At 38.9% G+C, this 142721-nt stretch overlaps 8 protein-coding genes across 17 annotated transcripts in view; 6 read left to right on the top strand and 2 right to left on the bottom strand.

Moving 5' to 3' along the window:
- Positions 1-10816: 10816 nt before the first annotated feature.
- Positions 10817-13254, top strand: LOC137957188 (gibberellic acid methyltransferase 2-like). Its single transcript, XM_068804924.1, has 3 exons — positions 10817-11447; positions 11979-12272; positions 12781-13254. Exons 1-3 carry the CDS (start codon positions 10956-10958, stop codon positions 13141-13143), a joined length of 1149 nt encoding a protein of 382 aa, XP_068661025.1. The 5' UTR covers positions 10817-10955; the 3' UTR covers positions 13144-13254.
- A 13277-nt stretch (positions 13255-26531) lies between these two features.
- On the top strand, positions 26532-28859 carry LOC137956889 (NAC domain-containing protein 2-like). Its single transcript, XM_068804550.1, has 3 exons — positions 26532-26730; positions 26864-27180; positions 28046-28859. The coding sequence occupies exons 1-3, from the start codon at positions 26550-26552 to the stop codon at positions 28652-28654; spliced, it is 1107 nt and encodes a 368-aa protein (XP_068660651.1). The 5' UTR covers positions 26532-26549; the 3' UTR covers positions 28655-28859.
- Positions 28860-31235: 2376 nt separating this feature from the next.
- LOC137957196 (guanine nucleotide exchange factor SPIKE 1-like) lies at positions 31236-105580 on the top strand. Of its 2 annotated transcripts, none has more exons than XM_068804932.1 (32): positions 31236-31409; positions 31578-31846; positions 33883-33969; positions 39650-39812; positions 39920-40008; positions 41414-41526; positions 41652-41707; positions 41869-41966; positions 42054-42191; positions 42500-42817; positions 46896-47189; positions 47364-47531; positions 47617-47808; positions 48950-48993; positions 49119-49188; positions 49402-49563; positions 51676-51783; positions 51954-51991; positions 63789-63933; positions 72950-73076; positions 87231-87424; positions 90575-90705; positions 93956-94031; positions 94165-94275; positions 96772-96954; positions 101104-101247; positions 101781-101954; positions 102032-102379; positions 102479-102811; positions 103725-103910; positions 104109-105083; positions 105190-105580. In XM_068804932.1, exons 3-32 carry the CDS (start codon positions 33886-33888, stop codon positions 105442-105444), a joined length of 5517 nt encoding a protein of 1838 aa, XP_068661033.1. In that variant the 5' UTR covers positions 31236-31409; positions 31578-31846; positions 33883-33885; the 3' UTR covers positions 105445-105580. The 2 variants fall into 2 exon arrangements, with proteins under 2 accessions (XP_068661033.1, XP_068661034.1); XM_068804933.1 differs by having other exon boundaries at positions 31236-31422.
- Positions 105581-105945: 365 nt separating this feature from the next.
- LOC137957197 (protein NCA1-like) lies at positions 105946-111122 on the bottom strand. Of its 4 annotated transcripts, none has more exons than XM_068804935.1 (9): positions 111023-111122; positions 109755-110043; positions 109409-109640; positions 109037-109182; positions 107726-107813; positions 107462-107608; positions 106631-106780; positions 106438-106549; positions 105946-106342 (listed from the first exon to the last, which is right to left on the bottom strand). In XM_068804935.1, the coding sequence occupies exons 2-8, from the start codon at positions 110015-110017 to the stop codon at positions 106472-106474; spliced, it is 1104 nt and encodes a 367-aa protein (XP_068661036.1). In that variant the 5' UTR covers positions 110018-110043; positions 111023-111122; the 3' UTR covers positions 105946-106342; positions 106438-106471. The 4 variants fall into 4 exon arrangements, with proteins under 4 accessions (XP_068661036.1, XP_068661035.1, XP_068661038.1 ...); XM_068804934.1 differs by having other exon boundaries at positions 109755-110032; XM_068804937.1 differs by having other exon boundaries at positions 106451-106549; positions 109755-110032.
- Positions 111123-112455: 1333 nt separating this feature from the next.
- Positions 112456-115950, top strand: LOC137955529 (aldehyde dehydrogenase family 3 member F1-like). 2 transcript variants are annotated; one of them, XM_068802513.1, is made up of 10 exons: positions 112456-112893; positions 113098-113166; positions 113619-113715; positions 113898-114104; positions 114200-114324; positions 114413-114505; positions 114687-114859; positions 115025-115115; positions 115239-115388; positions 115479-115950. In XM_068802513.1, exons 1-10 carry the CDS (start codon positions 112699-112701, stop codon positions 115716-115718), a joined length of 1440 nt encoding a protein of 479 aa, XP_068658614.1. In that variant the 5' UTR covers positions 112456-112698; the 3' UTR covers positions 115719-115950. The 2 variants fall into 2 exon arrangements, with proteins under 2 accessions (XP_068658614.1, XP_068658613.1); XM_068802512.1 differs by having other exon boundaries at positions 112457-112893; positions 114401-114505; positions 115479-115949.
- Positions 115951-116097: 147 nt separating this feature from the next.
- On the top strand, positions 116098-118277 carry LOC137955530 (NAC domain-containing protein 2-like). The gene is made up of 3 exons (XM_068802514.1): positions 116098-117021; positions 117233-117513; positions 117607-118277. The coding sequence occupies exons 1-3, from the start codon at positions 116838-116840 to the stop codon at positions 118048-118050; spliced, it is 909 nt and encodes a 302-aa protein (XP_068658615.1). The 5' UTR covers positions 116098-116837; the 3' UTR covers positions 118051-118277.
- Positions 118278-118377: 100 nt separating this feature from the next.
- LOC137956020 (probable apyrase 1) lies at positions 118378-131376 on the bottom strand. The gene is made up of 9 exons (XM_068803308.1): positions 130624-131376; positions 129165-129293; positions 129009-129065; positions 125991-126083; positions 123832-124037; positions 122555-122646; positions 120244-120461; positions 119061-119250; positions 118378-118936 (listed from the first exon to the last, which is right to left on the bottom strand). The coding sequence occupies exons 1-9, from the start codon at positions 130939-130941 to the stop codon at positions 118824-118826; spliced, it is 1416 nt and encodes a 471-aa protein (XP_068659409.1). The 5' UTR covers positions 130942-131376; the 3' UTR covers positions 118378-118823.
- An 8002-nt stretch (positions 131377-139378) lies between these two features.
- The window catches only part of LOC137955308 (zinc finger CCCH domain-containing protein 53-like), a 4675-nt gene continuing 1332 nt past the window's right edge, over positions 139379-142721 (top strand). For 2 of the 5 annotated variants that reach the window (XM_068802199.1, XM_068802200.1), the window contains exons 1-6: positions 139379-141288; positions 141378-141566; positions 141721-141906; positions 142054-142151; positions 142237-142458; positions 142561-142721. The exon at positions 142561-142721 is cut by the window's right edge and continues 2 nt beyond it. In XM_068802199.1, the coding sequence (XP_068658300.1) occupies positions 140234-141288; positions 141378-141566; positions 141721-141906; positions 142054-142151; positions 142237-142458; positions 142561-142721 (1911 nt within the window). In that variant the 5' untranslated portion in view covers positions 139379-140233. The remainder of the gene's footprint in view (positions 141289-141377; positions 141567-141720; positions 141907-142053; positions 142152-142236; positions 142459-142560) is intronic. The other 3 variants (XM_068802197.1, XM_068802196.1, XM_068802198.1) reach the window with 3 other exon arrangements.

The raw sequence follows: 142721 nt of genomic DNA, 5'->3' as shown, positions 1-142721 counted from the left end.
ATATGCAACTTGGGGTTTCCCAAAAGAACATTTAGAGTGTTTCAAGTAGAGATGTTGAGCTCGAAGTAGTTGGAAAAATAATACGTCAATCTTCCAAATGTTGGTCCCATTACCTGTTGTAAATTAAAATATCATCAAAGAAGACTAAAACAAACTTTCAAAGATAGTCACAGAATACCTCATTCATCAAGGCTTGAAAAGTTGAAAGTGCATTAGATAACCCAAATGGCATCACCACGAATTCAAAATGTCCATGGTGGGTACGGAATGCTATTTTCTCAGCATCCTGTGGATGCATTCTTACTTGATGATAACTTGATCGTAAATCCAACTTGGTAAAAATTTGAAAACCCTGCAATTTCTTCAAAGACTCATCCAATACGAGTATGGGAAACTTGTCTTCGACTGTTTTTGCATTTAACTCCCTATACTCCACACAAAATCTCCAAGCACCATCATGTTTCTTCATGAGGAGAATGGTGACGAGCTGGGTCCGATGAGGGCTTATTCCAGCATTAGTTTGCATTAGAGTTCAATTTCATCCTTTTGGAGGTGTGTATACCTATATGGCACACAACCACTACCTCTGATCCGGCTTTCAAACATTATATGATCACAGTTCCTTAAGGGAGGCAGCTCAGAAGGCTCCTGAAACAAGTTTGTAAATTTTTCCAATAACTTCTCTAAAGTGCTGTCGGATGGGTTTTGTATGTGGAGTAGGTGGATCTGATGTGCAATGTCAGCTTGACTGCCTTATAACATTACTTGGCGTCCCCTCGACACAAAGTTCATAGTTAACGCAGCAAAATACCACAAAATTGGGCCCAAGGTTTGCAACCATTCGATTACAAGTACCATATCAAATCCAGCTAATGGTAAGACAAAAAAATCAATAGTAAAATGAGTGTTACCAATAGAAAACATTACCGTTGTGCTAACCCCATAGCTAGGGACTTTCTCCCCATTTGCAACTAAAACTATGGCAATTGGGTGAGGCTAGATCCCAAGTTGAAGGTGTTGAGCAGCCCTCAAACAAAAGAAGTTATGGGTACTTCCCGAATCCACAAGGCCTAATAAAGTTTGGTCTTGCACTAGTGCCCGCACTTGCATTGTCTTGGTTGACTTTTGACCTGTAATGGCATTCAAGGAAATAGCTGGCTCATCCACCCTTATTTTCTCAACTTCCGTCCCATCCTCTTCCACTGTATCTACTTCTAGCAAAAATAATTTCTTACTTTGATGGCCCGTAGTATACTGCTCATCACAGTTGTAGCATAATCCCTTAGCCCTTTGGTCTGCCATCTCTGCTCTATTCAATCTCCGGATGAATTGTGGTGTGGGATTACTGGTCTTTGTGTCTGTTGGATTACTATTAGAGAGACTACCTTTAAGTGGTTGGGCGGCTGCATTTGTTACCAGAAGTAAATTACTACTTCCCCCTTGCCAATTAGACCTGCTTGTCTGCAATTTTTATTTGGCCTCTAGTGCCCTGACTAAGTTCATGGCCCTTGCCAGATCAGAAGGTGCGAGGAGTTCAACATCTAATTTGAGGGACTCATTCTGCCCTACTGTAAAAAGGTTGACACGTTGGTCTACTCTTACTACTTTATTTGCTTGTTAGAAGATAGGGCCCAAGCCCACATGGCCAAGGAAGGCCCACATATCCAAGTATGTTAGAAGATGGGCCCAAGCCCATAAGACCAAGGGAACCCACACATCCAAGAGATATAAAAGACATACTCAAGGCCCACAGATTAAGGAGAAAGCCCATAGACCCACATACAATGATGGGAGGATGGTAAATTAAGAGTCATCTCATAGAGATGGCATTGATGTAATTAAGTTAAAGTTCCAGGGTTAAAACCCTAAACCCTAGAACCTAAGTACAGGGGTGTTGGAAATCAAGTCTTTAACCCTTCTTTCTCTGGTTTTATCCCAATGGGTCTCTTTCCTTTTTTCTCCATTAGCTAAATTCATGGAGTCCTGAAAATCAACATGGTATCAGAGCATTGATTTTCAGGACTCGTAATTATGGTTTTTAGGATTCCAGAAACCCATGTCATTTTTTTATATAGTTGATGAATTTAGTTTTAAATTTTGTTACTCGTTTCCTTCTTGATCAGAAAAATCAAAAGGTGGAATTACGGTGAAGTTTTTTTTATTCCTGTCATGAGCTTGGTGAAAAGTGTTTGATAATACTAGTCAAGTTCCGAGCATGGGTCTCTTGACTCAGTTCAACTCGACTGCAACTTGGCCATGGAAGAGTTCTGCTCAGAAGGGCATTACATGAGGAAAGTCCAAAGGCGCGTTCCGGGGAGCCAGGGAGGGGATTGCCACTGAAGAGCCTAACGCAACCAAGTTTACTCGGCTCACCGGATATGGTAGCAGTGGTGTTGTTCTCTCCAGAATGAGCTTATTGGTTGCACCGCTCCATTGACGAAGAAAAGGAGCAAAAAATCATCGCAGAGGTCGACTAGAAAGCACAGCGAAGTGGGAAATATCATAACAGATAAGCAAGTCAACTTTCACAGCAATGTCGGCAAGAGACGACAAGTTTCTCTATACTCATGAATTAGCTCTACGTTCCCAATCATCGAAAAAAGTATTGATCATCGCGAGAGGTGGCGTGGGGTTCTCAAGCTAACAAGGCTCTTTCACGACTGCCCTGCTATCATCCAATGCGTGTTATTCATCAAAAAATCTCGTTTGGAAAATAATTCTAGATTGCGTTGTTGTTCGGAAAGTTCCTCTGCTGATCTGTTGTCAGCTATCTCTGACGGAAGTTTTTTTTTTCTGAAGATCATTCGAGATCAGTTCTGCGCTGGCATCGTCTTCAATCTTGCCGAAATTATTTTGATTAAGTTGTCGGATATCCTTGGTACACTCTCGAAAAGTTTCCTTCCTCTGCATTGCCATATTTGGACGTCGGTTCGATAGCAAAAACAATGCTCTGATCGGCGCAGAGAGGAAGCAGAAGGCAATGTTACCTTATTTATGTTTCTTAAGTTAGGAAACCTCAATTAATCAGTCGGGTCGCTCCTTCTCTGCCAAGACCCGGACTCTCCCAAGTCAAGCCAGCGACCCAGCGAACTGGGCTGCCCTTCTAGCTGTTGTTGAGCAGCACCAGTCTACCGAGTCAACCCAGACCAACTTAGACATAGTCAACTAGGGTCTTGGTCAACCTGAATAAGGCCACTTATTTTCTGCCTCGCTATACATGTCTGAACCAAAGCTTATATATATTTCTGTAGCGACTAGGCACGACTCGATAAACGTTTCTCTGGTTGGATTTTATTTTGAAGAATTGATAGATAATTTCTTGGTCAGCATATTATTTGGAACAGGTATTTGCATTAGATTATTTCATGGGTCAATTTTACAAGGATTTTTGTTTCGTGTTATATGGGCCCAAGCCCATTTTAGTTGTTGTTATTGTGTCTCTTTAGATGAGACATTATTATTAAAGAAAAGGTAGCCTTAGTATCTTTTCTCATACCATAATTTATTTGACTCTCAAAAATATCACGATTGGGACACCATGAGAGTTGGTGCCCGTATTGAGACACCATCATTTATTTAACTCTCAAAAATATCACGGTTGGGACACCATGAGAGTCAGTGTCTGGATTGGGATACCATGATAAATAAACCCACTTCTCCCCATTAATGTCATTTATTACTCCTACCACGTGAGAGACGTTGTCCTGTGGAGGGACACGGTGATGGGGGCGTTTTTTTTTATTACCCTTAAGCATATAGACCCACTACCTACATTAATAGGAGTGACACTACCTATAGAAGATAGGAGTGTGTCAAACATCCAGCAAGAGTTATTTGACTGGATTATGGAACAATGTCATATGACTTGAAGTGATGCTACTCTCACTTATGTTATACCAGTTGGGCCTCATATATGAGAGTACCAGCATGAGGGGGAGTGTTGGAAGATGAAGGCATATTGGAAGATGTGTCATTTTATACAAAATATTTTATACACCATTTACAACAAACTGGGAATTCATGATGTTTTCTCACCCCTACCTTGAGGGGGAGTGTTGGAATATAGGGCCCAAGCCCACACAACCAAGGAAGACCCACATATCCAAGTGTGGTAGAAAATGGGCCCAAGCCCATAAGACCAAAGTAGACCCACACATCCAAGAGATATAGAAGAAGGCTCAAGGCCCACATATCAAGGAGAAGGCCCATAGGCCCACATATAATGATAGCAGGATGGTAAATAAAGAGTCATCTCATAACGATGGCTTTGATGTAATTAAGTTAAAGTTTCAGGGTTAAAAATTTAAACCCTAAACCCTAAGTTCAGGGGTATTATTGTAATACAATAGTTTCATTAATCTATAAATAGAGCTTCAGGGTGAGGGTTAGGAAATCAAGTCTATAACCCTTCTTCCTCTGGTTTTTTCCCAATGGGTCTTTCTCCCTTTTTCTCCATGAGCTAAATTTATGGAGTCCTAAAAATCAACATTGCTCTGGCTAGTTTTTCTTGGAACTGTTTCTGGTATTGCCCAACAGTTCATGTCTGTCTTAATAGGACAAAATCCCCCAACGGATTGCTCTGTGCTAGTGGGCCAAACCGTATGGTGCACAGCTCCTTAAATTCCTCCCAATCTAACACCGGTTTCTCCAATTCTATTTGATAGAACCACAGTTGCGCTACATCGAGCATTTGGAAGGCGACCAATCCCACTGTCTAATTCAGTTGTGCGTTGATTGGAAAAGAATTTCTCGCAACGGTGTAACCATATGAAAGGGTCTTCGGACCCATTGAAAGTATGAAAATTTAATTTAGTGTACCTTGGAACCGTACTTCCAACTTAACTAAAGCCCCCACCTTGCACAGGGTACCATGTGCGCCCTGTAGACAACTCACCTTGTCTGCTGTTTGAATGGTCTTCCGCCCCTCTTCCTGTGGGCGGATTCCTTCCAGTAAATAAATTTGATAGTCTGTTTGTCATCGGTTCCATCTGCTGGCTAATTCTACTGTCTACCAAGGCCATCTATTGGTTGATTCTATTGTCTGCCAATGCCATCTATTGGTTGATTCTACTGTCTACCAATGTCATCTGCTGGCTGATTCTACTGTCTACTAATGCTACTAGTCACCCCTTTATTTCTTCCTGGCTCTCTGATCATTGCTCTCAGCTTGCCATTATTGGACGAATCCCCCATGTTAACCTGCTCTAATACCAAGTTGTTATGGTTCCGAGTCATGGATCTTGTAACACGGCGCTGAGTGTTGAGGGTATGAATTGTTCTTTTTCAGATCTTCTGGCATGCCCTATGATTTAGAAAGGGAGGAAGAGATTGAATTAGATTCGTTTAAGGGAACCTGTACCTTGGGTTTGATAAAGGAGAACGTCGACCCTTGTTTTTGGAGAATCAAGACTTGATTATTTTCTTCCCATTGCCCTCTAAATAGGGCTTCCAATTAGAAAGGAGTTCAAAATAGAAAAATTACTATCCATGGCCTTACGGCTACATTAATCCATAAGTTGTAGAATAAATTTATTCTGACACTATATATTGTGATGAAAATTAATCACAACGCTTCTGAGTGACTCGGCTAGCTATAGGGTCCACAACAGACTCAATCTAGGTCGAGCTAAGTCAAGACCGATTTGACCCAACTCACTCGGTTAAATTCAACAGCCACCTAACTTGGTTGTAGTTTAATTCAGAAACAATCTTCCAATGCGATGTTGGCTTCCGAACAGAGCAAGATCAAACCGGCTCAATAAACTAGTCGGCGAAAAAATGGAATGGACAACAACGCAACAATTGAGTGACTATACACAGAAAGCTCCTCTTCTCAATAATTTAATTTGGTTTCCAACGAAGAACAGTGAGATTAAAGTTGTTATAAATCAGCAACAAACAGTAATGAACTAGAGATCGCCGAGTTGAGCCTCACTCTACTCAATCACCGACGCTGAGTATCAATCCTGATACAACGAGCACCAATTATACTAGCATAATTTTTGGACGTCTGTAATTTTCATAGAGTAATGCTGATTCAAAATTGACTATCGATAGTCAACTAAGATTCAGGAATTCAACTGAATTCTTCCAAAAAAAAGTAGTGTAATGGATAGCAAGGTGTCGAGATTGCTATTTCGCTGGAATAACGTGGCTATGTATAGAAAGGTGTCGATATTCCAGCTGGCTTGGTAGACATTTGCGAGATTGCAATTGCAATATGTTGCCAATTAATGAAAATGCTAAGTAACAATTGCAAGTCAACTTCCGAAAACTTTCGATACCATCAGTAGGAAAACTTCCGAATGAAGACACCAACCTGCTGGTTCTTTCCATGTGTATTGAAGCAACGAAAAAGAGCAAGGTCCTTGATTGAAGGAAGTCAAAACAGAGAAGAGATCTTCCTAAGATTAGACACCAACGAAGCAACTCTTCCTTGGTATAAACGGTTGGAATCTTCTATAACAGTAAGATCCTTGTTGTATGGTGGGATATTATTGAAACAAAAGAGAGAGATATTGTTATGATCAAAGAAGATATATTGTTGTGATTTCGGTAGTTGTATTTATTTACCAACCAGAATGCAATATATTGTTGTGATCTCCTTTACCTTCGGAATGAGATATTATGCCAACCAGAGAATATTGTTGTGATCACAGGAGATCATCAATGAAATTTGTGAGCAGTAGCATGGTACCAAAAAAAAAAAAACCGTACCAAAAAAAAAAACCAATGCTACCGTGAGAAGGCAGCTCTGTCACTAGAAGTCGACAACCGATGTTGTTGATATGCCAACAGAATAAGTCGTAATACCAAGATGATTAATATGATCTAGTGAAGAACAACAACTTCTGAAAACAGTAACGTAGAACCTTCCAAAGATAGTTTCGCACTGATTGAGCGATTATACAGAATCAAAATAATTTTCGCAAATAAAAAGAGAGAAGGCATGTTGGGGAGAAAACAGGAAGAAGAATGAGGTTAAGGACTTGTATCCATACCCTTCCCTTGAAACTCTATTTATAAATGAATAAAAATATAATATTATAATTATACCCTTCACCCTAGAAGAGTGAATAGAGGACAAAAAACTTAGACTAATTACGTCATATCTTCCAACAGTGTCTTATATCGGACCTATTAAAATACAAGTGAGTAGGTTCCACGATATGACCAATCACTTCCACTTAGGTCAAAGGCCCCAAATTTTTTGTTTAAGCAAATCCCAACCCCTAGAGGACACTACATAAAAGAAAGATACTATTTTTTATCACCCAAAGTCAGTAAAGTAGACTCAGATTTATTAGTCGTCCATAGACCAGCAGTGGAACTAGTCCCTTCCACTCACTCCATTAAGGTTCACATGAGGGGAGCATTACTATTCATTGAAATTGACTAATCAATGCAAATGCATGGACTAACATACATGTAGCCAATAATAACCTGTGTGCAATAAGGCAGCAAAGCATCACGCAGGCTCCATGGCGTAGCTACCTAGCTTGGTGGCAAATGGGCCCCAAGATTCATTTTTCTAATTTTGCTTTCTTTTTTAGATAAACTATCTATTGAATTTTGGTAATTTTTCTAAAGGAACTAATTAGCTTTTATTTAGAAATTTGACCTCTTTATTTAGCCTCCCTAACTTACACATAACCAAGATTTTAGGGAAATGTAAAACCTAAAATTGATAGAGCCTCAAAAAATAATTTGAGGATTGAGCACAGAGAGAGCGCGTGGGCAGTTAATTCGTGCCGGAGAAGAAGAGAGGTATGAGTAAGCGGATGAGTTTGTCACAGAGGCAAGCTGGACAGTCCAAGGGTCGACTCATCGACGCTGTCCTGATCATTTTCGATCAAATCATTGAGAGTGAGGAGCACCATGCCTCCCTCTCTGAAGTCTGAACCAGAGCGGAATCGGCTGTCCATTTGGGCACTGCTGGTGGTTGCCCAAGTCAGGCTCAGGTCTACAGAGCCAGATAGGGACCTCCTACCCTTCCACAGTCCCACCATATCTTCTTCTACACTTGAGACTCATGATCTTTCTAGACCTTAATTAACAGCGGAAACCACTAGAGACACCCAGAAAGAGACCCCGTCCCCTACTCATTTCCCCTCATATCACCAAATAGCAATGACAGCTCATACTTACTTCCTGAAGGACCACACTTTCTCTTCTCTCTCTCTCTCTCTCTCTCTCTCTCTCTCAGTTCATCTATCTATTTTAAGACCTGAGATCTGCACATTCTAAGACTAAATTACATGTATTCTTACGTAGATCAGTGACGCATCTTTAAATAGAAGGAAAACGAAAAACTACACTGACTTCACAAGGTAATTAACCCAGTGAATCACCGGCCAAGTACTTTCACTTACCACATCCTTGTAACTTGGATCCCATTCTCTTTGAAAACCATATAGTTATAATGTTGTCCTTCTTAAGTTCTCCAGTGATCAGTAGTGACCCACAGACAGGTAACTTTTGCAGATATTTGGCTCTTAAGAGTTTAAAAGCAAGCAATTTTAAGCACTAGAACGTAATCACCTGCCAGAGTTTCCTAGATGAATCATCAAGTTGAGATTGTTCCTCGGAAAACCATTTGATGATCAGCAAATGCTACTCCAAGTTCTTCATGCCCGCAACTGCGGATGATTGTAAAAGTTTATTAACCTCTCCCTCACAGGAACTAGGAAGGCCTCTTTCAAGCTTGGCGATCCGGAATATTATCGAAGGGGGGAAAAAGAGAGAATGATGTTTGACTGAGGAGCCCGCGTTAGCTGAATTTGAGCATGGATAAGAAGGGAAATGCCACGCACGGGTAGAGAAGGGAAAGCAGGAGAGCAGCTGCAGCTGCATGGTCCTCATTTTTTTCAGTTTAAGCTTTAGAGTCAGTCCACAAAAAGCTGCAGCAAAGCTATGAGAAGGATAGCTGTCTCCATTGAAGTTTGAATCACCCTAACTGCGAGGCTGGGTGGAGGGCCTGGGGGCCTTCCACTACGACTCACTTATACTATGAATGAAACTGGTCGTATTCTATACCGTGGAACTAAGACAGCACGCCTAGATGCATACGTTCGGCCGATAGTAACCATGAATTATCTTCTTCTTCTTCTTCTTCTTCTTCTTCTTTTCCTGTTTTTTTTTTTTTCGGGTAAATTAACCTCTTTTCGTCGCATCATCTTTTGGGGCGAAGTCAAGAAAGAAAATGATCTTATTATGACATTACAAAATATGGACAAAGATTGAAACTGACCGACATGCAAAAGATGGAGAGTAGAAGACTGATCATCAAGGAAAGAATATTTGATGAAACAGGAAATAAAAGAGTAACAAACATATTGATAAGTATAGAAGGCCAAATCGAGTAGCTTTCTCTTTGACTGCCAGCTCAATGGTCACCTAAACGCAATGGCCCCTTCTGCAAAGTGCGAGCCCAGTTTTTCCTTTTCTGATGTTGAGCTGCAAACCCAGTTACGGAGTCCTTACTGGAGATGGGGTTGGCCTTCCTGCACCAAGACACAGTCTACATCGAGTCATCCCATCAGACGATTCGTTTTCTGATCAATAAATAAACCGGGACTCCTCATTTGGACGACAGGGTGAAGAGACAAGGATCCATTATTCTTTTCTTCACTATAATTAAACTCTTGAATGACTCATTGATAGGATATTCAGCTTCATTCTGGGGTCCCTTGCAGATTAAAAAACTCATCCACACCCAACTCGATATCCTAAGAAGCAAAAGCGCAAAGAAAAGACATTACTTCATAAGAATTTAACACTTTCCCAGATTTTACTTTTTGGATATTAATTTTCTGTTTCTAGCTCTTGGTACAGATCATAGCGGCATCATGTTCAAAATCTAAATTCAGAGACAAGCTTGTATTGTCTGTGAATAATCTAATTCACTTCAACGACGTTCTATCTGAAAAGAAAATAGAAGGCCGTAATTGACCGTAAGCATATTCTCAGTAAGGCTTAAGACCATATATATAGAAACACATCACACTGAGACAGGAGAGGTAAAGGAAACTAAAGCGTATGCGATATTTAGCAACAGAAGAAACTCAAGGAAACCAGAAGTGGGTCATGGCTCGAGTATATATTATTGAAAATTTTGTTTAAGCTTTTTACAGTCAAATTTATTGCTAATAAATGTATTTGTGAATCTTGTGAATTTTTTTTTTTTTTTTGGGAATTCTGAGGAGTTATTTTGACCACTTATTCAAATAGGACAGGTTGTATTCCATGAGCTTTTCTTTATTCGACTTTTTGTTCAGAGGAATCCTTTTCTGGCATTATAATGTACACCTTGTTTCATTTTCGCGTCCAAGATTCTTCTGCATAGGTGGGAAGCTGGACCTTCACATTAAAAATAAATGAATGTAAAAGGCAAAGGAAAGGTGAGAGAGGCAAATCAAAAACCAAAGGAAGAAAAATACCTAACCTTCTTTGAAGAGGAAAAGAGATTTTTATGGTCTAAAACCTTATGGTTACATCCCTTTGATCTTGATCTCATGGTCGAGTATCCACTGGGACCAAAGTGTTCGCCCGTGAAAGATCTAGAGTAGAAGAACTAAACTACCCAAACTGTTCATTGTAACAAGCTGATTTGACCCAGATTCAATGGTCACAAAGCATTTCTGGGCAAGAGATCCGAAATAAATGCTACTCTCGATTCTCTTGCTTCTACTTTGACTTCCTCTGGCCTTCCCCTTTAATTTTTGGGTAGAGTGGACCCAAAACGTTCCTCGATAGTCTCTAATATATTGCCTTAATCTGTAGGAGTGAGGCTGCACTACGAGAAGAAACCTAAGGAAGAGGCAACAGACAATTACCTCTCTCCCGCTTCCTCTCTCAAACCGATCGACTAGCAAGCCAAGTCGCGTGGATTCTCCAAAGATAACGCCCCCCTGCCGATATCCTTTGCTGAAGAGGAAGGGCTCAAGTTGCGAAGCATGATGAAGACTGAGCGCAGTACGTGTACAGCACTAGACCTCCGTCGAATACTTTGTATGCAAGGTGGGGACGGCGATGGCAGCTATGCCAAGAACTCTGAAGCCCCTGCGTCGGCCATCACCTTGTCAAAGCCCCTCATTCTGGAGGTCATTCAATCCATGAAGCTCTTTCCAGGTGACCCATCGTTGAGGATAGCCGACCTGGGTTGTGCCACTGGTTACAACACGCTTGCCACCATTGAGTTGGTGGTAGAAAACCTCAGCCATCGCTACAGAGTGGAATGCAATAGGGAACCAGAATTCGAAGCCTTCTTCTCAGATCTCCCTTCCAACGATTTCAATTCACTTTTTCGGTCCTTGCCGCCGGCTTATGGAGACAAGAAACAGCGCTACTTCGCCGCAGGTGTTCCGGGTTCTTTCTATCACCGTCTCTTCCCAAAGAGGAAGCTGCACATGGCACTCAGCTTAAGTGCCTTGCACTGGTTGTCCAAGGTGCTTGCTCCTCTTTAAATGCTTTTATATGAGTGCACCTTTTTTTTCTCTATTCTACAATTTCCCCCCTTGGTGAAAGGGCAACGAGATAGTATTAGTCCCGGTCATGTCATTTTCTCATTTTATTGCCACTTGACTAGATTAGATAGCAACAGGATGCCAATCTGTTTAAATGGTTCTAGCCATTCTTCCCTCCCTGCGCCTGACGGATAGAAGGTCTTTTTCTCGATGTTTTCCATTATTTCCTTAACTTGATCAAGATAAACAGTAGGAAGCACCTACCAGACATGAGCAAAAACAAGGTTAGATGGGTAGACTGCAAAATCTGTAAGAAACATGATCCCTCCCTTCAAGGGGTCTGCTAATTAGTTTGTTTGGTAGATACTTGCTGAACTGGAAATCCAGTTTGCAATTAAGAAAACGCCAATGTTATAGGTAAAAGCACTTGGTGCTGTACATATTTTTGGTTTTTCTTCGGCCTCCCTTTTCCATGTATGGAATCTGATTTTGTTGGGTTTGACGAATTGGCAGATACCAGAGGAGGTGTTGGATAAGAGATCACCGGCATGGAACAAAGGGCGAGCATGGATAGATGGTGCAAAGAAAGAGGTTGTGGAAGCTTACGCTAGACAGTCGGAAGAGGACCTGAAGGCTTTCCTGCAGTGCCGAAGAGAAGAGATAGTGGAGGGTGGAGTGCTGTTTATACTGATGGCGGGTAGGCCTGGTTCAGAAAAGCCGGAAAACCAGTTGGGGGACCCTGACTCGAGAGCCAAACACCCCTTCACCAGCTACATGGATCAGGCATGGCAAGACTTAATAAATGAGGTGTGTATAATTAGTAACAAAATGTAACTCCCAACGTTTCCTCATCCTTAAAACCGGCGTGATAAACAGCAAAGCTTTTTTTTCTTCAATTGTCTCCTCCTCATCTCTCATTAACTGCACAATCTCTTTGGTTGCCGTTTGTGATTACTCTGGGAAGGAGCTTGTGGTAGGGGCCGTTTCTCTCTTCTTTGTCCGTGATATCCCGTTCCGCATGAGACACGATGACTTGGTTTTTTTAACCTAATGCAATGAGCGGGCAGCGGGAACATTTCTTCTCCTTTAAGTAGCTTGTGGTCGTAGTATCGGTCCGTGGACAAAAAGAATAATCATCTGCTTTTCGTTAGCTATTTAGAGGGATATATGCCCATCTTGATCTACTAATGATCACTCGGTGGAGCTTGTCTTGCATGGTAGCTGCTGAAATGCATTAATGTTCATGGTTAGGCACATTAATATCGAAGGAATATCTCTTGTAACTGCGAGGCGGGGGGTGTTTCATGTTTGGCAGGGATTGATAGTGGAAGAGAAGATGGACGCATTCAACATTCCAGCCTATATGAGAAGCGTAGATGAGGTGAAGAAGGCGTTTGATGAGTGCGTTGGATTTGAGATTAAAACGGTGGAGTACCGAAGACTGTTGGAGCACTCCAAGGAGAAGCAGGAGGAATGGATCAGGGATCCAGATTCATACGGACGAGCAAAAACGAACATGGTGAGGGCAACTCTGAAGCCCATAGTGGAGGCCCACCTTGAGCCAATGCTTACCGAGGAGCTTTTCAAGCGATTCGAGAAGAGGGTATCGGCTGACGTCGACACGCTTCGCAAGACTTGTTTTTACGGTGTCATTCTCGTCTCTGCCATTAGACAGTGAAGGGAGACGTGCCCGTCGCCCATTGGTCACTCCCTGGAGGAGACATACCCCCTCTGCCTTTATACTTGTACTGATTTCAGCCATAATTTTACTCCTTTTTTATTGTTCTGCTTAAAGCATGTAAATGTTTAATACGAAGAAGAAAGTTGATAGTGAATTATATGGAGAGAGAGAGAGAGAGAGAGAAGAGGTAAATATGCCACCGAGATAATTCCAAAGGAGAGAACAGGGTGGCCATTGCCGGACTAACGATAAGGACACGAAAATGACTCATTGAGGATGAATCTTCCACGTGCCACGGAGAGAATGAAAATAATGAAGTCGTTTGTTCAAGCGAAATGGCCAGCTCAATGGCACGCCCTCCTATTATTGGGGTGCTCCTTCAAAACTAAAAAGAATTTTTTTAAGTAATGTCTGATCAGGTAAATCTGTAAGTTGGACTGGACCCAACTCCTGCAATTCAGATAGATTGACCTTTGAAAGAGACCTAGAGACGGTCAGAGTCATTGGCTTTCCACAGAATCTAAATCTTAAGGTCATGATCAAGAGCATCGACAGTGTCTTTTCAGTTTTCAAGGCTGAGAACAGAAGGATATATTGGCCATGATTGACGCCTTTCAGTAGGAAACAGGACAGGAAGGCGTGGTAAGAGATATGGCAAATCAGCATTATTATATGAAATTTATTTTTATCTTTCTCCTGGGGTCCTACACCGGTTTACTAGTGCCTAGTTTGTAAGGGAAGTTATCAACATCAGTAAACAGCATCTGTCCATCACTTGCATGCCAGACTGGATGTAACCGTGAAAAATTGGACTCCAGGGAGACTGAAAATGAGATGTGGGTCTTGTCTCTCCAAATACCGACTATTGGGCAATTGCCAGAGCGGTTGTCAAAGCTGACCTCGGCGGTGGCTCCACTCCTGGAAGCCCCTTGTTTTGCAGGTCACATGCATGGACTCAGAGTCGAGAGTCATCTGAAGTTTAGACTTCCCCAAGTCACTCTTTTACCTCTTCTCTCAGGCCTTCGCTGTACACGTACTTTCTTTCACTCCCCGTTCCCCAGGTTATGAAAACCATGAGAATAGAGATGTTGACCACACGAGGATTCCAGCCTTGATGCTCGAGCGTTTAACGCTCAAAAGTGGGGCCTCCTCTATCAGCCATCACTTCGGGTCTGTTATTCTCAGCCCCATCCCCCTGTCATCCGAATGGACGCCTCCCTGTCCTTCCTTCCACCCTTCTCTCCTCATAAATCACCATTTTCTGAACCACTGTCAGACTCTTCCAATTTTATACATTTCAGATATTAAATTAGTTATATGAAACATCTCATATAGATAACTCTAAAAATCCGAAACACCATCAAATGATTGATCTAATCTACTCTCTTAATTTGATAATACTTGCCAATAGACTCCGTAGATGTGTAGCAGATTGCTTGTAACAACAAATCATGGTTAAGAGTATCACTGTTGAGAGTGGCTAGGCTTCTAAAGTGGCACAAGCAGTAAGGAATAATGCGCTTTTGACTTCCCTCTCTACAAAGGTAATTTGCTTTTCATTTGACCACTCCCACTTCATACAAAGTCCTGAGAGTTGATTGCAAAAGGGTGTCGCATGATTCCTACTTCCCTCCTTTTCTACAGAGGTGCTTTTCTGACAAGATTTATTCGCATATAACCGTGTTGAGAGACTGACCATGACTGTAGTTCATCGGTAGGTACACCTTACATGAATAAGACCCACATTATGTAGAATACGTAAGACCACACTAAGCGGACCCACCAGTTCTTTGTCCAATTAAATCACTTCCATCACGTGTATGTAAAATTGCACTTATTAAAGATTGGTTATGACTTCACTAGAACACTTATTAGGTAAAGCCCTCGCCAGATTTGTAGGCCCACATAAGATTGTCCAACAGCCAATCAGCATACCCAAATTACACCCACTTATTTGGTGACATCTATGTCAATTAATTGGTCCACATCATGAAATTGACCCGGAATCAAATAAGTGGGCCTCTTTTGGGTGGACACAAGGTTGTTGTTGTCTTGGACCGCAATAAAAGGTGTACAATGGTGCTCTATTTTTTTGGTGAGAACTGAGGCGCATCTTAGAGATGTAAGCCCTACACTTGGTAGGTCCGACATTTCATTGTTGGACTCATAAGATGGGTCTTACACAACCGATAAAAAGTTCTGTGGATCTTAAGAAATCTACTTAGGCTGAATTTCTTGCTCTCTTCCACGTCTTTACTTCAAAGGAGGAGAAGCGCGGAAAACGAAACATGTCCTTTCAAAGGCGAAAGTTGTTGAAAATTGACTCTAATCCACCGAGAATGGCTTCCAAGTGTTCCGTTTTCAGGTCATGCTTGCTTTTCCTTGTTTTCACCTTTGTCAGACAGTGGATGGGATGTATCCACCGGGCGAGGCATGAGTTGAACTACTTTCCACGTTTTGGGGGGGTTAATACACATGATTCAGGACATGATCTTTGTGCACATTATATAGTTCATGTCCTGATGTCGTTAAGGAACGCCTAAATTCATGTCATATACATGAACATACATGACTCAAGAGTTCATGTCTCAAGAGTAAACGGCGGAAAGTACTTTTCACCCGATTTTGAGAATCATCCACATGACTCTCGCACGGGCTCTCTCTGGCTCAGACCTTTCCCGCACCTTACTCTCATTCCCGCAACCCCGCTTTCGTCTCCCTGAAGCCCGAACTCTCTGCTCCCTCTCTTGTCACCGCTGTCCCTCTCCGGTCTCCCTCTCTACTGCAAACGTTCTTCCGGCGTCCTTCTCCTTCTCAGACTCACTCTCCCTCTGAACCTCCCGCTCGCTTCTCCCTCTCTCTTATCTCTCTGTCTCTTCTACCTCTCTTCTCCATTTCGGCATCTCACTCCCTTCTCCCTCACGCTATCATTTTTTCCCCCAAAAGACCTTCCAATTTCTTGCGATTTCCCCTATTTCAATTTCGTTTTTCGTCGATTTTGACATTTGGACTTCTCGGCCTCCCTCTCTTCTCCCTCTCTGCGTACCGTCAGAGCGCCGCCTCTATCAGCGTTGCCCGCCGCCGTCGCCGTTGCCCACTGGCCCATCGCCGTTGCCCGCTGGCTCGCCCCTGACGAAGACAACGACCCTCACGAAGACGATAGTTTAAAACTATCATCATTAATTTATAAAATTTATTAATAAAATAATTATTTTTATTTATTTAATACATTTATTTTATAATTACTATATTAAAAATAGTTATTTAATAGTCATAATTTAAATATTTTAAAAATAAATATTTGATAAATTATCTTGGCATAATTATCCAATTGCTATAGTTAATTAAACCAATGGTTTTAAATTTTGTTATAATATATTATTAATTAATAATACATAAAATATATTATGTACAAATATATAGTGTGTTAAATTTATGATTAGATCAATTTTTTCTCTTAAATTATTCATTTTTAGGTTAAAGTATATCATATGTTATTAATAACTCCACGTATTACTTTCATTTTTTTATTTATAACGTTATTAATAACTTCACGTTATTTATTTATTATTTGTAATTAATCATGTACGTATTTCATTGGCTCATATAATTACCGTATTAATGCATAATAATATATCTAATTCAATTAATAAATATATTAATATATTTAATTATACATTAAATAATTTATTCGTGTAGTAATAATGGTTGTTTTACCTAATTTGGGGTTTAAAGATTATGTTGTAATTAAGTGTATTGTAAAGGTTTAGAGATTCTTTTGTTTTTTATGTTTTTCTCATGTTGGGCCACTAACACTGGAAACTGTTTTCCAGTGCACATAAAGTCGTCAACACTAACACCAAATGCGAAGATGATCTTCATGTACATGACTCACATGATCTTCATGTTGGACATGAACTTGATCTACAAGAATCCATTTGGGGTACTAACCCCCCCTTTGTGTATTTCAAAGGGGGAGTTATTAGTGCTAGTGCAAGTGAAAGTGAATGAATTAGTGTAAGTTAAATGGAGAATGAATCATTTTTTCATGTTAGAGTGTTAAATGTAAAGTGTACATGGAAGCAGTTTCTTGTGTTAGTGCCCAAAGAAAAAAAATATAGTGTAAACAAAAGAATAAGTTAATTTTTATAATATACCTAAATAGATCATATACCTAAACAAACAAGATTACTTTTATAATATGTAATTTAATGTAATATTATAATATTTTAATATAATAAATAATTGAATAAGATATTTTATAAATAAAATAAGAAAGATTACAATTTAGTCTAAATTAATATGATAATTAAGTGTTAAAATTAACTAGTACACTATTTAATTATAAAAAATAGATAACTTATACAAAAATGTATAGTTTTTTAATGTCCTAAGTACTTGATCAAATGCTTACTTTAACAATATTTTAGTTATCACTTAAATCAATAATTTAATATTGTAATAATAGTAATGGATATAATATATTGTTTTATTAATAACATAAGATAGATTTTAATATATTATAAATTAAAAATATATAATTGTGTCAAATTAAAAATTATTAGTTTCATTAATTATAAAAATATAATAATTAAAAAAATACTTGATCAAATGGTTACTTTAACAATATTTTTATTATCACTCTTAAATCACTAATTTAATATAATAATAACATTAATGGATGTAATAAATAAATAAATAAATTATTTTATTAATAACATGATATATATTTTATTATAGTATAAATTAATAATATAATTACGTAAAAATAATTTTTTTAGTTTAATTAGCTATAAAAATAAAAAAATTCTTATATAAAAAATAAAAATAGTTGTTTAATTAACTAGAAAAATTATTATTATTATTATTAGTTTAATTAACTAAAAATTTAGAAATTACACCCTAAACCTTAACCCTAAAATCAAAAAAAGTTTGAGAGCATCGAAGCATAGAGGAGAAATCAAAAGAGAGCATTGAACATAGAGAGCGCACAAGAGGCGAGAGGTAGGGGTGGCTTCGAACCGAGCCGGTTCGCGAGCCGGCTCGATTTGGCTTGGTTCGATTCGTCATTTATCGAGCTCGAGCACCGAAATCGGTTCGTTTACCTTAACGAGTCGAGCTCGACCAAAGCTAGGTTCGGTTCGTTGGCTCGCGAACCGGCTCGAAATGAGTCAGATCGGTATGAATCGATTACGGGATCGCGAGCGAGCGGGGGAGCGGGAGCGGGAGCAGGAGCGAGAGCGAGGGGGGAAAAAAATTTCCCCCCCCTTCGTCACCGCCGACCCCTCCCATCGGTTGTTGTCGCCGCCTCTACCGCCGTCGTAGCTGTTCGCCGGCGTCTATACCGCTGTCGCAGCTGCTCGTCGACCGCCTCTGTGGCCGTCCGTTCCATTTCTTCTTCTCCTCGCCGTCACCGCCGCCGACTCCATTGTGGCCGTCATCCCCGACGATAGGTCCTCCCCGGCGCCATAACCACCTTCCCTCCGCGTCGTCTCGGTAGAAAACCAGAATAGGGGAGAAATAATCCCCCCCTTCCTCGCGAGAAGATGATCTCGCACGTGCGATTTAGCACGTGATCATAAAATAAAAAAATAAAATAAAACTTTTTCCTCTAGAAAAAATTTAAAATAAATTTTATAGAAATAATTTTCTATAAACTATTAGTGTCTCATGGTTTTTTAAACATTTTTCTAATTGAAATTTTTTATTAAAAATCATATAATTTTCTAAGTAAGATTTTTCGTACCAAGATGGTGTAGAAAACTGTATAGAAAATTTTTGGATAAGTATTTAACAGTTGATGTTGTAATACTTTTAGCATGAAGCAATTTTCATTGCAATTTTGTGTTTGATATTTTATTCAATTAAAAATTTATTGATAAGTATAAAAATATATTAGATTAATTATTCATTTTTATTTATTTCCTTAGAAACGGCAATAAGAGGTCCATTTAACTTTCCTAAGAAAAATTTAAAATATTTCTTGTAATTTTCTAATAAGTCTGTAATAATAATTGGATTTTATTTAAAGGATTTATAGTTTTTATTTGGGTGATTGTAAATTGATAGTGATATTTTATTTAATTTTGTTGTGTTTGATTATTGTATGGAGTTTATTTATAATGTTATGCAGTGTATGGAGTGTATAAACAATTTCATGAAGTGTTTATGGAATGTATAAACAATTTTATGGAGTGTTTATGGAGTGTTTATGCAGGTATTATGTATATTGATTATGCCCAATTTTAAGAAGAGGTTATGTCAAATTTTATACAAGTATTATATATATAGATTATGCTCAATTTTAAGTAGAGGTTATGCCCAATCTTATACACATATTATATATATAAGTTATGCCCAATTTTATGTAAAATGTATGCATAATTTTATATACATTTTATTCGATATATATTTTTTGAAAAGTTTTAAATGTATGTTGAGGCTCGAGCTCGACTCGAACTCGTTGGGCTCGAGCTCGATAACAATTTTAGGCTCGGCTCAAAGCTCGGCTTAAAATATTTAAATTAAGCTCGACTCGAACATAAGCAGGTTAGGGCTCGACTCGGCTCGTTGCCACCCTTAGGGAGAGGGAAGGTTAAGACGCAGAGATGGGAGAGAGGGTTGAGAGGGAAGCTCGTGAGAGAGGGGAGAGAGAGTAGGGACACAAAGGGCAGAAAGACAAGAGAGCACGAGAGGCGAGTGGGAAGCTCGAGACAGAGACGAGAGAGAGAGAGAGCTGAGAGAGAACACGAAGCTCGAGAGAGAGAGGGCTGAGTGGGAGTATGGTAGGCGAGCACGGGAGAGGGAAGCTCGAGAGAGCACGGGACGCTGAGGGTAGAGAGGCAAGAGAGTGTTGAGCGACGAGTTCAAATAAATAAACCAAGATTTCAGTAAGGGGGGGTCAGTCAACAAACATAAAATTTGATCTTGATCATGATCTTCATTTCATGCATCTACATGAACTTTATCTTTGAAATGGGTGTTAATGTAGACAAGTTCATGTCCACAGGAAAACAATTTCCAGTGTTAGTGCCCCCAAATGAGGAAAACGCCGAAAATAAGAGAATTAGTAACTTGTAAAGTATACTTAATTAAAATATAATACGTAAACATTAAATTAAGTAAAATTAACATTATTACTACACGAATAACTAATTTAATATATAACTAATATATATTAATTTACTAATTAATTTAATTATATATTATATTAGTTAAAGATTACTGTTTATTGTACATTAATACAGTAATTACATAAGTCAATTAATTGTGCACATGATTAATCATAAAAAATAAACAACGTTAAAAATAACATAAACAAATATAATACATTTAGTTATTAATTTATTGAGAATATATGATGTTCTTTCACATAAAAAAGTCATGATTAAACAGGAAAAATCTATCAAATACTAACTTTAACATATTATATATTTTTACATATTATTAATTACAAATATTTTCCATTAAATTAAAACCATTGATTTTATTAATTATAAAAATGAGTTAATTAAACCAAGTGCTTGAGTTTAAAATATTTTAATTACCACTATTAAATCACCAATACAATATATGATTAATAAATAAAAAAATATTATATTAATAATATATTTTGACAAAATTAAAAATAATTAATTAATCAAATGCATACTTTAATTATATTTTATTTACCATAGACTTAAATATGAAGTTTAATATAGTAATAAAATTTAACAAAATTGGAATGGGGGAATTGGGGGAAATCAAAATGGGAGAAATGGGAAAAATTGAATGAAATCGGAAGGTATTTTGGGGAAAAAGAGAATAGCCAGAGAGAGAAGCTGAGAAGGGAGTGGGAGGCTAAAAGGGAGAAGAGAGGGAGAAGAGAGAGAAGAAAGGGAGGTCGAGAGGGATAAGAGAGGGAGAAGCGAGAGAGAAAAATGGAGAGTGAGTCCGAGAGAAGAGAGGGAGGCACGAAGATGAGAGAGGGGATGCGGGAGAGAGGGGATGCGGGAGAGAGGGCGAGTCCAAGAGAAGATCAAGAGACGAAGGTCGAAGAAGAGAGGGAGCAGAGATGGAGGCCGGAGAGGAGAGTCCGAGAGAAGAGAGAGAGTAGAGACGTCGGGGACACAGGGAGACGAGAGGGGGTGCGGAAGAGAGGGAGAAAAAAATGAAAATGAGAAGTGAGCGAGAGAGGGGGTGCAGGGAGAGAGGGAAAAAAATAAAAAATAAACGTCGAGGGTTTGAACCCCCGCGTTTCCTTCATCCGGATGATTGGCAAAAAAAGTCGAAAACTAAATTCCATTTTTTATAACGTGGAGATGATGTTCCGTGTAATCTCCAGCATCCAGATGACATGAAGTCTGGTGCTCCACTAACGACGTAAACTGATGAACGGCATAATGCTGCTGATCTTCATCTTACCCTTCAAGTTGACTAACCCTCCCTAAAAATCCATTCACCCACTTTACTCAAGCAGGTTTAAGTGAATGAACTGATTCATCCATTTAAACTCGGCTCCGAGTACCGCACTTACGGGTTCAAATGCATGAACAATATACCCCCCAATTGTCATCGAGAAACTCGGCTCCGAGTACCGCACTTACGGGTTCAAATGCATGAACAATATACCCCCCAATTGTCATTGAGAAACTCGGCTCCGAGTACCGCACTTACGGGTTCAAATGCATGAACAATATACCCCCCAATTGTCATCGAGAGGCTCTCATATGAAACAGCCAGTAGTCTATTGTAGACCAGAATATGACTGGCTACATATAAACCAAAGCAAGAATTATAGATAAGTTCTATCACTAGCAACTTCCGGTTGTAGTAATTGAGGTTATATGATTGATCTTCTTCCCAATTAATCTTTGACAAGGATAGGAACTCGGAAGGAGATAGCAAATCAAGGCTCAAAGGATAGCAACTTGAGTGCTCCGGGTCTGCACTCCTCCCAACGGGGACGTGTCATCTTTGAAGATATTGAGCTTCTTTACTGAATCGTTACTGCATGGTGAGTTTTACTTTGGCTCGAGAATGAAATTTGGCCTCTCTGCGTGCTCCGTGAGCGTTCAGATGTGTGCATTTCGAATGTGCCACACTCAGGGTCGGACTCCACTGCAGCATGTTAAACAAATACAAGCTGAAACCAGGCAAAACACAATTAGGCAATAAATGAGCGAACACGTCGATGTTAATTTGCAAGGTCAATCAGCGTTTTCTGTAGAGTGAAAAAGTTCACTCTAATTAATTTTGTTCTAATTGAAGCTAGCCGAGACCATTGATTCAGGCGGTGAACTACTTTTCCAACCTTTGATAAGGTATAATAAGCCATGGCTGTTCACCTCCTTAAATCAATTTTGGCTTATTCATATTCAGGCTTAAGATAATAGTTTTACTTTTGTGGAAGGGCAAGTTGAGTTGAAAGGATTGGTTTCTGACATCAGGAAGAAGCTTTTTGCTCCTTTTTATGGTTAAGACGGACGTCAGCTTGTACCAAAGTGAACGAATTATTTCTATGTTAGTCAAAGGTCGCGATGTCGTTCTCGGAGCCGATAACAAAATAATACACGATGGGCGGTGTAACTGATGTAAGCAACGTAATGTAATAATATAGCTCTTATCCTCTAACCCTGTAGCGCTGCCTAACGAACTAGACCATATCTTAGCCCAAAATTAGAAGAGGGTGACCAAATTGGCCCATTAAGAAATCAGAACTCGGACAGATTCAAGCTGGTAGACTGACGACCATATCCAGCCCAAGTCACGAATCAGCTCAGTCAGACGAAGCAAGGTATGGAATTGAAAGGCCAGTGAGCGAGTGAGTAAATTCAACTTCAAAACTTTGAAGGAAGAAGAGCGCAAAATGTAAAAGAAACGCTGACTGTAGAGTCAGAAATCAGAACGATTCATGGATTTCGCTTTGGTGTTAGGTAAGTTGCGGGTTGGCAGACGCCACCCTGTCTGTGGTAATTCCCGAGAGAGGGCCCACGCAGCAGGTACCCCGTATCCGTAATAAAGCAAGGAAAAGACTTCCAACTTGACTTGGCAATCCACAGAAATAAGAAAATGGCGCCGCCAGATTCGATCTTGACTTATTGACCTTGAGCTTGCTTACACGTGGACGCAATTTTTACTATTAACAGAACCACAAATCGGGCTTCACCAGCGTGCTTTACGAAGTTCTCCACCAAACCAACATCAACGCTGCAGCTCTGCACTGGTAAATTCTACAAAATCTTCTTTCCCTGTTTTCCTATTCTTCTTAGTAAACAGTCCGGTTCATGTAACAAGAGTAAACGTTGGAACACATCCAATCGATGAGGTGTCATATGGACGATTGAGTTTTTGAGTTGAACGAACGAATGAATCCACGTGCGATGCCGTAGAAAGAGATACCAGGAGTAGACCTGCATTGAATCAATCCGCACCCCTTTTTTTAGTTAGTTAGGCTGGCATGAATTGTCATCTCTCAAGTCTGATACAACTAGTCGATAGAACAAAAGAAGAAAGAGAGAGAAGGCACGAGAGATGAAGATGAATTCAGACTTGAAAGTCAAGCCTCTTCGACGATTGTAATTGAGAACTCCTCTCCCCCCTCTCGTAATCGTAAACACATATTCCCCTTTCTCGCCTAAATTGGCGTATACTTTTGGTTCTATTCTACCTTGACGGGACGTGGAGCAAGCACGTCCGGATAAAAGGTGGATGGAGCGAAAAGCATCAGTGACAAAAGAAAACTATATAATTGACAAACACGTGGCCTACACGGAAACGTAAGATTCAAGGGACCTTCCCCAGGGAAGGAATATTTGTTACTTTTTAACCTTTCGCAGTTAGTGCAGTGCAACAGTGCTTCGGTAGCATTAATATTATACTATTTTTTCATTTTTCTACAAAAGGGAGGATATACACTGATTCCAAAAAGGAAGGAGTCGTTGGAGTTGTGGATAATCATCACTTTTTGTCAATTGTGACGAATAACTCTTTTAAAAAGGGGTATTAGTTTTTATTGATATTTTCTATTTATTAAATAAAAAATATAAAAAAATTATTATTATTATTATTATTTTCTATTTATTAAATAAAATATAAAAAATTATTATTATTATTATTATTATTATTTTCTATTTAATACATGTTTATCTCTTATTGGGATAGCTAATGAGATAAGTAAAAAAAGTCGAAATAATTCCAAAAATAATTGAAAGAGATGGATATAAATGACCAAAATAGTAATCATATAAAATAATAAAATAATAACCTTTACAATTCAATAAACGACGAGTTTTCAGAAAGGACGATTGATGATAGTTGGATATTCTCTCTGGATCTTTCTCTTTCTCTCGTTACAAGTAGGAGATACTCTAACGCGCCAATTCGTTACCACGTTTCCATACTTTCTATTTGCAGAAGTGGTTTGGCACCGCACCAATCCGTTTCTATACTGGCGAGAATAATAATAAGAAGAAGAAGACGAGGAATCGAAGAAGATGCCTATCCTTTCACAAAATTAAGAGTACTTATTCCACGCAGTCTTGAATCTTGATTAAATACATTCACATTGGACACTGGAGCTCAATAGACTGGGCTGCTTTCCTTTCTGGCTTCTGTCATCCTCCTCGTCCTCATCAGGAACATATCGGTGGATAACAGCTGCCACGTCAACGCATGCGGTTTATTGGCCTACTGGTCTTTCACACTTGGAAGTTCGAATTGAACAGCCAACCGTGTCCAATGTCCAATGTCCATGGGCAGCAGTCAATGGATAAGTGATAACTACCCCTTCACTCCACAAAAGATAATTAAATATGGCCCCACCAACCGCTAAATGCTCTTCTTTGACTCGTTTTTCATCAATTACTTGAATCTTCAAGGGGCCCATTAACGTCACGCATGCGACAGGATACATATCCACATAAATATAAATATAATATGTTTATATATATATATATATTGCAATTATGAATTAATCGTCATTAAGTAGTTAAAAGAGAAGACAAAACAGATGATTTCGTATTTGATCCCAGTGGGTGTCACTCTTGCAAGACCTACACGCTGCCATCGTGGCACTTCGTCGTGGATACGTGTCGATGGTGGTCCTCCTCGGATATATAAGTTTTGGGGACAGTAGACCACGTGGCGAACGACACTGCCAACAAAACTAACTTTTTTTTAGGTTTGAACAATCTTGGGGTTAGCATGATTTTGAGAATTTAGTCTAATATTTGGTGGCAGTACGAAGAGCGATTCAAAAATGTAGCCACCCTCACTTACAATCATCACTCGCCACGTCTCACTTGACTTTGCTTGCTTGCACTTCCTTCTCTTTCTCCAATTTTTCTCATTCTTCTCTCCTATCATCCCGTATCCCCATCTCATCTCATGATTATTTAAAATCAAATCAATTATGATTATACGAGCTTCACTCGTGAAGGGTAAGAGTATTAGCCTGCAATTTCGAGAGAAATACAAAAACCGAAGAACGAAAGAGATCAGCTTTTTATTTTACATATGATCATAATTTTTAGGTTTAATTCACTTGAGCAGTCTCGTTTTGAGCTTGCATAAATTTTTATTATTTTTAATCATTTTAATTCAGAAGAAAAATATGATATTTTTCAAATGTAGATAATGGATACGTATGAAATTTTAAAGAGTCCCGAGAAACCCACCACTCGGCCGCCGAGACGAAGGCGAATCGGTCCAAGTCGGCTAGCTGCTTGAAATCCAAAACAGAATGACAAGATTTAATACGTGTCTTTTATCATATCGAATTCGTTTAGAGATATTACATGTCACACTTTTTTATGTCGAAGGACAGGCAACGTCGAAGTGGGAACGTAGAAGAGAAATATAAAATGGACTAATGGAGTCGAGGAAACGAATTTTCAGAAAGAAGAAAAAAATTATTAGAACGCGTGACATGGACAGCCACGATCAAAAGGTACACGTGTCGATCCATTTTAATTAGATGATGTCATCAACTTGTCGTCGTTCCTCCATCGTGCCCTCTTCCACTCCTCTCCTTGAAACGACAGACCAATTCTTAATCTCAGCTAGGAAAACCACCAGCTTTGCTCGCTTACCTTCTCATCATTGCCCACAAAATTTTCCACTAATTACACCCGTCTCCCTAATCTCCTCCCACTGCACGACAAATCCCCTCAACCATAAAAGGGCATACTCCCCTCTTCTCCCAAAAATTTCAATCTCTTCTCTGTGTCCACCATCCTCACCCCCTCCTCCTTGCTCTTTCTCACATCGTCCTCTCTTCGTAACATCCGAGTGCAGTCTTACTAACCTGCCCTCCTCTGTTTATTTTTTTTCTTTATCTCTTCGTCCACATCATCATAGCTTGCTTGTTATTCAATTTGCATCTATCGGCCTTGTTTTGTCATTCTTTAGTAATTGATTGAATTATGAGTGCTGCTCGGAGCACTTCCAACCCTGGAGCATCGCTTCCACCGGGTTTCAGATTTCACCCAACAGACGAAGAGCTAATCCTCCATTACCTTAGGAACAAAGCAACTTCTCTCCCTTGCCCCGTATCAATCATCGCCGAGGTCGATATCTACAAGTTCGATCCATGGGATCTTCCAGGTATCCTACCGGAGTTTCTCCACTTTGTTTTCTTGACGTATAGTACTTACCCTTTTTTATTGGCTCATGGCGCGCCGTTTAGTTCATTTGTCGATACAGTAGAATTGACTAGTTTCCATTTTGTATGATATAGGCAAGGCCTCCTTCGGGGAGAAAGAGTGGTACTTCTTCAGCCCGAGGGACCGAAAGTATCCGAATGGAGCGCGTCCAAACCGGGCGGCGGCGTCGGGGTACTGGAAGGCGACGGGGACGGACAAGCCGATACTGTCGAGCGGCAACGGTCAGGAGAACATAGGAGTGAAGAAGGCTCTCGTCTTCTACAGGGGCAGACCTCCAAAGGGCCTCAAGACTAACTGGATCATGCATGAATATCGTCTTACCGACGCTACGGCTGCTACCACTACCGCTCCCAATCGGTCCATCAAACTTGTCAAAGATTCTTCTATGAGGGTAAGCAAGATCTACATGCACTTCGAAACTACTCTTATTCATCCAATCGTCTTTTTTTTTTATTGTCCCTGCTTTCATCTAGAAATTAATTAAAAGCACTCTGTTTGCGATGCCGGCCGCTGACCCGAATTCGAGGGGGAGAGGAGAGAGAATCGAAAAGAATTGGATCGATTCATCGAACTCCCGACAGCGGATAGCTTTGTCTTTGTCTCAAATTAGCTCAGAATGAATGGGGCAAAACGGCACATCCCTGTCCCAGGTCCAACTCCCTAGTCCCATCCCAAAGCAGAGAAACAGAACAAAAAGAAACACTACGATGTAGACGAAAATGTCCTTGCGATTTGTTTTGTTTACACGACAGTGAATGGCACTAGTACTCTCTCTCCAGATCATGCTAGGATCCATGGAGACTGGACCCCCAAAACTTCTGTAGTTTCCATTAGATCTCTGCCCTCCCCATCACGCTGCAAGTTTGATCCGAGCTTACCGCAGACCACCTCACTCTTTAACTGCACTGGAACACGCTCGACACGATGAGCTACTACTTCAATAATAATGTGAAGTTATAACTTTTATTTAATTAGCAATGACAATCTGGTAACAGTTTTGAATTTTGAGTTTTGACTGGAACCGACACAAACCGTAGTCCATGTTGACGATGGGCTGATATTGGCTGATATTTCTTCTATTCGAATTTCGAAATTTCCTACTTGAAGCCGTAAAAGCTTGTTACCCAGTCAACCAAGTGCATTTCATCTGTGCTTGTTAGCTTCTGAAAGCTTGTCTATGATAGGTTTATGATTTCTTTTCTATATAATATGGAACTTGTTTGTCTGATGTGATGGGAATCCATGTCATTTTTCAGCTGGACGACTGGGTACTCTGCCGAATCTACAGGAAGAGCAGTCCCCTTCCGACGACGACGGCGGCAACATCTGATCGTGAACAAGAAGATGTTTCTTCGCTCGAAGATGTCATCCCCTATACAAGCGGACAAAATTTCACCTATCAAACCACTACCCTTCAAGTGCCCAAGTCTTCTTCCTTCTCCGACCTTCTCAACGTTGCCGATTTCTCTTTGCTGAGTCATCTCCTCTATGAAAACCAGTCAGACTTGGCCGCTCCTGAACTCAACCTTTCTTCTACTTATAATAACAGTCATACCGATTCTAATCAGCAGTTGATGATCAACAACAGCAGCAGCAGCAACTTTAACAGTGCTTGCTCGTTCCAGAGGATGGCTCAGCCTGATCACCCATCTGTTCCCACGATGCAACATCACCTCAAGCGTGAGAGATCGGAAGCTGGAAACACGGATGAAGACATTTTATCCCCCTCGAAGAAGTTGAACAGTACTTATTGCTATTTGAACAACTGCACTTCTCATTTGGACACTTCTCAGTACCATTCACTCAACCAGCCACTGACGTACAACCAGCAGATACTATTGAACTCTCGCCTAGAGTTTCAGTGAAGTTTGAAAAAAGGAAAAAGTAACAGAGTTCACGGATTCGAATATTGACCGTGAACCCTCCTTTTGTACAGAGAAGAAGGAAGATTAGCAGGTTCATGGCTGCGTAGAAAAACTTGAATCTCCGAATGGTGTCAAAAAAGCTGATACCGTTTGGTCCATGAACGTAAAGAAAGGAAAAGAAAATGGAAGAGATAAACACACGAATTCTTTTACAGTCTACAGTTTGAATTATAAATTACGTTTGTAAATATCTCTTCGGGTTTGTAATTTTAATGTCGTTTTAATAAGATAATGGAAGGTTTGTTGCATATGATCCACTGTTAAGAGTTAATGGCACTGCCCCTGCTTGTTTTGATTTATGTTACGGTTGAGGCCTCTTCAGGATATAAATACTCTTATAAGTATATAATACCCTTTGTCAACGAATTTCAAAATTTGTTGGTAATGGTCAATTAATTTTTAATTTCTTGTAACAATATATTTTTTTATAATTTAAAAAAATAAATTATAAATGAATTGTCTATAATAAATATCCAATTAATTAAATTATTATAAAAAATGCATTTAAAATAATAAAATGTATACAAAAAGTTACAAGAATAAATGTATTAGAATTAAAAAAATTAAAAATCTTAAGTGTATAAAATTTTTTAAAATCTTAATACATATTAAAAATTTACTTTAATACTATGTTACCCTCGTATTTAACATGCGTTTGGTGTCAGATTTGCCTTCTTTAGAATTAACCATATCATTTTTATTTTGTGGTTTTTGGTTTTGTCTCCTAACTGAGTGAGCAATTTTTTTATTAGGCATGTTAATTTTTAAATATTGGGTATACTGTTATTAGATAAACAATTTTATTTTTTTAGATTGAAAAAATATCTAGAATAATTGTTGTCGTTTTATGGATGATATTTATATCATGGGTTATGATTAAGATATTTTTCCACTGAGTTGTCTAATCCATGATTGAATGGTCACATTGGGGGATGGTATCTAGTTCAAGGTTTGGGGAGGTTAAGATACTTATATTTCACATACAGATGTATATAAAACAAATTAGAAATTTGATCTCCATCTTTATCTCATGTATCGACATGATTTTCATCTTCGAAATGGGTGTTAATGTGGACAAGTTTATCTTCATCTTCATCTTCGAAATTTAAAATATGAACCGTCAGATCAAGCTTTGGATTGAGGGATTATAGATCTAAGGGTAAGATAAAAAACTATTATAGATATGAACTGTCATATGAAAGCGATTACAGATCTAACAGTCAAGTTAGGCATTAATATTTTGAACCGTCAGATCTAACGGCCAGGGTGGTTTTCCCAAAAGGTTAGAACGGGATATTAATTTCCAACACCTTCGTCTCCGATCACGCCCTGGCCCACTACGCCCTCACCAAGAAAGACCCTACTATCTTCGTCGATCGCCTATCGCAACTCATAGCGAACGCATTATCTGCACTAACCAGCACAACATTAACTCCACTGAGTAAGGTCCTCTCTGGTGTCTCCTTAATTCGCCACAACCTTATGCTTCGCTTACTAGGTCCTACGGCGAAGCCTGCATCTGGGTTTTGGAGCTTCTGTTCCAAAGTCCGAAATATGAGTCCCAAACGGCAGGAAGCGTTTGTGTCTGAAATCTTTCCAGCTCGCTATGCTCTGCTTGCTTGACTTTATGTGTTTCAGGCAGAAACTCGATGTAGAGGTAGTTAGGGAGATTGAAATGGCACAAAGAGATACAACAGCGATGTCAGGGGTGCAGGGAGACGAGAGAGGGAGTGCGGGAGAGAGGAAGAAAAAAGGGAAATGATGACGTGCGAGAGAGGGGGGTGTGAGGAGAGAGAGAGGAAAAGCAAACTTCCCACGTCCTTCATCTCAAAAAAGATCAAATATGGCCTTATTTGAGATGAATGACCGCTTCATCCCATGCATCCAGATGAAATGTCATATGCACTCCACTAACGACTTCATCCGTTGAAAGACGTCATGCGATTGAAGATCATCTCGGACTTCAAGTTGACTAACCCCCCCTTTGTAACTATACTTATCTACTACATTGTGATTAAAAAGTCATAATCGACATTTAAAAGTGGCCTATTTGATTTTTTTTTAAAAACTGTTTAAAGGGTGCATAAACTATTAATGCCGTTAGGAAAAGTACCAGCAGAACACTGTCTCACTTGACCAAATAGTTTTGGTCTTTATGTGGATTTTAGGGAAAGTAAAAAATTATCTCTAATTTATCTTTTCATACAAAGGACTTAAATGATTAAGTAATAAACTTCTCATCGCTCGAATGAGAAATGATAGAAAAATAAATAGAAACGCATTAACCCTAGTCGAACTGTAGCACAAAAGTCACAAATCATCTCTAAAAATTAAACAATTTTTTGATAAATAAGGACGATACAAATGTCACGTCCAAACTCTGGACTTTTCCAATCATCTCTGCTCGGAGTCGAGTCCGGGTTCGTTCTCCGCTAGGACCCTGAGGCCCTAAAACCCTACGACCCATCGAGTAGAGAGTTCGACTGTGAATCGCGAGCTAGAGCACCTTGTCGATGTCAAGACGTCCCAATTTCAAAAGCACAAAAACATCGATGCGACCTATGCTCCGTTGAAACTCCCAAGCGCTAAACCCTTTTGGAGTCCTTTGTCCGAAATCTGATTCATTTTTCTGTAGGCTTATTATTACTGCGAAGAGGACCAGTCTACCAGAAGCCATTCAGAGTGGAAACAGAGAGTGAGTGAGTGAGGTTTGTTGGTTTGGAGTGCGCGTCTGCTCTGTCTTGTCTGTGACATTTGTTTGCTGCAATTTGAAGGGATCACCGCCTTCAAAGCTCCTTTCTTTTCCTTTTTTTACAAGTATTGGCCCGGGTATAATAATGTCTTCATTTGCTTCCGTGTACAGATTCCGATTCAAGCTCGTTCCTTTCTCTATCGCCTCCTACCTCCACTAACTCTGTCTCACTCGCCTTTCCCATTTTCGTATTTGCTACTTAGCCGTTTCCGTTGATAAAATTGTCCCGGAGATTGATTCTCAAAACGAGGGTTTTCTCTGCGCGATGGTGTGGACATCGAGCCTATCGCTGTGCTCTAAGGTTCCTTGTCCGTCGATCTACTCTTATATGCCCTAGCTCGATCATATAAAGACACTCTGCATTTCACCTGCGACTCAAGGTATCACACTTCTTCTTTGCTACCCGCTTCTCCGAAATGTTGCTTTTATTTTCTTGTTTGTAGTTTATTTTCTCAGGAAATGCTGCTTCACGAAATTCTCCTTTTCCTGTTTATTTTATTTATTTACTTGGCAACCTGTGGACCCGTGGACCTGTCGTCCGGTTCCATTGTCAAGCACAAGAAGAACTAGAAGAACTTGGACGTATGAGCTCCATTTGCCTTCATGAAGCTTGTGCGTTTTTTTGTACATACTTGATGCACTTGAATGTGATAGATATTTACCCGGTCCAAAGTGTTGTCAAGATTAGTCAGACTCGTTGCTAGGAGTTGTGCACATTCCGTTGAGTCGTTTAAAAGGTTGAGTTTGAATAGAACACGTAAGGAGTTCATCTCTTAGCTTCGAACCATATAAGCACAACAACATTACTTAAGAATCTCATGTGGTAACATTTAGCGCTGATTCCGCTTTGGTGAAGAGGCAGACATTACAATGTTGGTGCTGACCACCTGGTTCCGTTAGCAAATCACTTATTTTGCCTTTTCTGTAATGTTTTCATCTATTGTCAGTATCGGTCATTGGAATACTTTTACTCATGTGATGGTTTAGATGTAATGGAGTTCATATTGTTGCTATAACTCTTGCTCATTAACGAGTTGGATGATGTCTTGATGCACTGCTTAGTGAGATCATTGTTGCAATTTGGTTGTATTAAAAAATTGGCTATTTAGTGAAGCCACCTTGTGCTTGGCTGAAAAATATTTGATTAAGTGACTCTTTTCTTAGTTTGTCTCTCTCTCGTTCTCTCTAGTTTTGGTAGAAATTTGCTATTTGGCCTAGTGAAGCGTCAAAGTCACATAGGGATTATGTTGAGATTTGAGGCATAAAAGCATGCCATTATGCGTGATTTAGAGAAGTCTGCATGTTTATCCATCTTGTATGCATATTCTTTTCATGCAATACTTCTTTCACTGATTTTATCAATTGGCTTTTCTGTTTAGCATTCGTAATTTCAAGGAAGTTAATGTGCATTAAATTTTCTTCCTATAAAGGAATCATGTGAGCAATGCCTTCTTATAAAGAAGGACAGATCTTGGTATTTTTGTTGGATATCTTATAAAAGAGGGGAGCTAAGAAATTTTGAAAATAAAAAAGAAAAAAAAAGATAAAAGAGAAGGATTTCTTTGATGGTATTGAGTCAGTTGAGAGGTTAAGCTTCTGGTTGGTTTGGTTGGTGTTGAAGTTGGGGCACTTCATTCCAAAATGACTAGCCAAAGGTAGCAGGTCTTTTACGATTACATATTTCAGAAGATTTCTGAAGTTTTGAAGAATGTGAGCCTATTCAACTTTGAACAGTTCGTTTCTTGCCCAGACCTGAGCATACAACCCAACCTGAGAGGTGAAACTCATGTATGGGCCTCAAAGCAGTGGTTCATTTACCTACCAATGCTCTTCCTCACATTTAGGCCCTAACAGACACTCCGGCCTTTGATATGTTGAACTTAGGTACAAGCTGCACAATAATGACGGACCTGAGTTTGGCTTGTTGAAGAGGGGCTGGGTCCAGCTAATATAACCATTGGAAGTTAGGAAGACTTTTTGACTTAGTAATCTCAGGATCTTCTTAAGCCTGTAATTCGATGTTGGACTAAACTCACTAACACATTGTCCCACATCCAAATCTAAGCAAATAACCTGGCTTGAGTCCTGGATTACCTGTACAGGTCACTGAGTGGTGGCTTTTTTACCTGTCCAGTGGACTTGTGGGAGTACTTGGAGAAAAAATATAAGCTGCTTACTCACATTCAAGTTAAGGTAAAGATAGACATGTAGTAGGTTTGGAGTTCTAGGCTAGCCAAAGAACTACACCTGAAGCATGGTTCATGGACCTATTTTTAAATTTTGGTGTGTTTCTTTTTTTTTAGTTTTTGAAATGAGTGTGTGCTTCTTTTTGAAAACAATGGATGTCATCAAAGCCATTTTCTTTATCATTTTTCCCTTATAATGTGCATAACACTTTTTCTTAACGATGGTTCAGGCCATGGAAGACATATCAACTCAGGGGCAGCGCTTCAAAAGAATACCGCGGCAATCATTCACTTCTAATCTAGAGCTTGATCCATTGGTTTGTTCTGTTTTAATTAATTTGTGCAACCTAGTAAGAATGTGTTTTCATGAGTAGTTATTTAGTGAAAATAAGACCATTTATACAATCTTTCTATGGCTTTTCGGATTGCATTTCCTCCATTCAATGTGTCAGAAATATCCACTTTGCTTCATCATGCTTCTTATAACCACTCCAATTGTTGCTCAAACAAATGTTACTTTATATCAGTAATAGTTGTATATTTATTGGGAATACAATAGATAGCATGGGCAAAATTGTATTAGTAACACAATAATATGATTCTAGGGCTTCATAGTTTACACTGTCAGAAAAGCAATAAAGGAAGTTGGTACAATTGGTTTTAAGTTTAGGGGCTGAAGAGGAGAATAGAAGAATGGAACAAGAAGAAGAAGATAGGAGGACAAAAGGAAGAGAAGGGAACGCGAGCCTGTTAGTTGACCCCTTTCACTTCTATCAACTATAGAACCAATATATTCAATTATTATTTCAAAAAAATATATATTCAATTATGCTCCTGACCTTTGAGTAAACAGGTGTAAAAAAGCTTACAAAAGAAAATACATAAATTGACCGAAGTGTGTCTATATTTCCTTTGCTGTGGAACGGTAAAGGAGTTGGTTGCTTATAATACATTCTGTACTACTCCATAACCTGGTCTTCACGAAGGCATTTTCCTTCTTCCCACTCTCATAAAATCCTGCCTTCATGGAATCCTTGGTTACTTTTTGTCTATGTTCTGGTGCCCCGCCTCTATTAGAGACAGAATTGAGCTCATCAAAAGAAGATTTCTTTGGGGAGGACCAAATGGTGAGAAAAAGTATCACTTGATAAAATGGGAAGAGGTTTGCAAGCCAAAATTCCTTGGCGGATTGGGTATCTGAGACACTGCCACTACAAATTCTGCTCTTCTCCTTAAATGGATTTGGAAATTCAATCTTTTCCTTGATCTAATTTGGAAAGCCGTAGTTGTTGCCAAAGCCAACAAGCTTTTGGGTTGGTGGACTGAGGAGAAGATACTACCACTTGTCGCCAGCCTGTAAAAAAATAGCCTTATTACTCCCAGATTTCAAGAAAGCTATTAAGTGCTACGTTGGCAATGGGACCTCCACAAAAATTTTGTCCGATTGGTGGACTGGCCAATCCAGCCTCAACATTAGCTATGAGTCTATCTCTATCCTGGCTAGAAATATTGATGGCTCTATCTCAAATCTCTGGTTTGAAACAGGGGGCTGGAATTTGAATCTTAGAAGAGACCTCTCGGATTCTGAAGCCATTCTGGCATCTAATCATCGTTCGATCATCTCTACAGCCAAACCCAGATTTAATCCTGATACTTTGATCTGGACACCTTGTACAAAAGGTACTTTCTTAACTGCTTCAGCCTACAATTTCCTTAGTAACCCCACCTCAAATCAGCCAAATCACCTAGCGGCCTCCGCCTGGAACCTCCTTGCCCCACCTCGCGCAAAATTCCTTATTTGGAGCGCCTGCTGAAATAAAATCCTCAGGCGGGGAACCACCGTCCCCAATCCTTATTGCCCATTTTGCCAAAATGCCCCAAAAACGGCCAATCACATACTTTTATCCTGCCATTATGTCCATATTGTTTGGACCAACATTTCAAAAAAAAAAAAAATGGGTTCCAATACTGTGCTGCACAAAATCTCCCCATCCACTATCCTTTCAATCAGTGGTGCTAGTCTCCCAAAGCTTGGAAAAAGTGCTTCTCTCATGATGCATTGGGCACATTATATGGGGATTATCGAAAAAAAAACATGAGAAAATTCGAATTTAAATCTTCCCCCACTGAAATCTTGTCTAATAACATTACATGCCAAGTTTCTATCTGGCTCCTGACCTAAAAATAATTCAAAAACCTCAACAACTCCAATCTCAGAGGAATTTGGCAGCTGGTTGTTGGGTTGTCTCAGCGTTCCCGCCCCCTGTTCATGGCTACCAACCTACCCTCCCCAATGGGCCACTTCAAGCTAAACTTTGATGAATCGCTCTCGACTGCCCGGGTCTTGTGGGTTATGGAGGGGGTTATTCATGATGCAAACGGTTATCTCCTTTTCTCCTTTGCGGGCCCTCTTGGAATCTTTGATTCCACAACTGCAGAACTCTCTGGCTTGCTGAAGAGAATCAAAGTATTCACTAGCCAACTTGTGGGCCCCTTTTGCATCGAAGGGGATTCAAAGACTGTCATTGACTGGTGTGCAAAATCTATTAGACCTCCGTGGCGCCATTCAGATATGTATTCAGAAGTCTATAATTTAATTTCTTCTTTAAAATGTAATTGGAAGCATATTCCTCACTCTGCCAATCATTTGGCAAACATTCAGGCTAAGACAGGTATTTCACTCCAACACCTTGTTGTGGAGGAAGATCCTTCTAGCTAGGTTTGTTTGTACTCTTCACTCTCTTTTATAGTTTATACACCTCATTTATAAAAAAAAAAAGTTGAGGAGGAGGATCATCTCTAATAATGCGATTTAGGTTTCTAACTTCCAAATAAGTTTCAACTGCCTTTGACCACAAAATGTAATTTTTTCATTACTAATTTGAACATGGGACTGATCTTTTCCAGCCTTATCAAAACTCATTGACGCTGAAGTCGCATTACTAGAGTTTGATGTTGCCATTGCTCAATTTAATACACTACACAACAAATTAGAGTCCAGCAGAACACAACTCCAAAGTAGCACAATTGCAACTTAAAGCACCTGCAAACACAGTTCTCTTGAACATAAAAACAGTTATCACTTTTTTAAAAAAAATAGCAGCAAAAATTGTAAAGAAGACTTGAACGAAATTAGGGTAAAGGAAATTTGTTGTGTGAAGGCATGTGTAACTTAAAATGGTCAAAAAGTCTGACCTTTAACCCAACAATCGGTGCCTGCAGAATCAAAGTAACAAAGAGAGCATACTTTAGTGCTTTAAAGGTGTGCACAGATGAAGAAACAAAAGCGAGCATGGTCCTGCAACCAAATATGACCCCAGGATTGAACATTTCATGTGTATAAGGGTCCAAAACGCACTAATTCTCTCAACTGCAGTAAATTCAGGAAGTAATTTGTCACAATTTCATCAAGAATAGTCACAATGAATATGCCGTGTACTCTGTGAAGACCAGAATAGAAATTAAGAAGTTCTAATTTTTCATTCTCTGACACTGGCCACTCAAATCACCAACCAATGACTTTTGGCGCAACAAAGGAGACCGCGAAGGTTGTATAGGCTCTCAGATGCAGAGAAGAATCATTTTTTTCCTCAATGTAGGCTATGACAGATAAAGGACAAGAAGGGAGACACAATTCCAGCAGCCTGAAAGGAGAATAGAGTAAGAAGGTAGTCAGAAATAAGAGAGAAGGAGGACATAGGAGTTCCTGAGTTAACTCAAAGGAGAAACTCTCAATCTTGGGGTTATTTTGACCTTTAGACACCTTATATATCGTTAAGTGAAAATAAAACACAATTACAATTACATATATTCTTTCTACTTTCTAAAAAAAACTTACATATATTTTTTTCTCCTTTTTTTTTTCTTCTCTTCTCCTTAATTACACAAGAAACAACTATCTAGATATTAGCTAAACCCTTAAACACATAATAAAGTTTCCTAAGGCGAAAGCAATTGAAATAACTGAAACACCTAAACTACCCACAGTACATAAGTTGACAGTTATTGCTTGAGAGTTACTGATGGTGGAAATCCTAATAAGCACTCCTCTGCCAAATAGAAGCTGTGTTCCAAGGAACTGATAGTAGGGCTTCACATTGGAAACCAATACACATGCTTTCTCAGGCTTGAGATCTTCAGCAGTGTTCGTCTCACTTTTATTCCTGCTCAAATAAGCAAATTGCCTCTCATAGGAGATGGAACTCTCTGAGGACATTTTACTGGCCCTGTGTTTGTGAAATAATGATCTTTAAATCTCATGGTAAAAGTAATGGAAGAGAAAGTTTTGAGTCTGTGTCTGCTATTGTTTTATATTTTGCCCCTGTATTATCTGCTATAGCAGAATGCCAATTCCTACATTTAAAAAAAAAAAAGAATGCCAATTCCTACTGAGATGAAACTTCATAAGGTCATTTTTCCCTGCTCATTGTTCATGGATAATTTTTTTCATGCTGCTCTTAGACTGTTGCAGTGATGTAGAATTAGTGTGGGTGATGTTCAGAAAATCGGCTTTGTAGTTTCCCTCCTGTTGACATCACCCTGAGAAGATCTGTAGAAGTGGAGAGTATGCCTTTTCTGATTTCTTACCAGAACTTTATTAACTAATGGTCTGGATTTGAAGAGTTAGGTTTCATCACGTAAAGTTGTGGGTGAGAAAGCCAATTCATCTGTCTTCTAACACTTTTTCCGGCAATCGACTGTGAAGTATCGGTAACGATGAGTCTTATTTTCACTTCAACTACCAGAAAGACTCATCACTTTATCAAAATACAAATAAAAATGATGAGTCTTTCTGGTAGTTGAAGTGAAAATAAGAAAAAGAAATATGAATGAGTACAATTCATCTTCTTTAGTTATTGATGCAGCACATCTTAATGTGGAAGATCTAGTTGAAGAATATGTGAGGACTTGAGATCACCCCCAAATCTCTCATGTTTATGGTAGAAGAATGAACAGAAAGATTTAATTAAAAGAGGACTGACTTTCCTATTTTAGCACAAGTTCTAAGAATTGAAAGTCTTAAACTGGAAAGTTTCTCTTAGTTGCAATTTCCTATTTCAAGCATGTTGAAGTGAGAAGTTTTTAACTTTACTAGTACTTGCTGTTTTAGTTAAAGATCAATTAGAAAGTCTTCTTTTATTCCTATTTTAAGTGTCAGTCTTCTTTTTCTGAGCCAGAGAAGTTTAAAGTGAGTAATTCTATTAGTTTAGAAGTTTTTCCTGTTTTCAAATTTTTTCAAGCAGGTAGAAAGAAATTCCTAATTGAAGTCTATTTCTTAGAATGGACTGCATAAGAGTTTCCTATTTTGTTAATTTGTATGCTTATAGAAGGCCTTCATATGTAACACAGAAATAACTCTTTCACTACTGAATAAAATTATGGTTTTTGTTCTCTCTTGGATAAAATTATCCTTTGTGTTTTTTCTCTGTTTGCTATTTTTTTTAATAGCTATTGAAATCCTACTTTCTCCTTCAAGTTTAATCCATCAAACTTGAATTCACATTGTAGTTTTCTTGGTTGTTACTGAAATTTAGGTTACCCACATTATATTGGGGACATTCAACTGTGTTATTTCTTGAATCTAAACCACCATGCTGCGTCAGTTATTTATTTTTTTCACTGACAGTTCTTATAACTGACCTGGATGAAAGTAGTTAGGAAAAGTTGAAGAAGGGTAATTTGATAATTGAGTTAGTTAAGGACAGGGCAGATCGAGGAGGATGACTCACATAAATTATTCTGCTAGGGTTGTCATAAAACTATGACAATGCAGACATTTGATTAGGATCTCTTCTACAACAGTAGAATTTTTTCTTTACTTATCGTTTCTTATATTTTTTTATTTTATTTTTGAAATGTTACTTATTGTTTCTTGTATTTCCACTGTTCGACCTCCAAAGAGCAGTTATTTGCTAAAACTTTGACGCAGATGACTTCTAAGACTAGTTTAGCCGGAAAAATGAATTTATCTTTCTTGCTGATTTTTGCTTTTTACAGCTTGGTGAGAATTTGGACCAGTGGCCACATCTAAATGAACTGGTTCAATGCTACAAGGCTGACTGGGTGAAGGATGATAACAAGTATGGCCACTTTGAGAGCATCACTCCCATATCATTTCAAAGTCAGATTTTTGAAGGACCTGATACAGACATAGAAACTGGTGATTAAGAGAAATGCCCTTGGGTCTTTGTTGTTTAGAGTATTATTGTTCTAAGTGTGCTTATTTAAAACAAATTATGTTGCATAACTTTGCTTACTATGGTACAGAAATGTGTCTTGCCAGTGCAAGGCAGTCCAAGATGGAAGATACTACAGATGATGACATACCCAGTACTTCAGGCAGGCAACAATCAGAGGTTTGCTTTTCTTGGGTGTCCCTAATGCTTTGGTGATTGCAGATGAAAATCGCCAAATTTTGCTAGCATTAATAAGTCTTTCTTTGCTAGATTTTCAAAATTGTCAATGCAGTTATGTCTACCGTTTTGAGTACTGCATTGCAATCATACATTCTATGACTTTCAAGTTTTGCATTCTTTGTGGACATGAATATGGTTCCAATAAAACTTCTTTCTTCATGCCACCTTGCTGTGTTAACACCTGTCAACTGAAGAAAAAACATCTGTTCTAATTTTGTTCGTTTGTTTCACAATGTTTCTATAATATCTCAGTGCATGTGGGGTTTATAGTTGTCTATTCTCTCTATCTTTTTGGACCATCTACTAACTCACACCAGTTGTTCTGATAATGAAAAAATGATTTTTTTTATAGAATGTGTGAATTTCAATAACCTTAAAAAACGATCTTAAAACTAGTTTTTCCAAATATATGTTTTATTCGTTTAGAACACTAGATTTTAGAATTAAGTATATGGTTTTTTGAATTTTCAAGAAGATTGGTGGAAACCAGAAGCCTTTTTTTTTTTTTTTTTTTGTGAGAGTTAACCCCAGATATTTATGTTTGTGATCTGTGAACAAGAGCTTGTTGTCTTTGATCTCACATTGAAAACAAGGTTCCTTGTAATGATTTGGGTACCTATAATCCTATATGTAAAGGTAAATAAGGTCAATTTGCAGTGTTGGTCTAGTCATATGTCAGCCAGTATGGCTGATAGGCTATTGCCCAGTACATGGTGGATATTGTCGCTTGACTTTGAAATTGTTACAGGATTTGGATGACTTATTAACAATTTTATATGCATAAAATATGAAATTTCGTAAAGGATTCAGTAATATTTTGTTGCTGTTATCAACCTCCATCTCTTCTGATTTTCTTTCAACTCTTTCATGGTGAAAGGTTCATGCATTAAAGATATTTGTTTGTTTCAGGTGGTTTATTCAGTTTCTATAAAAGTTGTGTCCATATCCATTTAAAATGACTAGCCAGAGTTAGAGGGCTTTTCCGAATTAGTAACCACAAGAGTCTTCCAATTTTAACCTGTGGAATTATTCCCAATTACTTGTCCCTCACATCCAGGCCTAAACACATGGATGATGGAGCTGAGATGTGACAACAATAGCTGGGTAATGACTAATCAGAGCACAGAGTATGCCCTGTAGAATAGACACCATATTTTAATACTGTACAAAGTTGGGTCTAGGTCCACCCCAAACGACTACCCGGAGTTAAGTGTCTTTTCCCAACTAATAACCCCACGACTTTTCCAATTGTTCTAACTAACAATCTCTATGATGTTTAAACACTTTTATTTTCGTTTCCTTAGTTTCCTTTTTTATCTTGAGCATCTACGAAATCTGTATGCAGCATTTTGGCATTTCCCCTTTGCCTGCTTATGAGCCAGCTTTTGATTGGGAAAATGAGCGATCAATGATCTTTGGGCAGAGGACCATGGAAACTCATTCAACACCATATCCCAGGTCTTCACGTAGTATTTTTCTGATGCATCTTGCCTCTTATCTTTTCCCTTCTATCACATTTTAGGTTAAAATGTTCCTTCATGTCCGTTTTCCAATTTGCTTATGCCCCCTTCTGTTTTTATCAGGGGACTAAAAATCTCTGTCAAGGTACTGTCCTTGTCATTTCAAGCTGGGTTAGTTGGTGAGTCTTATGCAGTCAACAATATTATTATATTTGAATAGTCAGTCACCAATAATTTGGTTAAATTAGTTCAGGAATTGTGACCTTTCAGTTTGAATTGTAATTTTTTGTTTCAACTTCATTGCATTCATGTGTAGAACATTCAACATCTTCTTTTGCAGAGCCTTTTTATGGAACAATTTGTCTATATAATAAGGAGAGGAGAGAAAAGTTGTCTGAGGATTTCTACTTCCATGTGCTACCATCAGAGATGCAAGATGTAAGATACAATCATAAACAAAATCTGTTTATTAAGGACAAATGCCATTTTAATTGCTAATGAAAGTGTTTCCTGCAAATTGGTCAGACTAGAGGTTCTACTGAGCCTCGTGGTGTTTTCTTCTTAGATGCTCCATCAACATCTGTATGCCTACTTATTCAGCTAGAAAAGCCTGCTACAGAAGAAGGGGGAGTCACTTCCTCAGTTTATTCACGCAAGGAACCTGTAAGTCAAGGCATTTTTGTTAAGGATAATTTGAATCATTGGGAGTTTCATTGGCATAATAAGAACATTGTAATTGTTATAAGTACATTTTGTCTGTAACAATTAAGTGATGAACTCTATAATTTTATCTTTTACGGTCTCAATTAAAAATCTTGTTTTCATCTTCTATTTTTAAATTGGTATTTTCTTCCATGCACTTTTATTTCTTACCTTTTATTCTTTCTTTCTGAAGAATGCATATTGTTAAATGATGTTTTCTGGGGAGAAAGTGTTGTGGTGTCTAATTTCACTGTTATTTCATGTCACAGGTACATTTGACTGAGAGAGAAAAACAGAAACTACAAGTGTGGTCTCGAATTATGCCCTATAGAGAATCATTTGCTTGGGCTATTGTTCCATTGTTTGAGAACAATAACAATGCTACAGGTGTTGGTGGGGCTGCCTCCCCCAGTAGTCCGCTCGCTCCCAGTATGTCTGGGTCGAGTTCCCAAGAAAGTGTAGTTGATGCACTTACAAAAATTACTTTAGATGGGAAGCTTGCTCAGTACTCAGGCGGAAGCTCTGTTCTTGTAGAGATATCTAACTTAAATAAGGTCAAAGAGAGCTACACTGAGGAATCTCTTCAGGTATTACCTTCTTGACTAGATTTCCAGATTGAAATTGTTTTTGATGATCAATTCCAGATTGATATTACTCATTTCTTTGGTGTCTAAGTACTTAGTTGTCCAGTTGAATAAAAGTTTGATGCATTTGATGTAATATTGTCCTCTTTTTTTTTTTTTTTTGTTGAAATGTGATTAATTCCTGAAGAATGAAGGTCTGGATAGGGAGAAAGTCATGCAGAGCAAAGGAAATAGAGCCTCTTACTGTTTCGTTAACTGTTGAGATTAGGGTATGATATTTGACCCCTCTCTAATAAAACCACTTACACGATAACAATATTATTATTACCCTTCAACTAAGACCACTAATTATACTTCAAGTGACTAATTTACCATTAAATAGTGGAGCTCTAATACAGCTGACTAATTAGAAAATTGCCTTTATTCTCATTACTCTCAACACTCTCCCTCAAGCTGGAGCATTGATATTGTACATACCCAACTTTTTACACACAGTAGTAAACTTCTTTAGAAGAGCCTTTGTGAACAAATCTCCAAGGTGCTGAGATGATCACACGTAGGGAGTCACATTGTCTTGCTTGATAGAACTGCATCTTTGACAAAATGGCAATCCACCTCCCTATGTTTAGTTCTCTCATGGAATACAGGATATAGTAGCTTGATTATCAGAAATCATTTTCATGGGCTTTCAGTTCCAAAACCAAATTCAGTCACAAGAGTCCTCATCCACATCATCTCACACGCAGTGTGTGCCATAGGATGGTACTCAACTTTTGCACTTTACATAGTTACAACATTTTGCTTGTTGCTTTTCCAGGTAACTAGATCGCTACTTACAAGTATGCAGTGTCAACTAGTTGACCTTTTATCAAGTTTGTATTGTGCATAATCCGCATTTGAGTACCCAAGTATGCCAAGATGGTCATGAGCTACATAGTTCAATCCTCTATCTTGTGAACCCTCAAGATACTTGAGAATATGCACCATTGCATTGTAATGGATTTGTCTAGATTCCTCCATGAACTGACTAACAACTCCAATTGCAAAGGTTAGGTTTGGACATGTCATAGTGGAGAATAAGATGGTAGAAAGGTTAGACAACACCTGTTTCAGTCTCCTGGAGCTCTGATACCTTGAAGAATCGAAAGCCTGAAGAGGAAGAAAGTCATACAGAGTTGAGGAGTAAGAGTCTCTGGCTGTTTCATAAATTATTGAGGTTAGGGTCTGACAACCGTCCTCTCTCCCTTGTAAAACGACTTACAAGATAATGACATTAATAACCTTCAATTAAGACCTTGCAGTGGAGCTCTAATACAGCAGACTAATTACAAATTTGCCTTTATCCTCATTACTCTCAACAATTTCGTTGAGGAAATAAGTAATATAACACATCAAAAGGGGAGAGGGAGGTCCTCAAGCGCCTTCGACTGGACAATGTCTAGAAACACTTGATTTTTCTGAATAATTTGAAACATGATTAGCTGATCTTGTTATATGCTTCCAAGAGACTGAAGTGACTGAACATTAATGAACAATCTCATCATGATGCCGCTATAGATGCGAGGCAGGATTAGACTTCCCAAATGGTCAACTAACTGTTAATGGACCCGTTGTTATAAAACCAACCCGGTGAGGTGAACCAGTTTGGTTGAACCCTCTTCAATCGAGCCTGATCACTTTTGGATCCAGTATGATGTCATCTTAGTGTTGACAAAACTGACTCATTCATTTTCAAAAAGAAAAAAACTGACTCATTAACGTGATCAGGGCTGGTTGAATTGGGATCACGTGATGATGTTATTTAAAAATAAAATAAAAAATAAAGACAAATTCAGATTGAGGGGAAGCTTCCCTTAAATTGTAATTTGGGGTGTGTGGGGGGGTTCTTTTTACGATGCGGAGGCCTGGCTACCTCCTCACCTCTCTGCCCCCTCTGTTTAGTCTTTTGGGTGAGGAGGGCCGCCCTTCAGCAGATGACAGTGGGGAGGGAAGGAACTCCTCCCCTGTCGGTGCCCAAAGTGAGCCCTTACTTTTCGTTGGGTGGGGAGATATTTTTCCTTGTGTGTGCAACCCAGCCGACCAGCTAGATCGGCCTGGTCAACTGGGTTTTAACCTGATTCTTGGCCTTGTAGATACATGACCCAAACGAGGTAATGGGTTCACTTAAACCAAATTTTATAACACTGTAATTTGATGTTATTTGTTTTTAAAAAATTAATAAAATACTCATTCTCAAAAAACAAAAAAGGATGTTCGCCCTTGAACACCCCCCCCCTTTGTAAGAACCTCTCTGTTGTAGAGCGGCTTCAACTGGGGCTGGGGCAAAGTGAATTGCTCCCTTCTCCTCGACCTCTTTGTTGTAGATGGGCTGCCCTTGTCTTGGTCTGTGTAGTTGAAGAGGGGAGGTGAGACTAGTCTGGTCTTGACCGGTTTTGTTTCCTGTCAAACTACAAAAACTAGCTGGATTGGCTTGGTTTTGCCCTTCACCTGTTTTTGCACTGTTAAACTTTGGCACAGAGCCTGGTGTGGTTGATATCTGTTCAACCGCCTTGTTCTGGTTGGTTGACATTGATGAAACCCTCATAATTGGTAACTGCCCCTTTGGTTTGTTATCAAGCAAGGGCAAACATTCTTCTTGTTGTTGTTTTTTTTTTTTTTTTTTTGAAAAGTTTAAATTTTTAAGGAAAGAACAAACAAAGCAAATTGCTAAGGGGGATCAACAACAGGTTGTTGGAGAGTGACTCCATCTTTAGCTAACTTATCTATCAGGCTGTTAGCTGACTTTTAGACCCTAGATAGATGGACCATTATTTTTCTTCTTCTTCTTTTTTTTTTTTTTTTTTTTTTTGTGTTCATCTTTGATTGAAATTGGAAGGAAGGCTTAAAAGAGAATTCAGAACATAATCTCTGATGCCATACTGACTAAGATACATTGAACAAAAAGAGGAGAATAAGGTATCAGAAACAGAAAGGCAGAGAAAGAGCACAGAATAAGGTATTGGAATTTCCAGTTGTTGGGTGCTCTGGCCATGAGTTGACTTGCCTAAATCGCCACTTTACTTATGAAAGTTGATGATAAGGATTTCCAAAATTTCGGCAGCTGATGTGCTTGCCAAGGAGGGAGCTTCCCTGCAATCTCTTGTTGTAAGGGAATTGCTCCCTCACCCTCTGTAAACTTTCTCTTGTTAATATAAATATATCTTCTTCTTCTTCTTAAAAAAAAAAAAGAATTTTCAAAATAACTTTTTTTTTTTTTTTTTGAAATGTAAAGATTTCCAAAATACTTAGAAACAGAAATTTATTAGGATTCATAAAGCAAATTTTTGACTTTCCAAAAATAAAAACTTAACTTGGAGACTGACTTTAAATAGAAACGGGATGAAATACTACACTTCTTTCTCTCTGTAGACAGGCTACTGACTGAATTTTTATCTTTCAAGACTGGACTCTTTGGTATATCCCTAACTGTAACAAAGAATCCCAAGAAACAAGCAGCTTTCTTGATCTTGTGGGAGCACATCCTCCATCTGCTGACTGTACGGCAAACACTTTAGTACGCCAGGGTTTATGAGCAAACCCTCATTGTGTATGCAGTCCCTCCTCTTCTCGCATTTCCCTTATTATCTATTCTCTTTCTTTCAGCCCTTTCGTGCTGTGTAGGGTTCATGTTTACTTTTTTGTTATTTAACCAGATTACTATCCAAAAAAAAATAGTGTGCTGTATCTTTCTCTTTAGGAGATTTCTTTGCAAGAGAGAGAGTCAAGTAGAAACACATTGTATTTGACAGTTCTACTGCTTTTTCAGTTTAGTGTTCTGATTTTCAGTTTCTGCTTTTATATCTCGTTTGTCAGTCTCGTGTATGCTTAGTTTTCTTGTCGTGGTGCTTGCCTTTTTCTTTTTAATGTTTTTAAAACTGTCATTGTCCTTAAATAAATAAAAAGAAATTGGGTTTGGTGATGTAGGAAGCTTAATGCTATAATGCCTCTAATCCTACTATTTCTGTTTAATAGAGTCATTATTTATCTTTAGTGAATATTCTGTCTCAATGGGCATGATATATCTTATCCTTATTTTACTTAGGACCCAAAGCGGAAGATTTATAAACCAGTGAAAGGTGTTTTGAGACTGGAAGTTGAAAAGCTGCAGGCTTGCCATGTTGATTTGGACAATGTTTCAGAAAATGGCAGCATAACAAATGACTCAATTGATGCTGGAGATCGGTTGTCTGATTCAGCATTAACAAAATGTTTAAGTAATGGTTCGGATGGACACCAAAATGCTCATACCAAGTGGAATGTTGTTGAAGGAAAAGAAGCACGGAGGAGTGGTTCAAATGTTTCAATGGGAAGCTGCCTCGATAACAGTGTGGATTGTGTAAGTGACCTGCCAGATTGATGAGGTGTTCCTACAGTGCAGACTTTGTATGAGATCTGAACTTCTTGAGCATGCTGTTACTATAGCCATAAATTATATTTGTGCAATTATTTTTGTATTTGATGTTTATGATTTACCGATAACTGGTATACTGTAAACCTTGTGGATTGACAGTACCATGCGTTCGATTTCTGGACTATGACAAAAAGTGAACCTTTTTCTCAACTTATACATTGCCTTTATGTATACCCTCTGACTGTTAGTCTGAGCCGGAAAAGGAATTTGTTCATAAGGGTGGAACTGCGAAAGGATGATGCTGACATTCGTAAGCAGCCACTTGAGGTGATACTATTTTGAGGTTTCTGTTTCGAAGCAAATTGTTTTACTGATTTGATGAATATTAATATTGTCTGTATTATCTTGGCAGGCAATGTATCCAAGGGATTCGGGAGCACCCCTTCAGAAATGGACTCACACTCAAGTAGCTGTTGGATCTAGGATGGCCAGCTATCATGATGAGATAAAAATATGTTTGCCTGCTATTTTAACTCCCCAGCAGCATCTACTGTTTACTTTCTTCCATGTTGATCTTCAGGCGAAACTTGAAGCTCCAAGACCAGTATGTTTCTGTTTTTTTCTTTTTTCAGAACCAAAATTATCTTTGTCTAGATCATTAAGGGAACTGAAAAGAAAGGTTATGTCAAATTAATCTGAATAGGAGTATCAAAATCTCATATATATATATATATATTTCTGGGTTAGCTGTAGTGAGAAATTACAAATTTGTAATATGTAAGAAACCAGTTTTGGTAAAACATGTGAAGCCCCCTATATTGTTCTACATCTCTCAGGCTCTACACTTTCTATATCATTATCTAATTTAAACAAGAATTTTGTTAAATGTTCGCGTTGTATCCTCGCGTTGTGCTGACCTCCATTATTTTTTTCATTCTTTATCTTTTCCCTGTTTAAAAATGTTCCTTCCTTTTTGGAAAGAAAAGAACCTTGTTCATTTATATTCACTTTTCAATCTTATTTGTTATTCTTTCTTAAGCTTGTAGAATGGTAAATGTCAAATTTCTTGTCTGGGATAATTGTTGATTTTAGAATTAAATATTTTTCTTGCATTTCCTTAAAAAAATATATTTTCTATTTGGCCTTCATTGTGTTGTGTATTTTTTTTTTTTTTTGAAATATGGTCTATAAACTATTAAAAAGAGTGATTAAAGTACAAACAAACTTAGCTAGGCGGGCCTTCCTCCACAACAAGGTGTTGGAGTGATATACCTAGCTTAGCCTGAATGTCTGCCAAATGATTGGCAGAATGAGGAATGTGCTTCCAATTACAATTTAAAGAAGAAATTAAATTACAAATATCTGAATACATATCCCAATGATGCCATGAAGGTCGGATAGACTTTGCACATCAATCAATGACCCTTTTTGAGTCCCCTTCGATGCAGAGGGGGCTTGTGAGCCTGCTTGTAAATATTTGAATCCTGTTAAGCAGTCCAGAGAGTTCTGCTGTGGTGGAGTCAGAGGCTCCAAGTGGCCCAGTGAAGGTGAAGAAGAGACAACCGTTTGCATCGTGGATAACTCCTCCATAGCCCGCAGGACCCGGGTAGCCAAGAGCGCTCCCATTGAAGTTTAGCTTGTAGAGAGTTCTGCTGTGGTGGAGTCGTTGTGTTTTGTATTGCCTTGTCTTTGCCAATCATCATGTCATGTTGACAAGTTTCACTTTTTCCTATGAATTTCTTTAGGTGCACATTGGATATGCTGCACTTCCATTGTCTACTCATGCACAGTTAGTACTTCTCTCTCACCCTAACTGGACTATTTTTGTAACACAGAATTTCTCTTAACTAGTGACCTGTACTAAATCTTTCTTATTTGTATGGTTTCACAATGAATCATCTCATCTTTCCTCAGGTTGCGCACTGAAATTTCTTTGCCTATAATGAGAGAGCTGACTGCTCATTACCTCCAAGATAGTACTAAGGTATTTTTATCCACTCATTTGGTCATTTGATTTCCATTAAATTTATTCAATTTTTTTCTTTCGCTATTCTTTCATTATTCAAGTTTTGAGAGTGTGATGTTTCTCTTGGGCTGGTGTCTAATGCTTTATAATTTATTATGATGCAATATTTTGTGGTTAAACATGAGGTTCCATATTTTGACAGTTATTTCTTCTTATCACATGGTTTGGTAGGAGAGGCTCGATTATTTGGAGGATGGAAAATGTATCTTTAGATTGCGTTTAAGATTGTGTTCCTCTCTCTACCCAATGAATGAACGTATTAGAGACTTCTTCCTTGAGTATGACCGACATACTCTCCGCACTAGCCCTCCTTGGGGTTCTGAACTTCTTGAGGTACTTATTTTTTTATATGACTTCTATACTTGCTGTAATGCATCTGTACATGCGTTTTTCGATACCATTCTGTTTCTAGATAAAAATTTGCTGGCATCTTTCAAAATTATATTTATGTGGAAACACTTTAAAGAGTTAGACATTTGCACATTACTGGTAGCAAACTTTTCCTTTTGAGCCATATAGGTTGCACTTGTCAAATTGCTGAGTATATTGGAAAAGCATTTGGTAGCATTTGTGGTTGTCATACCCTTACAGGATAGTTCTTCCAATCTTTCTTGTATGTGTGACACCAATGTCTTTGTTTTTTTTTTTTTTAAGAAAAATGATTTTATTTATGAAACAAAACTTCAAAAGCTTAAGGGAGCAAACCCTTAACAACAACGGATTGGAGGGAAGCTCCTAGCTTTGCAAGAACATCAACAACAAAATTTGCAGATCTCGGAATGTGAGATCAAGTACGATAAAAAAGGGAGACTATATCCATAATCTCATAGTACACATCCCAATGACTCAATGGTGGGGTGGAAGCAGGAGGGCGCCAATCTTGGAACCCCTTCAATATGGAGAGGACCACTGCAATGGTCACAAAAGATACAAAGATCATTATGGAGGCCAAGGAGCTCAGCAGTTCCCAAAGGGTCAACAAAGGAGATGATTTGGTTGACTGAGGAATCACGAATAACCCCACCAAAGCCAGCATTTCTAGGGTTACCAAGTGAGGAACCACTCCTGGACGATGGTGGGTTTCGAGTGATCATGCAAGCAGGCCAGGCAATGCCAGCTGTCTTGAATAGGAGAACCCAAGAAAGAGGAGAAAGCCTTCTTGGTGTGCAGCCAAGAGGAAATATGCCCCAAAATAATGTCAACTATTCTGTCCATAGACTCAAACTTGCCCTTGAAGCGTTTGCAGTTCGTCTCGTTCCAAAGACCCCACAGGATGTAGGCGGCACATTAGCAAATCAGCAATTTGCCCAAACCAGGAAGGGCAGTGCCAAGGAGCATCTGGTTGACAACAACTTGATCTGTAGGCATACAAAATTGCTAATCAATGAGGTGAAGAACGGAACCTGCCATGAGAAAGGGCGAAGGAGGAGATGGTTGACTAACTCCTCCATTGTGCCGTGGAAGGGGCAAAGGGGATCAACCGAGTGGTTGTCTCTCTGCCTAAGATTGTCCGCCGTAAGGATTTTGTTGTGGCAAGCACTCCACAAAACGAATTTTACTTTAGGAAAGGCACTGAGATGCCAAGTGAAAACCACCTCATGCTCAACATTGGGGGAAGACCATCCCCCGATGAAGTAGTAGGCAGAGGAGACCGTAAAAGAACATCCCAATACACCTATGTCTTCATTCTCTTGAATAATGAAAAAATTGTTTACTATTATTACATTTTAAAATGCCTAAATTAGTGGTCTTAATTTTCATTGTTTAATCTCTTTTGTGGTATGTAATTGTTTGAAATTCATGAGAAGCGATATGTATCTAATGCTGGCTTGTGCACTAATGCATTAAATTGTTTTAAAAAAATAGTCTATTCAGGAGTACTTGCTGTAGTAGATTCTACAAAGGCAGAGTTAAGGTCAACGCTGCAAGGTCTATTAATTTATTACAACAATTATAACCATCTATTAATTTTTGAAGGCGGTTTCACTTGTGTAATTCCATGGGAATGGGGAAAAGACAACCCCTTGGATATTTGACTAGATATTACTTAAAGTTTTGGATCTTTCTATGGACAAGCAATTTTCTTTGGCAAAAATTTCAAGATTAGCCAGTCGATGGTTTTAAATTTTCAGTCATACTCTTTCTCAATTTTTTTTTTCAGTTATGCTAATTGATTGTATTTTTGTTTTATTTTATTTCTGAATATTTAGTTTGTCTTTAGTGCAATGAAGCTTTTAGAGCATTAAAATAAAATTGATGCATCCAAGAAATTTTAGAATGGTGCATGTCTTTGACAAATATTACATTGTATGGTGCAAAACATTCACTTTTTAGGCATGATGCTTCTTCTCTATTCGACTCCTTGATGGGGATGTCAGTTAACTTTTCATTATATTTCTGCAAAGGAGATACTCAGAGAGTACTCCATGTTATCAACGTGTGCAGGCAATCAACAGTTTGAAGAATGTCGAGTCTACAACTCTCTTGCAATTTCTACAGCCAATTCTCAATATGCTTCTGCATCTTATAGGCGATGGGGGAGAAACACTTCAGGTTCCTTGATGTGTAACTTAAGTGCTTTCATGATGTCTATTCTTGTTGTTTTAACCATGCAACTCCTGCTTTGTGTTTATTCTCATTTTTCTATGTGAACTGTTGGTAGGTTTTATTACTTTTCAAATGAATTGCTGATTTCTTAGTTTATATTTATCTGTCTTGTTTAGGTTGCTGCTTTTCGAGCTATGGTCAATATCTTGACGAGGTAAACTGATCATGTGTTTTTTTTTTTTTTTTGAATTGGTTATGATCATGTGTTTTGTTAACAGTTTTTTTTGAGTAAAAGGTGTAAATGCTATTAAGAAGAAGAGAGAAGGATACAATACCTGGCTAAAAAAAGCCTTCCTCCACAACAAGTTGTTGGAGTGAAATACCTAATTTAGCCTGAGTGTCTGCTAAATAATTAGCTAATCTAGGAATGTATTTCCAGTTACAGTTTAATTGAGAACCCAGTGCCGCCAAGGAGGATTAACTGATTTCGCTCACCAGTTAATAACCATTTTCGAGTCACCTTCTATGGAGAGTGGGCCCACTAGATGTTGCTTGAATAGTTTCAGTCCATTAAACAGTCCAGAGAGTTCAGCCGTGGTTGAGTCAGAGAGTCCAATTGGCCCAACGAAAGTGAAAAGAAGATTTCCATTATCATCATGGGTAACTCCTCCATACCCATCAGGGCTTGGACAACCAAATGTGCTTCGGTCAAAATTTATTTTGAAGTGTCCCATTGGAGGAGGGGACCAAGTTTCCATAGCCAGGGGGAGGAAAGGATATGACATGCTAGCTATCAGCCGCTAGTTTCCTTGTAGATTGGAGCCATTTATATTTCGAAATTCTTTACGCATGAGGATCCACATGGAAACTTGGCCCACAATATTTTCAATCAGATTGTTACTAGGAAGAAATTTTAGATTGAGTTTTCGGTTGTTTCTTTCCTTCCATAAGGCTAGTCCAGACAGTGTGAGCATAGTTGCAGTATAACAAGATGTGAGTGGCAATTTCAGGAGAAGTTTGGCAATAGGGGCACAAGGGGTTTTGGATAGGGGTTCCTCGACGAATTAAGGAATCAGATGTGAGGATTTTGTTTCGACATGCGCTTTAGATAAAAAAATTTGTTCGGGGAGCCACGAGTAAGGACCATGCTATGGTTGCATGTTGATTGGTTTGAGGGGGGTAGGGGAAAAGCAAGAAGTTATAGGCTGAGGCAGTATAAAAAATGTACCTTGTTTGCATGGAGTCCAGATGAGTGAATCGGGTACATTTCTGAGCCGTACCTAGGATAGACTTGTGATGAGATTGGAGGCTTTTAGTGCTTCAACATCCGACAGCGCTCTCTGGAGATTTAAGTTCCATTCACCAGAATTTGTCCTTTGGATTGAAATGGTCACATCCTTTCTTCTAGCCAAGGAAAAGATTAAACTATGACTGACATTGATGCAGCTCGGCCCCACCCGCTAATCTAACCAAAATTTTGTCAGACTACCTGTTCCGGTGTAGCATTTGATTGCTTTTTTTTGAATTCAGGTAACAATATTACAATCTTTTTTCACACGGGGGATAACTTATTATTTCTTCCACCTTCGGTCTACCAACTAGTAATTTTGTTTGCTTTGTAACAACTATAGTCCGCCAAATCAAATCAGGATACATGTTAAATCTCCAGATCCATTTAAATGATAAGGCAGAATTAGTTGTAGCTGTATCTCAGATCCCAAAGCCTCCCATGGCTATTGGTTTACATACCTTAGCCCATTTCACGAGGCTGTACTTCCTTTCACCGTTTGGCCCAGCCCACAAAAATCTCCTTTTTAGGAATTCAATTCTTTTCCGAACGGAGGCAGGACAACGGTATAAGGAGAGGAAGTTAGATGGAATACCGTGGATACTATATTGATAAGGATGAACTTACTAGCTTTTGGAAGGCCGTCTGGCTTCCTAGAGAGGAAGATTTTGTTAACAGTACTGCACTTAAAATTATGCTACAATGTTTAGTAGATTATTCTGACGAATTAGAAAGGTTTATTGAATGTAAGAGCCTGGCTTTGAACTGGGGACCTCTAGTGTGTGGGACTAGCGTATTAACCAACTACACTACCCTATATGCAATTTTGAGTTACCAAATTTTCATTCTTCTGCAAGGGCGTAGTATGGAAATGATTGCTTTCTCTTCTGCCAGGTATATCCCCATGTCTTATTGAAGTTCTCCTAAAGGAAGGTTGGATTAGGTTGAATTTTGATGTAAGCTCAAGAGGAAACCATACCTCAGAGGAGGTGGAGCTGCTCATTCGCGTATGGCAATCCGAGTGTATTGTGCTCTCTTTTGGCAATGCGATTTCACTAAAATAGCCAAGCTACATTAATGTGGATGTGGAATGAAGAAACACCCTAAAGACCAAGTTTTCACTTCAGATCTATGGGGAAAATAGAAATCCAACAAGTTTGCTTTTCAACTGGACTCTGACCGATAAAAAATTATGTATTTTTTTCCTTTGTTTTATCAATCCAACCTCAACTTAAAAGGAGTTGAGATCAGAGAGGAAAAGACGTACTTTTTTTTATAGGATATTATCTCTTTGTGCTTACTGACTTAATATAAAGATAAAAAATCTGAATATCTTTGCTTGAGAAGCCGCCTTCTTAGCAATATGATGAGATCTTCTAGGCTTTACTTTTTGATAGCACATCTCTTAGATTCTTCTACAAGTTCTTGTAAAAGTGTGAAATTTAGGGTTTTGGAGAGAGAGAGAGAGAGAGAGAGAGAGAGAGAGACAGAGTGAAGGAGAGAAAAAGGGGAGAAATTAGAATGCTGGAAAGGCTCTTCTTGGGGATCGAGCTCGACCCCTTGGCTTTTAATAATATTTTAGAAAATAAATTACAGAAATACCCTTTATCAATTAAAGCACTTCCCTTATATCTCCCTATACACTTGTTCAAACTACATGAAAATAGGATTCAAGACAAAACTAAATACAGAGAATAAGATAACGTAGCTGCTGGACTTTATAATGAGTGAAAAATGATGATATTGCTCTTCAATAGATTTTCTAACACTTCTTTGAACAGTTCATGTTCCACGTCTTTTCCTTTTGGCATTTCATACCCCGTCTCTTGCTCCTCAGTTACCTTGGAAGGTACATCATACATACTCTCTTATGCAGATTGAAAATTTTGTTCAATCTAGTTCATGCCAATTGTTGTCAAGGGAGATTAAGCTGTGGTTATTGGTTGGTTATTACTGGATAAGAAACTGCCTTGGCAATTACTTAGTTAGTATGATGAAATTTGAGATTATCTAGATCTGTTTAGCGTCTTGGGTTTGTACTGTGTATTTTGTGAAGTGCTAATTCCCTGGCTAACCGTTTGGTTTTAAAGTACTGTGTTCCTTTGTGAGGGAACATTTACTGTTTGATACTTGGTATATTGTTTTGCATGATGTATTATTTTTTTTTTTTTTTTTGCAGGCATTTGATGAATGATGTACATGTTGTATATTTTTTCCTCTTCTTAATAATTTTTCTCAAAAATATGTATATTTTTTCCTATTCTTAATAATTTTTCTCATAAGAATGTTTGATAGATGATTCAGTTTTATTATAGATAGGAATATGACCAGCATCATTTCAAAAAAAAAAAAATTATAGATTGCAATATTGTGTCGTGTTATTTTTGAATTAAAACCTACAGATCATAAAGTGGCCAAAATAGTGGTAAAACATTTGTTTGGTTTCCCATCTGATGATCTCCAATGGAACCTAGTGCTGGGTGTATTATTTGGTATACTCTGAGACCACCCTCTTCATATCTGATTGCTGAAACCTGCGCTTATTGCAAGGTTATGCTTGTTTGAATTAGGCTCAGCACTCTTAGTTTGGCAGAAGGCTTTTTTTTTTTAAAATTGGATGTTTCATTATATGAGAGAATAGAGATACAAACTAAAAGAGAATTCCCCTAACAACTAGAGATTGTAGGGAAACTCCTTGTTCAGCTAAAGAATCAGCAATATAATTTACTGATCTTAAGTACATGAGACCAAAAACATTATAAACAGGTTTTATAAATTTTTTTTACGGGAAGACTGTCACTACAATTTGACAAACTCAAGAAAATTCAGGCAGAGCTATCCACATCCTATCAAAGACCATTGTACATCACCATCCCGACTATTGCTGGAGATTCTTTCATAAAAATCTTTGATAGAGTTGTCTCCAGCAATACGGGACGCAGCAACACAAGGGAGCTTTGAACAAGTGAGTTCGTCTTCTATCTTGTCACCCAACTTCATCATGGGAACTTGGAGTGCAGAATCACCCAATGTCTTCGAGGAGCAATCATGGACTACCTTTCGCAATAGCATCCTCCCACTCCTGCCCGATACAGCCCCAATACCACCTGCTGTGGCACCCTCCCACCCAACCTTGGCTATTCAATGGCCCACTCACACGGTCACAAACTGCTCCTCCCGCACTCTGATGTCACCTCACTCACTTACATCTCTTCCAAACCAACTACCTCTACTAGTTCATCATAATCCAGATTTCGTCTTCCTCACCCTCCCGGCCTAGGCCTTTTCTCATGGGCAAAAACGGTTGGTCAATGCTGCATTGGCTACCACCCGCCTGCATTACTCCTCTGATCACATTATCTTTGGCTGACTCACCGACAAATTGCTTCTTGACCACACTCTTCTCATCTCCCATGTCACTGAACTTCTCTGGCTAATACACTTCAAAACTCCTGAAGACCGAACCTTGGCACAAGGAGCAATCACAGACTCAGCCTCTCCAATTGAAAAACTAATGGACTGGCCCCTGATGATCATGAGCTTTTCATTTGGACAATGGGTCACTGCAAAAGGAATTCCCATAGAACTATGGTGCCGACACACCCTGGAAAGCATAGCCAACGTCTTTGGTAATCTTCTGAAAATTGATAGCAGAACGGAGGTACTAAAGGCGCTAGACCAAGCAAAGTTCTTCTTCCTCCCTACCCAGCAAATAAACATCTCCCACCTTCTCAAACTCACCTTTGGATCCTCATCCTTCTGGGTCCATGTTTCCTTCGGTGACATGGAAACCACCCCCCATACCTCAACTCACACTTGATTCCAGCCGAGTCCACTCCCATCTCCCACCCTCATTCAAATTTTGAACTACCCCCACCTACCCTCCTACCCTCCTTGCAGAGACCTAGCCGACTTTTCAGAACACTGTTCCACCTACTCCCCCTGCTGAGCCTGCCTCGTTGACTTTGCCGCAAGTGTCAGACAATGCCTCCCTCCTCGATATCCGTCAATAGAGCTCTTGCCCTGACGGTCTGTCATATTCTCTCCTACAACTACAAAAGTCATAACAATTCTCAGTTCTGCCATCTGGACCGCCTTGACTAGTTGACATTTTTGGAAAACTCACAATTGCCCCTTGACCTGGAACCTATGCTTACGTGGACCCATGAAAAACCCAGTCACCCCCCTAGAAATTGGCCTCCATCCAACACATGGCAACTGCCCACCAACCACCATTTATTGCCATCACCGATCCAATGCCCCACACCTCTCTCAATTATGAATCCAAACTCCCTTCGACTGAGCAATCTGATACAAACTCCTCTTCATCCATCAACACTAGTTACCGGCCAGTCTCGCCACCAGTACAAGCCTGATCAACCATTACCTCCACTCCTCTAAACACTTACAAACACAGAGGAAAGCTCCGTCAATAGAGTACAACATCAGGTATCAATTGCTCTCCTCACCCCCGTAACCTTTCCGATTGACTCAACAATTGGTGGACCTTCCCTTTCACCCGCTGGACAACGATCTCGGTGGTTTGTTGAGGCTCTTCAATCTGAAAGGCACAAATACCGACTAGATGAATGGGAACAAATGATGGAACTGGCAACAAGGTTCGGTGCTATCTATATGGGGCAATTGCTTGGAACAAAGGAGACTACAAAAATCCCCAAACAACCCCTCAATGATTATTATATCATGGAAGATTCGGGGAATTTGCTCAAGCTCCAAGCGAGCCACTATAAATTCTCACAGACTGTAAGCCGTCTATTGCCATATTCCAAGAGAGTAATGCTCAATCTCTCGTCAACTCTATCATTCGAGATATTTGGTACTCCCCGGACCCTGAGTGGACTGCTATTAACGCCTATGGTCACGCTGGTGGCATCCTTATTATCTGGAACCCGGCCATGTTGAAGCAACTCACCTGTCTCCAACAACTTACTCCATCGCAATCTAGTTTCAGGATCGCCACTTGGGCCATTAGCCGATTTCTTTGGTAGCCTCGAATTGTCAGAGATCCCTCTCTCGGGAAAAGAGTTCACTTGGACAAATGGACAACAAGTTCCAATTCTCTCCAAGCTGGATCGTTTTCTTGCAAATACGGGTTGGCTCCAGATCCATAGAAATACCTTTTGCAGAGTTCTCAACCGAGCTTGCTTTGATCACTGGCCTATTCTTATTGACCTTAATTCCCTATCCTAGGGTCGGCCACCTTTCTGATTCGAAAATAGTTGGTTCCGATATTCAAAATTTGACTCAAACTTCACAAATTGGTGGTAATCTATCCCATCAAACCCTAACCCAGAGTGGACTTTCCCTCTCAAGTTGAAGGCTTTCAAAAACTAAAATCAGATCCTCATCTTCCAATCACCGACCGGTTTCTGCTATTCCAAAGGAATTTCTTCTCAGCTGAATTTCTGAGCTCGACCTCCTTGAGGAGCAAAAGTCCCTCTCTATCCTTGTACTCTCTCTTCGTAATGATCTGATCCAAGAATTCCAAAAAGTATTCACTGGAAGCAACGGGCTAGGTTCTGTTGGCTGTCTGTTGGAGATGGAAATACAAATTTTTTCCACTGCATCGCTTCAGCCAAGAGGAGAGTTAACCGTATCACCTCCCTCAATATTGAGGACCAGGTGAGATCAGATAGACTCTCAATCACTAACGTCATTGTGAAGTTTTTTGCAGAGCTATACACTGAGGAATGATTTGATTGTCCCACTTTCCATCAGCTTCAGTACCGATGTATTAGTGACCAGGATGCTGCCAAGCTCGAACTTCCTTTCTCTCCTGCTGAGATCGAACTCCCTGCTCTTGGGTTGCCCACAGATCGGGCCCTGAGATCAGATGGCTTCGATGTGGAATTCTTCCGCCACTGGTAGCATATTAGCCGCGATGATATGTATGCTCTTGTCAACAACTTTTGTCACTGCGGCATTACTTATCGGGCATTGGGCACCTCTTTCATTGCTCTGGTGCCTAAGAAGGTTAATACGGAGCACCCTCGGGAATTTAGGCCTATTAGCCTTACCATCAGTACATATAAAATCATTGCTCGAATGCTGGCCAATCGATTCCGAGGCGTCCTTTCTTAGATCATTCACCCATGCCAGAGTGCTTTCATCCATGGCCGGAACATCCTCGATTCAGCAATGGCCACGCACCAGCTCCTCAACAACTTCATACGCTCCAAATTGCCAAGATTCGCTCTCAAACTTGATTTTAAAAGGCGTTTGATCGTGTCAATTGGAAGCTCCTTGAGTGTCTTCTCGGAAAAAAAAGGGCTTCAATACTCCTTGGGGATTCCTCCTTTTCGGTCTTATTAAATGGAGTCTCTTATGTTTAATTCAAAGGCACCCGTGGGATTCGCCAAGCACATTGCTGAACTCCTCTCCACGATCATTACCTTAGAATCTCCCTTGATGTGAATGGGGCCAACGTAGTGATCACGAAAGACTTGGAGCCCATTGAGGAGGTCGTGGAGCTTAACCGTATATCCGAACTGAATTAAGCTCTTCAATAAGATTATTATTACTATTATTATTTTGATAAAGATGTATATTTATATAAAAACAAGAAAAATACAAAAGTTATAGGAGCAAATTCCTAACAACAAGAGATTGTACGTTTGCTCCAGTCTTACCATGCACATCAGTTGCCGAATTGGCTGATCTCGGAATGTGAGACCAGATACAAGAAAATTGAGAAACAATTTCGAGAATCTCCCTAAAAGAGTCCCAATGGTGCCACGGGGAGAGGAAGCGTAGTTGAACTCGCACCAACCAATTACCACCTTTGAGTCTGCTTCAATATGTAGAGGGCTTCTACAATTATCTCTGAAAACACGAAGCCCATTAAGAAGACCTTGAAGCTCAGCCGACGTGGAATCAGCAATGCCTAACGGGCCAACATACGAGAAAAGTTGATTGCCAAAGGGATCTAAAATAACTCCCACAAAACTTGCGATTCCGGGATTGCCCAGTGAGGAATCGACAAAATTCAACTTTAGGAAACCGTGCTTTGGGGGGATCCATTCTTGCATAACTGAGGCCTTGGAGACAAACCTCATTCTTGCCATTGTGCTCTAGTTGTCTCCGATAGAGGTGCCCACAAAAGAGGAAAAAGGCCTCTTGGTAAGAAGCCACACTGAGATCTGACCCAAAACACACTTAGCAACTCTTTTCGCGGAATCACATTTTGTCTCAAATCGCATGTGGTTGCGCTCATTTCAAATCCCCTAGGGGATGAATCTAGTGCAGGCAGAGACCATAAGTTTTCCTAGCCCATGGAGGGAGGAATTATCGAGCGACTTACTAAAAGATAGCAGATCAACTGGCATGCAGAATTGAAGCCTCGTCTTACTTAGGATTGAGGTCCACATTTTCCAAGAGTGGGAGCATTGAAGCAGGGTTTGATTGGCCGTCTCATTCTTTGATTTGCAAAAGGGCAGAGTGGATCAATAGCATGGTGGTCTCATCTTCTGAGTACATCTGTTGTGAGTATTTTCCCTTGCAAGGCGCTCCATATGAAATTTTTTATGTTTGGCGGAGCACAAAGATGCCACACAAAGAAAATCTCATGAACACTTTGGTTTAGATGCCAACCATTGATAAATATTCCACTTTAGTCTGGCCACCAAATCAGCTTGTTGACATCTGAAGATCTTAAGTCTTAAATACTAAAGAGATTCCATTAAACTGCATGCCTCCAAATGGTATTTAAAAGTATCACTTGATCCTCTCCAAAGAAATCTTCTTTTTAACTAGTCCATGTCTTTGCAAATTGAAGCAAGACAGGGCATAAAAGATAGAGCATAATTCGGAATGCCTACAATTCAAGACTTTAGGAGAGTGAATCTTCCTACTTTGCTCATAAAACGGCCCTTCCAGGATGCTAGACGGGTCTCAATCTTTTCCATCACAGGGTTCCACAGATTTTGGTTTATTTGACCATTGAAGAGGGGAAGGCCAAGGTAAGTGGATGGGATGCTAGATGTCTTACATCCAAAGAGATTTGCCATATCATTGAGAAGATCGGGACTTACTTTGAAACCCATAAGGGAAGTTTTCCCCCGCCCCATGGCTAGTTCATATAGACCCAAAACTGCTTTCAACCTTCTGCCGCCATCCATGATTCCGATCCCAAAAATGATAGTATAATCCGCGTATTGCAATATTGGGATATTAAAAGCATGCTGGTTGCTAATTGAAGGCAGCCACCCAAGATCCACCGCCGAGTAAAACATCGAGAAGAGAAATTCCGCTATAATATTAAAGATAAGCGGAGAGAGTGGGTTTCCTTGCCTGATGCCCCTAGACCCTTTGAAATACCCACATGCCGTGCCGTTGAGAATCAGAGAATACGAGGCCGAGCTCACGCAACTCCTGATCCAGAACCTCCACTTTGCACTGAAGCCCATTTTCTCCATTAACTCATCCAGGAGTACCCAATTTATATGATTGTAAGCCTTTTCTAGGTCAAACTTGAGGGCTATTCTTGGATCCTTTTTATGACTGAAATAGTCGATGAGCTCATGAGTTGCCATAGTGGAGTCTAGGATTTCTCTCCCCTTCAGGAAAGCACCCTATCCTTGGTGTATGAGGATCGGGAGCATGACCTTTAGCCTATGCGCCAAAATTCTTGCAATGATCTTATATGCACTTGTTACGAGACTGATGGGTTGGAAGTCTTCTGGCTTCTCAACACTGGCCTTCTTCGGGATCAAGGTATTAAAAGTTGCGCCGATGCTACGAAAAGTGATACCATTCATGAAAAAACCATGAATCATACTAGAGATGTCCTCCTTGAGCCTTGGCCAAAACCTTTTTAGGAAATCTCCTTTGAAACCATCCGGGCCAGGAGCCCTGTCGTAGTCCATACTGAGAACAACCCTCTCAATTTCTTTAGCTGAGAATGGGGACTGTAATAGGGAAGCTGCAACATGTGAGAGCCGGGAGAAACATATGTGCTGGACTTTTGGCCTATTAGTACATTCCTCTGAATATATATTTGAGAAAAACTGAACCAATACATTATTGATTGAGGTCTGACACAACGTTACCTCATTAATAATACATAATGAGGTAATTCGGTTGGATCTCTTTCTTGCCAATTCGATGACATGGAAAAACTTGGTGTTGGTATCACCTTCTTTCAGCCACTTAAATCTTGCTCTTTGTTTCCATCGAATTTTCTCTTGATGAAGTATTGTATGAATTCAGAGTATTACGGGAAGTGAACTCAGTAGGAGATAAATACCTTTTTTCCTTGACCAGGTAAAGATTTGCAATCCGAGAGAGGTGAGATGTCTTCTCGGCACTCAAAGAGGTACGACGACTTGAAGCCCATTCCTTCATTTTTCCTTTTAAAAATCACAATTTGAGAGGGAAAACCCACTCTCTCCTACAGTAGCTCTGACCTTCAACCCACCATCCATTTATAAGAGAATCAAAATTTTTCTCAGATAACCAAGAGATTTCAAATTGAAAAGGTGCAGGCCCCCATTTTTCAAAAGAGGTGGAAAGTATTATCGGCCAGTGATCAGATCCCACCTTGTTGAGCACCCGATAGAAACCAGATTAACTTCTAATTCATTCAGACCTCTTCTGAAGTTGAAATTTCAGGATTCTTTATCTGTCCAAACTTGCTGAACAGTGACATTACTGCACATGCTTAGCCTCGTTAGCATAATTTATCAAATGAAGGCCCCTTATCAGTTCACCAATCATACCAAAAACGGATTCTGTTACCACATCCCACGTAAAGCTGAATATTTTTTTCAAACAAAGGAAGAAGAAGATAAAAACTTTCCAAAGCGGGGAGAGATTATGTCTTCTTCCCCCTTGAGTCCACCAAAAATCTGAGAAACCGATCTTAGTAGCTACCATTGATCTCCAAATTAGCTGTGGAGAATTATTGAATTTCTATATCCACTTAAGGAGGAAGGCTTTATTTATTGTTTGTGTGAGTTGAATCCCCAATCCTTCTTGAGACTTTGGTTTACAAACATCAGCCCAAGCTACAAGATGATATTTAAAGTTTCTACTTGACCCCTCCACAGAAACCTTCTGTTTAAAGTTTCAATATTCTGGCAAACAGCCACTGGACAGGGTAAAAAGGAGAGGAAATAATTAGGTCTACGAGCAATGCATGAATTCAATAGAATGAGTCTTCCAGCCTTAGATAATAATCTACCCTTCCAAGTGGATAACTTTCTTTCTAACTTTTCATTGACCGGACTCCAAAGATGAATTCTTGGCCTCGTATCAAATAGAGGAAGCCCTAAATACGATGAAGGAAACAATTGGTGCAGTCATTCTTGCCTTTCTTTTTAGGGAGTCATTGCTCATGGGCTTGCATGTCTCTTGTTCTGATCACTGCTTAGTCAGTTCCCTTTTTTGTTTTGAAAATGCATGTCCCATGTCCTTTGTTCTGTTCACTGCTTAGTCAAATTCTCTTGCTGGGAAAGGGCATGTCCTTTGTCCTTAGTGTTTGCTTGTGATTGCTTCCTTTTCCGTTACTTTTTCCTTTCCTGTTTTCTTTGTTGAATGAGAGTGTGTTTATAACTTTCCCATTTTAAGTAAAATATCTAATCACTAGAATAAACTATTGCATCTCGCAATTAAACCCATAAACATTGGCTGGATTCATTAGTACTTTTCCTGATTTTATATAAATACTTAAAAGTCCTTAATTAGTAGACATTAATTGCAACAGGGTGCAGCAGGAGTCATCTGATGGAGCTGAAAGGAACCATTTTCTTGTGAACTATGTTGATTGTGCCTTTGATGATTTTGGGGGTCGACAGCCTCCAGTATATCCTGGCTTATCGACTGTGTGGGGAAGCTTGGCACGAAGCAAGGTATGTAAACAGACTTGACAAAAATCCTTATGTCTCCTTCTAAAGAAGGTATCCATTGTAGTTGTTTGGTTCTTGAGTTTTTTCTATTGTTTTGTTATATATTACATAATTATTTTGAGAGTTTCCAAATTCAGAACTTAATCTTGGTATAATTCCAATACAGACAATTGTATGTTTACACTCTTTCTTTTCTTTTTATTTTTTTCAAGTTTCTGCCAGTTAGGTCAATTAGAGATTGAATTGTAATATTTAGTATAAACCCTTATTTTAATATATGTTTTTGTTAGTGGGAATAATATTACATAGGTTAATGTCAGGAAAAGTCGTGTGATTGTTAGTTTGGAAAAAAAATCCTAACTTCAGCTTGTCATTTTGGGACGGATGTGGACCGAAATGGTATGGTCCTTAGTCCTTGAAGAAGGGAAAGGGTAGAATTGTAATGCAATTTGGCTAGAGTTAAGATAAGAAAGGAGAAAAAAGGAGGGAAAAATCGGATAAAGGAGAGAACACACAAGCTGATTTAAGAGTTAGGGTCAAGCATGTCCTACTCGACCATGCTTCAATTATTTATTTGATGATTACAAACTTAAGTCTTAGGGATCTACTTAGTTAGGCAACTAATTCCCTTAACTTGGATGTCAACCTATCTCGCTACTTGGTGCCAAACTCTATCTTCATACTTACGATTAATTTACCCCTCTACCATCAAACAATGTTCCTTCACCTGCTTACACCCAATGGACAATTTTACCGCAAACTATCCTTACATGAGATTAGTTACACCAAATTTAACATGGCGATAAAGTCCAAAGTCTTTTTTGTTGGGCCTACTTTGTGCCCTTGTATAATGTGTACCCCATTATTTGTCTACATTTTAAACTTGTTGTCTGTTTTTGTGGGCCTCAACTTGAGGGAGAGAGTTAGAGGGAATAATCTCAAATAAGTTAATGCTAAAGTCATGTGGTTATTAATTAGAAAAAGACCTCATAACTTATGTTACTTATATTGGGTTGGATTGGACCCAATTTTAACCCTGTTTCGGTTGATGATTACATATGAATGTCACATCCCTTTCCCTCGATTAGGGTGTGAATGTATATGGATGGTATGGAATAAGATATTCTATATACTGTTTTGATTACCATTTTATTTATTCCGTTCCGTCTCAACTAATTATAAATAAGAACATTCCTCTTTGTTACTTACCCAATACTAATTGGGTAAATGATAAACAAAAAATTAGTAACTGTGCTTCATCTCCACCCTCTCTCCACCATTTGTCTCAATTGGCAGAAGTGGTGGGGTAAAATCTGATGTAGATGACTATAAACGCTCAAAGGGAAAATGCAAAAGAAGAGAAAAAAAATAGAAAAGCAAAAAAAAAAAAAAGGTAGAAGGGCAAAGAATAGAGATACCTTATATTTGAGAAGAAGGACGAAAAGGGTTGGACTTAACATGACTCTCTTTCTTGTGAATCCTCTATACCCTGCTTTTGAAGAAAAGGAGGAACAATAGCACAATGGTGCCTCCTAAATAATAGAACTCTGACGTATGACCAGTTGCAAAGATGTGGAATGAATCCTTCGAATCACTGCTGACAATTCTTTCTTTGTGAGCCGAAATCCATCAATGGTTTCTTTCTTCGTTGCTATTATGCTCCCGTGGTTTGGAAATCTTTCTTAAGGTGCTTCGGCCTTTTTAATTACATGCTAGAAACTTTTTTTGATTTTATTTTGGCAGCTGTCGTCATATTCCATTTCCGAATCTTGGAACCCTCCTTTGACTTATGATATTAGTAGAAGTTTCTTGGTTTCTATTGCCGTAAAGAAACAAACATACCATTTCCACTAGATTATGCTCAATTGGGTGTAACTAGGAAAATGGTAGTTTAATTGTAATTGGATTCTACTTTTTCCTGTATTGTAAATCGAGGCTAATTGTATTCAAATTACAATAAGTTAGTGAAATATTTCTCTTTTCCAGAAATTCAACATGGTATCAAAGCCAGTTCTGTGAGTTTGACTCAATCAACCCATATCCTTTTAAGATTTATCATCTCTAAGTAGTTTAGGTTCGTATTCTTCATTTTTCTTTCTTTTTTGTTCCAGTATCCGTTGTTTCCTTGGTTTTCACACCTTCATACTGAACTTTTCAAATTGCAAATTCTATATTGTCGGAAAGATCTTTGATTCTACTTTCCAATGCAAAAGAATTTTGGCAATCGAAGTTTTTTTCAAAGTGAAATTGATATTTGAAACAATGAAGGTCAGATAGCAAGAAAGGTTCGAGTAGTAGCACAAAGCTTCAATTTTGAGGTGTTTTATGCGATTTAGAACGAGACTTTATATGGAGAGTTATATGTTAAAAGAAATATCTGTAAGTTTATTTTCTTACCTACTAAACCAATTCTGAATGTGAGTTTTCTGGAGGGAGATATCAATTTCGAAAGGGTCAATAGTCATTCTGGCCAAAGAAAGAAAGAGTACTCAGTTCGGTCAAATTACAGAGTCCGAAATCTACCAGATTCTTTCTCTCAAAAGAAATATATTTCATAAAGGAAAATTATACTTAAATGAAAGGGTTTGATGTCTAGTTTCAGATGGATCAACTTTCATGTCAATTTGATATATATGGAAGACGATATTCTCATTGAAGTTGACAAGGGTTATGCTATAGAACGAAACTAATTAAGTGATCATTACAGATTCAAGAACAAAGTTTTTTATATCAAATTAGGTATCAAATTAAAGCTCTTTGAGTGATTCTGAGCTATATTTTGAGAGACATGGATTTTAGAAGTACCAAAAGTTAGTTATCTCGAAAATCTCTGTTTCCTTTTTTTCTCCTACATTGACGGGAATCAAGTTTCCTTTTTTCCTTGAATCCTTGTTTTTAGCCAAATTTATCTTCTAATCGAAGAGTTTTGGCAAGATTAATCTCCATGATGTGCTCGTTAAATAAAATAAAATATCACTTACCGTTTCTGTGACAATTGGTGGCCTGACGGTTGCACAAGATGAAAAGGTCAAATGTAGTCAATGCAGGACGAGAAAGATCGAAGGAGAAAGGGAAGGGTAAGAGCGATGGTGGTGGCGACACGATTGAGGAGGGAATGAACAAATCGATCGGAGTCGATAGGGGAAGGGGCGGATTTGGAGATGGGAAATTTTGAATTTCGAATTCGAAAGGGAAAAGTCAAAAGCGGGATTTGGGGAAAAATAGGGTTTTTAGAAGACCAATTTTTTCTTCCATAAATACCCTTCTCGTAAGATTTTATACCTACGTCTTAAAAAAAGAATCTTAGGATTTATTTTTAAAAAACAGGGTATTAAAGTCCTTTAAAACAACACTGATTTAAATATTTCCATAGATGCCCTGGATAATGTTTTTAAATCATGTGACTTTGTTAATTATCAATTTGTCATTTAAATTTTAAGGACTTTGTGGGTGTCTCTCGAATTTCTTCTATTTCCTTCTTCAAAATTTTATTTTTACCACTTTAAATGGTATATGAGAGCAGTGCTCGACCTGATTTAGATCTTCATTTTCCCCCTTTTCTTCTTTCCTTTTGTTTCTTTTCTCCAGCACTTGTAGCAGCCCCTTTTCTGTTGTTTTCTGGTTTGTGCAACCTTCAGGTGTAGTATTAGGGTCAGTACGATATAATAATGATGTTAATTCCTATTTTAAAGCTTTTGATGGTGCCTGCCTGTGTATTTACTGTCTGCAAAAAGGAACGATTTTTATGACTCAGATTTGTTTAATTGGAGCATATAATTCTATGCAAGTTTACATGTTTGAAACCTAGACAAATATTTGCATAGTTTTGCATTCCAAATTGGTTTTTGGAGGGTGATTGATCTAAATTGAAGGCTGAAGTGTGTTTTGTGCTGGATAAATACCCTGGTGCTGGTGAGATTGGTTGTTGATGTACTGTTAATTTGTCGTCAGACTTCTGTATTATATCATATGGTTGAATCTTCAGACATGAAACCAACAAAGGTAGATATCAAAGATGGAGATATGACCCAGATTATCTTTGTCCAACTTAATAGACAAAATTATGTAACATGGGCTCAAGCAGTTCAATTTTTCCTTGGGTCCAAAGGGAAATTGAAGTTCCTAAATGAAGCTCCTCCAAATCAAAGGACAGAAGAATGGAAATGAGAAAACTATACTGCTGTGACATGACTATTAAATAGTATAGAATCAAAGATTGTGAATCAAGGAATTTATAATAAGATTGCAAAAGGAATTTGGAGATTTCAGAAGAGATTTCTAAAATCCACTATTAGTTCTTGTATCTTTGATCTTTGTTTTCAAATATTTACTACAATTAGGGGTGATAACCCACTTGCTGAGTTGATTGGGGGTGTGGATAGTATGTGGCAAGTGGTGTTTTTATACATCTGGTTGTTCATGATTTATAAAAGCTGAATTAGCAAAGGGAGACTCTCAAAATGGTTTGTTTACATAATACTTTGAATCTAGAGTTTGATTTAGTTTGGGCTCAGTTGCTAGCTAGCACCGCTGCTATTCGTTTGAGGAGACTTGTGCTGCCTTGTTGAGGGAATAATCTGCATTTACTCAACCATTTGGGACTAGTGAAAAAGGGGATTCATTGACTGCCTTAAACACAAGTATACAATCTAGTGGAGGCCGAAGAGGATATTAGAGATTTAGAGGCAAGAATCAAGGAGTAGGAAGAGGCAGAGGAAGAGTGTGACAGCCCCTACAACTATGTGTACATTGTGGCTGAACTAATCGTATGTCAGAGAAGTGCTTATATAAATTTGGCAAACTTGAATGGGCACATTGGGTCATTCAAGAATTTGGGCCTCCTTTCAAAACAGTCGAGGATCAGAGGTGTTTACTGTTACAAAAGATGAGATTCAGGTGTTAGTCCAATAGTTTGAATCTAGTGGTCTTTGTGCTGCTAGTTTCTCTCCAACCACTGCCACCCTTGCCCATACAAGTATAACATCTAGTGCTCTCATTGCCTCTCCTTTTTCTTTGTGGATTATAAATTCTAGGGCCTCTGTTAACATGATAGTTAACTCTCATCTTTTCACCTCTTTGAATTGAAAGGAGTCAATAGGATGTTTCATTAGCAGATGGCTCAGAGTAAAATATCTGTGGTCGTGGTGTGCTTAAGACCACTAAGTCTCATTCATTATTATTTGCGTTTTATGTTCCTAAATTCTCTAGTAATTTAATGTCTGTTAGTTAGCTTAAGAATTCCCTTAATTGCTCGATAACCTTCTCTTCTTCCATGTGTGTATTTCAGGACCTTCAAAGGAATAAGACATTGGTGGAGGGCATGAAAGGAACTTTACTACTTTGATGATATGGAAGGCCAACAATTACATGTTTTAAATCTATACCAGATGTTTATTAGTGGCACTTATGTCTTGGTCATCCTTCACTGATTAAGTTGCAAACTCTTCTTCCTTTCCTTAGACTAGATGTCTTGTTCAAATTTGAAGCCTATCAGTTGGGAAAGCGTCACATGAGTGTTTTTTCTTCTAGAGTCAATAAACGGAGTTCTTCTCCATTTATTTTAGTTCATTTAGATATATGATGTCTAGTTAGATTCAAGAGTTTACTTGGTTTTTAGTGTTTTTTTCCCTTTATGAATGATTTTAGTAGAGTCACATGGTTATATCTTCTTAAAGATAGGTTTGAATCTTTGGATGTATTCAAACACTTCTATATGGAAGTAAAAGTTCAATTTTTTTCCATATCCGTATTTTGATTTAAGACAATACTAAAGAGTATTTGAGTACTACATTTCAATCCTTTTGTGCCTCAAATGGAACTGGTCATCAGATCTCTTGCGCTTACACCCCATAGCAAAATGGGGTTGTTGAGTAGAAAAATAGATATTTGAGGTAGCTTATACCTTGCTTTTTTAAATGAATGTTGTTAAATTGTTTTGAGGAGAAGCGGTTTGGTTTGCTTCTTACTTGATTAGTCAGCTCCCATTTGATGTCTTGCACAATGGTATTCCCTTTCAGGTTTGTGTCCTCATCAACCACTATTCACTTATCTCCTAATTTGTTTGGTTATATGTGTTATCTTTATTCTATTTGCCTATCTCTAGATATATTGTGTCCTCATGTATTGAAGTGTGTTTGTTGGGTATTATCAAGTTCAAAACGGATATAAATGTCATGATCATTCTCTTGAGCATACACCCTACTTTTTTGAGAATTTTTTGTTGTTTTTTTGAGCTTGCGTCACATTTTTTTTAGCATACACCCTTCTTTTTTGAGAATTTTTTGAGGTTGTGTCACATTTTTTTTAGCATACACCCTACATTGGTGTCACAATTTTTAGCATACACCCTGCTTTTCTTGTCCTGTTGAGCCCCTCGATGATTCTCTTGTTCTTGTTCCTCTTCCCATTATATCTGACATTAAGCCTTCTATATCTTCCCCTCTAGTGTCTAAGCCATTACTGTCAGAGCTAGGTGGTTCCGATCCACCTGGGTTAGGTTCCGTCCGCCCCTGGTCCACTGATGGGTTAGGTGCTTGGTTTTTTGCACTTAATAGACCGGTCTTTTGGGTTGTATTGGCTAGGCATTTGACATGGTATCAGAGTTGGGCACCGGGTTCCGCGTTCGAATCCCAGTGGAAGTGGACGGGAACCGGAATAGTGGGTGTCAGAGCTAGGTGGTTCCGGTCCACCTGGTTTAGGTTCCGTCCACCCATGGTCCACCTGGGTTAGGTACTTGGCTTTCCGTACTTAATAGACCGGTCTGTTGAGTTGTATTGGCTAGGTGTTTGACTTAGAACTCTGAAGTTAAGCGAGCTTGGGCTAGAGTAGTACTAGGATGGGTGACCTCCTGGGAAGTCCTATTGGCTAGGCGTTTGACATGGTATTAGAGCTGGGCACCACGTTTCGCGTTCGAATCCCGGGGGAAGCGGTAGAGAATGGGAACGGTGGGTCAGAGCTAGGTGGTTCCGGTCCACCTGGGTTAGGTTCCGTCCGCCCCTGGTCCACTGATGGGTTACGTACTTGGCTTTCCGCACTTAACAGATCGGTCTTTTGGGTTGTATTGGCAAGGCGTTTGACAATTACAAGTTTATAAAAGCAGGCCAAAACAACCAACTCCAATTTCATTGCCTCCTTCACCGATTTGGTAAGTATTCCTTTTGCAAAACCCTCCACATAACAAATCTGATTTGTGGAAGATTTATCATCAGATCCTACTCTTGATCGATCCATTGATCTACGTAAAGGTAAAAGGTCTTGCATCCAACATCTTATTTCTTGTTTTTTTACATATGAGTTCGTCTCCTTCCTATGCCAAGTTTGTTTCTGCATTGTCTGCCTTAGTTCTTGCATCTACATATTTGCAGGCTATGGATGACACTAAATGGCTGTGGGCAATGTAAGATGAAATACGTGCCCTATGATCACGAAGGATGTGGAACTTGTGTGATTATTCCTCAGATGTGACCCATGTTGGCTGTTGATGGGTTATTTCATTAAGTACAATGTAGATGGTTCAGTGGATGGGTGTAAGGCTACCTTAGTTGCTAAGGCCTATACGTAGACATCTGAAGTTGACTACTTTGATGCTTTCTCTCCAGTGGCTATATTGAACTCCATTCGTATCCTACTTCCATTGCTGTAAATAAGGGCGGTCCTTGCACCTAGTGGACATTAAAAAGCTTTCTTATATGGAGATCTCAATGAAGAGATCTACATGGAGTGGATCCTAGTTTGTTCCTTAGAGGGACGTGTGTAAGGTGTGTAGGCTAAGGAAAACAATTTATGGGTTGAAACAAAGCCCTTTGGCATGGTTTGAGAAGTTTAGCAATATTATGATGGAGTTTGGTTTCAGGAGAAGTCATTTAGATCACTCTGGATTTTTACCCAACAAAAATATATTGTTAATATATTGATGCAAATTGGTTTGTTGGGAGCAAAACTAACTGTTTCCTATGGATGTGACTTTGGACTTACACGATGAAAGTAGTCCAAAAGTGAAGATAAGACTATGTGTAGTTGGCTTGATGGGAAGTTGTTATATGCTACTCGCCTAGGCATCTCCTATGTGTGGGTGTGGTAAATCAATTTGTGGAAGTCTTGTGTTCATTTAGATACTGTTATGAGAATTGTTAGATATGTGAAAGGAGCTCCAGGTAAAGGACTGAAGTGTAGGACTAATCATCATTTAGATGTTATGGGAGACTCAAATGTTGATTATGCTGGTTCAAAACTTTACAAAAGTCCCACTAATTGTTACTGTATCTTTGTTGGAGGTAATCTAGTGACATAGAGAAGTGCAAAAGCAGATTGTCATGGCTCAGTCAAGTGTTGAAGTAAAATACATGGCAATGACTCAAACCACATGCAAATTGATGTGGGTTAAAGGTCTTATGTCCCGTTAAGAGACCGATAGAGATGTTAAGTGATAATAGAGTAGCTATTTTCCTCTCCAACAATCCTGTCTTTCATGAATAGACGTAACATATTGAAATGGATTGCCATTCCATCAAAGAAGCTGAAATGAATGGAATCAAATCTATCCTTATGTTAAGTCCTTTGCAAGTGGCTGATGTCTTTATGAAGTCACTTCCCAACAAGAATTTTATGTAACAAGCTGGGGTTATTTGACATGTATGCCCTAGCTTGAGGGGGAGTGTTGAGTGACGTGAGGCTAAGGGCATATTTGTAGTTAGCCTATAGTTATTACTTTATAAGATTTGGGGGTAGATTAGGAAGTTAACTTAAAATGCTTGTAAGTGTAATAGTTTATAAAGGGGCAATATTGTCTTATAGCCTTAACTAACGTACTTAAGGCAGGATCGATTTTTATTCCTAATCTCCTCTTTTCTTCGAATAGAAGTTGACGACTATTGTTTGTTTTTTCTCTAATTTCCTCTATTTACTTCTTCAAGATTTGATTTTTACCAACACTACAAACTAGAAAATTTTCGAATTTTATTTGGTTTTTTATAAATCTTTTGCTTTTCCTGATCCTTGTGTTCCATGGTTTTTCTTACAGGCTAAAGGATACCGAGTAGGACCAGTTTATGATGATGTCCTAGCAATGGCTTGGTTTTTCTTGGAGCTCATAGTCAAATCCATGGCCATGGAGCAGAGTCGGCTTTTCTACCATAGTCTTCCTTCAGGTAAGTATTCATGTGATACTAAATATCTTAATGTTCAATACAGCTGATATATTACTAATTTTCATGAAGAACCAAACTGTAAAGGATTTTTGGCAATACTTAATATTGTGGCATATCATGTAGTTTGTATTCAGTAGGCAGTGCTTGGACCAAATACATTCTTAAATCATCTTCCTGCTTCAAGTTGTTTAACTCTTGTAATACCTCAGTCAACTTATGCAAATTTTTCTCAGATGAAAAGAGGATCTTAAGAGTTCCTCTTGCTTCTCAGCAGAGTTCAAACACATACATGATAGCGACAATCTAGTGGATGATTCAAGCATCACCCTTTTATCTACCTCTTGTACTTGTCATTGATTTCAATCTTTGGAGGCTTTTATGAGATGTTCTGAATTTTTATTTAAATCCTTTCTCTTTCTCCAGAAATTAGTTCTGAATGGTCTATATTTTGAGTCTCTTAACAAAGTGATCAGGTCAAATAACTACCATTTTAAGTTAATGGTAGTTATTTTCTGATATTTTTACTTTTACGTCAAAATACAATAGGACTTAGATGGCTGTTGTTGGGACTAAGTTGACATTTTACATTGTTTTTGAGACTTACAGATAGGCTGTGACTAAAAGAGTGCTGGGGGATATGGAAAACTAAGAAATGAGTGAATAAGTTTGTAAAGGAGAAGTTTTAAAGGGAGTACTCTCAATTTCTAAGGGTCACAAAGGCTAAAGAACCTCTATTAGAAGTGCTGAACAGATTTTTAAATGAATATTAGTTGATTGAGATGCAATTCAAGAAGAAAAGGTGTGGTTGAATGACTTGAATAAGGCATATTCTGTACCCAGAAATTCATCCGAAAGGCACCTATAATTGAACTCTTGACAGCTGAATAAGTTTTGGAGGAACATAGACCAGGACCTGTAGAAACATCTTTCGAGTATTTATTAACTCTTGGGACATATGTTTTTGACTCAGTTGTTTGTGATAAAGAGAATAGATCCCTTGAAATTTTCAGAAAGCAGTGTTAGAATTTTGAAAAATCTCACCCACAACTATAGGCAGAAATTAAATAGGGAAAAGTTGTAAAGGAGCAACTTATTTGGCTTCAATATCTTGTAGAAGAATGTATCTTAAAAAGTTTTAATGAACACAGACTGTGCAGGAAAATCTATCTTCTTTCTTGTTCCTTACTTTTTGATAAATACTAGTAGCTGAATTTCTGTTGTGTTTAACTATCGCAGCTTTAGTTATCCTTAAGTAATGGGGAGAGTGAGCCAGGAAGTCTCACACATTAGGGTGTGTGGCTTGAGTTATCTACGGTGTATTTTTAAGCTAGAAGGAGAAGCATTCTAAGGGGCGTGGACCTGGTGTGGGTTCCATCACCACCAATTATCTTTCTTTTTGATATATAACTCCAATTATATCTTTTGTGTTTGTTTCTCTTTCTCTTTTTTGACTTAGCCTACCCAATTCACGCTAAGCTTATTCTCCCACAAATCCAACCTTTAAGCTGCAAGGCACTGACTTTAGATGACCATTAGTAGGTTTATAAGAATCGGTATTATAGTGGTGTGTGATGTTTTCAGCAGTTGAAGCTGACCTGGTTGGACATTGGAGTTCCGGGCACTGCCGGGTACAGGAGTGCATAAGGATATCAGGTTCTCTTTCTTAAAAGACTGTCATGTTGTACTATCTTTTATTTCTTGCTCTTAGGATCGACAAGGAAATTGGGTGTGTGGTTGAGGGTTTAGATCTGGTGTTAGGCTTAATTTTTAAGAGGGGAAGGTTTTATTAGAGGCCGGATTTAGTTGCTGCAACTTCAGTGCAAGTCTAGGAGTGATTGTTAAAAGTTCTAATTTGAATCCTGCCTTTTGAGATATGTGTACAAGGTGACTGAGTCAAGGCAGTATCTTCTATAATGGGTGATCCTATGATACAGATGGATGACTTCAAAGCTCAGGTTTATGGGATTGAATCTGAGGTATTGAAGTTCTTAATGGATCTCATAGAATAATTTACTCAATCGGAAGTCAATCTCGTGATAAGTTTGACAAGCTGGATCTGATTCAGATAGATTTTTTTTGTTTTAAGGTTTCAGTCAGTATCTAACATCAGTTTGGGGTATTTTGAGTAGGATAACTAAAAAAAACACTGAACTAAAATAAACTTTTTACCTTTTACCCTGTGTACAGCCAAATTACATTAATATTCCTATATTGGTTTCTAATAGACCTGCTGATGTTGAAGATTTCATTTTACAATAATGCTACCAGAATCCATTAAAAAAACATAATGCTATCAGAGTCTTATCCGCCTTTCTCCATTTTGCACTTCCCTTTATATAGTTGGAGTTAGGCCTATTAGCCCTGTTGGAGTTATTTGGAAAAAAAGAAGAGAATTTGTAAAATCTATATTTGGATATACTTCTTATTTATATCATGGATTTGCAAGTTTTCTTTCTTTCATTAGTACAACTTAGGTTCGACAATGACTGATCTAACCAAAGCACGGCAAGGTCCTTGCTAAGTCAAGGTTTATTACTTATATTAAGTCCAAAACAGAGTGTTATGGTCCAATACATGATGTCTATCAGGCGATATAATTATCAAACTTGAAAGATCTTAACATACCTCACGATATTCAAAAAGTTGATAACCTCTATGAAGTTTAATGGTAAGAATATCTTCCAGATACTATTACTTGAACAATAGGAATCGAACTCTGATCTCTTTTCTTGCCTGAACTGGTGGATAAAGATATGATTCACATACTACACATGTCGAGCTGTGAAGTTTTGTGTTCATTGGACATTCCCAATTTCAAAAGGGATACAAAGTGTTATGATCCTGTTTGTGGGAAAATGTATGTACATATTGGCAGATGTGGCATTCTTTGAACGGTTGTTATATATTTTTTTTATCAAATTCATGAGTCTCTTGATGTCTACAACCTCCTCCTAATCTAGTCCCTTTGCCTCTTCTGATCGAGCCTATGACATGCCCTACACCCAGAGAGGTTTACGCTCCCACTAAGCCTTTACTAGAGTGGAAAAGAAGAGACATATCTGCCATACCAGCTTTGATTATGGTGGTATCAGTTGATATAGATTAGGCTCCATCCTTAGATATCCCTCCTACCTTGTCCAACTCTTTCGAAGATCCTTCTCATGATAGCACAACACCCTTGGATATTCCTATTGCCCTTCAAAAAAGGTGTTATGTCATGTACTCAAGATTCTATTTCTTAATTTGTTTCTTTTTGTGAATTTGACATCTAGTTATCATAAATTTGTGTTCTTGCTATCTTCTTCTATTTATCCTAAAACTTATGATGAGGCTAACGGTTAAGTGGGTGTGTGCAATCGAAGAAGAGATGTAAGCACTATAGTCTAGAGGAACACGAGAATTATGTGAGGGTTCACTTAGTGTACATCCTGTAGGGTGCCAATGGGTATTTCTATTGAATATTATGCTAATGGTATTGTTGAGAGATATAAGGCTAGGTTAGTGGCTCAAGGCTATACCCTGGCATATGGAGTAGTGCATGTGGATATTTCTATTAAATATCATGTTAATTGTACTATTGAGAGATTTGAAGCTAGGTTAGTGGCTAAAGGTTATACTCAGACCTATGAGTAGTCTAGTTTGCCACATTTCCATCAGTGGCTAGAATGAGTTTTATAAGGATTTTGGTCTCTATTATGGTTAATGAAGGCTGGAATTTGAATCAGTTAGACATTAAAAATATTTTTCTCCATGGTGACCTTTAAGAAGAAGTTTACATGAAAAACCTATTAGTGTTTGTTGCTCAGGGGATCACAAAAAGTATGTCGGTTGAAGCAAGCTATTTGTAGTTTCAAGGAGAAACCATGAGCCTAGTTTTAGAAATTTAGTGATGTTGTGACAGGATTTGGTTTTACGAGTTATTTTGATCATATAGTCTTTGTCAGTAAAAAACAGTCTGGAAGTGTGTTTTCTAATTGTTTATGTGGATGACATTGTCATTTCAAGGAGTGATACAAGTGGAATTGAAGAAACTAAAGACTACCTAAAACAACGTTTTGAGACAAAATTTGGTAGGCTGAAAATATTTTTGGGAATTGTTGAATTTATGGAAAAGAAAAATACTTCATTGACATGTTATAATCAGAGTACATGAACCTCTATTTATAATAGAGGAAGATTGTAGAGTCCAATTACAATAAAACTACCTTCGTCCAAATTACACCCAAATTCTAACACTTAAAGATAAGTCCTAGCATAAGTAAATAACTCAATATTGATAAAAGACAAACATAACTCAAACTAGAACTCTTATAGGACGTGACCATAAGATAAAGATGCCTTTGTGAGTGTCAGAGTGGTTCCGTCCACTCTTGTAGGTGGTAGCTTTCCGCACCTAAGAGATCAGTCTTTTGGTTGTATTGGCTAGTCGTTGTCATGGTATCAGAGCTGGGCACGCCACGTCCCGCGATCGAATCCCGTGAGAGGCGGTCAAGAATGGGCGGGGTGGGTGTCAGAGTGGTTCCGTCCACTTTTGTAGGCTGTAGCTTTCCGCACCTAATAGTTCGGTCTGTTGGGTGTATTGGCTAGCCGCTTTCATGGTATCAGAGTTGGGCACGCCATGTCCCGCGTTCGAATCCCTTGAGAGGCGGTAAGAATGGGCGGGGTGGGTGTCAGAGTGGTTCCGTCCACTCTTGTAGGTGGTAGCTTTCCGCACCTAAGAGATCGGTCTTTTGGGTGTATTGGCTAGGCGCTGTTAGTGAGTCCTTGATCTTCCAATTTATGTGATAAGGATGCCAACTCATGGTAATCATGGTGGGTTCTACTTCTTATGGGTTTGGGCCCATCTTATGGACCTTCCTTGGTCGTGTGACCCATCTTATAATACTCTTAGATATGTGAGCCTTTCTTGGTCGTGTGGGCTTGGGCCCTATCTTCCAACACTCCCCCTCAAGCTGAGGGTGAGAGAACATCAAGAACTTCAACTTGCTGCAAATGATGTATAAAATCTTTTTGTATAAAATGACAGTCCTCCAATCTTCCAACACTCCCCCTCACGTTGGTGATCTCTTCCATGAGACCTAGTTGGCCAATTCAGGGGGGAACCACTCTGACATAAAATAGATGTAATAATAAGTTCCTCCGTCATAGTGTCCCAACATTTGATATTTTGGACGGGGTATTAAGTTCCTTTGTCATGGAATCCCAAGCATTGACACTTGATATTTTTTACGGGGTATTAAGTTCCTTCGTCATGGAATCCCATCCATTGACACTTGATATTTTTGACAGGGTATTAAGTTCCTCCGTCATGGAATGCCAACTATTGACATTTTTTATATTTTTTACGGGGACAAATAAATAATGGTATGACGAAAGATACCGAGGCCACCTCTTCTTCAATAATAATGTCTCATCCAAAGAGACATAATAACAACTGTTGTAATGTAACACGACCATCTTGTAACACATATAACACGAACCAAAATAATAAACCTTGTAGAAGGACCCATGAAATAATCATAATCCAGTATAAATATTTTTTCTTAGATGCATAAGCTTCATCTTTTGTGCTCCCCCTTTCTTGAATATTTTGGTCACATAAAACTTATCCACAACATATGGAATAAAATACCTCTTCCTTGTACTTCTTCTACTTCTCCCCCTCAAGCTGGGAGGTAATGACAGTGATCCCAACTTGAACCAAATATCATAGATGTAGTCATAAGCCCAAATAACAGAGATGTATAGATAAACCCTCAAACCAGGGAGAAGTGAGATATTTTCCTGATATATTAACTCAAAAAGTGATGCAAAACAATGGGCTTAAATTTGGATTTTTCAATGCAACAGAATACCAGCATGACCTTTGATTCTTCCAATGCGAAATATTTTTAAATATAGATCAGATTGACATGAAATTTTATTCGTCTAAAAGTAGACTTAAAGACCTTTCATCCAAGTATAACTTCTCTTCATAAAATATAATTATCAGAAGATAAATAATCGGGCAGATTTCGGTCTCTGTCATCTGGCTGAACTAAGTATTGTTTCTCCTTTTTTTTTTTTCAGAATGACCATTGACTCTTCCTAGATCAATATCCCCTTATAAAAAATTCATACCGAGAATTGGTTGAATAGGTAAGAAAATAGACTTACATATCTTTCTTTTAATATATAATTCTCCATACAAAGTCTCTTTCTTGATAGCAAAAAATACCTCGGAAGTTGAAGCTTTCTGATGCTGTTAGAACCTGTTTTTCAATCTGACCTTTGCTGCTTCCAATATTGATTTCTCTTTGTAGATAACTCAGATAAAAAAATTGGTTGAATAGGTAAAAGAATATACTTACAAATTTTTCTTTTCATATATATATTTCTCCATATAAAGTCTAGTTCTTGAGAGCATAAAATACCTCGGAAGCTGAAACTTTCTGTTGCTGCTTGAACCTCTGTTGCAATCTAATCTTCGCTCATTCAAATATCGATATCTCTTTGTAGATAATTCCGATTGGAAAAAAATGCTTTTTCCTTGGAAAGTAGACTCAAATATCTTTCCGTCAATATATACTTTTCAATATGAAAATCTCAGTATGGAGGTGAGAACGCAAAGAAAAGTAACGGGTGTAGGGACTGAAAAAAATAACTACGAACCTAGACTTAGGGTTTAGGGTCTAGAGAAAAAAGGACCTCATTATCTCTGTGGGTTGACCAAGTCAACTTACAGAACCCGTTCTGATACCATGTTGAAGTTATGGAAAAGAAAAATACTTCAATTACATGTTATAATCAAAGTACGTGAACCTCTATTTATAATAGAAGAAGATTGTAGAGTCCAATTACAATAAAACTACCTTTGTCCCAATTACACCCAAATTGTAACATTTAAAGATAAGTCCTAGCATAATTAAATAACTCAATATTGATAAAAGACAAACATAACTCAAACTAGAACTCTTCTAGGACGTGACCATAAGATAAAGATCCCATCTTGTGGACCTTCCTTGGTCGTGTGGGCTTGGGCCCTATCTTCCAGCTGGTATCAAAGTAACTGACAACAAGAAAGATATCATACTTTCTCAAAGGCTGTATATTACAGATTTGTTAACACATATAGGATTTTTGTGAGCAAAGCCAGCTGAATGCCCAATGGAGACTAGTCTAGATCTACATGATGAAGGTAGTCCAAAGTTAAGAGGCAATACTGATTACAACAAACTAGTTGGCAAGTTGTTTGCAACAGTTACTTATGCCGTGGGAGTTACTAGTCAATTTATGGAGGGACCAAGGAAGTTATATCATGAAGTAGTAGTCAGAATTTTAAAGTATCTACAAAGGAGCCCTTGGAAAAGGTTAAGTTTTCGTCCACCAAGATAGCTTGATATAATATGTTGTTTTTTATGTTGACTATGCAGGCTCCAAAATTGATGAGATTTATAATTGGTTATTATTTGTAGGGGAAAACATAGTAACATGGAAACGCAAGAAGCAAACTTTTGTGGCTCATTCTAGTGTTGAAGAAGGGTAGAGGGCAACAATCCATATTGCTTGCGAATTGATATGGATCAAATGACTTTTGGCTGAATTTGGATTTGACATTTATAGGCCCATGGAAGCAGCAAATTTTATTGCCAAAACACAATGTTTCTTGAGAGGACTAAACATATAGAAGTTGACTATCATTTTATACGAGATGTTGTGCCACTGTGAAGATTTCTACAACTTTTGTACTATCATCTGAGCAACTGGGAGATGTCTTAACCAAGCCTTTACCAAGGAAAAGGTTTACTATTACATGTAGCAAACTGACATATATGCTCCAACTTGAGAGAGATTGTTGACGAATGAAACTTATGAAAGGCAATGCCGTAATTCTGTTTTTTTATTTTTTTTTAATTATCTATAAGGAGTTGAGAATAGTTTAGTCCATAGTGTTACAATCGGGGATCGGGACCCGACTTGGGTCCTTGAAATTCTGGGTTGGACCATTTGAGTCGACCCTTGCCACCAGCAGTCTCAGCTTTGACTTGGGACAGGTTGGACCATTGCAGATGGGATAAGTTTAACCCTCTGACGCAAGCTGCCTAGGCTCAAATCCATGTCGTTATAACACAATGGTTTAGTCAGTTCACTTAAAGTTCACTTATTTTATGCATATGTATAAGGGCTTTTGTCTTTTAGCTTTTACCCTATACTTGAGGATAAGAGGGGTTGAATTAGGGTCCAATATCTGGATTAATGAAGCTGCATTAACTTCTCTTTTCTGCTCTTCTTGTTCTGTCTTCTTCTCTCTCTAATCACTCAAATCTTCAGTTGCAAAATCTGTATCTGCTTGGTTTATTTGACTAGGTTAGATTTGATTGGCTCTATGTAGTAGAATTTGTCTAAAACCATATAGAAACCTGATCGTGGATGGACTATTCCAAACCCTCCCCCCCCCTCCCCCCCCTCAAAAATAAAAATAAAAAAAGAAGATTATCACAATGGGAATGAATTTTACCTTAGAAGGTTATCATAATGATAGAAGGAGGCTTCAACATGAAGTTCTCTCTTTCCCTAATATACCCGCTTCCCAACCTTCACAGTGTAGCTGCCCGTGACTAATACTCAACTTAATCATAAACTACCCTACATGTTGACACACTATGTCCTCATCATTCAGACAGGGTTTCTACTGCCCTTCTTGCCTTAAATATGGACACATGGTCTGTCCTTCCACTCTCTACTCTTTTTATATAAGTCTTTTAAAATTTGTATTTTGAACCAAAAAAAAAAAAAAAAAGAAGAGAAGAAGGCTATTAGAAGGTTGCTTACTTAGGGCATGCATTTTCAGTTTTTTGTCATCTTAAAAGTTTCATATGTTTTATATGCCATCCATATGTTTTATATGCCATCCATGTATTCTATAAACTTTGTAGCCATTGCCTAACCAAAAAATCATGTAGAGTGATTGTGCTTTTCCTAAGAAGGGATACACTTCCATGAATATTTCGAATATTCCAATTTGCATATTTCAACCAAAGCTCCTGAATGTTCTCACATTTAACTGAGCAACTTTCCAGTTATCTGAAATATCTTTGGACTCATCTGGAGTTAAAATTATCATGTGGAAGCCATTGCGGGGAAATAAGACATTCATATGTTGCATTGAAGATTGCAATAGATCCTCCCAGTATTCAGAGATGCTACTTTCTTTCACATGGGCAATGGAAAAACCCTCATTTTCTGGTTGGATGAATGGTGCGGCCCCCTCCCCCTCTCGGAGGACTTCTCAGGGCTCTCTAGGGTGGCTAGAGACCTCTCTTGCTCAGTGGCTGACTCATGGAGGGATCAGTTGTGGAATCTCCCGTTTCGCCAGAGACTAAATGATGTGGAATCTCCCGTTTCGCCAGAGACTAAATGATGTGGAAACTTCGGCTTTTTGCTCTCTCCTATCCAGACTCAACGGTATTATTATTCGGGAACATGTAGTTGACGAAGTGACTTGGAAGCCCAACATTTTTTTTTTTTGAAATAGAGTGTAAATATTTATTGTAAGATGAAGAAGTATACATACCTAGCTAAGGTGACCTTCCTCCACAACGAGCTGTTGGAGGGAAACACCCTTTTTAGCTTGATTATCTGCCAAATGATTAGCAAATCTAGGAATATAATTCTATTTACTATGTATTTGGGAAATTAAAGTGCAGATATCCTCAAATAATTCCCAATGCCGCCAAGGAGGTTTCGAAGGCTTCATACACCAATTGATAACAACTTTTGAATCGCCTTCAACACAAAGCGGGCCCTCCATCTTTTTCTTGAAGAGCTTTAACCCATTGTACAACTCGTGTAACTCAACACTGGTTGAATCAGATATACCAATCGGTTCAGTGTATGATAAAAGAAGATTCCCATTCTCGTCATGAATCACACCACCAAATCCAGCCGGCCCAGGGCAACCAATCGCACTTCCATCAAAATTTAATTTGAAGTGTCCCAACGGTGGTGGAGGCCAAATTGTCATAGGAGGAGGACGCGGCCGGAAACACATTTCCACAATAAGACTCTAGTTTTCATGCAAATTTGATCCTTGTAAGTTACGAAATTCCTTCCGCATGAGTACCCAAGAGGACACTTGCCCAATGATTCTATTGCATAAAATTTTCTAGGGAAGAAATTTTTTATTAAATTTTCTGTTGTTTCTCTCTTTCCATAGATTCCAGACAATGTAACCCACACAACAAGAAATTAATATTTTTCCAAGTTTGGGAAGATGAGCGCTTGTAACAGTGAGTATTGTGGAAGGTAATGATTGAGATGGGCAATATTGCAACCCAATTTTGTTTATGAGTTCGAGCCAAACCAATTGGGCATATTCGCAGTGTTAAAGGATATGATCAGCAGTTTCAGGAGAGGAATGACAAAAAGGGCACAAGGGGTCCGAGATACTATTTCCATGTCGAATTAATGCGATGGAGGTTAAGATTTTTTTCCGGCATAGGGTCCAAATAAAAAACTTTGCACTAGGTGGAATGTGTAAAGACCACGCAAAAGCAGCTGGATGGATTGGTTGATTTGCTTAGAGAGAGATCAGGAAGTGGTAGGCAGAAGCAGTAGAGAACGTACCTTGCCTGCATGGTGTCCAAATGAGTGTGTTTGGAGCGTTTTTTATTCTTCCCGTTGAGAGACTTGTGACAAGGTTTGCGGCTTCAAGAGCTTCAACGTCTGACAAAGCTCGTCTGAGATCTAAGTTCCACTCACTAGAGGTAATCCTTTGCACAAAAACGGTTGCATCTTGTTCACTTGCCAGGTGATAGATACATAAATGACTAACCTTGAAACAGAGTTGGTTGCACATTAAATTTCCAGATCCACTTCAACAGTAAGGCAGAATTGGTTGTTGCAATATCCCGGATCCCGAGACCACCCATTACAATGGGTTTACAAACATCATCCCATTTTACAAGGCTATATTTTCTTTCCCCATTTGGCCCACCCCATAAAGATCTCCTTTTAAGGAGTTCTATTCTATTCTGAACAGAGGCTAGACAGTGATACAAGGAGAGAAAATAAGTGGGTACGCCATGTAAACATGATTTTATGAGAACAAGCTTACCGGCTTTGGACAGAAATTTTCCCTTCCATGATGCAAGACGGCCTTCGAGGCGCTCAATGACAGGGTGCCAAACGCTTTTTGTTTGTACGACGGGAGTCAGTGGTAGACCCAAGTAGATTTCTCCTCAGCTTGTAGTTTTTTTGTTGGCAGCGGAAGGTCTCTTAAATTTTAGGACGATTGGTGGACAGGGCAGGAACCTTTGAGGAACTCCTTCAGAAATCTCTTCCTTCTTTCCACACAAAGGGAAATATCAGCAGCCGATGCTTTTGAGGGGGGTGGTTTGAGTCTTCATCCCCGAAGGGGTCTTTCTGATACAGAGGCTACGAAAGCAAGTTGTTTATTGGATTCTTTGAATCATGTCAGAATGAGGCCATCTAATGCAAACAAGCTCATTTGGTGGCCTGACAAAAGCGGTAAATTCTCAGTTTCATTTGCATACAGACACATTAATGGTTGGACTCAACGCAAAGTGAACACGATATCTACTTTGTTTGGTGTCTCTGTACCTTCCAAAGATCAAATTCTTCATATGGAGCACTTGCCAAAGCTAGATCCTTACGGCGGATGTGCTTCGAAGAAGGGGTCACCCTTCTATAGACCCGCTATGTCCTTTTTGCAACATTGAAGCCGAATCCACCAGCCATACTGTGCTATTGTGCCAGTTCTCTTGGAATGTGTGGACCTCTGTCTTGTGCAAGTTGGGGTTGCAATTCTGTATATTTGCGGATTTGATCTGTTTTAGCAAGTCGATCATTGGCTATCCCCTTCCTGGGCTTGTAAAATGATGCTCTCAGCCTACGCTTGTTTTGTGCCGTGGGGGCTTTGAAACGAACATAATAGAAGGCGGTTCAATACTAAATTTGAAACTGAGGCAAGAATAGCAAAAAAAGTGACGGGTCAAATTTCCACCTGGCTTTTGACAAAGAAGCCTTTCTGCTCTTTCAAGGGCACCTCCATTCGTGATAGTTGGAGCAACCTGGCAAGGATGCATTTTGGGACCAAGGTTCAAGTTATGAAAGAGTGGGCTCCCCCGGAGCTTGGGTACCTAAAATTGAATTTTGACGGCTCTTCTTTTGGCAATTTGGGGATCGCAGGTTTTGGAGGTGTGATTTCGGATCCATCTGGCAATCAATGGGTCCATTAGGCATCTCCGATTCAACGTTTGTAGAGCTATATGACCTTCTCAATGGGTTACGGGTGTTTAAAGATAAATGCAGTGGTCCAATTCACATTGAAGGGGACTCCAAGGTAGTCATTGGTTGGTGCCAGTGTGCTTCCCTTCCGCCATGGAGGCATTGGGAACTCTTTCAGGAGATTTTAGAGATTACTTCATTATTTTCTTGTATTTGGTCTCACATTCCGAGATCTGCAAATTCAGCAGCAGATGTGCTTGCCAAGCAGGGAGCTTCCCTTCAACATCTTGTTGTTAGGGATTTGCTCTCTTCCTTTGTAAATTTTCGCTTGTTAATACAATACACATCTTTATATAAAAAAAAAAAAGTGGTAGACCCAAGTATGTGTCGGGGAGAGATGCAACTTTACACCCCAAATAGCTGGCCATTGAGTTTAATATGGAGGGATCAATATTAAATCCAATGACAAAAGATTTAGCCCAACTTACCTTTTGGCCAGAAGACAATTCGAAAATGTTGAGCAAGGCTTTCATGTGGGAAATCTGTCTCATAGAACCTTCTCCAAAAAGAATAGTGTTACCAGCATACTGCAAGATCGGAATATCTTCGTGTGATCGGCCAACATTAATGGCCAATTCACTGTTGCTTCTGCCTACTCTCATGGCAAAAAGCAAGACTATAGTATGCATGAGCACAAAACAAACTTGGCTTGGAAGCTCTCTGCGCTAAGCAAAATCAAGTTCTTCATGTGGTTGGCCATCAGAGAACAGATTGGCAACCTTCATAGAAGAGGCTTCACCACCCCTGACCGTTCTTGTCCCCTCTGTGGAGTATGCGATGAGACAGTCCAACATGTTCTCTTACATTGTGGATTTTCGTGGCAAGTTTGGATGAAGATTTTTCAGAAGATAGAGCTTCATCAGGACCTCTTCGGAACCTATGAGATGGTAAGGGGGATCTGCCTTCCTTGGTTGGTCAAGTTAATTCTTTTGCCATGTCTTGCACATGTCCCTTGGTGCTTATGGCTCGAGCGAAATAACCGGAGATTCAACTCCAAATCTTGCACCCCAGACAATACGGCTTCACATGCTGTGGGCCTTATCTCGAGCTGGTTACATACCAGAGAGGAGTTTGCCACTCTATCAGGTGTTTCCCTTCGGGAAAACTGGAGGTTGACCGCTCATATGACGGGCCCTTGCAAGACTCCGGTTATGGCCATCTTGGATCCTCCCTCTTGCGACTACATCAAACTCAATTTTGATGGTAGTGCTATTGGCTGTCCTGGGTCGGCTGGAGTAGGTAGTGTTTTCAGTGGCATCAATGGAGACCCTATTCTTTCTTATGTTAGGCCGGTGGGTATGGTTGATTCAAATACTGCTGAAGTAAGTGCTCTTCTATTCGGCCTCCGAATCTTCAAGAAACGTCTCCATGGTAAACTAATTATTGAAGGAGACTCAAAGACTGTCATCTGTTAGTGTTCAAAAGATAGCTCCCCCCCTTGGCGTCACTAGCCTATCACTGATTGTAGTGTTGACATTGTGTTTTCTATTCACTGTAATAGGAATCTCATTCCTAGATCAGCCAACTCCTTGGCTGATAAGTTGGCTAAATTCGGAACTTCCTAGCAAACTCTCATTGTTTGGGAAGGCTTCCCCCCTTTGTAAATTGCTCTCTTGAGCTTTTGTCTTAATAAAATTCAGCATCATTTACGAAAAAAAGAAGATTGCAAAAGAAATCTAGTGGTTCCTATGTTGTTCTTATAAATTGTTTACTTTTTCACTCTTTCAGTTTGTTGTAATTAGCTCTCTTGGCCTATGTATATTTTTTCTATCTTTTAATAATTTTTTTTGCCAACATCACAAAACAGAGAAAGTTCCAGTCTTTTTTATATTATGTTAATTTTTCTGTTTTTTCTATTGGATGTAGGTGAGGAAATTCCACCATTGCAACTGAAAGAGGGTGTTTTCAGATGTATCATGCAGCTGTACGATTGCCTTCTCTCTGAGGTGCATGAGCGCTGCAAGAAGGGATTAAGCCTAGCGAAACGGTTAAATAGTAGTTTGGCTTTCTTCTGTTATGACCTTCTGTCTGTTATAGAGCCACGTCAAGTTTTTGAGCTGGTATGTTTTGAAACTGAGAAATCATCTTTTACTATTGTTCTTGGCTGCAAAAGCAGGTATACGGACAACTAGTCATGTGGGCTCTGCTTCTGACTGCTATCTTTTCTCTTATCCACAATGGATCAGTGAATCTGCTGTCATGGTTTCATTTTTAAAAAGGATCCATCTGTTAAAGAAAAATAAGTTTGTTGCTTGGAGATCAGTGGGAGGAGCAAGGTAGTCAATGTATCTTCTGTAAAATTTGTTGATTGTATCATAATTTTTGGGTTTACGAGTCGTGCTCGAGTGTTGAAATTCTGTAAGAAAGGAAGAGAGATGGATGAGGTAGGTTAATGAGGGGATGAGTTGAATGCTAGTGAGAAAGAAAAAAGATATGAAAGCCTTAGATATGTGAGGATGTGGAACTGTTGAGATGGTTTGCAGTAGCTATGGTTTCAGTCCATAGGGTAACTGAGATCACTGTTCAATTAGGTCTCTTGAACAGACTTTACTGTCTTAGTTATTTTATTCTTTTTTCTACCTACTCAGTGAGTCCTGGAGAAGAATATAAGTATCGACTCTCATGAAGCTGCAATAATAAGCTTATGTCTCAGATGATATATTATTCCAAAACCAACAAACAGTAGTGAAAATAGAACTGGTTAGTGCTCAGTCATCACATGCTTAAATGTTCGTCCTCACTCAAAGCTGCTGCCACCGAATGGTGTTCAAGGAGTCTTAAGCGCTGCTATATCTTTGGAAAACAAAATAGGAGAAGTATTAGGGTTTTGTATAAATTAAAGCAAGAATGGCCAGTGTTTTTTAAAGGGTAAGGTTGCTTGACAACAATTATAAGATTTTAATCGCTTCTTTCTTGCAAAAATGCCTTTGTGGATGTTTTGAAGAAAATAATAGACCAAGGAAGAAATAGATACATCCCATAAAGAAATCTGAATAGGTTAAAGATTCTTATTGTCTCATAAGCAATGAAAATCATGGCTCAGCTCCTTCCCAAATTCAAAGTGGCTACTAAATGTTATGTCGGAAATGGAAATACATCAAAGTTCTGGAATGATTGGTGGGTAGGCCAAGCACCCCTCAAAAACAGCTTTCTGGTAATTTGTGGCCTCTCAGGTAACTCAGAGATCAATATCTCGGATAGTTGGTAAAAAAAACGAGGTTGGAATTTAAACCTCAGAAGACATCTTACTAATGCTGAAGCTCTCCTCGCATCCCAACTCCTTATCACTCTTCCACACAGCCAAATAAATTCATCCGATGATACTCTAATCTGGACTCCGTGTCCAAAGGGATCTTTCTCCACATCTTCTACCTATGCATTCTTAAACAACCTATCAAATCACCCAAACCACACTACGGCCCATGCGTGGGATCTGCTTGGCCCCCCTCGTGCTAAGTTCTTCATTTGGTCTGCCTTCAGAAACAAAATCCTAACCTTTGATGCTTTAATTCGTAGGGGCACTTCTACCTTGGACCATCACTGCCCCTTCTGCACAAATACCCCAGAAACAGCAACTCACGTCCTTCTTTCTTGTTAGTATGCCTACGAAGTTTGGACATTCCTTTTAAACAAAATTGGCCTCAAATTCTGTGCATCTAGAAACCTTGCTGACACTGTCCTCTCACTTGTCAATTTGCAGCTTCCAAAGCTTGGGAAAATGATTTTATCTTGCTGCATTGGACATATTATCTGGGCTCTCTGGAAAGAATGTAACAAAAGGAAATTCAAATTCAAATCTTGTCCTATTGAGGTTTTGACTGAGCAAATATCTAGTCAAGTCTCTGTTTGGCTCTTAAACAGAAAAGAATTCAAAAACTTCAGTGGCTCAAACTTCAGAGGAAACTGGCAATCTATTGCTAAGATGTCCCTACCCTCTCGCCCCCCCTACTATGGCCACATGGACCCCCTCTCCACCTGGATGCATAAAGATCAATTTTGATGGCAGTGCGTTAGGCTGCCCTGGTCCTGCAGTTTTCGATGGTGTTATCCATAATGAAAATAGCGAACTCCTCTTCTTTTATGTTGGTCCCCTTGGCAGCACAGACTCGACTACTGCAGAACTTTCTGGCCTTCTGCACGGGCTCAAGGTCTTCACCAGCCATCTCTCAGGCCCCCTCTGTATTGAAGGCGATTCAACAGTAGTCATCAATTGGTGTGCAAACCATGGTCAACCTCCGTGGCGACATTGGGATATGCTTCAAGAAATCTATAATTTACTTTCAGGGTTAAATTGTATATGGAAACAAATTCCACGCTCTGGTAGTCACTTAGCAGACTCTCAGACTAAAGCGGTTGTGTCTCTCCAACACTTTGTTATGGAGTCCAGCCCCCAAAGCTAGGTTTGTATTCCTTTCTTTTGTTTATCAATATACATACATTTCATCAAAAAAAAAAAAAAAGCAATGAAAATCATGAACCTAGCTTTTGCTGGAAAGGGAAATGCATCTTTTTGTTATAGTTTCAGTGTTTCACTTCTATGATGTGCAAACATTATATTACCTTAAAGTTCATTCATTATATTTACCATGAGAAAAGCATACTCAGGTTTCATCATTCATTACCACATAGTTGTGAAATATCTATTAGTCTCTTTTTTTAGCCACTGTGATAGGCCCTTGCACTTCAAATGCACATTTCATACCTTAATAGTGAAATTGTGGTACATCTTGTGGGAGTAGGTGCCTTAATAGTTGATCTCAGAACTTGAGGTACTCAATCTCCTTGACGGACAATTTCATTTACTGATTGTGCCTTTGGTTTAATGGCCTTATTGGGAGTTTAATAATTTGTGGTCCGGGTTTGTGTTACATGCATGTGAGTCATCTTGTGTTTGTATGTGGCCAATATCTTTGTTAGTGGGAATAGTCCCACATGGACCAGTGTTAGGAAAGATCCTATAGTTATTAGTTGGGAAATGGTCTCCTAGCTTTGGCTTGTCATTTTGGGATGAACCTGCATCCAATTTTAGCAATTTTAAAAACAATGTTTTTTTAAAGGTTTAAAAGAACATATTTGCATCCGGTTGTACATTTTATTGCATGAATTTCTGGACCATAACATTAGTCTTGTTGAAGAGATTCATCTGGTCTTGCAGCTATTATTCTTAGATATTAGCTTGTTTGATTCAAAAGGACTATGACTTTGTGCAGGTTTCTTTGTATATGGACAAGTTTGCTGGTGTCTGCCAATCCATTCTACATGACTGCAAGCTCACATTTTTGCAGATAATATGTGACCATGATCTCTTTGTGGAGATGCCTGGAAGGGATCCATCTGACAGGTACCAAGTTAATACATTGGGAGATACTGTTGTCTCTGAACATCATGAGGGTTCTATCTGCTTGAAATTTATGCTATCCTATACAAATGACGGTAATTTTTGTTGTTTCAATGTGGCTTTTGTAAGTCCAGCAAATTTAGTATCTGATCGAGAAAGAATTGCAATGATCTGTCTTATTATCCAACTTAAAAGAACAAGGGATTGAAGAGGAAAATCCATGAGTTTCTGTGGAAGTTTGTAACTGAGATTAGGGCGATGCAGCACATACTTATGTGGAGGATGTTGGGTCTTATTTCAAGTTTGCTAAAATTATAATTTTTATTTGCAAGTCACTTGCTGGTTTTATGGGAAGCATCACTGAAATAGCAACTTGCTTTTTTGGCTAAAAGCTCCACTTAGAAAGTATTTTCAATTAGTAGTTTTTTGCTTTTAGTTTGGTGCTTGTTTCTAAAATAGGGAAGTCCTAATTAGAGCCTATTTACAAAAATGGGCAACACTGGAGTTTTCTATTTTTTTCACTTATATGCTTATAAAAGCCCTTCATATGTATCACATAAATTACATTTTTGCTGTTGAACAAAGTTCTGGTTTGGTTCTCTCTTGGATAAACTTATCCTTTTTTTTCTGTTTGTTATTTTTCTTAATAGCTGCATGAACTCTATTTTATGTCCTTCAAGTTTTATCCATGCATCCAGATTGCAGTTTTCTTAGTTGTTATTGAAATCTAGGTTATCCATACTCTAGAGGAAGCATTCAACTTTATTATTCCTTGAATCTAAACCACCATGTTGTGCCAAAGGCGAGGTCTGGATCTAGGGTATTAAATTCTGCAATGTCCTATTCCTATTAAACTAATAGTTTTGTCCCTTAAATATCCTCTCCGAAATTTTAGAGATGTGTTTTTTTTCTTTTCTTTTTTTGAAATGATGTTGAATTTTATTAAGAGAGCTCAAATGAGCAGATTACATGAGGGGAAACCTTCCCAAACAATGAGAGATTGCTAGGAGGTTCCGAATTTTGCCAATTTATCAGCCAAAGAATTGGCTGATCTAGGAAAAAGATGTTTTTATTGAATAGAAGATATGGAAGAGTCTTACATGACTCTCAATATAAGAAGTCTTACAGAGCCAGAATTATTATGGAATGAGGTCTCACAGAAGAGTTTTAGTTAAAAGGTGTTTTAGTTATGTTAGTTTTTTATCTATGTCCAATTGTTTAATTATGCAAGGACTTATCTTTAAGTGTTAGACTTTGGGTGTAATTGGATCAAAGGTAGTTTAATTGTAATTGGACTCTATTACTTTCCTTTATTATAAATAGGGGTTCATGTACGCAGATTACAACAAGTTAGTCGAGTTTTTCTCCTTTCTAGAAATTCAAAATATCAGAACAGGTTTTGTGAGTTGACTTAGCCTACCCACAAAGATAGTGTGATCCTTTTTTGATCTATCATCTCTAGTAGTTTAGGTTCGTATTATATTTTTTTTCTTTCGGTCATGTCCCAATGCCCATTGTTTTCTAGGCGTTCTCACCTTTATGTTGTGATTTTCATATTACAAATTATATATTGACAGATAGATCTTCAAATCTACTTTCCAATGTAAAATAAATTTTGGTAATTATAATTTTCTACAAAGAGAAATCGATATTTGAAGCAGTGAAGGTCAGATTGCAAGAGAGGTTTGAGTAGTAACAAAAAATTTCATCATTCGAGCCGTTTTATGCCATCAAGATCGAGACTTTATATAGAGAAATATATGTCAAAAGAAAGATATGTAAGTTTATTTTCTTACCTAGTCAACCAATTCTTAATCTGAGTTTTCTAGAGGGAGATTGAGATCTCATAAGAGTCAAAGGTCATACTGGACAAAAAACAAAGAGTATTCAGTTCGATTAGATTACAGAGTCCGAAATCTGTCAGATTCTTTATCTCAAAAGAAGTATGTTTTATGAAGAGAAGTTATACTTAGATGAAAGGTATTGAAGTCTAGTTTTAGAAAGAGAAAATTTGATGTCAATTTGATCTATATATAAGGAGATATTCGCATTGGAGTCGACAAGGGTAGAGCTAAAGAATGAAGAGAATCAAGAGGTCATAAAAGATTTAATAACGAATATTTTTGTGTCAAATTAGGTATCAAATTAAAGCTCTTCGATCCTATAAATCTCTTATCTTTGCAAAGCCTAATTTAGGAAATTGAGCTAATTCAGGAAAGTCTATCATTGGAAAGTTTTTGTTTTGATTCTGCAAAATCTGGAAAGTATTCCAGATAGGAATTCGTTGAGTATTTGATTAGAAATTTTCCTCATATGGATTGATTAATTTGGAAACAGAAACTTGTAAGTTATGTTATGCAATTATCAGAGTTTCCATAGTCAATACTGTTTTCAAGTTTTGTGTTTTTGTTACTTGAGTTTATATCTTTTGCCTCGTGAACTCTGAAAATTTTTACTCACCCTCATGAAATTATCTTGAGGTCATACTTGGTCAAATTTTTTAAATTATTTTTCTATCGTTATTGTCCCCTTCTTTTTATCAAAGTGGTTATTTTTGCCTTCGTTACTTTCCCCACATACCATTTTTTATCAATTACTTTTATCAAGTTAGTGAAGTTTTTCTCTTTTCCAAATATTCAACAGTTTTCTTTGACAAATAATGGGTTTATTACTATGAATGTCAAAAGAAACAAAGACGAACAAGCGACCTAATGAATTGAACCTAGATGATTTTGCTAAAGTGGTCTTGATAAACAAAGACAAGTAAACAACCTTATTAATTGAACCCAAACAATTTTGCTAAAGTTAGGTCTTAATCATCCCAAAATGACTAGCCAAACTTAGGAGCCTTTTCCCAACTAATAACTAAAGAACTTTTCCTGACATTAGCCTATGTGGAGTTATCTTACTCTAACCCTATAATTGGACAATAGACCCGAGACATGAACATATAAACAGGTATGAACTAGGCCCTATGGAACATATGTTTTGCTTTGATACCATGTTAAAATTGGGTTTATGTTCATCCCAAAATGACTTGACTAAATTTAGGAGGCCTTTTTCCCATTTCTTAACCACAAGATTTTTTTTATGTGAACATATGTAGGATTGTTCATTCTAACAGATTTAAATACAAAGATTATGGCTTAGACTCCTTTCGCAACAGTGTCCGACTTTACACATATTTCCTTATTGGAGGAATGTGAAGTCTTAAATGTGTGATGCAATTTCCATTGTTCTTTGTCTCGCACAGGAACTATCTTTCATCAGTGTTAATACAAGAGCTTTTTCTCACTTGGGATCATGATGATCTGTCTCAGCGAGCCAAGGTGAGTCATTACTTTATTAGTACTTGAACATGATGAAAGTTATGCTTACTCTTGTCCTACAAATATCTCTTTTACCTCCATTTATTTTTCAGTCTTTTTTTCCTTTTGAATTTATTTTGTTTTTAATTTGTAGGCGGCTCGAATCTTGGTAGTTCTTATGTGCAAGCACGAGTTTGATGCTCGATATCAGAAACATGAGGACAAATTGTACATTGCTCAATTATATTTTCCACTAGTTGGACAGGTGCAAATCTTGACCTATAACATGTTGTTTTGGCATTCCTATGGTTAAGGAAATTGCAGACCCCATTTTTTTAGCAAAAGTAGATATTTTATTTCAATTGTGTGCAGTTTTATGAAACCTGACCTGGTTACCAACCTGGAAAGGTAATTAGGTCTTGTCGAACGTGGGTGAACTGTGTTTGACCCCATGTTTGGATGTCATATTTAAAAATAAATAGGAAGGGGGTGAGCTTGCCCTCCCTTTGGCACCTGTATAGTAGAGGCATCAAGGAGAGGAAGTTCTGAATGGCAGTGTGGGGGTGGGAACCCCGCTTCAAAGAATTAAGGGGAGGAGCACTGCTCCCTAGTCAAGCCTCTTTTTGTTTGCTGATACGGGATGTCCCCTCCTCTCTACGGTTTTGAACCTCAACACAACAGAGGGGAAAGTGGGGGCCTAATGCCATTAAATTACTGATATAAAGTTGAGGGTTATGTCTGGAACATGGGTATTCCAACCTTTATTTTCTCAAATCTAAGAAAATCCTGTTTCAGAAGTTCAAAGAGAAGATCTGTAAATTTCTGGTGTTACTTTTGTAACTAGCAGTAGTAATAGAAATAAAGTTGAGCGACAGGACTAGAATATGTGTAACCCAACATCTACCTTCGTAACTCTAGGAAATCCCTAGTTTTCTAAGTTGAAAGAGAAGAACTTGAAATTTCAGGTTTTGTTTTCTCAAGTAGCTGTAGCTATTACAAGAGAAGAACTCACTAAAAACTATTCGCAGTCAAAGGAAAGAGAAAAGATGGTGCTCTGGCAACCAAAAAACAAACGTTTTAATTTTCAAAACTTGTTACAATTGATTCACCTATTTATAGATTCTAAGACATCCATTGACTTGTTGAAATAAGTAGCATTACCTCAATGAAAATTTCGTATTGATCAAACATCCAAATTACAATTGATTTGTGACTTCCATAGTGAAATCAACTGCTAAGAAAGAATTCCAGTAACTAATTTAGATGAGAACTACTAAATAATAAATTTACTAACTTTGGAACATCCCTAAATTGACTATTACTAAAGAAGATTGACTTTCTTAAAGAGAAGAACTCTCCTAATTGGGACTGTGGACAAATTAGGGAACTACTAAAAGTGGAAGCATGCTATACTTTCCTATGACGATGATTTTTTAAATTAGGAACAATTTTCTTCCAGTGTCCTTTTTGCCTATTTTTCTTCCCTCTTTTATATAGTTTCAATTGTTTTGGATGGCTTTCTTCTTTCATAACTGAGCTTTGTACTACATCATGATCCTTCCTCCCCGTGCATTTGAAGAGGGGGAAATAGGTGAGCTCCAGGTGTGCTCCCCCTTCTGTTTGTCGTACAGGAGAGGGGTTGTCGCACTCCCCCCACCATGTGGAACCTCCCCACGGTGGAGTGAAGAGCAGTTGCTCCTTCCCCCACCGTGTGGAACCTCCCCACGGTGCCGTGAAGAGCAGTCATTCCTTCCCCCACCATGCAAAACATTCACACAAAAAAGAGGTGGTTGCCCCTCCCTCGCGGTGTTGGAAAGGGGGGTGGGTGCCCCCTTCTTTGGGGGTACTACAACGGAAGTTTTCAACGTGCAACCCAGTCACAAGCTGACCTGGCTGAGCAGCTAACTAATCATCAAAACTTGGTTTGTCAAATGCATTTTGCTTGGTTCTCGATTCATTGCTGTATCAGACTTGAAGTGGGGAAAGGATCTAGATGAACCTCATTCAATCAGCCAGTCTGATAACACTATTTATGTGTTACAACTGATTACATGCTATCCTTGTGGTTTTCTTTAACGCAATGATTTTCTACTCTTCTTCTCTTAAGTTGTCATGAAAAAGTCAGGATGCTGACAAACCGTGCTTACCAAATTTTATTTATTGATACAAGTGGAGTTAAGGATGTTGGCTGTATTGTAGTGTGTATCATGCATACTTATCAGAGCACAATATAGATCCTGTGTAGCAAGGATAAGGTTGCATTGTTGAATACCAACGACACATGGGAGAGCATATTTCAGTAAAAAAAAAAAAAACGAGAAAAACCAACTTGGAGTCTAGATCATTTTGAAAATTAACATTACTTTGATCCTGGTGGTTTCCCTTTCCAGTTGTTCTTTTCTGCTAAAACTTTTGGAGTTTGAAGGATCAATATACACTAAAAGTGTACTATTTCCTTTGGTTGAACACTGGAACTGCTTTTTGTGGACAAGCAGTAAAAACATCTATAGCCATGTTTGGATATGTTTATATTTATGTGACCAAGTTCATACTTGAATCAGTTACTACTTCTTAAGCTATGCAACCATGGCTGCGTAAGCAATGAAATAAGAGTAGGTTTAGAAATGCATAAATATGACTTTCACTTGGTCCTGATACATTTTCCTTTTTCCCTATAGATATTTGAGCATGAAATGTCATACAATGTCATTTGTTCTTATTTTTCCATTTTCTCTAATTTTTTTGCTTGTGTTAATTGCAGATACTAGATGAGATGCCTGTATTTTATAACTTAAATGCAGTAGAAAAACGTGAGATTCTGGTCGTCATGTTGCAAATTGTACGTAATCTTGATGATACTTCTCTAATCAAAGCATGGCAACAAAGTATTGCTCGCACCAGATTATTCTTCAAACTTCTCGAGGAATGCCTTACTCTTTTTGAGGTTTGTCTCCAGTAAGCCAACTTTATACGCTAATAGTGAATCTTTGATAGGCTTAGTGGATTTATCTTGAAATTGAAGAATGGTCATTTAAATGTTCTATTCTTACAATGTTTCCGCTCTAGTGAGTTTCATTAAGTTGGTGTTTGTTTCAGTTAATTTTAGTTGCAACACTGATAGTATTGCTGACATTGTATCTTCTACTCATTATAATTAGAATCTCATTCCTAGATCAACCAACTCTTTGGCTGATAAATTGGCAAAATTCGGAACTTCCCAACAATCTCTCATTGTTTGGGAGGGTTTCCCTCCTTTGTAAATAGCTCGTTTGAGCTTTTGTCTTAATAAAAATCAGCATTATTTAAAAAAATAAAAATTTATTCGCAACAACTAATGAATTAATGAAGTTGTTTACTAGTTGTTGGAGGGTATAAAATCCCATCTATTCTCACTAATACTCTCCCTCATGTCTAGGGCTGTGCATGGGTCCGGTTGGGGTCGGATTTACCAAAACCCGAACCCGAACCCGAACCCGATCACCATCCTTGTAATCCCGTCCCCGGCCTGTCCCCGTAAACTCGACTTAAACCCGACCCATCCCTGCCCCATCTCTGTAAAACCCGACCCGTCTCAATCATGTTCTATATATGTCTTATATGTAGGTCGGGTTTGGGAAAACCCGTCCCTGATCCGAAACCTGGCGGGTTTTGGGTCGAGGACAGTCGGGTTTTTTGGTGCCCTACTCATGTCTGGGCATATGAAAACGAATAATGTGCTTAAAGCATGGACAATGCAAACGAGGTACAACTAAATGGGCACCAACTAGTCCAAAATAGAAGAAATATTCTACTTTGATACCATGTTGGGTTTGAAATTTTGAAGCTTGTTAGAGATAAGGGTTTAGAGGCTCCTCTTCCCTATTTTTATAACTTAATCAAGGGTAAAAAATATAATTATGTTTATTCTGCCTTTTAACCCTAGCAATCTGGTTTCCACTGGAAAATACTTTAGTAAATAATAAAGAAACTAAATAAACTCAAATTATAACTTATAAAACTCCCCCTCAAGCTGTGGTGTATGGCTTTAGCTTTTTACATAATATGTCTTACATTGTAACCCATTTTAAGCATAAGAAAAAATAATAATTAACTAGGTAATGCTATTTGGCCTTGATTTTGAGCTTGCAATTTTAGGGTGGTTCTTGGACTAGGCTTCACTACCGCTAGTGCTTTTATAATCTCTCTCGCTCAAGCTGGAGAGTATATGCCATTTATCTCCAACTTGAAAACAATACAAAGTTTTTTTTTTTTTTTTTTGCTTTGCTATATTTGTCTTCTTTTTAATAGCACAAAACACAGAGGATAGAAAAAACAATGAAGAGAATGGCTTTTATAGAAAAAGGTAGAAATTATATGGGAGGCACTTTTTTTTTTTTTTTTTTTTTGTCTCTCTCTATATGTTATATACACTCAAAATAAGAAAATTGAAATCAATATATGCAATGATTCATCAATATATATATATATGCAATGATTTCAAACACAAAGTAGTGATTTTGACTGCAAAGTGTTTTTAAGATGATACATCTCAGATTAGGTCATTTAGAGCTCAAACAGAACCTCAACCACTAAATGGCAACAGAAAATCTGTCACCCAGTGATGCTAGTAGAAAATCCACTGAAGAACAAGAGTAGGGAATATCCAGTGAGGGGTAGTAGAGAACAACCTATCTAAAGTTAGGAGAAAATAACCCACTAAATGGTAGTAGAATGTCTCGAGGACAAAGTCACTCCATATACCTTGTTACTAAAGAATTCCCCTCGTAGTTTGAGATGGAAATGGAAACGGGTAGAAGAAAATATTCAAATTATATTATAACTTATAGGAGGCTTCACGCCAATGTAAGTTAGTGAAATTTAAGTATGGCAAAGTGCATAGCAATATCAGATTGCAACTGCAGAACCACCAGAGGAAACTATCAGGTAGCCAGAAAATTGACAACAAAATTTGACCAATATATTCATCAACAAATTGACCAGAATTTTAGGCATGAAATTGATCAAAACATAGACCACTAAGTCAGCAATAAAACCAAAAATTCAACCAAGAAATTTGACCTGGAAATTAAACACCAAGAGGAGATATACCTTCATACAACCTGGCTTTGCTCTGGTTTCAACATCGCCTGCAATCCTCCATTAGCAAGTTTCGGATTGAACTCATGTGGAAGCCTCGAGAATGGCATCAACATCTGCTATCATTGGTGACGCTGGTGCTTGTCGTATTGCTGCTGCTACCACTATAAGCTTCGACATTCAATGAATCATCGCTGAGATCAGGCGAGGGCCATTGTGGAATAACCTGAGCTACTTCTCCAGATCTTTACTGTTATGTGGTGCAGTTAGAGATGTCAAGGCTTTGAGCATTATTGTAGGATTTTTCCTGCTAAGCTTTGTAAACGTCAACATCACCATCGACACCTGCTACAGCAACAATTGCAACAGCAACAATATGTTCCTTAGCACTAGTCGAGAGCTTCCAACATAGCCACCAAATCAATTGTAGCCTCCAAAAATGGCATGGAGTAAACAGGGAAACTAGAAAATGTCTATAGGAATAGGAGGTCCTACATGACCAATCAGGAGGTTGGTCTTGTTCAGTTGGGAGTACTTGAGCTGCATCTTCTTGCATGATTCAATGGCATTGCTTAATTGTTAGTACTGAGGCCAGCTATTGTTTATGGTTACAGGGATCACTCTTTTATGTAAACCCAAAAAGGGCTGCTTTGCTTTGAATTATTGTGGGTTTTCTGTTTCCAGCTCTCGGGGAATTTTACCATAGAATCAATCATTCAGGTGGCTATCTGGATGGCCAAATTGGTCTTCCCGCTATCTGGGTGGAAGTGCTGGTGCTAAGTTATCCATGTTTTCGGCCACACTTGTAATAACACCTGTCATTTCTGTCCAGAAAAAGAGAGCACGCTGATCTTATCAAACCGAATTGAACTGTATGCACTGAGTCCAGACATGCAGTAAAAAAGAAGAAGCTGAACATGCACCCACTGCATATCACCAATTTTTCAGAAAAAAAAAAAAAGACGAATGGAAGGAATCAATAGCTAATTCAACTAATCAGCAAAAATTGGATAGCCAAAACAGAAATAACAGTGAGAGATTCATCAGAGAAAGTAGATACAAGGCAAAAAAAAAGGAGATGTGCTTCATCTGAGATCAATCAATCACACGATTACTAATTGACAGACTAAAATCGAAAAAAGAACAGAGATCTGGAGGGAAGAAAGGATGACCGCTTTAGTTACATAACACATGATTAGAGACGAGAAGAACAAGGGTACGAAAAAAATTGAAAAGAGTATATTTAGGATAATACATTATCTCTGTGAGGTGAGTCTATTGAATCAACTCACAGATGCTCTGGGATGATCTAACCAGATAATAAAGTGTCATCTTTAAAGTTTGAGATGGAATGGGTGAATGATAGAAGAGATCCAAAATGCTTTACAGAAGTCATGCTGTTATATCACTCAAATATAGTATGTGCTCTATTAAAATTAATGGCAGATGTCTTGATTGTGTATCTTTTGGGTTGTTTTGAGGAATTAATGCCAGATGACATATTTGTATTTTCTATTACCTTATTCTAAAATCCCTTCTTATGTTTACTTCTTAAATATTGTGCCCTAGTGGTTTTTTATTTAATTAAATCAAAGAAGACAATTTAATAAACTGAATTGAAAAGAAAGCTTTTTTAGGTGTCCTTTTGTTTCATGTTTTGTCTTAAGTTTTCTCCTATTCTGCTCCTTGGACAAGCATTGCAAAATCTCTCTTGTATCTGTCTGCTGGTGATAAGAAATATGGATATGCTTTTCTGTTTTTGGTTACTATTTGTATTTTCTCCTTTGCACTTAAATTGTATCTCTAATTAGACTTCATAATAAGTAATGGAATTGTTTAAAAAAAAGAAATAAAAAGGCAAGAATAAGGCAGATTGGTTGATGGTGATCTTTTACATCTTGACATGGTGTTCCATGCAGATTGTAGTCTCGACTGATATTGGCATAACTGCTCTGACTCATTCCTGATTTTATTACTTTTTATGTTAGTGTCTGATGTCGACTACAACACTTTACAGCATAAAAAAACTACAGACAGCATGCTTGTAGGATGTAGCTCCCACAGCCCTGATGGAGAAGGTCCTGTTTCACCAAAGTATTCTGATAGGCTTTCTCCAGCAATCAACAATTACCTATCTGAGGCTTCTCGGCAAGAAGTTCGGGTAAGGTTTTCACATTTCTTCTTTAGTTTGATAACTTCCATGAATGAGCAATACCCTTGCACTAAAGTGCAGTGACTGAACGATAATATGTTCTGGTCACTCTTTCACTGAAACAGATGTAGATAGGGTATATCATCATTCAGTTCTGGTAATCATCTTAAATTAATGGGTGATCATATATGTTAGTAATTAATTTACTTATCTGCATATATATTATTACTAGTACTGTGCTAGTACAAATTTTTTTATCTAGAAAGTAATCCCATATCTATCACATTCAAAAGAGAAAAAAAATGTCACATAGTTTGTGAAGTGATCCATTAGGCTAGGCCTTTGAGTTTTTTATTTGGATGCCTTTCTTCATGTGCTATCTGTATTCTTGTATATTTTACATCCTTAATTTGAATCAAGTAAACGTTTTGTCTCTCCAAGGGCTTTGTTGTTTCTGTTTCTAGTCTTTGTTAAAAATCTTGTGTGGTGATTATTATTTATCCTGAGAGGAAATATTACCCTTATTACTTACTCTATTGCAGAGTCAGGCAACTCCTGACAATGGTCATTTGTGGCAAAGAGTGAGCCCTCAGTTGAGCTCCCCTAGTCAGCCGTATTCCTTAAGAGAAGCCCTTGCACAGGCACAATCTTCTCGCATTGGTGCTTCAACACGTGCACTGAGAGAATCTCTACACCCTGTACTGAGGCAAAAGCTGGTATATCATTTACTTTAACGTTTGTAGCAATGTTATGTTTTATGATGATTGAATTCACACATCGTGTTCTTATTCAGGAGCTCTGGGAAGAGAATTCGAGTGCTGCAGTTAGTCTCCAGGTCTTGGAGATAACAGAGAAGTTCTCCACTGCTGTAGCTTCCCAAAACATTGCTACTGATTATGGAAAACTGGACTGCGTAACATCTATATTTATGAGTTTCTTTTCACGTAGTCAACCATTAGCCTTTTGGAAAGTGTTGTTTCCTGTGTTTGACAAAATCTTTTATCTTCATGGAGCAATTTTAATGGCAAGAGAAAATGATCGCTTTTTAAAGCAAATTGCTTTCCACCTTCTCCGACTTGCTGTTTTCCGAAATGATTCTATCAGGAAAAGGGCAGTTATTGGGCTCCAAGTACTTGTGAGGGTATGGCTTTTTTCTTTCGTATTAGGACAGTCAATGTTCAACAAACTTTGGGTTTACTGCATTTATGATCTAATGCGTTTGTTTCTCCTTGTGTCTCAGAGTTCATTTTATCATTTTATGAATACAACACGATTGAGGGTGATGCTGACCATCACATTGTCAGAGCTATTGTCTGATGTACAAGTAACTCAGATGAGGTCTGATGGATCACTTGAAGAAAGTGGCGAAGCTTGTCGTCTTAGAAAATCTTTGGAGGATATGGCAGATGAAGTTAGGAGTTTTGACCTACTTCTGGAATGTGGGCTTGCTGAGAATGCTCTTGCAGCAGTTCCCCAAGGATCACAGGAGAACCAGTGGTCCTGGTCAGGTGTTAAACATCTGTCAAATAATCTGATTCTTGCCCTTGATGCAGGCCTTGAGCACGCTCTTTTGGTAAGCTCACACAGTTTTCAACTTTATCGAGGAGAATGATTTTCTTTAATATTTTATGCTTGAAAAGTAAGCAGGTTGCACATCATGAAGCAGGGATATACTACGGTAATGTTAGATATGCTTCTGTAGTCAAAATTTGTGTGTGCAGAAAGCTAAAACTAAAGAATTCCTATCTGACTAGGGATGCAAATAAGCCCAGCTTGAGCCTGTATGGGCTCAAGATCAAGCTTGAGCCTTATATTGAGCTGAAACTCAGGTTGAGCACAGGCTAGACCCCAGCTCGAGTTCTGCTTGGCTTGGTTATAACTTGTCCAAATTGGCATTTTTTGTAAAATAAAGTGCATAAAGTTCCAGCCAGCCTGTATGGCATTGAGCCAAGCTCAAGCAAAAATGAGCCAAGCCTGAGCCATGTGAGCTCGGCTCAATGCCATGCAGGCTGGCTGGAACTTTATGCACTTTATTTTACAAAAATGCCAAATTGGACGAGGTATAACCAAGCCAAGCAGAACTCAAGCAGGGGTCTAGCCTATGCTCAACCTGAGTTTCAGCTCAATATAAGGCTCAAGCTTGATCTTGAGCCCATGCAGGCTCAGGCTGGGCTTATTTGCTTCCCTAGTGAGATAGGTATTCTTTACTTTTAGCGTTCTGCACACACAAATTTTGACTACAGAAGCATATCTAACATTACCCTAGTATGTTTGAGCTCAGTTGAGAATTGAGCCAAGCTTGAGCAGCTTAGGAGCCGGCTGGGCTCAGAGCCACTCCTATATCTTGCTCTTAATTCTAGATAAAGCGTCAAATGAAGTTTCCCTTTTTTTGTCATCCTAAGATTGGTGCAACTCCATGGTTCCGCTATGCCAATGGAAATGGTGTTAAAAAATGTTAAATGATACACATATTTCTTTTTTGGCAGGGTTCTGTGATGGCTATAGATCGGTATGCAGCTGCAGAGAGCTTTTATAGACTTGCAATGGCGTATGCACCGGTTCCTGATCTGCACATAATGTGGTTACTGCATTTATGTGATGCACATCAAGAGATGCAGTCTTGGGCTGAAGCAGCTCAGTGTGCTGTTGCTGTGGCTGGTGTCATTATGCAGGTAGTAATCATGCAAATCACTATGGGAATATGATTACATGAAATATCTTCTCCGCATTACTCATTTTGGTAGCCATATGATTTTCCTTTAAAAATACATAATATGAAGCTTAGTCTTGCCATGTATATCTGCAATTTTGTTTTTTTTTATTGTGTTTTTCATTCCCAAGTCTTCCATTTTCTTGTTGGTTTCTTTCAGGCCATTGTTGGGAGAAATGATGCTGTTTGGACAAAAGACCATGTGGCAGCTTTGCGTAAAATCTGTCCCATGGTCAGCACAGCTATTACTGCTGAGGCATCTGCTGCAGAAGTAGAAGGATATGGCGCATCAAAACTCACAGTGGACTCAGCAGTGAAATACCTACAGCTAGCAAACAAACTCTTTTCTCAGGCAGAACTTTATCATTTCTGTGCCAGTATATTGGAGCTCATAATTCCAGTTTATAAAAGTCGAAGGGCATTTGGTCAGCTTGCAAAATGTCACACATCACTCACAAACATTTACGAATCAATCCTTGAGCAAGAGTCAAGTCCCATACCATTCACTGATGCTACTTATTACCGAGTTGGATTCTATGGAGATCGTTTTGGGAAGTTAGATAGGAAAGAATATGTATACAGAGAGCCTCGTGATGTGCGTCTTGGTGACATCATGGAAAAACTAAGCCACATATATGAATCAAGAATGGATGGCAGTCATACCTTGCATATTATACCTGATTCTAGACAAGTAAATGCTGATGAATTGCAGCCTGGGGTGTGTTACCTTCAAATAACTGCTGTGGACCCTGTCATGGAAGATGAGGACCTTGGTAGCAGAAGAGAGAGAATTTTTTCTCTTTCCACTGGGAGTTTGCGTGCTAGAGTCTTTGACCGATTCTTGTTTGACACACCATTCACCAAAAATGGAAAGACACAAGGAGGTTTAGAAGACCAATGGAAGCGTCGCACTGTTCTCCAGACGGAGGGATCTTTTCCTGCACTTGTAAACCGATTGCCGGTGGTGAAATCAGAGTTACTGGAATTTTCCCCTGTTGAAAATGCAATCGGGATGATTGAGACTCGGACCGCTGCTCTCCGTAATGAGCTAGAGGAACCTCGCAGTTCTGAAGGTGATCAGCTCCGTCGCCTCCAGAGCCTCCAAAGGATCCTACAAGGCAGTGTTGCAGTTCAGGTGAGTAGGTTTAGAATTTATGTTTTTAAGCAGCGATTATTGTATCGATGGGTGGTTTGGATGGTAGAAGTTCCTAAATGTTTGGTTTGGACTTCGAAATTTGCAGGTGAACAGTGGTGTTCTCAGTGTCTGCACTGCCTTCTTATCAGGTGAGCCTGCAAGAAGGCTTCGGTCACAGGAACTACAACAACTTATAGCAGCACTTCTTGAATTCATGGCAGTTTGTAAGAGGGCAATCCGTGTTCATATCAGACTGATTGGAGAAGAAGACCAGGACTTCCACACCCAGCTTGTAAATGGGTTCCAGTCTCTCACCGCTGAGCTATCTCATTATATTCCTGCCATCCTTTCTGAGCTGTAATACTGAAATGTTCATATGTTCTGTAATTTATTCATTTTTAGCCGTTGTTCCCTATCCTAGTGTTCATATCCAACAAAATTGTTTTGGTAGTGTACATGTCCTTCCAAGTAGTTTTGGTAACAATTTGTTTCATTTAGATGATCAAACTTTGGTGTCTTTTTTCCAGCTCTTTGTTTTTGGGCACAAAATTGGCACATAATATCTTGTACCACAGGGACTTAGACGTGTTTTTCTCTACTCTCTGGAGGTGGTTTATGGGTTCACATAGGACGCAGGTTTTTAATATGTAACTGATGACCTCGGGTCAAATTCAATACGCCGGGAGAAAATGCTTCTCAGTTTACTAGGGAGAACAGGTTTCTATTGTGACCCAACTTTTTAGTCATTCGGTAGGCTTCCGTATGCAACTCAAATCACAGGGCACGATTAACCCAAAGGTGGAAAAGGCCGACTTTTAAGCAAAAAAAATGCTACTGGGAATAAGCTCTTGCATGTATGTGATTTTGATTGCCGGTGGCTCCCAAACGTTCTCTACTAGAATCAGTTTCAGAGTGACATAAAGGGGCTTGTGCGTTGATTGCCAATTACATGAGCCGGCGTATTCTTACCGGGAAACATCTGTTGTCTTTTAAGAGGCAACGTTGGCCATGTGAACAGAATGTTAAAAAGTTCTCGCTTTAGTTACAACGATGTGCAAAGTTTTTATTACATTTTATAGAGTAAAAAGGGAACTTGACGCAGTCCCTATAGAGCTGTGGTACACTGAATATAACAGTTACATTACGCTTTTAGATGACACGGCTTGACCATGATGCATCTGATTCGTTACCATGATCGTTATTCCTGAGGATTTGCAGAGTTAACATGACGTGTAAATGGCAGCCAGCATGTAAATGAGCTGCATAGAGCCACCACATGTTAGTAACAGATATTTTTGCATCAGGCAGAGTGCTCCTAATATCTGTAGAACGCCAAAACTTATATTACACGCACATGATATCTTAACTGGATCTACATGAGAAAGACCTCAAGTGGAGGCAACAGGACTTGTAGTACTTTGGTACTCTGCCATTTGATTATTCAGGAACTCGAGCACTGAAAGGCGCTGCATATTCAAAGTCACGGTCAACAGTTAGCCAACAGGACAATGAGAAATCTAAAATTCAACAGCATATGCGCGGCTTACCCGTCGCTCAATGCCACTTTCCTCGGGCCCCAATATCAAGGATTCTATGCACTTTATGGCTTCTTGGAAACCATCCATTGCCAAATTGTTACTGCCTAGAGACGGATCCACGTCAGCAACTTTGGCAAGAGATACAGCAACATCCACGACCTGGGTTTACAATAATTAGTTAGAAAAGTTAAAGATGGATAAAAGAAAAAAAAATCATCATACTAATACAAACTACTTCCTCTTCAGTAATCAAATTAAAAACTATGTCAATTATGAGGTAAAAGAAAAGTAGCTCCATTTCTTATAATTCGTATATAATGATTGAACAGTCACTATTGTAGACAGAAGTGAATTTGGTAAGGGTATGAACATGAAGAAAATCATCCCAACAAAACATCCGCTGAGCATTCAAACTATTGCAGTAAGCGTTTTGGACTATGGAAAGATCCATGCACCTAGTCCTAGTCAAAAGGTACAACAGTACGATCACAAGCCTGCTGAGTCATGATCACAGTCATTTGTATAGAAATCTGAAACTTTTAGCTAAGTAGCCAGCCACATAGGGAGTTTCTAGAGTGAAGTCTCGTGTTCAAGTCCCACCTGGTACAGGGTTCAACATTCAAATTTTTTTTAGAAAAAGTATAGGAGTGTTATAAACTAATCCTTCACTTTTTTAACAACTTACTCTGCATGTAGCAGCAGAAGTAAAGGATTTGTGGACAGGATAGTTCTAAATACCCTATTTCCTGAGCATCCAAGCCCTTGATTAGCTTGGAGATATGCAGCACAAGTGTAAATAAAGACCTACCTTGCCCATAATTAAAGAATGAAATAGCTAACCTGAGACATGACTTTTGGATTATTTCTAACTGCACTTTGACGAACATCCAAAGATTGTGAATAATAAGATTTTGCAGCTTGAAGGTCACCATCATAGTATTTCAAATCTCCAATTTTATTAAGAGAAACAGATAACGTGTGCACCACCTGCAAGAAATCATCAGCATAGAAACATGTCAACTAGCAGTAGAATCATGAGATAAAAATATTAACATAACCACAAAGCGATTGCTAACTTAAGATAAGCACAATGTACATGCTAACCTCTAGATCATTGATAGATAGCTTTGAAAGGAACCAAACACTCTCTTTGTAATAGCTGATTGCAGATCCAGAGTCCCCCACTGCACGACTGCAATTCCAGAACACATGCATCTGAGCATGACACTAAAAATGGAGGCAGCGGGTCTCATGCTCGGAGTGATTTTCTTGTGAATATACAAATGCAGTCACTCAATGATTTCGAACAAAATCAAAATATTCACAATTATATTTTCTTATATTTTTTCCGCGACCTTACAATTAGGTTCAAATTTTCAATTAACCTTTTAAAATTTATACAAGTATCTTCACTTTTAAAGTAAATTTAAATAACTCACTGTTATCATGCAAGCAAAACTTCATAACATAGTACGGAGGATTAGATTCAAGGAATGACAAGTTGAATGCATCCTCTAAAGTGTGGATGACTTAGATTTCTGCAACAACTAAGAAAACTACAATCAGAATTCACGTTTAATGGTAAAACTTGAAGAACAGAAAGTAAGGTTTCTGAAACTATTAAGAAAATAGACAATGGACAATAACACAAAAAGATAACTTTATCCAAGAGAGAACAAAAACTAGTGACTTCATTCAATAGCAAAAAAAAAAATGATTTTTATGTTACATATGAAGGCCTTTTATAAGCATGCAAATCAACAAAATAAGGACCTCCTATGTTGTCCACTCTAGGAATAGATTCTAATAAGGACTTACTAAATCTTGTTCTATTTATTGGGAAAAAAACTTAAAAACAAGAAACAACTTTTAATTTTGTAGAGTTGCTAACTTTAGACTTAGTTAGAAACAACGAGCTTTAATCAAAATTAGTAAGTTGCTATTTGGGTGATGCTTCCTATAAAATCACAAACCCTAAACCCTAAAACTATTTTTTTTCTCACCTTAAAAAAATTAGTTACTATCATAATACCAAATAAAAGAATAATATGTAGAGATAATTTAGGAGCAATATTAATGACAGAAGGATATGACTGTCATTTAAGATGGTCTGGCAATTCAACATAGACGAAGCAAACTATTGGATAGGTTTATAAAGGCAGATAAAGTAACATAGGTGAAATTGTGACAAAAGTGTTCAAGAGCAATCAAATGATCGAGCAGAATGGAGAAAGATTCAATTATATTTGAAATAATTATGATGAGGAAAAGACAAAAGAAAAACTACCCTGTCCAATAGTCACAACTAAAACCAGTAAAAGAAAGCATGCTCTTACTTATAAGGTTAAGCCCCTAAACTTTCTAAATGCAAAGAGTATTCTTAATGAAGGGAAAAGACAGTATAAGAAGAAATACCAGCAGTCACCAAGCATCCCCAGGACTGCACCAAGTTGTGAATATAACTCTAATGAGTCACCTGACAGATCTAGTTGTTCCCTCATGTCCTCCACACAGAGACTAAGTCTCGATTTGGCACTTGCTATATTCTGGAAATGGAATGCCTGGATATGAAACTACCTCTGATCAAAGTTGTAGAAAAGAACAAGCCCAAGTGAAATAACCAACAAGTTTCAAAAAAAAAAAAAAAAAAGAAGTGAAATAACCAACAGAACAAGAATCCAAAATGATATAATCATAAAAATGAAGAACAAGCATTCAACTTGCTTATGAAAAAGACAAGAAAAAAAGGATAAGTAGGAACAGAAATTTACTAAAAAACAAAGTTACCCTCATAGCTTGTTGCACCAAGAAAGCTCCCCTCTCCATTGATACGTCCTCATAAATCACAGTTTTACATTTGTTTCCAATATCTTTTTTGTCTGCATTAATTGGACATCTTCTGATTCTCGCATGTCCTTCAATGAAGCGGTCTACGGTATCCTGAAGGTCAGCATCTGGTTCAATACTCTCAATGTCAGCCCCACACAGTGGGCAGTCCTTAAACCGTGAGATACATGCTCTGGTAAAATGCAAGAGACAAACAGGGCACAGGATATGAGAGAGAGAGAGAGAGAGAGAGAGAGAGAGAGAGAGAGAGAGAGAGAGAGAGAGATGCCTCTGAAGTACTACTTACTTGCAAAACTTGTGAGAGCATGGGACACATTTGCTGCTTTCAAATAGAAGAGCTTGGCAAATCACACAACTCAGAGGACCCAACTTGAATGTATGGGAATCATATCCTAGTGGACACTTCGGTGACACAACGGCAGCATTCTTATCATCTTTTTCAATCTTGTCACCATCACCTGAATGATATTCGTTATCTGTTTTGACCACGTTCATTGGGCAGACAGAACCAGCAGGTGCTGCACCTGCAAATGGACATCCACTACTCATCTTGATCACAGCTCCCTGTATCAAAACTGGATGTTAACGAAGCCACAACAAAGAGAAATATTGGATAAGTCAGCTTGCATTTTTTAAATAGGATCTATATTGAATGTGTAGCTATGCAACATAATAAAATTACAAGTCATAGACTAGCTCTTTTCCATATCCTTCACTCCGGTTAATTCCAGATATTTGGAGCTCAAAAGCTACAGGCTAAACCAAATACATAAGGCATTTCAACTTCAGAGAGTGAAAAAGATGAGAGATAGTTTCCAAACAAAATACGAAGAAAGAAATTCAAAGTTTCGGAACTAAAAACACAATTAAATCATATAATCCAGGGCTACTTGAAATGCCATATCAGCAACCATGTATATGAAAAGGGCAAAGATATATACTAACATAACATCTGAAACATGTCATAAATCCTTAATATTGAATAGCAGAGATATGCCAATTCATCTATAACTATACTTATATACGCCAAAAAAAGATCCTCCGGAACAAGAAGACACATATTTCACAGAAATTCTGTAATCAGATTGCTACGTAAAAACATGTAATAACCTGTGAAAACTCTAATTAACTTTCACCCTCCACGAACGGAGTTACCGATTGTGTTCCTTGGATCTTCTCAATTACCATGAATTGGATTTTTCTCACTATTTCTTCAACAAAGTAAATGGATATGAATAGACAACAGCGCCAGGATAGTGAGAATAAAAAAATTAAAAAAATGGACCTAATCGCGAGGTAACATTTTCAAACAAAAGACAAGAAAATCAAGCAACAGATCGTGCAATACAAGAGATGAGCTCGGAAAAACAAATTCGATTCAGATTAAAAGTTCAGGAGGAGTGAAAACCTAGATTCAGATAGAATTAATGGAGGACATCTGTCTTGTGAAAATGGAAATGAAGGTGATAAGATCCCGCCATTATTGAAAAAAAACAATCTGCTCTAAACAGGAAAATGAATCAATGAAAAATAAAGGATGAAGGAGAGAAGCACCTGAAGAAATGTAGTAGAGAGATTTTTGGGAGGAATTCCTGACCGCTCTTTTTCTGTTTTTGTTTTCGGGTTTCAGGCCTACTCTTCGTACATCACTCGGTTTCTGCTGTCGGTGTGATTGGATAACCGGGTGACATATTGTAAGATCGAAAGTACAAAAAGGCCCAGTTTGATGGAAACCGATTGGATTCACTTATTTGGGCTGGATGGTTACATCAAAACCCACGATGTTACTAGTCCAACAATGTCAATCCCTTGGAAAGCAGAAGGGCCCAATTTTTCATACTAATAAATATTTGAGTATTTAAATATCTTCAATAAATAAATACGTCAATAAGAAAATATTTTATTTAATTCGTGATACGTGATCAATAGCTGTTATTCTTGAGTGAACAAAATAATGGGAGAAAACGGTTGGAAAGGCATTAAGCCTCACAATACACAACCATCCAAGGGCCCGGTTATAAATAAGACAGCTCAGGCTTCGCTGTCCACGGGTGGCTAAGCTGTGACAGTTAGGAAACCGGTCGGAGCAACTGATCTTTTAATTTACTAGTCTGCGTCACACCATCATTAATGTGTATTAAATTGTCACCAGATTCAGCAGAGACTTTCTCAATGACGGTGAGGTCTTATGGAGATGGTTTTTGAGTAGTCTGCTCCAAGGATTTGATCTCCAACGGAAATGCTTTCAGGTTTTGGTTTAACAACGTTCACCTTCCTCAACAAGTGTAGTAGTTACATGGTGTGGGCAGAGATGCTGGCCAGTACCTGTTCACCATTGCCAGCAGAGACCGGTTTCCAACTCGCCTTAGGAGGGAAGCCCCATCCAGCTGGTCAGGCCGCTTTTGGGGTTGTACTGGCTGCTCGGCGTATGCCAGTCGTCAGTTTTAAGTGTCAAACCGGCGAGTGCGGGTCCCCTGTAACGACAACGGCGCTATTTCCCCCGTTGATTCTCGTCGAGTTCAGCCTTGACGGATCCGGCTGGGATCAAGATTTCTACGAGACAAGCCTGGTCGACGGCTAAAAAGTACCCTTGTCGGTGAGCCCACAAGGCGATAATAGAAGCTATGGCAGCAGTGTAAGCGCTCGAAATTGAAGGTGACAGGTGATGGGGTGGTGGCGCTACCATTGCATGCAAGAGCGCCTGCGAGGCGTTGAACATCGATGAGTATTGATGCAAAGGGGATTTCAAGTGGTCCGGAGACATGCAAGACCAACAAGTTACTCGACAATGTTCAAGCCCGGCGAGGCTGTCGTACGTGTTGCTTCCGTATCATATAAATTGTGCGGGTTAATTTCCTCTGTAAAATCCAGTTGTTAGACCTGTATATGCGTACAGAAGGAGGGAAATAAAAACTACCCAAGGCTTTTAAGTAGAGCATTTGTATTTGCTGCAGAAGCTTTAAATACTCGTAACTGCGACCATGTGGCCACGTTGAAACTGATGGTATGAAGGAACAAAGGAACCCGTCTTATCTCTCGCATGAGCTACTGCAGATTTTGAACTCTGGATTCGCGCTTGGTTTTCTTCATTTTATTGTCCTTCTCTTGATCTCCTTGAGTCCAGCTCTCTGTGTTTGAGAAATCTATTTCATTTTGTTGAGCAATCGAGGAAGCTGTGTCGGTCGGACTTCGGAGGGATCGATCGGAGAAGAGAAGCAACCGCCGCGGCCATGGAAGTGCTGCATCTGGAGGAGAAGATGAAAGAGTTGAGGGAGAGCTTCCGGATCCGGAGGACGAGGAGCGCCGCATGGAGAAGGTCTCAACTAGAGGGCCTCTCGAGGCTCCTCAGGGAGAAGGAAGGAGAGATTTTCAGGGTTCTGAAAGAGGATCTGGGCAAAGCGCCTGAAGAAGCTTACAGGGACGAGGTAAGTATCAACTAGTGTCAATCAATTTGCCTCGCAGTCCTTCACTATATATGACTCGTTATCTGTTCTGATCGTAATAGAACCTAAACTCGTAAAGAGTAATCTTACACCAAGTTACTTATGGTACGTTAAATTTCTGCATGATTTTGAGGGTATCTTTCTGTACCTCTAGTATATTATTACAACATTTTGGATTTTTCGCAGATAGGGCTTTTGCGCAAGTCTCTTAATCTTTCAATGGCCTCCTTGGAAGGATGGATGGCCAGCCAAAAGGTGAGCAAACCCGGCCTTCTCGCTTGTCCATTTTGAAATGTATATCGTCTTCAAAATCCATCTTTTGCAAGTTGAATAATCTTTGTAAAAATGGATGGTTCGCCTCTACATACGGGTTGCATAAGCATATTGGTCTTACATGAATAAATCAGCTTTGATAGATTATTTTAGATATCGTTCTTCTAAAGATCATCAAATGCCAAATACAACCCATTAAATCACTCCCTCCCTCCCTCCCTCCCTCCGTCATATTTAAAAACTGCTCTTTAAAAGTAGCAGAGAAGAAAATGCATCGGCATCGAACTGAAGCTTTGCTGCTGGGGATTGGAACGGTAAATTGTGGTCCGCAGGGGTAGTTTCTATTGACCTGAAGCTAGCAAAAACTTTTACCAAATTCGTTAATAAATTTGATTTGTGGATTGAATGTAACATGTGTAAGAAATTCATGGCAGGTTTCTGTGCCAGTAATCGCCTTCCCGACGTCGGCTGAGGTTATACCTGAGCCACTTGGCGTTGTTCTCATAATATCCTCCTGGAACTTCCCTTTCGGTGAGACCACAATCACCTTCATCTTATCTCATTCCTCTCTGTTTTGAACAGCTTAGCAAGTGAAGCAGTAGTTAATTGTGCGAATGGCATCCCCATTCAAACTAAGAAGCAGTAGTTAATTGTGCGAATGGCATCCCCATTCAAACTAAGTAAACAGCTTATTGTGTTTGGTGATGAGGCAGGATTGTCGCTGGACCCCCTGATCGGAGCTATAGCTGCAGGCAATGCGGTCGTGTTAAAGCCATCAGAATTGGCTCCTGCGTCCGCCTCCTTTCTTGCGACTTACATTCCCAAGTACATGGACCATAAAGCTGTCAAGGTCATTCCAGGGGGCCTCCCCGTGGCCCAAAACCTACTCGAACAGAAATGGGACAAGATTTTCTTCACAGGTTCATCCATAGTCCATTTTCCACCCCGACCGCCTCCTTACCTTCTTTTGAGTTTAAACCTACTAAACAAAAATGTTTCTCTCTGCTGACTTCAGGAAGTGCGCGCGTTGGGCGTATAGTCATGTCCGCAGCCGCAAAGCATCTTACACCCGTCACTTTGGAGTTAGGGGGGAAATGCCCCGCAATTCTTGACCACCTCTCCAGTTCATGGGATAAAGAGGTAGAATTCGGTGCCCTTCCCTAGCGAAAATCTTTTCTTCTTCATTGTTGAGGACAATTTTTTTTTTATGTTGGAGGTTGCCATCAAGCGTATCGTGAGCGGAAAATGGGGTCTTTGCAGTGGGCAAGCATGCGTTGGAATTGACTATCTACTGGTTGAAGAAAAGCAGGTCTCTTCGGTGGTAATAATCTCTCACACACTCTGTGTCTCTCTCGTATGTTATAAGAAACATAAAGAAATAAAAAGCAGTCCGGCGGTTAAGGTTTTGATCGGTATGTTTTATAAAGTAGGCATTAAGTATCACCCAGATGATCCTAAATCAACACTGGTAAACAGCTTGATGCGGCTTCATTCTTTCCCAGATTGATCAAATCAAGATACGCCTCAAGAAATTTTATGGGGATAAGCCGCTGGAAACTAACAGCATGGCTAGGATTGTGAATAAGAGTCAATTCGACCGGCTGAAGAACCTCCTGGAAGATTCAAGGGTTGCAGCTTCGATAATCCATGGAGGTGCACTGGATGAGGAGAACTTGTACTCTTTCTAACTCTTCTTTGAACCTGTCTTACCTTTTTGAAAAGACGATAGAAAGAGAAATAAAGGAATTCTGCGACGGTTTTTTTGCAAATTGGAGCAAGAAATGAGCTGAGTACCTTATGTTGGAGCGCAGAAACAAGTTGACCTCACTATCTTTTGCAGGTTTATAGAGCCGACTATCCTGTTGGATCCTCCTTTAGACTCTGAAGTGATGACAGAAGAAATTTTCGGTCCGCTGTTTCCTATAATCACGGTGAGAGTCTCCAACCAAGGCCTCCTCTCCACATAAATAGAGGGAGACAAAAGCCAATATTCTTTCACTATATTTTCCATGGTTATTGGGATGAAATATTACTGTGTCGTCCTTCTTTTGTAGCTGAAAAAAATAGAGGATAGTATCGACTTCATAAATGCAAAGCCGCGGCCTCTTGCTATGTATGTGTTCACAAAAGACGAATCTCTCAAGAGAAAGGTGGTCGCTGAAACATCTTCTGGGAGCGTGACGTTTAATGATGCTATTATTCAAGTAACTCCTGCATCCCTCCATGTTTTAATTCCCTCCTCCGGCTGATTAACTACATTGAGTACTCATCTTCCCCTCCTCTCACGTTCACAGTTCGCTCTGGATACGTTACCCTTTGGAGGCGTCGGCGAGAGCGGCTTTGGGAAGTATCATGGGAAATTCTCATTTGATGCCTTCAGTCATGGAAAGTCAGTCCTTCGAAGAAGCTTCCTGACAGAACTCAATTTTGGTTATCCACCATGGAACGCTTACAAGCTCCGATTCCTCAGAGCGGCCTATAACTTTGACTACATTTCCCTGTTCCTTCTGCTGCTGGGACTGAAGAGATCATAAGCATGGCGCATCATTGCCCAACTCGCCGGCGCATGTGGAGGATCACAGTGAGTTTTATTCCTAGCGCCAGCTAACAACGACTATGTTCCTACTCTTAAATACTCTAGAGAGAGGCCAATTGGTGTTTGCTTTGGTATCTGCCTGACTTGCGGATCACATATTTGATCAAATATTTCGCTAGAACTGTTTGAAATGAAAATAAGGAATACAAAGACATTGAGCCAATGAGGTTCATAGGACTCTTCATTTGTTTCACAAACATAAGGTAAGGGGAGTTTCACCGCTCCCCTCTAATATAGACAGAAGTGAAAGGTAGGTAAAAGACATCATGAGGGCTGGTTGCCTAGTGATCCTCTTCTCTTCCCTGTCCGACCTGTTAAATGGGGTATTTTGGTAAAAAAAACATCTGGAAAAACGAAAGCGTGGCAGTGACGCCACCCATATGACGACGGAAGAACGAGGATTCAGCGGCGACTGACGTATTTCTGGAACTTCATCAATTATAGTTTTAAATTCCTATTGATTTTTCAAGAAAGAAGCGGCTGAGCAGTCAGCTTGGACCATAAAATTAAAACTCGAGTCAGCGGAAACAATGAAGAGAGACAGAACAGGAAACAGGGGAGATGTATCGGCTTGGTATTAAGCATCTTTATCGCCATCCTATGGAAACAAGAAAAACATGTCGGCGAATATTCCGAATTTGGGATCCCAGACATTTTGCGTCGGCGGTCTACGGTCTAAGACATTTTTGAGTTTTGACGGCGGCTGGAGGAAGCCGCCACATCAATCCTCTGTTCTCCTTCTTAATCCCCTTGAAAATATCGTCTTTTCTCTGTAATACCCAACCCAGCCGGGCGGTTTCTGTGTCCGGTCCCCCTAGTTACGTTCGTTATTTCATGTTTCTGGGTAATATATATATATATACTAGGGCACTCCCATTAATCAGTTAACCATAACCGACTGTCCACAGCTCTGACAAATGCACGTACAACACAGCTAGCTAGGACGCATCGATCCTCTCGTGCACGGAGCCCCGGAGTGATCCCAACATTCAGCAGCTGCAGCGAAGAACAAGACAGCCGGAATCAGATTGTAGTCTGCAGATACGAAGAAATCGTCATGGGAAGGACAAGGGCGATAGATGCTGAAGCCGAACTGAATCTACCTCCTGGTTTCCGCTTCCATCCCACTGATGAGGAGCTTGTTCTTCATTACCTCTGCCGCATGGCCACTCACCAATCTCTTCCCGTTCCCATCATTGCCGAAATCGATCTTTACAAGTACGATCCATGGCAGCTTCCAGGTGTGTATATCGTAGGCCTATCGCACCTATCGCACGTCTCTTAAAATGCTTCCATTCGGTCTTCTATCCATACACTTTCAAGTTAGTTCAAAGTGGTTCGCTTAATCTGCAGGTCATCATTTCATTAATCTAATCATCTGCCTGTATCTAATAGTTTGTTGATGGATCCATCCTCTCGTCTTAATGATTCTTCTTGGAACTTTAATTTCAGATATGGCTTTGTTTGGACAAAAGGAGTGGTATTTCTTCACCCCTCGAGATCGCAAATACCCTAACGGGTCCAGACCCAACAGGGCTGCAGGAAGCGGTTACTGGAAAGCAACCGGCGCTGACAAGCCCATCAGGCCAAAAGAGGGTACACAACACTCGGGCATAAAAAAGGCTTTGGTTTTCTACGCTGGCAAAGCTCCCAAAGGAGTGAAGACAAACTGGATCATGCACGAATACCGGCTAGCACACCCCAATCGCGCCAAGAAAGAAGGCACCCTCAGGGTAAGTTGCCTAATTCTTCCACGCTGCCCACTTCTAACATGGTTGAATTCAAATATTGTTCAGATCCACTTACAACGTCTCTGCTTCTTGCAGTTGGATGATTGGGTTCTTTGTCGGATCTACAACAAAAAGAACAATGTTCAGACACTACAACAGCTGCAGCTACAGAGAACAGAAGAATCATCATCTGAAGAGGCTGCAAACGCCTTGAACACATTTCAAGATCTCGGCTCAGAGTCTGAAGTGTATAACGAAGATCCATTCGTGGAGCTCAGTAATCTAGGCAAACCAGAAGATGGCACGGCATTACACTGGACGGAAGGAATGAGGATTGACCCGTCAGTTAGCTTTCAGACAGGAGCAGCTGTCAAGGAAGATAACGAATGGTTTTGGGATTCGAATCTCGACGATTTAACCTCTTCCATTTCAGTATTAGACAGGACAACGGTTCCGGACTTAATGAACCGAGATTTTTTTTTCCGGGGTCTTGGCACTCCTCTGGAGAAGCTTACAGAGATCAATAAGCATCCATTTTGAAAGCGAAGGGTACGGCTGTACAGTATGCAACAATCACCAACAGAAATAGGAACTCCTAACTTGCTCCATTGTATATTTTGCATACCAAATTCTTTTGTTTTCTGCTTGTGATTTGGCATCACCAGAGGTTCGTGCCAGATAACTGAGTGGATGCTGGAGTGTCAATTCTATTCCTGTCATGGCCATCTTGAACCTGCATAAGGTATCAAAAGACCTTTTGTGATATCAAATTTCTTCTTTCTAATTCTTTGGAAAAATGTGGTATTTATGTTGCCTCAAACAAAGCTGTTAAATGAAAGATGATTAGTATCAGGCCTGCACATGTAAGGAAGTAAGAATACTCAATTTCATTTCTTAAAGAATCAACCACGCTGGTTGTCAATCAATTTGGTCTCTTTGTACTGTTTCGAGCCTACCATATGGCATGCAACCTGTCATATCCTCTCTACAATCGAAGAATTGACGAAAGATTACATATAGAATTGGATCAAACAATTACTGCATTCGGCCTCTTAAATAAAACACAGTAGAGCTCATCATGACTCCCAGAGTCACAGTAGCGAGTAAAGATATTGAGCTCCCATCCTTAGCTGCAGTTCAAATTCCGTCATAGAAAACGCCTGCCGATGAGCCACAAGCATGTTACTGATCAACCAAAAGCCTGTATTAGTGTTGCCGCGGTACTTTTTGTCTCCACACGTTACTTTTTTTGAGTATCAAAACAGGGTTACTAGGAAGGTTTTAAAGCATGATGCTCGCACTCTTCTACAATACTATTTTGACGACGCTGCTTCAATAGCACTACCCAATGGCCATGCAGCTTCAACTTGGTAGGCACCGTACTTGACTTGCTTGACCAGGGTGATCTCTTGCCACGGATCTAGAGCTGGAAAGTATTGTAGAGGCAGTGCCAGTCCATCAGATTTAAACAATAGGGAAACTATGAAAAGCATTAATCAAATATAATACCGGCATAATCTAATAATTATTATTAGAAAAGAACAGCTTACCGAAGCCATCTACCAATAGAGTGAACTCATAAACAAGGTCCATGCACAAGAAAGGCAAATTTGCTTCATCCACACGTGGATATGTACTTTTTGCAACTTCAAAATTTAATTCACAAGCACGCTTGGCTGCATCCTCAAAGTCTGCAGGTTTTACTTTGGCCACTGGTTGCTTCGGATCCACAAAACCAGCCTGCACACATGCTATCGTTAGAATTATTAAGAAAAGGACAAGGTCACTAGGAAAGAACTTCACTCTACTTTTTATCAGTTATAAAAGCTTTTCCGGTCAGCCGTGCTTCTTGAATTATGAAGTTGTACTCAAACAGTACCATATAATAGAACGAAAAGAATATGGAAGTGAAGCAAAATGAACATAGATGAACAAGGAAACACATTAGGAAGAATATTCAAGAACATGATAGGACTCATGTTCCACATGGAACTACATTGCTCAAAGTTTTGAATTTGGGAGTTGTATTGCCAACACATAGTAATCCGGCATATCTTAGTCCACAATAAAGATTTGCAGATCTAGCATGCACTTTGGATTTACTGGTCATAGTAGAGATTGAAAACAAAAGAGAAAGAAATAGAAAAATAGAAGACAGAAGAAAGGGGATCAACTGAGAGAAAGAGAAAGGAAAGAAGAGGCAAAAGAAAAAGAGAGAACAGAACAGGAGACAAGGAAACGACCTTAAGCAGGATGAGAAGGAATAATGGCCTCCAACTACTACATTAGTTCCAGTGCTATATCACTGGATGTACTGTTCTGTTTGGAAGGCAATCAAAATTTAGGAATTCAAATGCCATGCGACAACCGCAAGGAAATTTTATAAAACAAGGATCCTCAACTTCAGGAGGTCTATCAATAATATTCAGATACAGATAAGGTCCCTCCAGCTAAAACACCTTGATCGTTTAAAGAAATTCTACTCTGTCTCATGCTTTAAAAATAAATAACATTGTTTGAAGATAGAAGATAAGTGCCTCCAAGTAAGACAAATACTAAGCTAGAAAGTAGCTATCTAGTCTATTAGAAAGCTATCTGGTGATTATTGTCTAGCATAACTGGTCATGAAGATTATGTCTTTTAGAAACTGAAACCAGATATGCATTCCACTGTCTCAATATAAAGGAGCAAACAATAATCACATTACTCTTGAAAAAGAGAAGTGACCATCACCTCAGCTGCTCGGTCAAAGAAGAAAGATGCAACAAATAGATTCTTCTGCCCATCTCCTCCACCACCATTCCAAATACCGCCAAATGTACACTTCATGTGTGTACATGTGGATTCATTCACTTTAAGACCCTTGATAGCAACTCTCCTGCATGTGTTAAAGCTAGAGCCAGAAGGTGAAGCTGATGCATTGTATGTTGAACCACCATAATTGTAAGATCCTTCAGGCATAAAAGACAAAATTTTAGAAAAAGTACCACCTTTTGGAGAAAAAACTGAGAATAAGAAGAACAGACATAACTCCAAATTTATAATCTCCAATACTTTTGCCAAATACTCAAATGAAACAGAAAAAGAGGAAACCAAAACAAAAATGCAAGTAACAAATAATTCATAGATCTTTCCACTTTCCTATATATGTAAATTAGAAATTACAGTGACAAAGCTCACTAGATTGAATCTGATTTAAGAATCAGAAAGCCTGAACTCTTTCCTTCAACAATCATCTATGCAACTTGTAGCTCACATTAGCGAAACTGATTAAGACTGCTTAAACTACTTGTCACCAGTTCATCGTTTACTTGAAATTTCAAGTGACAAATGAGAAATACTGACTAAAAAATTGAAACATTCAGACTGTCCTCGAATTTGGTAACACTTCTCCCTGATGGAGGCAATCAACTTATAGCGAGTCAATAACCAATTGCTGCCCACTATTAATTTGAAGTCAGGAAGAAGGTTTCTGACAATTTAATTGTAGTACAGTTCTCTTTATCTAATTTGAAGGAAATACATGAAGGTAGCTCCCTAAGGAGCACAAGAGTAATCTAGGATTCTTCTTTTCTACAAAAAATAATAAATTTAGGATGATTCACAAAAAGTACAAATCTTTGAAACGTTCTTCAAAGTGAGAAATATTTGAAAGATAGTGATGTTCAACTTTCTATATTTCCACTTCCAAGTAATAATAGTAACAGAAGCTATATAACAAATAGCCCAGTGTCATTCATTGTAAATCTGAACTTAAAGACTCAACCTCTTACTTAAACATATCTAGTTATAACAAATGAATAATGAGAAAAAATAGTTTTTGACACTCATGATAGGACTTGACATTAGATAAAAAAAAGTATTTGGAAAAAGCTCAAACATTATTCAGGAAAAATGAGTCTTTGGTAAAAAAATTTTTAAAAAAAGCTATGCTTCAACATGACATCAGCACCAAAAGGAATAAAGGTCCAGTTTCCGTATAATAACTAGGGTAAACTGTCAAAAGGATTACTCAATCTTGCCCAAAATTATCAGGACAAAAAGCCAGTAGCCTTTATCATGTGAAATCTGACAAACATATGAAAACTTTTGCACCAGTAACTAAGCTGAGAAGAAAATGTAGACCATTAAACATATTTAGCAGCTGTAATTAGAAACTTTTGAACTTACTCTTTCTGAAAAAAGTATTAAAAAGGCACAAAGACATTAAAAATGAAAGAAGTATTGAAAGAATAGTTCATTTGTTTAATCATTGTGGCACTAGGACAGATTTAAGCTTCAATTTAATTAGTTCTTTATGTAAAAATAGTTATGCTCATTGACTTATGACCAAAAGCTTATTCAAATCTCTGGGCCAGAAATTGCATCATTTTTAGGTGTCGAAATCTTACCATCCTACACAATAAAATTACACGTAGGTAAGGGTGGGCACAGGTTAGGTTAAATGGGGAACCTAACCCAAATTGACCTGATATAGCCAGGACGGGGTTTCCTCCCCACCCTACAAGATAGGGGAGAGGTGAGGGTAAAAACTCCTTGCAGATTTGGGCAAGGAGGGTTTTCCATCCCCACAGCAGACCCAACCCACAGAGTCTAATTACATAATTATCCCACATATTGTTTCCCATTCATCCTGCTGATCACAGATGGGTGAGGGGGAAACTTGCGCATGTTCAAACAAAGATGGGTTTCCCAATCCCACCCCAGAGTCGACTTGCAAGGTTTAAGCACATAGTTACATCTCATATCATCACAAATGATATATGTGAATAACAAAAAATAAACATTTTTTTTGTTTATTTTGTTTATGTCTACTTAATTGATATTTTTGGATCGTTGCATACAATTATTGTATATTTTTTGTAATTTTATGCTTCCATTATATATATATATATATATATATATATATATTCTCAAGATTCTTATTAAAAATGAAGTTAATACAAAGTTGTTTGTATCATGCACTTAACATTAATAAAAATGGAAAAACAAAAGTGCCTGTTTGCATATGCCCTATGCACGAAATATTGCAGTGCAAACCTACCATCATAACCATTCAATACACATGGGTTACCAGACTTCTCCCCAGCCATCAGAATCTCAGCTCGAGCTGCTAACAGACCATAACGCAAGTAACTGCAAACATCAAAGAAACAAGTACATTTTTCATGAAAAAGAGATTAGTGACTGATTTGTATTTATAGAAAATGTAAGCCCAGTCCTTGGATAGTAACAAGAATGACAGATTCATGCAACTTTTTTATCACTTTTAAGACAACAGCATCATATTATAAAGAGTTAATTGCCTACATACTCATGGCAGATGGCATAATTGCCTAGATAACCATCAGTTTCAAATTAATGCCTATATACCCCTACAATATCACTCAAATTGTCTTCATACTCCTGCCAGTAAAGTCAGATAACACCAACTTTGGTACGTACAAATACAAAAGGACTCCTACAAAAATGATATTATGAATCTTTTATTATGTGGAACTCAATATGAGCCCATTCAAGTATAGTTGGGGCCAATGTGGGTTAAAAAAACTGATCTTGATATTTAAAAGACCAAAATGATGTTGGACACAACTACTAAGTAGGTATTTTGATGGGCCCTACATCAGTTCTATGACCTTACACTGAATTACTTTATGAATACATAAAAGAGTCATAATTGTATTCATAAGGATACTTTTGTCTTTTCACAGATCAAATTTATAGTTAATTGACTGAATTTACTAGCAGGGGCACATGGGCAATTTTGATGATATGACAAATGAATGTAGGCATGAATTTAAAACCAGAGTCTTATAGCCAATTATGCAGCATTCCATGGGGAATAGGCAATTCCTGTTATGATAAATGTTTCAGATAAAATTTAACAATTTAAAAACATTCTAAGGGGTAAAGTTGCAGGTATCCGACCATTTCTTGACACTTCCTTTGCTGAGAAGTTAAAAAATAGAAAAATAAAACTTTCATAATAGCAGAAAAGATTGTGTCATTTTTTTTCGAAAAGAACAACAACGACATAAAAGTCTGTCAAGAAGACTATCAAAATTATGGTTCAGAGGGACTTTGGTAATTTAATCACTGAGGGTATTGTAAAAGCAGCTCTCATATAGCTGAACTTCCAACCCTACTTACAATAGCCAGACATAAAAAATTAGTAAACTTTTTTAAGTAAAAAATTAGTAAACTTTTTTAAGTAAAAAATTAGTAAACTTTTTTAAGTAAAAAATTTGTAAATTTAAATATAAAGGTTTTCCTTTTCAATAGTAAATCTACTGTATAAAGTCACCAAATAGACTCACATACCTGTGAACATAAAGGTGATATTTGGTCCCTTTAAGAAACAGTTCCTTCACATATGAATCCTCCCCATCAGTTGGTCTTGGAGCCTTTGCAGCATCCTTTTCTGAGATGGCATATGCCATTTGAACAGAACCACCTCCAAGGTCCACCACTCCAACTGTATTTGAGTATTTATTTCCTAAATTTCCTAGCAGATAATTTATTGTGACCTGCACATAAGCAAACTTGGCTAAAATTCATAACACCAGAATTTCCCCAATTTGCCCCACAATAGATAAGACAAAAGAATAGCACTTGAGCAATCAATTCATCTATCTAGGATCATTCTTCGCAAACTGTCTCAAGGAAAATGGCCTATTGCTACTATAGCACTAAGGAGCAACACGGTGTTCAACAGCAATGGCAGCTCTATCACAAATTAACCATATTATCCATCCAACTGAAGCTTCCTCCAAGAGCGTGTAATTCATGTTCCCAGAACTGGGGCTGATCAGCTAGAGTAACACACATCATATCCAGCAGTGCAACAAAGTTGAATATGTTATGCAGAGCTTCACATGCAATTGAACCAGTTCTTTACAAAAAATCGTATCATTAAAAAGGGACAGTTCCGAGTAGAATTGACTTTTCAACCTTTTTCTTTGCAACATTGATTCACATAACTACCAAAGAGAGCATCACAAGCAGACAGCTACACCATGCCAACAATGAAGAAACCGTTGCTAGAGCCTACACTCCATAACCCAAAGAGACTCTTTCCACAAGGCTCAATCATACAAAAAGGGGATCATTGAGAAGTTTATAAAATACAGAATAAATGTAGAAGAAAAAAAATGAAGATTAGCATCTGGAAAGCTATATACTAGGAGTATGACAAGAAGATTGAAGGCATTATTCTAGAAAATGGTGTCAAGAGGATTCATACATAAGGGAACCAGATGTTTTTTTCTTCTTAAACCTTTTTTCCAATTAATAAACTCAAAATGTTAAGGAATAGTCCCACATGGATTAGTAAGTACAAAGATCTTGAGTTTATTAGTTGGGAAAGAGGTTTCCTAAGTTGACTAGTCATTATGGGATGGGCCTTGGACTCAACTTAACATGGTATCAGAGCAGGTACTCATATGTGGGCCTACACCTAAAAACTATCTACTTGTAAAGCCACAAAAGAGGGCCTACACCTAAAACTATCCACTTGTAGAGCCACAAAAGAGGGCCTACACCTAAACTGCCTACTCCTAAATTATCCACTTGTAGAACCACAAAAGATGGTTTACACGTGAGGGGGAGTGTTAAGGAATAGTCCCACATGGATTAGTGAGTACAAAAATCTTGAGTTTATTAGTTGAGAAAGAGGTTTCCTAAGTTGACTAGTCATTTTGAGATAGGGTCTTGGACCCAATTTAACAATCTTTGATCTCACTAATCCATGTGGGACTATTATTTAACACTCCCCCTCACATGTAGGCACGTGGAAAATTTGGGTAGAGGCCCTCACGTGTAGGCACGTGGATAATTTGGGTGGAGGCCCACATACGAGTACTTGCTCTGATACCATGTTAAGTTGGGTCTAAGGCCCATCCCAAAATGACTAGCCACCTTAGGAAACCTCTAATAAATTTAAGATCTTTAATCTCATTAATCCATGTGGGACTATTCCTCAACGAATTTAAAGACTAAAGTTTAATAATTTATTTGGTCTTACGTGTAATTCTAATTTAATTTTTATTTGGCTATGTTTAGTTGGGCCTTCCTAAATTAGCATTAAGACCCACTAGTTAAACTAATGGGCCTACAACATTTGGATCAATAGGGAAACATATTGAATTAGAATATCCTTTGAACTTATTTCTTGGTTTTCAAGCATATAATTCAATGAGTTATCTCAAAGTCATTTACTAGGACACCTAAAAAGATCAGTAACAGGAAGCACAAGTAAAAGATCAAGCAGCCCAACATGAAGCAAGCTAAGATTGAAGGCCACCAGGTATCAACCATTCAAATAAGTAAAAAATAAAATCATCCACACTAATGTTACCATTTGCATTTATCATAAATAGAAAGATCATTTTGATCATTAATCATGACAGATGGCTACCTTAGAGCATGAAGAAACAAAAACAACATAGACATCCTAAAGAGAAAAAATTAATGTGGATTACCCATTGATAGGCACCTTCCTGAGTACCATCAAGAACTGTGACCCACTCAGGCTGAAATTTAAATGAGCTTTTGTTCTCTAGAAGATCCCTCACCTGAAGAAGTAGGTTCATAAAATCATCGAATCAAAAAGAGTACTTCCAAATTATAAGGTACACCAATGAGTAAAGTAAATAGCTATAATCCTTCTAAGACATAGAAAAGTGTTTCACAGTGACAAGTAGCAATTAAGCCTATCTGCAACAAAAGATTGAGTGTTCCTTTAGCAATAGAATCAAATAGAACTGCCATGAGCCAACTACCAGTTATGACACTAAAAAGTTGAACAACATTAGACTTTTCATATTGGAGATAACAAGAACACTTAATTGGAGATGTGAAGTGACATTGTACAATCTGAAAATTATGTGCCAATACCAATTTGTCAGAGTGAAAGTTCAGCTTTTTCAGCTCAACATAAGAGGCCAAATTGAGCTCAAATAGCTCCAGTTAGGTCCACCCTAAAGCTACTACAGTAAGCTCTCCAAGAGCATCCATTGAAGTTTTGTTTTCAAGGCAAATTATTTGTTCTTCAGGGATCGTCTCCATGGCAAGTTAATCATTGAAGGCGACTCAAAGACTATCATTAGTTGGTGTTCCAAAGACAACTCCCCTAGGCACCACTGGCACATCACTAATAGTATTGCTGACATTGTATCTTCTATTCATTGTAATTGGAATCTCATTCCTAGATCAACCAACTCTTTGGCTGATAAATTGGTAAATATCGGAACTTCCTAGCAATCTCTCATTGTTTGGGAAGACTTCCCTCCTTGGTAATTTGCTCTTTTGAGCTTTTGTCTTAATAAAAATCAGCATCATTTAAAAAAAAAAAAGGTAAATTATTTGTTAAAGTTATACAAAAATGATAGGGTAAAGTAGGTTAAACAAGGTGTTCTCTTTGCAAACCCACTATCCATATAAGCAAGTGTAGTCCAGAAGGATTGGTTCCCTCAAAGCAGATGTCATATTTAAACAGTTTCTACCACCCATTTTGACAAAAAAATAAAAAATAAAAAATAAATCAAAGAAAAAAAAAGTTTGAATGACTTAAAGTTCTCACTGTCAAAATTAATAAGTTACTTTTGTTAGCAAGAATGAAAGTAAAACCATTATAAAGGATCACCTAATCGCATACGGAGTTGTATGAGTCTGTTTAATTATCTTCAAACTTTAGTGAGAGAGGTCTCACATTAGAATGAAGTTGCAGAACATAAAAATCAACATTTGTTGAAAGTAGCACGTAATCTTTTGTTTCAGATGAATGTCCAAAAGTTGTATGGAGGAGATGTCATTATCACATCCTATTTTACTTAATTAATAAAATGCCATCTTTGATTTTGGTAGGAAAAATTCCTATGCTTATTTAAGGTTGTACCTTGTGTGTTCAGTTCATTGTGTTTTATTCATTCAATTAGTCCATAAAGTGATAAAAGTTTTCTCCACTTGGCATACAATGTATTTTCCTTGGTCATCCTCGTGCTCAGAAAGGTTATTAATGTTATGATCCTGCTAAAAAAAAACTTATATTTCAATAGATGTGACATTTTTGGAAAATACACCATTTTTTAGTGCCTCATATAAGTCTTTGTCTCCTTCTATAATGGTTGCTAAGTCTCCTATACCTCTTCTAGTAATGGATAGTCCTATTGCACCTTCCACTTCTATTCAAGTTAAACCTGTGCAGGTATATCAACAACGAAAGGTACACAAGCAACTATCCAATAATGAGATACAACATTTAGCTCCAAATATGGTTCCCTCTGATATGTTTGAACCATCTTTCTCCAAGCTTGTCAATCCTATCTTTGATGATTTGGATCTTCCCATTGCCAAAAGAAAAAATACTCACTACCCTATATCGGAATATGTCTCTTTTCATAGTCTATCTCTGACACTAAGGTAATTTACAACTTCATTGTCCAGTGTTTGTATCCCTACTAATGAGCAAGATATCTTGTGTTTACCTAAGTGGAAGAAATCTATGGATGATAGATGGTCGCTTACAGACTCGACAAACATGGACCTTAGTTGATCCTCTTACAGATGTCACCGTTGTTGGTTGTTGTTGGGTGTATACCATTAAATATAATGCTGATGGGACAATTAAAAGGTACAAGGCGTGATTGATGGCCAAGGATTACACCCAAACATACAGAAGGGATGTGTTTGACACCTTTTCTCTTGTGGCTCATATGGGTACAATTCGTATTTCGATCTCTGTTGCAATAACTAAGGGCTGGCCTCTACTTCAACTAGATATTAAAAATGTGTTCCTAAATGGTGATTTGCAAGAGGGGGCTTATATGGAGCAACCTTTTAGGTATGTTACTTGGGAAGAAAATAAGAAGGTTTGTAATTTGTCCATGGGCCTGGTTTGATAAATTTAGTAAAGTTGTCAAGATCTTTGGATTTGTAAGGAGTCACTTAATCATTCTTGATTTGTTTTACATCGAGCATCTAGGAGTGGTACTTGTGGTGTATGTAGACGACGTTGTACATTATGAAAGTGATACTAAGGGGATTAAGGAAGTGAAAGCCTATTTGAACAAACATTTTCAAACATTTTCAAAAAAAAAAAAAAAAAAAATTTCAAACCAAAAATCTTAGATCCGTAAAATATTTTCTGTGAATTAAGGTGGCTCAAAGTAAGCAAGGTGTAGTGTTGTCACAGAGGAAGTATATTACAGAAATGTTACATAAATAAGGGTCAATAAGAGCCAAACTAGTGGATACTACTATAAAGGTTGGTCAGAATTTGTAGGGTGATAATAGTCCTTTACTAAAAGACAGAAGTATGTATAGAAGATTAGTTGGGCAGTTAATACATGCAACATTAACGAGGCCTAACATTGCCTTTCCTGTCAATGTAGTAAGCTGATTCATGGAGTCTCCTCAAAAAGTACATCTTGAAGTAGCCCAAAAGATCTTCTATTTTAAGATAAATGAGAAGAAGGATTTCATAAAGAAGGAGAAATTACCGCTTGCAAAATTTTATCAGATGCATCACCCTCCAATGCTCTAAGACCTGCAGTTGCCTGCATAAACATTAAATGCAGATGACAATCACATTTTACAAATTCTAAGATCAAATAATAACGTCATTAGACAAGAAAAATCAGAGCATTCAGAATTACCCCAACTCTAACTGGTGTTTTACTATGCAATGTAGGGTCAACTGCATTTTCAGCTTCCACCAAAAGGGATTTGAGAGAATTTGCAGCTTCCTGGGGATTGCTTGCATATGAGCTAAGACCTGGCTTTTTCTGTTAACAAAAAATTAAAAATAAGAACAAAAAATGGCTAAGCCAGAAAATAGACATTTATATTTGGAAGATGGCAGATGAATCTAACAACTGGTTGAAACACTTAAGACATGATTTAAATGTCAATTGTTGAGATGTCTCAGTCATAAATTACAGTGAGTAAAGTGACATAAATCAGGCACTGTGTCACTTGTTAGCAGAAAAGAAGAACTTCACTTTCGCAATCTATCTTTTACAGGTAAGCACGAATAGTAATGCAGGCTGTACTCTAAGGCACAGGAATAATTACCATAACAATTTTTGTACATGAAGTAAAACTTCAAAATTGTATCTCAGGCTGTTGAAAGGTGCTGACCTCAACCTAATTACCATTAAAAATACATGACCACATTCTAAGAAAGACAAAAAAAAAGTGAAAGATGAAAACAGAAAAAGCTCCCAAAAATGAAAAGCAAGCAAAATAGCACCACAAATTTCCAGCCATGAAAACGATAACGTAGAGAGAGAGAGGGAAAAAATGATACTTCATGGTCTAACAGTTCACTGGCTCATGAAAAATTATCATAATGCAAATACTTGCTAAGAAACTCCAGGGGAATGGTTACTGCCAGTTCAAGTGCTTAGGTCTACTGCATTGGGTGTAAAGGAAGAAGGCGTCCGTGTCCTCTTTCTTATTTTTCTTCTTAACATGTTCCTTCCACTTGATTCATCCAACACCTTTTCCTTTTGTAGTTCTCTTTAACGCAAGAAAATGGTAGCCTCGTAAGCACTCTCGTTATGTCCCCCACAAACCCAGACATCTCGCCTTATAGGCATTACATGTTGGCCTAAACCCCATGGTTCAAGGTGACGGAAACAATACAATGTTTTAAGAAAAGGTAAGAAAATGCAAATCAATAGCATTTTTTTTTAAATGCAAATTCCGAGTTGTAATATCTTTTCAATTGAGGATAGCCAACCAAATATTAAAGGTAAGATGAAAGATGAAAATATTTTAATAAATTTAAATCTGCAAAGCTCTAAAGAATTGGCCCTGGAGTTAGACACAAGGAGAAGAACAAAAATGTTTTCCAACAGTTCACTGAGGGGGTGAAGGAACTCTCAGATCATGCACTGGAACGAAGGCGCAGTCACTAACTTAAAGAATGACGTAATGAAAGTAACAAGATTGTCAAAAGCAATGGGAACCATTCCAATCGAAAGTTGTATCCCAAAAGTGGCAAAAGGTGCCTTGGTGGATCTCCTCTAACGCGCATTGCCACTTAGGGTTCAGGGTTAATACAGGCATGTACAAATTAGATAAAAAAAAACAATCAGGAATCAGAATTACCTGTGAGAAGAGCTCAAGATCTTTGCCAATTGGAAGGAGATTCAATTTTTCATCGAAGCAATAGACGTGGACCCTACTGCCCGAACTGCCAGCGTCGAAAATGACAGCATAGCTCTTGGAATCCGAAGGACTGGTCTTTCTGTTGGGAACGAACCTGCGGTAGCCAATGTCAACTGAGACGAGGGAATCATCAGGGACGCGAGGCATGAGGAAAAGAACGAAGGAAATGAGAAGGAGGGGAATGGAAACAACGAGGATGACGCCACGGTAACGGTGAATCTTGTCGGAGAGGGATTCCTGCCTCCCGCGCTGCTTCATCCTGTCAGGCTGATCAGAGGGCGGCGGGGACAGGATCTGGCCCTCGAGTTCGGCGGAGGAGGGAGAACGATACCGTATCTGACCGTTGACGATGTTAGGCTTCAGGGACTGCGAATCCTGGAGGGGATCCAGCTTATTGTTCGTCGACTTCGTCCAGTCACTCTTCTCCTCCTCCACCACCTCCTCGACCGGATCGGGGACGGATTGTGGAGGGAATAATCGATATGGAGGATAGATCTGATGGGATCCGGACACAGGACCGGCAAGTCACCGTTACACAGGTTGGATGGATTGCGGTAGCGATGGAGGGCATCTTATAGCAAGACTCGCGAATTGCATGCGGAAGCGGGCCGTGCTTGCTGCTGCTGCTGCTGCTATTGTCACAATTCTCACAAGTCACGTGGAAAATTAAAGACTGCACCTTGTTTTCGTTAGAAATATTACGAGACTTTTTGATCCGTAATTTGAGTAAAGGGCACTAATTCATCTGTGATTTGTCCACCACCGCGTTATCGTACTCTGGACGCTAGTTTCTTCACCCACCCAAGACGTAAGAGCCTCTGCGATTCTGAGCTGTTCGGTTCTGTCATCGCTAAGGATAATTGAAGTTGAAATTAAATGATCTATTGCTTACATCAGTACAATTCATCATAAAATCTATGTCTACTTAAAATTTATCATTAAATTCCAAAACAGGAATTTATGACCTTTGGAAAAATAGATAGTTAGATAGATATCGGGGGAGGTTGAGGAGAAGAAGAACGGAGAGAAAATCGAGTAGATGTGAAGGCGTTGGAGGGTGGGCTGAGACAACAATCAAAGGAAGCCCAACTGGAAAATCGAGTTTTAAGATCTCTAATGGACTAAACCATAGACGAGGAATCCTCCATTACTTTGGTTCAATTATCTCATTGTGTCATCATTCCCTTCTAAGATATGGAATGTTGAAAAGATAGTGTCGTGCCCATAGAAGGGATCATTATTCATTTTGCATTTAGGAATTGCGGATTACGTACTTGGTTTTTTGCATTTAATAAGCCAGTCTTTTGGGTTGTATTGGCTATGTGTCTAACTCAGAATTCTGAAGTTTTGAGCTTAGACAAGAGTAGTACTAGGACGGGTGACCTCCCGGGAAGTCTTATTTGGCTAGGTGTTTGACATGGTATCAGAGTTGGGTACCACGTTCCACGTTCGAATCCCGGGTGAAGTGGTAGGGAATGGGAACGAGAATAGTTAGGAGGTTCCGTCCACCACTGATGGGTTAGGTACTTGGCTTTTCACCCTTAACAGACCGGTCTTTTGGGTTGTATTGGCTAAGCGTTTGACACTTTTGACTAATTTTCTTATTAAAAAATTTCCTATTAAATAAATCTCTTTGACCAATTTTCTTGTATTTCTACTGCTAAAGAAAAAATGGAAAAATTAGTTATGATATTTATGTTTACACTAGAAATAAAGTATTTTTATTAAATAAAAAAAGTTAAAAATAAGAGGTAAGTCATCAAGAGCCACCTATCCTTAAGTTGGAGCAATAGAAAACTCACTTTCTTATCCTTTTTAACAATTCTTAAAGGTAAATAAGTGTTTGTGCCAATAGAAGGTGTAAGAAAAATACCATTAAGAAAAAAAAAATTGTTGACCATGATTTTCCCTTTTTTTGGTCATTTTTGGGGACAAAAAAGTTTTTCTTTTGATTCTATTTGATTCATCGTTGTGTTTGAAACACAAAAAAAATTGTTGACCATGTTTGCCAATAGAAGGTGTAAGAAAAATGCCATTAGCAACGCTTTCAAGGCTTTCACAAGATGCTGTTCTCTGCCATAGCTAGTGGCGAAGCAGTCTGGACAGCGATTTTTCCACCAAGTACTCTTTGCGGTTCAAGACGGAGTATGTCCCACAAATTATGCTTGATGTGGATTCAAATCTTTTTTTGTTTTTGTTTTCAAAAGTTACGCTAACATGTTAGCAGCTGGAGCTGGGTACAGTGCAGGCGACCTGCGGAAAAGCATGCGATTTGTTCATTCCCTTCATAGTCCATGTTCGTTCTTCTGGAAGAAGTCACTGCAAAAAATGGCGATTGCAGAAGCCGCCGATGGAGCTTCATATTGCGAACAGCGTTTGCTTATTAAAAGAATAGGTATCAGGTGTGACCTTTCCGAATAAGATAAAAATGGCGATTGCCGAGTCGATGGTCACATCGGCGAGATGTCAGCTTATAAGTTATATCTTGCTCAGCTCACGAATCCTGATCACAGTCCACAGATCACTGCTCATTTCGTTTCATCTTCATTTCATTTCATTGGAGCATCAGGGAGATCCACACGAGACACGACCACCGCAAAAGCAAAAGGAAAGGTACCTTTCTGTGCGCTGCTTTTGGATTTGCTAGACCTTGGATCCTTTTCTGCCCGCAAAATACGGGTAGGACGTTTTAATCTGCGACGGCAGGTCACGTCGGGTCCCGCCACCCCCACATCGATTCCCTATTTAATTAACCTTTCTTTTTGACCTTTTACGGCGACACCTGCAGCTATGATTTCACTGTGAACAACCGAAAGACTGAAGAACCTCATCTGGTTGCAGCGTAAAGAAAGAACAAGACCCGGATGACGAATTAGTTATTATAGAACGGGCAAGGCGAGAAGCCAGCTGCAAGGGTGAGAATAAAATATAGATTTACAGGAGGTAGCTGGACGTGGGGACGACACAGGGCTGGCAGGGTAACATGCGAGCAGATGCGCATATTTTTGTCTTTCTTCTGCTTTTGTTTAATTTACACAAAAAGTCTGTGTTGTCATTAGTCACTACACTACAGAAACCCAAACGACAAGAGCCAGCAAGTGGTGCTTGGCAAATCTGGATAATGGCAACTCAGAAATCACAGACTGGGCGAAGGCGATAATTAAGTAATAACGAGGCCATGCATGGACGAACAGCTTTCAGACCATATAGATAGCATTTAGCAGATTAACTGTAGATGGCGGAGTAGGGAATTGAAACAGTTAATCACATGTTAATATAATTTTAATCAAAATTTCATTAAACTCGCACAGCGAGTGGCCGTGGTGGCATGCGTTTCTTGCTTTGCTACAACATGCTTCGAGATCGCCAGGCAACAAAGCCTTCCCAGGTAAGCTCCTTTCTCTTCCTTCTTCATCTCTGTTTTATTTCGATTTTTTTCATTAAATTCTTCCTACACGGCCGTCGGTTCTCACGAGGCAAGCGAACTGACCGTGTCGCTGAAATTGAGCTGACTCGCAATCTCATCTAGCAGCTCCCTCACGCACATGTCGATGAGCTTCGACCCGGAGCTGCCGTTCCTAATCGTGAACCGTCTTGATCCTCACGTTCTTCAACTCAAACAGCATCTGCACTCCCTGCGCGATCTGCGCCAGGTGCTGCGACTCCAACTTCATAACCGACGACACCACCGCCAGTTCTTTGTTCGTTAATTCGTTTTACACCTCCTCGAACTCCTCCACGATGTCCTTGATGACCTCCACCCGCTTCATGATGAATCTTTTCGAACCTTGTGAAAGATGACCCTTCACACTAAACCACTTTAAATATTTGCTTGGTAGGAGATTTAAGATCCTTGAGTTCGTTCAAAGATTAAACTTTTGGATTGATTTTGAAGTTTTCTTAAAGTTTCAAGGACAATCTTTTGAGCTCAAGAGTTTTGACTCCCAAGGTATTTGAATCTTAGATTTGAAAGACAATAACTTTTGCCATCGAATCTACTTATTATTTGTTTTTTTTAAAGAGACGTACTTGAAGTTTAGAATTTTGGGAGCAATCTTTGTCCCTTATTCTTTAATGTTTAGAGCTTTGAAGAACACATGGTGCCCTTAATTTTACTGAGGAATTTTTCTTCAAATTCTAAAATGACTTTTAGTCACCTTCACTCTGGTGAAGTGTAATTCATGTTCTCAACTGTTATGAGCTAGCTTTTGTGAAAGTTATCTATAAGCTTTGAAACATAACCAACTTTTTAGCTTTCAAGTTGTGCATCTTCGCTATTTGCCATTTTGCATGATCAAATATGACAAAATTCAATGTTGTAGCTTGCTTATCCAAATACTTTCTCCTTGTTAGATAAGTTCGAGGAACTTTTCAAGGTGAAACATTCTTTCTTTTGAATGCCCAACCTTTTGATTGTAAATATCGTGGATGATTTGCTTTGTTGACTTCTTCTGACTGTTTTGAAACTGGAAGATTTAACAACTTTTGTTTAATTTTTTTGGTTTTTTTTGGTATTTCAGCATGCATAGAGTCAAATTAGGGTTGAATTTTTGAAAACCTTGCCCCATAACACTTAACTTGACCTACCCAAACCATCATCCCCGCAACACCAACCCCATATCCTCCACAACTGCACTTTGATCTATGGCCTATTTTATTATTCATTTAATAGTATAAAAAAGTTTAAATTAATTTATATTAAAAATATTATATTACGTAAATAATAATAAATCTCCTAAACATTGAAGATGTTCTTTATTTTTATTTTAAAATATGTATATACTTATAATTGGAAAAAAAACATATATACGATAATTAGGTCAGATTTAGTAACAAACGTCCCAGCTTCAACCCATGATGTTTTTTCCTCAATCTTGTCCTAGCACCGTTGGTGAGGCAGAAAACCCAAACCCGGGGTTTTGGGGCTGGGTCATGTTAGGTTCCCTAACAGCTAACAGTAGGCACTTCCTTTATTTTCTCGTCTCTCTATTAGAGTGAAACTCAGTCTGCGAAAGAATTGTTTTACTTGGGAAGACGTATCTTTTAATGTAATTATGATGCTACCAACATGAGATTCATCAACTGAACTCTTGCCAAAAAGTTTTGATTCTGTCTTAGGTTTTTTATATTTAAGGATTGACATGTTTTTGTTTCCTTTTGAAACATTCAACATCTCCATAGGTTGAGCTTTTATAACTTGCTCTTGAAATCCTTTAGCTTTTTACTTTGGAGAAAGTAAAGTAAAAATTATTTCATCCATTGCATGCGCATTTATATTTTTTGTGCCAAGAGGACCGTGTTGCCTTTGTAATTGCTCAAATTATGCAAATAGTTGATATAGTTAATTACTTTTTTGTCTTTCAATTATTGGTGTTGGTGAACTCCTCTATGGAGACGTTACAACAAGTACAATAGAATTGACTTAGTAACTTATTTTCAAGTGTCAACCACCTACAAGTAATTAGTTCTAGAGGCAGTTCATATAACTAATCGAAGACATTTTCTTTTGACCAGCGGTTTAAATTTTTACCATTAAGTCATCCTCTATTTCGGTAGCGTTGCATGTTTCAATGAAGTAGGTAACATGTCAATTGAAATTGTTATTGCCATCAAATTATCAAAATTTGGTTGATTTGTACCCAAGTAACATTCATTGAGCTTGAATTCTCTAGTTGTAAGGTCTAATATAGGCTTGAAATAACGCTTGAACCTCATCCATTGGTTGAAGATATTGAATGGTATTTTCAACGATCGACTTGAGAGAATTAATTACCAAAGTATCTCCATCTACTATTTGAAGAATTTGTTAATTTGTCCTTGGAGGAGAAGATCTATCTTTCGAAACTACAAAAAATATGGAGGATTTTATACAAGGAAAGATTCTCCAAGATTCATTTTCATTGACTCTATTCAACACACAAGTTATGAAATTTATGAATCCCTTGCATGAATTTGGTTATCTCTATCTGTCATTGCTTGTTGTAGATCTGCGAGTTGTTCTTCCAAAGTTTTTTCATGTACCATTATTTTCAACACTACGTGGACCTTAAAGGTCAATGAATACCTTTTTTATCGCATTTGTAGATTAAGTTCTTGATTTATAGCTGCTACAAATATGGCCTCCCAAAGATCAAAATAGTGCATTATCTTCTTTACACAAGCAAAAGTTTTGAACTCTTTATTTTTTTTCCAAATTAAGGTATAGTTGCACCATTGGCAATTTCTTCTTTGAATAAGTTACTAGACGCAAATGAGCGGTCGATACAACGTTCACAAGAACCCTTTTGTTTTGCTTTGGTGGCTCCATGACAAATTGTATGTTTGATTGGCTCTTTGTACCTAGACGAGTAGATATGTTTTCTTTGAATAAGCGTAGATCTAAATTTGTGATCTTAAAATCATGGTTCTTCTTTGCACCTTGAGATACTATGAGATTAGGGTTGATTTTGTTTTTCGTAGTTTGTGGTGAAAGAGATAAGAGACATAGATATCCCTCTAGATATGCCAAAAATATCGTCTTACAACAAAAACTAGTGCAAAAATAACACAACTATTTGTACACTAACAAAAATAATTTATAAAATTTTGAGTGATAAAAAATAGTTCCAATCTCTCATTTGCTCATTTGATTTATAGAAGGGTGAAATGGTTCAACTGTACCATCTTTCTCCTTTTCAATTTCCTTATAACAAGTACTCATTTGATGAGGTCAAGACATGTGACCAAACCAACTTTCCTCTTCATATGATTGCAACATGTCATAAAACCAAGTTTCTTCTTGGTGAGATTGAGCCACATAACAAGCCGAGTCTCTTTTTCAATCAAATTGCAACATGTGTCCACCTCAATTAGTCAACTCATTTGACTTGGCCGACCATACTAAGGGTTAACTTGGCATTTACCCCAAGTTGACTTATGCAATTGATGTTTTGAACTTGTATGCTTTGTGGAACTTTCCGCTTTGGCAATCAACAAGCTACACTTTGACTAGTGATGGAGGTTTTAGACTGCTTCATACTTTCACACTTTCTATTGCCTTATTTGTTATTACCAAGAGTGAGTAATCTTTTGGGGTCAACCAGTGGGGGAACTGGTCTGGTCTGTGGGTAGGCAATTTGTGTGTGGAGACTTGTGATGAAATGGGAGCTTTACGTCCACTACAGACCAAAGAGTAAGGAAGAGTGCAGATTGGCTTAAGATGGATTAGATTTGCATTGTAATTGCCTCTTAAGAGCTTTAGATGTGAGTGTGACTCTCCCCCTTTTTCCCTTGTGAGCTCGCTTTAAATAGCTAAAGTTGTCTTTGCGTCACTTAATATAAAATTCTAAATAGATTGGCTGTCCGGCAATTAACGCCTCCGAACATCATTGTTGAGGCTTTAAAGAAAAAAAGAAAAACTTATAATCCTGGGGCGATCTGATTTCGAAGTGCTTCAATGGGTGAGGGTGTTTCGTTTTTAAAGGAAATTTGAAACTTGAAGCATATGCAACGAGCTCAAAAGAAGTTCGTCTGTGCTTATATTTTCGCTCCTTAATGCATAAAACCAAATTTCTGATTCGAAGTTGAACAGAAGCTGCTTCTCGTGGGATGCAGAGCAGCTCAAGTGTAACTGTAAAAATGGTAGTGTTACTGACGGTTGTTTCTGGTCTTATTCTGACACGGAAATTGAAACCACGGAGCTCCTCAGCTTCAATCTATCCAAGTAAAGCGGAATGATGGCCCAATAAATCATTCTATCCGTTTAAGGCCTCGGAAATAAAAGATTTTTGCTGCTGTTTGTCATTGTGGGTCACCGCATTCATAATGGGAGTCTGAAAAGCAGTCCTCTCTGTCCAAGCAGCTTCACCCAGTGCCATGCACATGTGACAGGCATATAAATATAATGGGGCCAACCAAGATTTTTTTGTTTATGTTTTCCAACAAAACCAGTAATTAAGTAACGGGATAGGTTGTGGCCATGGATTAGGAAGCTTTGGGGGTTTCCTAATTTTGATGATTGGAAACTTGGAATTAGAAGGGGAGAGCAGACAATCTGGCCAGGGGCAGAGTGCAGAGCTCACAGGGTCCGAGTTCGAATTTTCCACGTGTGGGTCATTATCTCGTGTGAGAAGAAGATGCCTCTTGTGTCATGTGTCTGATTTGGTTGGAGATACGTGATATCCCGGTGGGCGCGCTGCCATGTGCTTCTCTGAACGATAAAGGTGGGTCCGCCCACTTTAAAAGTCTCTTTGTCTTTCTTTCATCTAAGCTCTCACAGGTGAGAAGTGACCGGTGAGGGGAGGGAGGGAGAGCGAGCCGGAATCGGAAGACGCAATAATAATCTAACTCCTTATCATAGCTCAACGGATGAGAAGGGATTTTATTTTCATTTGAGGGGGGGGGATTAGGGAAGGGAGAAGCACAAGATCATGCGAATCCCCATAGGTTCTGCACAACGCGACAAGAACTCATCTTCTTCCCACCCTCTCCCGATCCATCTCTCTGGTTATTATATTATTATGCTCTCACTTTCAGTCTCAAAAGGCTCTGTCATTAGAATTACAAATATATGTTTGCCTTACTTAATAACGAGGAGAGAGAATCAGAGAGGGAAAAGTGTCGTTACTCCATGACGACGACAACATAGAGAAAAAACATAAAATAAAAAGCTGCCCAAATGAAGGCTTTAAGACGCCAAATTTAAAGAGTGGTAGTGATTGGAGGAGCATTGACCCGAAGGAGGAGCAAGGTGGAGGGTCCTCACACGCAGTTTGCTTGCTGGAGGGTGAGGGTGAGGCAGATCTGGATCTACACTCACAGTCCCCACTCTGCTCCTCCCCCGAGACTAAACAAACAGAGAAGAGGGAAAAATAATAAAGAAGCAAAGAAAGAGGAAGCCGGAAAAAATAATAAAGCATAGGAATCCGTCCCCCACCCACACAGCCTAGGCTGCCGCGCTCATTGCTCTTGCAGACACTAGTCCTTCCCAGTTACTCGTTTAGCAGAGACCAGACTGCTGCTGCTACTCGCCGTTGATGTTGATGAGGATGATGGTGATGATGATGACGATGATGATGCCGCGACTTCTGCTCCCTGCGTAACACCGGTGAGGTGGCGTCCCGGTGGTGCTAACCAAAGAAAATGAACCAAATTGTGCAAGAACAACCAAATCAAATGGATTTACAGATATAGAAAGAGTCGTTTTTTGCAGAAAAAACTCTTGGCATATGAGGTTCGTTGGGCAGCGGTCTGTCTGGTTAGTGCTTACTGCATCTATGTTCTCCTCCCCCATTTTTCTTTCTTTTTTTCCCTCCTTTTCCTCTTCGTAACGTCCTTCGTTTCATCATCACCTTTTGGGAACATCCGCTAGAGCTCTCCCCGCTCCCTTTTTTGTTTTTTTTTATATTCCCACGGGAGTACTCAACTTTCCTTCCCTTTGGGCCTTTTCTTCTTCTTGCAGCTGTTCTGCGGGACTGGGAGGGCAGCTGTTCTGCGGGACTGGGAGGATTCCCATAGATCTCCGCCCTACTGCCGAGTAGTCTACTCCCCTCCGCCTGCTTTGCTTCTAGCCATGGACGCCTACGAAGCGACGAGGATCGTCTTTTCCAGGATCCAGAGCTTGGATCCCGAAAATGCCCCTAAAATAATGGGTCTCCTTCTCATACAAGACCACGGCGACAAAGAGATGATACGTCTGGCCTTCGGGCCGGAGGCCCTCCTCCATTCCCTTGTTCTCAAGGCAAGAAAGGACCTTGGCCTGCTCCCGGCGACTACTCCGTCCACCCCTTCTTCGTCTCTCTCTTCTCCATTTTTCTCTAGACAACATAACTCTTCTGCATCATCCTCTTCTTCTTCCTCATCTCTCTCCTCTCGCCTCGTCGGTGTGAGCAGCCTACCTCTGTCATTAAGCATGCCTTCCTCCTCCTCCTGGGTTTCGAATTCCGCCCCTTTTTTGCGCAACGGTATGGTCGATTTGCAGAGCCATGAGGAACTGCTCGGCCCCAATTCTGCTTACGGCGTCAACGTTGGATCTTCTTCGTGTTCCTCTAATTCTTCTTCCTTCTTTGGCGGCGGTGGCAGTAGCGATCTCATGGAAGACCTACAGCTGCAAGACCATCTCTCTTTTCTCAACGACCCAGCAGTTGCTTCTGCTTCTCCCACCGTTTCCATAGGATTATCAAAGATGAACAACAACGGAGCCAGCGGGGGTGACTTGTTCTACCCACCGGAGAGCCCCACCAGCCCCAGCGAGGCAGGTCTGCTGTTCCAATACGGGAATTGGGGAGCCAATGGCCACCATCGCCGGAGCTGCTCCGTCGCTGATGTGGATCTAATTGGCGGAGGGTTCGGGTGGAAGCCGTGTCTGTACTTCGCCAGGGGCTACTGTAAGAATGGTTCCAGCTGCAGGTTCCTGCATGGACCACCAGACTCAGCAGCGGATGGTGGCGCCGGAAAGCAGCTTGACGTGCTTGAGCACTGCCAAGAACTGCTTAGATCGAAGAGTCAGCGGCTGGTCTCTCAGATCATGCCTCCCTCACCATCGTTTCCCTTTCCCAACGCGAACAAATGCATGAATTTTTTGCTGCAGCAGCAAGGGCAGAATGACTCCCAGAAGTCTCCCTACTCGTATGCCTACTATTTCTATTTTTTCCTTGTTAACGTTTGTTTTCTTTTGCGTTAAATCAAGTAACCTGGTCGGGTAACCTGGCGTGCAGAGCTGCGGCTGTAGCAGCGTTAATGTTGGGCGATGAATCACACAAATTCGGGAGCAGATCTATGATGAGAATGGAAAGGAATGACTTCGCGGCAGGAGCTGGGATGGTGAACCCAGGTTCGAGGCAAATCTATCTTACGTTCCCGGCTGACAGCACCTTCAGAGAGGAAGATGTCTCCAACTACTTCAGGTTGGTGATAATGTTGGCAGTGTATATGATAGCTGCAACTGCGGAAGAGCTTTCCCATCTTCTCTTTTTCTTCCTCTCTAAGATTGATTTGAATACAAAGGAAGAACGGGATACTTAAACGAGCTGTCTGTGACTTTGGTTTTTTTGCTTGAAGCATCTACGGACCAGTACAGGATGTGAGGATTCCATACCAGCAGAAAAGAATGTTCGGCTTTGTGACGTTCGTCTATCCGGAGACAGTGAAGCTCATACTCGCTAAAGGGAACCCGCATTTCGTTTGTGACGCTCGCGTGCTCGTCAAGCCCTACAAAGAGAAGGGCAAAGTCCCTGACAAGTACAGGCATTTTCTACCACTCTCCTAAATACCTCTACTTCTCATGAACAGTTCAAACTACGAATTAACAATTAGAGCCAAATTTTCCTCACCGCTTAGTTCCCTCCCCAGTTAACGAACGTGTTTATATATATATGTTTCTTTGATTCACAGGAAACAAACTCAACAGCAACCTGAGAGGGGGGACTTTGCTGCCTGTTCTGCTTCTGCCAGTCTCGAATCAAGAGAGCGCTACGACCTGCAGCAACTGAGTAAGCATCAACCGTCCGAGCTGGTTTTCCATTACATGTTTTTATCCGAATCAACTAATAATACTGGTCACTGTGCTGATTTCAGGTGCTCGGATGTTGTACAACAACTCTCATGAGGTTATGCTGAGGAGGAAGTTAGAGGAACAGGCAGACATCCAGCAAGCCATTGAACTCCAGGGCAGAAGGTTGATGGGCCTGCAGCTCCTGGACGTCAGCAGGCGAAATCTGTCTGGTGCTAGTCCGTTACCTTCCCCCTCTTTTGATACTTTTAGTCACTATGATCCGAACTCTCCTGACGGACCCGAAGGTATGGTTCCCCTCTCTCATCAATTGGTCAATCGATCTTCTCCTTAATAACTTGGGAAAACTAGCAGAAATAGACCACCTTAATTCTTTTCCTTGAACGCAGGCACTTGTCACAGTCCTGCTGCAACCGTTCATCCGCCTTCTGATCAGCATCAGCTGCAGAAGTTCCATATCAACTCCATTATGCAGGTTTCCGATAACGAAGCCAATGTCAACGAATGTGCCGCTGAAGAAAGGTTACAGCAAGAGAGCAATTACCCAGAA

This window comes from Aristolochia californica, unplaced genomic scaffold, assembly GCF_029961685.1.
Source record: "Aristolochia californica isolate CCGP_79_NKW_82.1479 unplaced genomic scaffold, dmAriCali1.0.hap1 SCAF_2, whole genome shotgun sequence".
NCBI lineage: Eukaryota > Viridiplantae > Streptophyta > Magnoliopsida > Piperales > Aristolochiaceae > Aristolochia > Aristolochia californica.
This window is presented reverse-complemented; position numbering and strand designations above follow the sequence as displayed.

What these genes read in the sequence shown, in the direction of transcription:
- LOC137955530 (XM_068802514.1), top strand. Translation starts at nt 116,838, where the DNA reads ATGGGAAGGACAAGGGCGATAGATGCTGAAGCCGAACTGAATCTACCT. An exon ending in CGATCCATGGCAGCTTCCAG is followed by an intron (nt 117,022 to 117,232) that starts GTGTGTATATCG and finishes CTTTAATTTCAG; the next exon opens with ATATGGCTTTGTTTGGACAA. An exon ending in AGAAAGAAGGCACCCTCAGG is followed by an intron (nt 117,514 to 117,606) that starts GTAAGTTGCCTA and finishes TGCTTCTTGCAG; the next exon opens with TTGGATGATTGGGTTCTTTG.
- LOC137955529 (XM_068802512.1), top strand. Translation starts at nt 112,699, where the DNA reads ATGGAAGTGCTGCATCTGGAGGAGAAGATGAAAGAGTTGAGGGAGAGC. An exon ending in CTCCTGGAACTTCCCTTTCG is followed by an intron (nt 113,716 to 113,897) that starts GTGAGACCACAA and finishes GTGATGAGGCAG; the next exon opens with GATTGTCGCTGGACCCCCTG. An exon ending in CGCTGTTTCCTATAATCACG is followed by an intron (nt 115,116 to 115,238) that starts GTGAGAGTCTCC and finishes CTTCTTTTGTAG; the next exon opens with CTGAAAAAAATAGAGGATAG.
- LOC137957188 (XM_068804924.1), top strand. Translation starts at nt 10,956, where the DNA reads ATGATGAAGACTGAGCGCAGTACGTGTACAGCACTAGACCTCCGTCGA. An exon ending in CCTTGCACTGGTTGTCCAAG is followed by an intron (nt 11,448 to 11,978) that starts GTGCTTGCTCCT and finishes ACGAATTGGCAG; the next exon opens with ATACCAGAGGAGGTGTTGGA. An exon ending in GGCAAGACTTAATAAATGAG is followed by an intron (nt 12,273 to 12,780) that starts GTGTGTATAATT and finishes CATGTTTGGCAG; the next exon opens with GGATTGATAGTGGAAGAGAA.
- LOC137956020 (XM_068803308.1), bottom strand. Translation starts at nt 130,941, where the DNA reads ATGAAGCAGCGCGGGAGGCAGGAATCCCTCTCCGACAAGATTCACCGT. An exon ending in ATCTTGAGCTCTTCTCACAG is followed by an intron (nt 129,294 to 130,623) that starts GTAATTCTGATT and finishes TTTTGTTAACAG; the next exon opens with AAAAAGCCAGGTCTTAGCTC. An exon ending in TCTATTGGTAGATGGCTTCG is followed by an intron (nt 118,937 to 119,060) that starts GTAAGCTGTTCT and finishes AATACTTTCCAG; the next exon opens with CTCTAGATCCGTGGCAAGAG.
- LOC137956889 (XM_068804550.1), top strand. Translation starts at nt 26,550, where the DNA reads ATGAGTGCTGCTCGGAGCACTTCCAACCCTGGAGCATCGCTTCCACCG. An exon ending in CGATCCATGGGATCTTCCAG is followed by an intron (nt 26,731 to 26,863) that starts GTATCCTACCGG and finishes TGTATGATATAG; the next exon opens with GCAAGGCCTCCTTCGGGGAG. An exon ending in TCAAAGATTCTTCTATGAGG is followed by an intron (nt 27,181 to 28,045) that starts GTAAGCAAGATC and finishes GTCATTTTTCAG; the next exon opens with CTGGACGACTGGGTACTCTG.
- LOC137957196 (XM_068804932.1), top strand. Translation starts at nt 33,886, where the DNA reads ATGGAAGACATATCAACTCAGGGGCAGCGCTTCAAAAGAATACCGCGG. An exon ending in ACACTGAGGAATCTCTTCAG is followed by an intron (nt 42,818 to 46,895) that starts GTATTACCTTCT and finishes TATTTTACTTAG; the next exon opens with GACCCAAAGCGGAAGATTTA. An exon ending in CCATTGTCTACTCATGCACA is followed by an intron (nt 48,994 to 49,118) that starts GTTAGTACTTCT and finishes ATCTTTCCTCAG; the next exon opens with GTTGCGCACTGAAATTTCTT.
- LOC137957197 (XM_068804935.1), bottom strand. Translation starts at nt 110,017, where the DNA reads ATGAGTAGTGGATGTCCATTTGCAGGTGCAGCACCTGCTGGTTCTGTC. An exon ending in TATCTATCAATGATCTAGAG is followed by an intron (nt 107,609 to 107,725) that starts GTTAGCATGTAC and finishes GATTTCTTGCAG; the next exon opens with GTGGTGCACACGTTATCTGT. An exon ending in AAAGTGGCATTGAGCGACGG is followed by an intron (nt 106,550 to 106,630) that starts GTAAGCCGCGCA and finishes TTGAATATGCAG; the next exon opens with CGCCTTTCAGTGCTCGAGTT.